This window comes from Tinamus guttatus, unplaced genomic scaffold (assembly GCF_059628265.1).
Source record: "Tinamus guttatus ecotype Peru unplaced genomic scaffold, ASM5962826v1 Tinamus_guttatus_pri_ptg000240l, whole genome shotgun sequence".
Lineage (NCBI taxonomy): Eukaryota > Metazoa > Chordata > Aves > Tinamiformes > Tinamidae > Tinamus > Tinamus guttatus.
Window position 1 is genome coordinate 15,237,565 of NW_028288774.1, and position 121,896 is coordinate 15,359,460.

The 121,896-nt window shown below is 48.9% G+C and overlaps 9 protein-coding genes and 1 long non-coding RNA gene across 12 annotated transcripts in view; 2 read left to right on the forward strand and 8 right to left on the reverse strand.

Moving 5' to 3' along the window:
- CPT1A (carnitine palmitoyltransferase 1A) overlaps positions 1–8,943 on the reverse strand; it is a 21,251-nt gene extending 12,308 nt beyond the window's left edge. The window contains exons 1-8 of one of the 2 annotated variants that reach the window (XM_010222007.2): positions 8,774–8,943; positions 7,761–7,900; positions 7,178–7,349; positions 4,591–4,692; positions 3,506–3,643; positions 2,677–2,754; positions 2,002–2,109; positions 624–711 (exon numbers count right to left, since the gene is read on the reverse strand). In XM_010222007.2, the coding sequence (XP_010220309.1) occupies positions 624–711; positions 2,002–2,109; positions 2,677–2,754; positions 3,506–3,643; positions 4,591–4,692; positions 7,178–7,349; positions 7,761–7,900; positions 8,774–8,914 (967 nt within the window). In that variant the 5' untranslated portion in view covers positions 8,915–8,943. The remainder of the gene's footprint in view (positions 1–623; positions 712–2,001; positions 2,110–2,676; positions 2,755–3,505; positions 3,644–4,590; positions 4,693–7,177; positions 7,350–7,760; positions 7,901–8,773) is intronic. The other variant, XM_088525921.1, reaches the window with a different exon arrangement.
- Positions 8,944–18,106: 9,163 nt separating this feature from the next.
- Positions 18,107–20,843, reverse strand: LOC148594536 (uncharacterized). Its single transcript, XR_015913449.1, has 2 exons — positions 20,801–20,843; positions 18,107–18,232 (listed from the first exon to the last, which is right to left on the reverse strand). It is a non-coding gene; the product is annotated as an uncharacterized LOC148594536 (long non-coding RNA).
- An 11,010-nt stretch (positions 20,844–31,853) lies between these two features.
- Positions 31,854–36,829, reverse strand: LOC104574721 (SITS-binding protein). The gene is made up of 9 exons (XM_088525701.1): positions 36,386–36,829; positions 35,432–35,603; positions 34,826–35,048; positions 34,430–34,748; positions 33,967–34,235; positions 33,406–33,542; positions 33,195–33,316; positions 32,727–32,906; positions 31,854–32,027 (listed from the first exon to the last, which is right to left on the reverse strand). Exons 1-9 carry the CDS (start codon positions 36,827–36,829, stop codon positions 31,854–31,856), a joined length of 2,040 nt encoding a protein of 679 aa, XP_088381827.1.
- Positions 36,830–37,993: 1,164 nt separating this feature from the next.
- LOC148594537 (ras-related and estrogen-regulated growth inhibitor-like) lies at positions 37,994–39,678 on the reverse strand. The gene is made up of 4 exons (XM_088525965.1): positions 39,560–39,678; positions 38,877–38,933; positions 38,563–38,636; positions 37,994–38,476 (listed from the first exon to the last, which is right to left on the reverse strand). The coding sequence occupies exons 1-4, from the start codon at positions 39,654–39,656 to the stop codon at positions 37,994–37,996; spliced, it is 711 nt and encodes a 236-aa protein (XP_088382091.1). The 5' UTR covers positions 39,657–39,678.
- A 5,080-nt stretch (positions 39,679–44,758) lies between these two features.
- Positions 44,759–53,659, reverse strand: MRPL21 (mitochondrial ribosomal protein L21). Its single transcript, XM_088525922.1, has 7 exons — positions 53,620–53,659; positions 53,470–53,530; positions 53,277–53,362; positions 51,327–51,490; positions 49,824–49,876; positions 45,573–45,676; positions 44,759–44,948 (listed from the first exon to the last, which is right to left on the reverse strand). Exons 1-7 carry the CDS (start codon positions 53,642–53,644, stop codon positions 44,884–44,886), a joined length of 558 nt encoding a protein of 185 aa, XP_088382048.1. The 5' UTR covers positions 53,645–53,659; the 3' UTR covers positions 44,759–44,883.
- Positions 53,660–53,699: 40 nt separating this feature from the next.
- On the forward strand, positions 53,700–72,428 carry IGHMBP2 (immunoglobulin mu DNA binding protein 2). Its single transcript, XM_088525924.1, is given in 16 exon segments — positions 53,700–53,776; positions 54,293–54,453; positions 55,038–55,230; positions 55,927–56,024; positions 61,288–61,451; positions 61,525–61,725; positions 62,309–62,456; positions 64,237–64,411; positions 66,311–66,493; positions 68,854–68,972; positions 69,097–69,191; positions 69,274–69,340; positions 69,343–69,396; positions 70,710–71,485; positions 71,775–71,942; positions 72,147–72,428. Coding segments are annotated over 16 exon segments (2,850 nt in total). The 3' UTR covers positions 72,318–72,428.
- Positions 72,429–73,251: 823 nt separating this feature from the next.
- SYT12 (synaptotagmin 12) lies at positions 73,252–75,591 on the reverse strand. The gene is made up of 7 exons (XM_088525966.1): positions 75,516–75,591; positions 74,865–75,061; positions 74,415–74,783; positions 74,118–74,333; positions 73,887–74,007; positions 73,520–73,653; positions 73,252–73,425 (listed from the first exon to the last, which is right to left on the reverse strand). Exons 1-7 carry the CDS (start codon positions 75,550–75,552, stop codon positions 73,252–73,254), a joined length of 1,248 nt encoding a protein of 415 aa, XP_088382092.1. The 5' UTR covers positions 75,553–75,591.
- Positions 75,592–78,533: 2,942 nt separating this feature from the next.
- ZDHHC13 (zDHHC palmitoyltransferase 13) lies at positions 78,534–92,574 on the reverse strand. Of its 2 annotated transcripts, none has more exons than XM_088525927.1 (14): positions 92,497–92,574; positions 91,665–91,809; positions 90,853–90,917; positions 90,109–90,271; positions 88,990–89,115; positions 88,549–88,682; positions 87,807–87,905; positions 86,911–87,037; positions 85,765–85,827; positions 85,448–85,541; positions 84,663–84,746; positions 84,072–84,229; positions 79,154–79,251; positions 78,534–78,746 (listed from the first exon to the last, which is right to left on the reverse strand). In XM_088525927.1, the coding sequence occupies exons 2-14, from the start codon at positions 91,791–91,793 to the stop codon at positions 78,611–78,613; spliced, it is 1,476 nt and encodes a 491-aa protein (XP_088382053.1). In that variant the 5' UTR covers positions 91,794–91,809; positions 92,497–92,574; the 3' UTR covers positions 78,534–78,610. The 2 variants fall into 2 exon arrangements, with proteins under 2 accessions (XP_088382053.1, XP_088382052.1); XM_088525926.1 differs by having other exon boundaries at positions 86,911–87,032; positions 87,802–87,905.
- Positions 92,575–96,688: 4,114 nt separating this feature from the next.
- Positions 96,689–102,449, reverse strand: DHCR7 (7-dehydrocholesterol reductase). Its single transcript, XM_010225550.2, has 7 exons — positions 102,322–102,449; positions 101,018–101,240; positions 99,727–99,817; positions 99,079–99,292; positions 98,406–98,610; positions 97,595–97,726; positions 96,689–97,170 (listed from the first exon to the last, which is right to left on the reverse strand). The coding sequence occupies exons 1-7, from the start codon at positions 102,417–102,419 to the stop codon at positions 96,706–96,708; spliced, it is 1,428 nt and encodes a 475-aa protein (XP_010223852.2). The 5' UTR covers positions 102,420–102,449; the 3' UTR covers positions 96,689–96,705.
- A 1,257-nt stretch (positions 102,450–103,706) lies between these two features.
- Positions 103,707–116,384, forward strand: NADSYN1 (NAD synthetase 1). Its single transcript, XM_088525925.1, has 22 exons — positions 103,707–103,793; positions 103,878–103,938; positions 104,074–104,190; positions 104,305–104,358; positions 104,772–104,861; positions 105,499–105,550; positions 106,227–106,315; positions 106,782–106,899; positions 107,346–107,477; positions 108,186–108,260; positions 108,436–108,560; positions 108,735–108,783; positions 109,461–109,563; positions 110,102–110,270; positions 110,626–110,761; positions 111,772–111,878; positions 112,653–112,784; positions 113,490–113,559; positions 114,254–114,382; positions 115,119–115,295; positions 115,989–116,057; positions 116,209–116,384. The coding sequence occupies exons 1-21, from the start codon at positions 103,709–103,711 to the stop codon at positions 116,040–116,042; spliced, it is 2,124 nt and encodes a 707-aa protein (XP_088382051.1). The 5' UTR covers positions 103,707–103,708; the 3' UTR covers positions 116,043–116,057; positions 116,209–116,384.
- Positions 116,385–121,896: the final 5,512 nt, after the last annotated feature.

A 121,896-nucleotide genomic window follows, 5' to 3' on the forward strand; every position in this document is an offset into this window, starting at 1 on the left:
AATAATCAATCTGGGTGTTGCTGCAGGGCAGGAACTAGCAAAAAGTGAATACACACTTTCTTAGGGTAGCTGATATTTTAATACATTCAAAAGGTTGTAGTTCACAGTGTGGTTGAAACCTTGACAGGACAAAGACTGCACCCATCTCTAAGCCACATAAGCAACTTCTGTTGAAGATATGCTCACACCGAGAACACCACACTGGTGTTGTGAATCAGAAACCAAATGGAGAAAAAAGGAGTCAGGCAAATAAAAGACAACACTTTAAAATGACTGAGGTAAGAGAATACAGCTTTCACAAAGGCAACATGGATACCAGAAGAGGCTGAAGGAGCAAAATGAAGAAAAGGTTACATTTAAAACAGAGGGCAGACAATTTCCTGAAGTCAGCTTTTAAATTTTTAAAAAAATAGACTAAAAAAAGGGAGGAAATAAAGTCACTCTAAAAGGAAAAAATATTTATGCACTCTGTAGTGACTCATTAAATTCTGGGAAATGGCTATAACTGACCTTTATATCTTTCAGATCCTCATCTGGGAAAATAAGATTTCTAGCAGAAAACACCCCCCAAACCTGTCTGGATTCCATGAAGGTGTTCCTTCTCCTTGGCTGGTCCTGCTTACCTGTTTCTTCTCCTGGGATTCGGGAAGTATTAAACATCCGCTCCCACTGAGCTGAGCAGAGTGGAACAGTAGATCCCATGAGAAGAATCTAGGCCACAAACAGACCAAAATTCTAATTATATGTAGTCAGCAAATAAAGGAAAGTAAAAAAGTCTGGTTAAAGAAAAGTTATAGAACAGAAGATTTAAAATGCAAACTCAAATTTGTGTTCCTTGTCTTCCCTTGAACTACATGTGGAAGAGTTCACAGATATTCCAGTAGCTGTACTTTCTTTCTCCCTATTCAAAACTCCCCCTTCTGAAGGGTGGATGGAAGCAAGGTATCAGCTGAAACCCAAGCAGCTCCTAGGGGCCAGTCTGAATGCAAAACAAACATGTAGTAGGTATCATCTCTTAGTTTTTCCTAAATTGCTTCAAAAGGCAGGGTAATGTGTACAAACAAAACAGGAGATTTTTTTTTTTTCCTAGAACACCTGCTTTGAAGAGTACAACCACTAAGAAAAACATTTATTTATGTTTCTTTAGGTATATGACTGTAGATGCATACTGCCCCCATTTCACTGCCATAGGAGGAATATGTAGGCTGGGTTTTTTTTTTTTTTAAATAAAATACAAAACAAACAAACCTAAACACTTGATTTTTGCCTGCTTGAAGGATAATGAAATTTTCAGGAAGTCCAGTGTCCTGAGGTAGTACAAGATAAATACTTTGAGTAAATCATGAAGTCTCTTGTATTTAATTTCAGAGTTGTTGAGTTTTTAGGGTTTGTTTTTGTTTTTAATTTATCTTTAATTTCAAGTAGCCTAGCTTCAGGATTACATCAGGTTAAGAAAAGATTAAATCCCAGCTACAATCATATTTTAATTTCCTCTCTGATAAACCAAGTCAATGATTTTTTTTTCCATCATTTGGGAGACTTAAGCTAGCCAACTACACAAGAAAGTCTGAGACACAAATATGTCCTGCTTGCTTTCTAGTATCATCTAAAGTTTCACGTACGACACAACCAATTATTTCACATGATTCATCTGCTGTTAGCCCGAAGACTATTTTAAATCCTCCCTTAAGAAAGGTTTTAGCAAGAAATATGTGAGTGTTTTCTGATTATAGCTTTTGAGCTGCTGAAATCCTAGTTTCTCATTACATGTATAGCACATGCCAAAAACTTCCGCTGTATGGAATACTTAACAAATGTGAACATAAGCTCCTATTTGTCAACAGCAATTTAGCTGACAGTCCAGACGCTTGAATCCACACATTCTCGTACATCTTTTGTGCAGTTCTGGCATAAGACATTCTCTTCTCCTCCTCAAATTTAAAAAAGGGATCTACTTCTTACAGACTGTGCTGGAAAAGATCAGCAACAAATTATACATACTGGCTTGATTTCTTGTCTGTCCAGTTTCTTCCGGTAAAGCAGTATGGCATGGATAGCATTACCAGCTCTAGCTGCCTGCAGGGTAGTTGGAACTAAATAAAGGAAGTCCTGTAAAGCACACAGATATAAGAAGTTAATATGAGTGTCATATTAATTAATACAAGTTAATTGAGTACCATATTGAGAAAAGCACTCATGTGCTTCTGGTCTACTTTTTTCCTTGAAGATTATTTTGATTTCGTAACAGAAAAGGCTTTAATATACACAAAGAACACTATTGTGGTGACTTGGGTGGCTTCAAACTTGACTGTAGTATCTTGTATTTCTGTTTGTAATATGGGGGCCTTTTACATATTTACTTCCAGAAGAGATACTTGTCAGTATCAGCACAAAACCCTATCGAACCACATTATTTACAAAGTTTTGCACAGAGCCTTTGCAAGGTCACACAGTGCTTATTGAAGTAAGCAAACAGCCATAAAAAGTCATAGCTATATGAGTCTGCCTACTTGGCAGGCATGCTAAGCCTCCATTGTAAGTTACCTCTATACTTTAGGACATAGGCTGCCTCATACTAGAAGAGAAACAAAGGTCACATGCTTAGCGACAATAGAGTTCTAGAAGGAAGGTATCACTTTAACTCTTTGACATGAGTTGTTTATGGTATTTACTTACCATTGCAAAATAGTTACTATTAACCATAATTGGTCCACGTCCTCTAAGGTAGATATATTCTTCCCACCAATCACTAACCTGCAGTACAAAGGAAAAATAAAGTCTCTTTGTTATCTCTAGGTTAATGACACCACAACCCTTCACAATATAATCCTTAAAATTGGAAGCATGCCCTCCATGCATACTATTTGCATTAATAAGGGCAATCTGCCAAAAGAGTCAGACAATAAAATCAAAATTTCAGCTGCAACTCTGATAATACGCTTGCAAGCAAGTTGTCTTGAGCTAACATTTAAAACGCACCAGATCTGAATGTTATCCAACCTAAACAAGGGTAACTGCATGCAACTAAGGGTTTAGAAGGGAATTAGTTACACATATTTTACTGGGGTGTTAGGACACAGGTTGCCTTTCTGGAAAGGAACGAACATTATTCTGATTCTTTTCTCTTCTGTTTGCTCTAAACAGAGATGTTTACTTAAATCCTGAAAACTACGTGGGCAGCCAGGCCCGGGGCTAAATTTTAAATGAGCCAAACAGACAGAATTCAAAAGCTACCAGGTAAGTAGCCTGCTCCAGAACAATGAACACAAGACTAGGAGGCCTGCATTCAAATTCTACTCACTGTATCGCTTGCTTACCATGTTATCCACATCAAATGACTGCTTTCCAAATTAAGTGGTTTCAAATGCAGTCCATAAAATACTGTCTTTTTTGCCCCCCACCCCCTTTTTTTTTCCCCTCTTAAATTTCAGAAAGAATGAGAATTAAGGCAAAAATGTGACAGAGCACAAGTTAAATTGGCAGTACGTCTTATTTATCTACTTACATAGTTTGTGGCCCACCAAGACTTTAGCTTCAAATACCACTGAAGTCTTGGTCCCAAGTTATACGCAAAGTCTTTGGCAAGACCCTCCATTCTTCTGAACTCTTCGTCATTCATAAGGGGCCGAACTGATTCCAGATACTAGAAGAGAAGAATCAGTGTTTGACTAGTCACTGATCTGTGGCTTGTTGTCATTCCTTCATGAAGCATTTGAACAGCAGACAAAGAATACTCAGACTGGTCTAATTCATAGGGTTGCAAGTACTATAAATGGTAAATTAAGGGTATAACCTCAAGCTCTGAGCGCACACTTTCAAGCTATAGAAACTTTAAACTATAAGTTTGCACTAAACTTATAGTACAAACTATAGAATACTTTCCAGGCATTTGGCAGTAAGTCACACATGAAAAGGTGACTTTTTTTTAAAGATATATTTTCCCCATGATAGGAGAAAAGATATTTTGCATACAGAATTCAATATTTGAGTTTTTAGGTTATCTCTTTCCACCCATTCCATGCAATAGTAAGTTGTCAGCTTCTGGAATTGCTTTTGTGGCTTAAATCTCCTTCTTCCAGATGGGGAAAAGGGACCTTTAAGTCTCTAGAAAGCAAATAATCTGTTTTTGTGACATTCTTACTTGCACACCTTGCTATAACCCTTTGTGTCATAAGGCACATACTGTATGTTCAAGCTGTGAAAGATAAAAACAGACCTGTGGAAGGCTAATAAATACCCCTGGAAGCCATGCTTCATTACACAGTGCAACATTGACCAACACTGCAATTGTCCAATAAACTAGCCTGCCATCTTTAGCTTAAAATCATCATGCAATTCAATGGTCTCTTGTAGTCTTTTTTAAAATTTCTATGCAGCAGTTTTAATCTTGCAGACCATATTTCCCTGCTTGGGCAGGGGAGTTGGACTAGATGATCGCTAGAGGCCCCTTCCAACCTCTACCATTCTGTGATATTAATACCACCATACGATGATTATACATGGCATAGAAAAAAAAAAATACAACCAGGACATCTAAACATAGCTTCCAGGTTGCAAAATAAATAAATAAATAAAAATCTTGCAACATACCCTATTGACCGTGTCTTTCACGGATGGAACTGGCAGCCGTGGCAAAGATGTCTGGAAGCTGTATAACATGGGCTTACGTCCTGAGAAGAATTTTACAAGTGCCTGAAAGCAGACAAAAGCAAAATACTTGTCTCTAATTATTATGTTCAACAAAAGAGCATAGCACAGTAAGAGAAGTGATACAAATCATGGTTCTTTTCACCAGTAAATGACGCTGCACTAAACTTAGAGGATCAATATTCGTATTGCTGCTTCACAAAGAAGCAAGACACTGAAACCAACTTCCTAAAGGTTAAACAATTTGTGGAACTCGAAGCAATTCAGTGGAATAGAGAAGGACATTGAGACCTCCTGACTTCCTAGACAACATCCTGTCTCTAAGTATATTAAGATATCCTTGCATACCTATGCTGTGCTTCAAAAGAGGAATTATCAAGCCTCTCACTCAGCTAAGAATCCTAGATATAGTCACCATAAAATATAACTATGCTTGGGAATCACGGTTCAGTATTTTCCAAAATTATAGTTTAGCAGCAATAATAGTATTGCTGTTACAGGGTATCTCTTCAAGATTGAGTCTGTCTCAGATATGGCCTACTACAGGACTGGAACATACCAAACTGTCAAAGTACTGTATTATACTCAGTACACTTTTCTACTCTTTCTATTACAAAGAGAACAGCCAGAGCAAAACAGCTCCTATCTCAGCTTCAAGTTTTACAGCATCCATTTTCCACAGGAGACAGAGGTAGCATTTCCACCCAGGAGCGTTCCTCAGCTGTAACATGCTCTAGGCTGAATGTCTTAGAGCATGCAGCTTTTGGGCTACGCATGAGAGGATCCTGACGTATCACCCCACTTCTGCATCAAACTACACACCAACATCCACTGGAACACTCTTTGTTAAGTCCGATATTTAAACTGAGGACAAAAGAAAATAAATCACAAAAGTTCATTACTAAATTTCTAGAGCTTGGCCCAGAAAGCATGGTTTTCAGCAACTGGCATAACTAATTTATCAGAAGAGAGCTTTTTCTCCTCTCATTTCCTTGCTCAGAACAGCTGCAGGTTCTGAGCAGGTTGTTTCTGTAGCTGTCAAGAACCACAGGGAACAAAGACCCCTGGTAAAAAGATTTGCATCAGAGATGTTAGATGCACATGCACATGCTATGGTGATCAGCTCAATTAAACCCAGCTGTGCTTCATGACGAGACATGCTTAAAGCTACATCAGAAAGACAGCGCAAACTGTTGTAAGAAAAGCTGTTTTCCACCACTGTTCATGCAGAAAGTGAACAGTTTTACTCCAAACATAAGTCATGCAAGTCTGAAATTTTATGAGACAGAAAGAGGGTCCCTGATTAACTGACATTAAATATCTTGAAATGTTTGCTCTCAACAAACTTCTGCTAGAGAATTTTTAACAGTTTGAGACCAATAAAGTGATTTGATATACACACACATAAACATACACACTTAACTTACCTGATTTCCTATCCAGACACAGCAAATGATCTTATTCTAGTGGTCTCTGTGTCTGTTTGCAGATATTTATTTTAACTGCATTCACTAATCGGATTTCCACTGCCACCCCCCAGACTCCTACATAAAATTTAGCTTATTAGGAAGATTAAACATTTTCTTTAGAAGTGGCACCAGATTTCCAACTAGACTAGGAAAAAAAACCTTGCCCTGTGACTAAGCTCGAAGTCTGCTTTTTCCAGCTGCTTGACTGTTTGAACAGAGGACAGTGAATTCACAGTAATGGATCTTCACACTTTTAATCAGAGAAACAGCTAAGAAAAATAAATAAGAATAAAAACAAACAAAAAATCCTTCCAAAAAATTACAAGATATGAATAGATTAACAGACCTCTGCATTTTAAATCAATAAAAAATAAAAGCTTCTTAAGAATTCAGAAATATAATAAATGGCAGAGCATGGTAAGTAGCATCATAGTTCACACTGTTTAAGGCTGGTGTTATGGAGAAAATTATCAACTTTAAAATATCCATTTGGTAGGACATGCTGAAAATCCAGACAGTGAGAACATCAAGCAACTGACAGGAAGCCTTACCATTCAGAGCCTGTACTGTACAGATTCAAGTCATGAGGCTCCTGATATCACCCCCAGGAGAAACTATCAATTAGAAATTTCATTTGTAACAATGAACACTAAACTCAGTTTGGTGCATCATTTTGTATGCTCATTATAGAACACTTCCCATAATAAACCACCACATTTTGTTAGCCTAACATATTGATTCAGATTTTGAGACTATGGAGATGAATTTTATCTTTGTAGGACACTAAGTCACTTCTACAGCACTGAAGAAAGAATTAAAACTACTGAGTGAGTTTGAATAACAAAAAGTTCTCTCTCTCCTTAGGTGTACCAGGATGTATACTCCCTCACTTGACTCTCACCACACCCTTTTAGGAAAATGACAGTCTCTTAAAAAAGCAGCATCCCATCTTTATCACATACAAAGAACAAGAGGAGGAAAAAAAAACAAAACAGTTCCCTTCAAGGCTTTGAATAGAGAACCGATAGAAATTGAGGTACAAAAAGTCGATATATCCTTACCATCCATAATTTGGTGCCTGCTGAAAGTTTGCCATGTTCAGCGAATATCCAGCCGTGATAAGAAAGCAGCATTTTTAGCGAATAGCGCATTGTGACAATAAGGGCCACCCAAAGCCCTGTGCCAAAAAGTATTCCACTCACAATATTCTGTGTTTGGTTTGACATATAGCCTCTATTTAAAACAAAAGCCAGCAGGTATTAGTTAACGTTAGTTTAACATGAATTTAAGAATGCCATCCTAAGCCCCACGATACAGCAGGTAGACATTACACAAGCTTCGTATTAGCTTGCCCCCTTTTAATACATTCTTCTAAGCATCCTCTCATCTAGCAAGAGCAAAGACAACAGAAGTTGCCAACTGTGCTACTCAAATGCTCTTTAAAAAAATAAAATAAAAATGCATTAATACTGGTATAACAAGCTGCACATTTTATATCTCTTCAATCTTCTGCTTATTAAGCTTACTCTGTCACAAACATGCTGTTCTAATATTGACTGCACTTCAGTGGGCTTTACAGGAAGAGTTATTATAAATCAAACTAATGCAGTTTAGAGGAATAATGCAAGATGCCAATCTACTTACGTTGTATCAAGGGTTCGGTTGATTTTAGCTATTATTCCTAAAGAAGGATCAATTTTGGCATACATTGTAGACATCACACCCACAACTACAATAAGCCAGCTAGATGGGCTAGCAGGATAAACGCCTGTGATAATTCCATTCTGGAAAGAAAAGCCTTCACATAATTTTTTCATACCAAAGTGGTTGACTTCATATTACCATGGAAAGAAACAAAAAAGATCAACATATTCAAGTCATTCAGTTTTAAGCAAGAAGTTAGGATTTTCCAACATTTTCTTCCCTTTGCTTAACTCATAAGGTAGGGAATGGATATAGTGAAGTTTAACTACTGGAGGAATAAAAAAGAGCTATGCTGCATAAAATCATCACAACGAATGACAGGACCTTGAAGTTTCTTTGCAGATAATACTGATTCTGCCCACAAGTCCTTGCTAAAAAACATTGAAATTCATAAACTTCTTTAGAACAAGTAGTTCTAATGTAGTTCCCACTTGCACCAAGACAGATTTGCTAAATGGATACTCTACACAGCAAAAATATTCTGCTAACCAAGATATTGAAAATTAGAACCAGGTCTTTCTATGCCATTTAAACAGTTCCTCTCGTAGTTTTAAGACAATTCTTTTTAAGACTACATTTAAGTAGTAAATATTTGAAAAAAATGATGAAGTAACCTTTGTTACTATTAATAAAACAGATGAGGCCGTAAGTTTTTAATTTTTATTTATAGTATCATTTAAGTTAAAACCATAATTAACTGACATCTGTATCATACTGGTTCCACAGAATGGACCAAAAGGACATATCTTTTCAGCCTTCACATTGTAATTTTAGTACAGCATCATTCAGTTTTACCTTTCTCAGCTTCCCTTTTCTTAAGGCCATGCAAGTCTTTCACAACAAGAATGCTTACTTGCCATATAGAATTTTTACTTAAACAAAACTCTAGTAAGCTCATAAAACATTAAATAAACATCAAGTATGGTAGGCTTGACTGCATCAGTCTTAAATACCTTGAATCTGATGAACTTTTTCTTCCATGAATGGACACCAGACAGGTATATTTGTTTGAGTGCCTCATGGCTCATGCGCAGGTCGATCCCATCTGGAGTTACTGTAAATTGAAATGCTACCGCTTGATGGGCTTCTGCCATTTTTAGAGAGAGTTCTGCCAAGAAAATAAATTAAATAAATTTAAATGTCTTCCATTTTCTTCATAGGAATTATAAGATCACCATTTTGCAGTAAAGTATCATCAATGCACTCGGTCATTATGGGAAATGTCTCAAAAATCTCAAACATGTATGACACTATCTCTTCCTCACAGGCTACGCTCACACTTCAGTCTTGCCTCCAGCAGATTAAGTTACCTCTTCTAATCTGAATTGATGAAAACAGAACTAAAACTTTCTGACATAACTTAAGCATTTTGGCATGATTGCAGCCAGTTAAACATTGGGCATACATAAAGCTTGTAAGAGCTCAAATGAGAACAAAGGACTAAAGCTGTATTTGGAAAAAGGGTGTATGGGTGGATAACCTCTCATTCTACAGCAATAAAGGAGAGAGAGAAAATGCTTTGTTTTAGTCACTCTTACTGGCAATTTAAAGCCAAACCAAAGCTGAGCAGAAATGAGGAAATGAAATCACAAATCTCAGAAAAATGACCTTTACATAAACAAATCTGAAGTTGAATGAAGAGGAAATTCAATACAGCTTCTGCTCAATTTAACTATGCAAACAAGGAGAAAAAAGGCACAACAATTGTGCTAACACAGAAAGGAGAGACCATCATAATAGGCAGGCAGAGCAAGCAGGCTCAAACAGAGAGCACTAGTAATTAAAACAAATGTGGTCTAGGTTGCCTATATATGCCTCAAATCGGTTTGACAATACATTCAACTGAAAATGAACTTTCTCCACTCATCTTTGTGGCATAATTTCCTTCTGTAATCAGTACTTCTATATAAATATCCTAAAAATTATTTCTGTTCAGTATTAATTCATAGAAAAGTTGTTCAAGTACCTATATTCAGAACACAGAAAACCCGTGTGGAGACAAGCTGTAACTATAATCTTGGAAAGGTTCAATCCACACTCCAGGAGACCACTGTGGCTCCGAAGTCTTTACAAATCTGTAGGTTAGACGTCTTAAATTCTGGTATTTTATTATTTTAAACAGCTAGTGAGGGCATGCAGCCAAGTGCAGTTACCAGCTGGGCACTTCAAAAACAATCTACTATGACTGCTCCCATGCTGTAAATACCCTACTGCGCCAAAATCCTCTGGGACCAAGAAGCGTGGGAGAGTTGCACAAGTAGACAGTTAGGAAATGTAAGGATTGGGAATCTTGCCATGATAGCAGGTCTAGAAAATAAATAGGGAACATAGGAAAAGAGAACATTAGGCAGGAATGACTTGGTTAAGGGATGTTGCGCAGTATCCAACAATGGAGTTTAGCAACAGAAAGTGATGACTGCCTGTAATACTGAAAGTGCCTATCCCTAGGTCAGCTGCCAAAGGCCAACCTCAGCAACACACCTGCTGCTTACAGTGGCTGGTGGTAATTCACCAACCCCCAGAATCCACGAGCCACCGCTTAAGTTTTCGAAACAGAGTCCTGATCCTCTTGGTTTCAGAAAAGTAGCTAAAGCTCACTGCAACCTACAGGCAATCTGCAATTAGATCTGTGCATATACACGGTCAAATCAGATCACCAGAGGAACCAAATGAGCACTGAATGCAAACCACAAGAGCTTGAAGATAGCCCTGCGTGCCCTATTGACAACTGTGGCTTGTAGGATTTAGTGACTTAGTCATTAATGACAGCTTATTCATAGGAGTCCTGCTGTAGACAAGTATCAGGAAGTCAAAGTCTGCTGTCTACCCATTCATTTCAATTGGGAATCACCAGCTCCAGCCTCAGCCTAAGACAGCAATTGAACAGAGCCAGGCAGCAACATCACATGGCAGAATCTGGATAGAGCAGGGTTAGCAAAAGGACACAGCACTTAAATCATGAATTCATTATATGCTCAGCGGCACTATTAAGACAAAGGATTGGGATGCAAGAACAGAGTGCACCCTCAGCAAATTTGCACGTGATACCAGACTGGGAGGAGTGGCCGACACTCCCAAGGGCTGAGCTGCCAGAGAGACCTAGACAGGATGGAGAGCTGGGCAGAGAGGAGCTTCATGAGGTTCAACCAGAAAAAGTGCACCTGGGGAGGAATAACCCCCAGCACCAGGACAGATTAGGGGTTGACCTGCTGGAAAGCAGCTCCCCAGAGAGGGATTTGGGAGTCCTAGTTGACATCAAGTTAACCATGAGGCAGCAATGCGCCCTTGTGGCCAAGAATGCCAATGGGATCCTGGCTGCATCACGAAGAGCATTGCCAGCAGGTCAAGGGAGGTGATCCTCCTCCTCTACTCAGCTCTGGTGAGGCCACACCTGGAGTACTGGGTGCAGTTCTGGGTTGCCCAGTACAAGAAGGACATTTGGCTTCTACAGAGGGTCCAGCATAGAGCCACAAAGATGATTAAGGGACTGGAGCATCTATCTTATGAGGAAAGACTAAGTGAGCTGGGCCTGTTTAGTCTAGAGAAGAGAAGGCTGAGAGGAGATTTGATCAACATGTTCAAGTACCTGAGGGGTGATTGTAGGGAGGATGGGGCCAGGCTCTTCTCCATGGTGGCCGGTGACAGGACAAGGGGCAACTGATGTGAGTTAAAACACAGGAAGTTCCACCTCCATATGAGGAAGAACTTCTTTACTGGGAGAGTGACAGAGCGCTGGAACGGGCTGCCCAGAATGGAGTCTCCTTCTTTGGAGATCTTCAAAATCCACCTGGACGCCACCCTATGCCACATGCTCTAGGTGCCCCTGCTTACACAGGGGGCTTGGACTAGATGATCTCTAGAGGTCCCTTCCAATCTTAATCATTTTGTGATCTCTGTGTGGAAAGTCAAGCCCTCACATTTGTCTCAAGAATGACCAACTGGTTCTCCAGCTCACTCATGGAATTTTACACACTGAGATGCTGTAAGTACTGCATCAGCTAGTTTCTATTATGCTTCAACTCCCCTCAGACTTTGCAGCCTGGAGATTTGTAACCATCAGCTTCTCTGCTTCTGAAGAGAAAGAATTTTATGAACTTCTTGCCTCTTTTGCAGAAAGATTTCTATTAACTAAGATAGTTTTAAAAAAAAAAATAAAAGCACACCGATATTCTCAAACTGATGTTTTAATGAATTCAAGTTTAACCTGATCATAAAATGAAATAAGCTTCCACAAGGAATTTATTCCTCATTCCTCTAAGTGCAAAATAAAGAGCCTTCATGCTTTTAGAATTAATCCTTAATCAAATCAACCTTGAAAACAGAGACAAGTCTAGTTCTAGTAGTACATTACTTCACTCAAAGCTACAGGAAAGAAAAATAAAAAGCAAGAACACAACCAAATACATATGATTTGTTCCTTTTTCTTTCTAAAAGAGTCTGAGCCGAGACTACTATTTATCTGAATTACAATGGCAGAGCAGCAAGAGACTTCCTGGAGTCTTTTTTTGGCCGCTTCTTTTGCTCTTAAAGGCCAATTTAATCATAAGCTGCTGTGCACTTCCCTCCGCCGCATTCCTGCGCAGTCACGTGCTTGCTGGCCAAGTAGGGGAAAGGGCAGAGGCCCGAGGCGCATGCGTGCGATTTGCGAACTTGACTCGCCGAGCGGGCACAGCAGCACCCACAGCAGCCAGCTCACCCACCCCCGGAACAGCAACTCCTTCGCACCACGGGCCATTTGGTCAGCAAAATATTTCTGCACAGTGTGTGCTAATTAACCTTGTTTCCAACACTGAGATGTGAACAAGAGCTTATGGCTTTATTTACTTTAAAGCCTAGGCTAAACTGCTAAGAAATAAAGCACAATTTTGAGAAATCACCTGAAATGGTCATTTGCATGATTAAGCGTTCTTTCAAAACACTGTTTCTGAAACAGTTTTGAGTAAACAGTTTAGTTTTGAGTAAAACTAAAACATGTTCTAACAGCTGCAGATTCTCCTCCTCCCTTCTTGTACTTCTGCTTAACACAGCCAAAATTTATCACATTTTTTTCCATTGATACAAACAAAATACTGCTTGGAATTCAGACTTCACTTGAGGAAAACGCACAGCCTAAGTTCTGGCATTAAGGTCTTTTAAAAAAAGTTGTTCTGTCCATTCAAACAGGCATGTAAAAAGTCACTTGTCATTGGGAAGTCTATAATACAGAATGCAACATCTAGAAGACAGAAAAAACTACCACATATATGTTAAAAATATATTTATACATTTTTACAGACCTCAAACTTTATACAGATAAATTGACATGATGAGTTACCAGTAAGAGAAAGTTAGACAAAGTCATCATCACCACTCAGAAAAAGCAGCTTATCTACCTTTAAATAGATCTTCCTGTCACTTCTTTTCTCAGAACTAATTTTAGTCACTTGCTTCCACACATTTTTCTCCCACTTGCCATGTCTTTTGGAATGGGACAAGCTTTGCCACTTCTCACTAATAAGAATCCAAATGTCCACTGGAAAGAAACATACTATTTAACTTAAGTTTTAGAATCCGTAACTGATTCGCAATTATTGCAAAATTAGTAACTGCAGAGAAAAAAAAATGAGAAGAAATCTTACTCACGTGGCTCAGAAGATCTAAACCTTGATGAAAGTTTTAATTCTATGATTATCACTTACAAGCCAACTAACTGATCAATTTAGTTTTGCTTTAGCAACCAAAGATCAACAAATTTCTTGGAAAAGCAGTGACCGTTGCACGCAGTTTCTCCGAAAGCACTGCCATCCACTACCCCATGCTAAGTTTCATACTGCCAGAGCCTTCACATATCCAGTGCTGGCACCCAAACCACCCACTGGTTGCTCAAGATGGTAGGCAAGTTGCATGCTACCATAAGCATGAAGCTGTGAGCTGAAAAACTTTGCATTGTAAAGCCTGCTGGCACCACCTGTTGTGGGCTCAGAAGTACCTGGAAGCCCTTACCTCATGCAGGGTAAAGGTAACACAAAAACAGCATTGAGAAACATATTGTGCTAGAGGTCATATCTCCTCAAGCCAAATTCCTACCAGCAAGCTTAACCTCTACCTTAAAGGCAAACCCAGCCTTAAAAAAGGAGAGGAGGAAAAAAAAAAAAAAAAAAAAAAAGACCCTTGCTTCTTTCTTGAAATCTACATACAACTTTGAAGTTCAGAGGCACACTAAAGCTGTCAATAGGGATAGAGATAGGTGAGAAGGTGATACTAATCACTTACAGCTGTTTTGTTTAAGACTTTTCCAGATGAAAAGTGGAAAGGAGTAATAGTTAAAAGTACATTCAATCCAATTTTAGTTAGGAAGCAGACCATGTCCTAATGTTTGGGGCCATATTAAGCTTGCCATTTAAAGCTAGACATTTTGAACTAGAAAGGTCTTGGCAAAAAAAAAAAGCAATTGGCTCAATGCCTTTGAATTAAAACTGCTTCAGACAGGCAGAGAGAAAAGAAAAAAAAAAACATTTCTATCAACAAGAAGTTACTGTTAGAATGTTACAAGAAGCCATACATAATATCAGAAAAGCTTAAGATCTCTCACAAGTTCTCTTTAAAAGATTCAAACTCAAAGTTAAAGTTGAAAACCTTTAAAAAGTTCTATCTGGTATGTTTTCATCTATGTATTCCTTTTAAGGAAGGAAACCAATTAAATCTCTCTCTCTCCCTGGGAGCTGACCTTGCTACAGTTTTTGGAAAGAAACAAATGCAGAAACCTCATTTCTTTCTTTCCTAACAAGCCACTGGTATCTTCACTTTCTAGAATATTTTGGCCTCTTCAAATACATCACTGAATTCCGTGAGTCTGAGTACAGACTGAGCGAAATCACAGCCAGTACTAAAAACCACTAAAACACTTCTGCTGCATCTTTGTAGAAGACAGTGATCAAGTATTTCTTCTTGCCGATTTTGTAACTCTTTATTCCTACATAAATTTGCATTTTCAACTTTCATACGAAATCAAAACTAGGCATAAACAGCAACAGTTTTAATTTAAGTGAAAAACTGCTTATGCTCAAATCTGTCGTTTTCATCTCAGAACTAAATTAAAATATAATTCCAAAGACCGAGAAAGCATCTATGACTCTTAATGGATTGTGCCAAATTTCTCTTTAGTGATTTAGTGATCCTCTGTCAATGCAAACTTCCAGTGCTCCCTACCCAAAGGAATACAAACAATGACACTCTGTGGCAGATGACTTTGCCTAGACACTCTTCTGGCAACAGTGACATGTTCTGAAGCACAAAGCCAGCACCAGAATCCTAAAATAACTTCCTAGTATGATAGTTTACTTCCACTTCGATACCAACTGCAGTTTCATGGTAACCTAACATTCCAAAAAACGGTCTCAGAAGTGGATGTAAATTGAAGGATAAGCAAAGGTTTTTAAACCTTGTTATCAGAAAGTATCAAGAATACTATACCAAACAGGAGGATCTCTTCTCACTCAAATGCAAACGCATAGAGGCGAACAAAAACTTTCTGTTAGTTTCACATGCAAGATTACCACGTATGTCTTCATCTGCCTGAATTCTCCACAGGATTTGAAGTCAATTAGTCTAACATTCTCCCAGGTGTTTGGTCCAAAAGTATTCACTACGAAACTTATTTCAAAGCTTGGGACACAAGACAGAGAAAGGAGGGGAGGGGAGAGAAAAAAAAAAAAAAAAAAAAAGAGTCCAACCTGCAGACAGATTTACAACTAAAGTCTACTGGAATATAGCAAATATATACATACACAGACACATTATTTTAGTAAAGGGAAATCTGGCATTAAAATAGTTTAAGCCCTGCAACCAGTGAGATGAAAAGCACCATATACACCATGGAACAGAAGACCTTTCTTCTTTATAGCAAACCTTTTTTTCTTTGTATTTAACACTCCCATATATCAGGCACACCATTTCAGCAGAAAACAAGTGATGGAAGAACACCTTTGAAGATGTGGGAAAAAAATACGAAGTTTAGTATTTCAATAATGACTTCAGAAGAAAAATCATCCATATAGAAGAAAAAAAACTGAAACAGAGGTTTTTGTTCCCCTGATGGCGTTTAGAATTTTGAGATTGTCCAAATACAATAGACTGACTCCACTCATCAGTGCTTGTAAAAATAAATAACATCCACATCCAGAATAAAACTCCTAAGTCATGATTAGCACTGCTCATGTTGTATATAAATACAAAAAAAGCTTTAAGAGACACACTTTTAACTGTAAGCCTATCAACAGACATTCTTCTTCTTGTAACTTAATATCAGAGATAATAGAATTGCTTCAACAAATATATAAACTCAGCAAATCAAGAAAATCTGCACATAAACAGTATAATGAACTGCACAAATTGGAAGTCAAACTGGCAGCGGACAAACTTTCAAGAAAAGTAAGTTTTTAGTGACCAGCAATAACACACCATTAGCTTGGAGGATAAAGAAATAAAGATTTTGCACATGTGCATTTTAAGCACTACGTTATCCAGCAAGTCAGCTAGTCTTAAGGTAGCAGGCAGATTTCTAGAGCTGTCCTGAAATGCCACTTACATTATGCCAAATGATAAGAGGGAACCAGTACAGTTCCTATCAAAACAAGAGCCTGCATTATCGATAATAAAATCAATGGGATTTCAGTAGCATTTTGAGCTTGTTATGAATGCAGTAGTCACTCACTAATGTTCAGCACCGACCCAGTAACTCAAGGTCTCACCTCCTTTTACGCGAGTGCCCCTCACTTCTGTCTGACACAACCTATCCTCTAGTACTACAGCAGAATTATCATTTCCAAGACAGCCTAACCAACCACGATTAAAGATGCCAATAAATAAATATTTTATTCACATACATCTGGGGCTCCTTTGATGCATATTCGAACATAATTAAAACCAAAGCTAAAGTAAAACCATTCAATTTAACAAAAAAAAAAAAAAGAAAGAAAAGAAAAAAGCTGTCTACAATTTCATATATTCACACATAACTTTCCAAAGCCTCTCAAACGAAAACTGAGGTTTGAGCTATAAAATCTTTAGAAAACAGTAGGAAATATACAGTTCAAATACTTAAATAGACATCCAGAAAAACACCTGTCCGCTGAATATTTTACTAGCCAATATGACTTTTTTGCAACATATACTAAATTTCTTCAAAACAAGATGCTAGAGCCTCAGGAGCAGATGGCTTATTCACAGGTCATGTGATATTCTGAAGTCACTGACTTCTGAACTTACTATAAAGATTAACCAGACACATATTCTCTGAAGAACTCCTATTCCAAAACAGCTTCCTTGCATACTAACCTTCAGTAATACCTAATCATGCTATTCGGCTTCTAAAGGGACCGGACAACTGTTGCTCTGCTCAAGTCTTATCAAAAACTCATCCACTTTATAATAATTAACTATATTCTAATATGGCCATAGGTGTACCAAAACATTACAAGAAACCTGAAAGAAACAAGGTCAAGACACCCCTATGCACTGAACACTGAAACGGATGAGAACTTCAATTCACACAAAATGTTTCTCAGCTGAACCTAATGGCTGTGGCATAAATATTGAAGAAAACAATTACTTACCTTTAAAATTTGAATTAACTCAACCAACTGTCATTTGATTTGGATGAAAACCAAATTAAACTGACAGGTTCTCCCATGCAATGGAAAACATAACAGGTTCCAGCTTCCCAAAACTTGCATTTGATTCTTATGAGAGAGTTTTCCCTCAGAGGGTCCTCTAGGTCATCTTTTTAGAACCAAATTCCCTTACAGCTAAGGGCAGTGGTCCCTTGGAAGCACAGTATTTCAAGTTAACTCATGTCTAAAAATGTGCAAATGTTGTGGCTCAAGACAAGCTGAAGATAATAAAACCTATTTCCCAGCAGCAAGGTTGTACTTACAAGCCTCATCCACTGCAGGCAGCCATGTCAGAGCAGCTTGCAGAGACTCACTGTCCCACCGGGAAAGCCAGAGGCACAGGCTATCAGCTTGTGTCCTGTCCTCAGCAGCTTTCCAGAATCACGTGCAGGTGGATATTAGCTACCAGCTGCAGGGATTTCCTTCGGAATCTTTGCCCCATTCCTTTGCACCCTTCCCAAAGGGTAAAGCAAGGGAACAGGCCCATCAGGAAGGGAAGAGATTAAAACAAAAATCCCACAACCTCACACAAGCATCCCACAGCAGAGAGAGGGAAGGCAACACAAGCATACCTGCACAGCTCCGTCTTCCTCAAGAGTGCTTCGGGTGTTCTCGTCACACGCAAACAGTCTGTCCTGAATCTCACTGACTGCAGCCGGAACCTTGAGCTTCAGGTTAAGGCAGTAAAAGGCAGACTCATTCCAATGCTACTAAGTGCTAATATCCATTCAACTACAGCAAGAGAAGCAGTCTATTGCAGCTCTGAAATAGAAAGTTGAGAGAAAACAGGCTGAGTTTTGGATGCACACTCAGCTTTCAACTGTTGAGAGGGACTGGATCAGGGACTGCAAGAGTTTAGGAAAAGCTGCTGCCAGAGAATAGCTACCAAGAGTAGTTTTGAAACAGTATTTTCCACCACACTTGATGAATGTACCCCCTGGACTGGTCCGTTTTCATTTAACAAGTCAGAGACAGTAAAAATGGGTCAGAAAAAAATAAAATCACCTCTCAGTTATTTCTGCTGACCACTAGAGTAGTAAGTAGGGTGATCGTAGGAGCTAGATACTTTGACTGGCTTCAGTTTACAGATTAAGACATTTAAATACAATTCTTGGCCTGCAGGCTTTAAGCTTCCTTAGAGCCAACACAGATCCCATAAAGATTTCTTGATAGAGGGATGTCCCTAGTCGGACTGTTTCATCAGCACCTCAGGCACAAAGGCCATGGAGAGCCACAAGCTGCCTTCCCACACCTGATCAGACTGGAGATCTCCAGCAAAAAAGGAGTGTAGAAAGAGCAGTCTATTGCAGACCATTAATTACTGGCTTAACACAAAGGATTACTAACCTCCGAAACACTGACATGTGGCTGTCTTCAAAATAAGAAACTTTTACAGTTGTCATATTACTTACCAATTTCCTCTCTAACACAGAGTAGGACATACTGTACTCTTCCTAGATTTTTAGGACATTATTCTAGCCTGTATTTCAATACAGGTTATACTGTACAGATCCATGCAAGAGCCACCTCTTCTGACCTTCTAGAAATTCAGAATAATCCTGCTGAGTAAGAGACAAGCACACAAAACCAAAGCACTGCACAGCTACGGCACTATGTAGAGAAAAAAATAAAAAGTGCCTCCAAGTTAGGCTCTCGGCTGTTTATTTAACTGCTATTATAAAAGGACACACCAGAGGCACTGAGTTCTATTAATTTTACCAATTTTCTCTCCATTTGCACTAATTGCTTCTATACACACGGTAAAGGAGAAATACAGTGTTTACCTCTTTTCCAAAGTAATATTTCTAGATTAACAGCACTTCTACCTGACATGCCAGATGCCCATTTTCCTGGGGCTCAACAGCTCTAGAGCACGGAGCACAATGTCTGCTGACTTAAGGCAAGCAAAACGCACGGCTCCCACAGTCACCTTCACCCATTATTTACCGGACATGCCAGGCTGGACGACTGAAGAGCCAAATTCAAACGTTTCACCAGCATTTAAACAGACCTTTCAAAAATGTTAATGCACACAGGGGAAAGAGGGCTGCCTTCCAACCGCTCAGATCTAGTTTCCCGTAATGTCTGGAGATGTGGGCTAGGACTCAGTGAGTCAGACCACAAGAGCAATGTCTTTGTGAAGTACAAGGAAAACAAACAGAGATTTGCATTTTTTTTTAAACTTTACATAAATATTTTAAGCGACCTAGGTCACCTTTTAATTCAAGGCTTATTTTCCTTTTCTTTTTCCTCCCCACAACCCATCCTCTCCACACGCAGGAGGAGGCCAGGAAGCCTTCCTGGCAGGAGCACAGCCACCCGCTGATAGCTCCAAAGAAAGAGATAGATAAATAAATAAATAAATAAATGGGGGAAGAATGGAAAAATTAATAAATACCCCCCGCACCCCCGCGGGGAAGGCGCCCCCGCCGCAGGGCGCGGCCGTTGGGCCGCCCCGCCCTTCCCAACGGCCGCCGGGGGCGCGCGCCGCCACGTGACCGCGGCGGGAAGTAGGGGAAAGGTCGCGCTGCCGCAGCGCGCGGGGACACCGTGGGGCCGCGGCGGCAGCGAAAGAACTGCAAAAAAAAAAAAAAAAAAAAAAAAAAAAAAACACCCCAAAAAAGAGGCCCGCAAGTTACTCTTGCGACATAGCTTCCTATTACCGCTCTCAGTCATGATGAGTCGCAATTTCCGAACTTTTTTTTTTTTTAAAAAAGTAATGTTTTCTGTCAGGGAGGGGCTCCGAAAAATAAAAATTAAAAAAAAAAGAAGCGGTTACTCAAGAGGCCCTGGGAAAACCCCGCTGTCTTCGGGAAGAAGGGCAGGGTGAAGGCACGAGCGAGGGCATCTTCCCCCTTCCTCCCAGGCTGCGCCCCGAGCAGCGCGATGAGGAAGCGAGCAGCTTCCTACAACCTCCCGCTGACTGCGGAGCTTCAAAGCCACTGGCCGCCGGAGGCCGGGAGCCGCCAGCTCGGGCTTCGTTAAAGCATTTATCTTGATCTTGCTTTACACTTTTCCCTTCCCAAAGATGCCCTTCCCGCTGCGGCGGGTTATAAGCGACGGAAGTTGACACTTCCGTTCGATTTTTCTGTCTAAAAACGCAACTTTCGACATACGAAGCCTGCATTAAAATAAACGAACAAAATAGAGAAGGCAAGACGCGAAGTCCCCAGCCGGCAGCCCGCCCCCTGCACCACCTCTCCTGGCAACCCCGCCAGCGCCCGCGCAGTGCCGCCTACGCAGCGCGGGCAGCAGGAGCCCCGTCCGGCTCCGCTACCGCCTCCCCTCTCCGCCTTCCCTCCCGCAGGGGCGACCGTTGCCGCCGCTCACCGGCTCCGGCGCGCGACGAGACGGCGGCGCCGGCAACGGTCGGGACACAAGTGCGGCGCGCGCCGCCGCCCCGCGCCAGAGCCGCGCGCCCCGCGCGCGCCCCCATTGGCTGCCGCCCCGCGGGGGCGTGGCCTGCCCCGCGCGGGGGTGTGCGGAGGCGGGACCCGATAGGCTGGGGGCGGGGAGGGGGCGGGGCTACGCGGAGGCGCGGCGGGGAGGGGAGGGAGGAAGGGGGAGTCATGGCCGCGGGCGGCTCCGCGGGATCGGGCGCCGGGGGCTCGGCCGGGAGGGGAGCCCTTCCCGCGGGACGGAGCCGCAGGGCGCGAGCGGGAGGCGAGAGGGAAACCCGGAACTACTGCTGCCCCCGGGGAGAGAGAAACACCCGCAAAGACCAGATAGCACAAACCTAGACACTCCTCCTGAACAGCATCTGTCTTTATGTATTTTTAGCCCTCATGTGTCTGACTGTACTTTGGACAGTTAGAGGAAGCACCTAATATATTTTTTCTTCCCCCCCCCCCGGCCTACATGTGTTCTGTAAGTAGCTTACAAAGAAAGTCATCTGCGTGTTTTTCATCTTGAAAGGTCCCACTGTGGTTTTTTACCTCGTAGGTGCTTTTCACCTTGGAGATGTTAAGAAAATAAACCACATCTGCTCACGTTTCATCCTGTAGGGAGTTGCCTTCATGCCTTAGTGCCCCGCCAGCTTTCTCAGCTCGCGGTAACCTGGAGGGAGTTGGCCGGAAGCAGATGTTGGGGCTGCTCATTGTGTTCTCCAAACAATTGTGCAAGCTGACATGAATTAGGATCGAGACGGAGAGCTTGTTTTGCCATGACTCTCGGGCCCCTGCAGCTAGACCTGGTGAAGACGTGAAACGTGTTGCATTATATGAGGTTGCCGCGCAGGTGACTAAGCCGAAATCCTGGCCGGGCTCGGCTTAGCTGGTAGCCAAAAACCTGCCACTCCGGACAGTCTGCGACTGATTACCAGCCGTCTGCCACCGAGGCCAAGCTCTGTTCACCCATTAACCCGCGAGGAGCCTGAGCTGGATACTTGGTGATATTTCCTTTTTTTTTTTCCCCCGCAGTAATGGTCATATTTCTGCTCTCTAAAGACTGATGAGTGCCATCAGGAAAGACCATATGTGCCCAGCTCTGTAAGGATGTGGCTGGCACAGTAGGAATCCATTCTGATCCTTGCAATCCAAAGAAATCAAAATAATCAATGAAAGGCCAATTGTCGGGGCAGACTGAAATCACTCCAGCTTGCTTCAGTGTATACATAGTTCTTAAATTAACCACAGATTCTCCCTGTCCTTCAAGACTTCTCGGCTTCTGCACCTGCCACATGCCTCCTTTGCAGCAGCTTTTCTTACCTAGTGTGCCTCTCTCTCATTGTTTTTACTTTTGTCTACTTTTTGACAGATTCTAACAATGTCAAAGCACTAAAGCTTAAATCTGGCTCGAATTTGGAAATCTAACTATTTCCCATGTGATTCTGTGCTTTTTGTTTTTCTTTGTTGGAATTTTTCTCGTGTTACAAACAGTTTCTCATGTTACTTGAATCAAGCAGTTTTAATAAACATGAGCATTTCCCTTTGATGTCTTGAAAATGGATTATTCGCTCACTGAGCCCGGATTATTCTGGGTCTTCGGAGTACAGAATTACTGAGTGCTGCCTCAGCTGCCGGAGCAGATGTTTTCCCAGTTTGTTGGCTGGTCTGAAAACCATTGCCGTTTCGTTTGAAACAGAACAAAGACCATTCGTTTTCGCTCCATCCCATTATCTTCATGTATCTGTAAGTGAAAGAATCAATTTCATAGTTAGGACATAAGCACTGGGAACTCGGTGCCCCATGCAACGCTGCCCACCCTGAGTAACAAAACAAATCACTGCTCGTTAGAGGAGTGCCCCGAAATTGGGGACAAAAGCGCAGGGAAGGCGAAAGTGGGAGAAAAGTGAGGCAAGTGGGGCAGTGCCCTCGGTGGCCGGGCACGGTCCCCTCCTGGCACCTGAGCGTGGCGAGCGGAGCGGGTCTGGTGACGGCACCCGGGTCGTCCGGATTACGGGATGAGGCCACGGCCGAGGGGTGAGTCCGAGGCCGAGCTGGAAAGTCAAGGCAGTGAGTCAGGGTCAGAGTCCACATCAACAGGGGACGTGGCCCAGCTGGGGCCTCGCAGTGCAGCCACGGCAGCGCCGCTCGGGGCGGCCGGGGACAGGACAGCACCGAGCAGCAAATCCTGCTGCTTGGCAGAGCCTCTTCCAGCTGCTGCTTCAAGGCTGGACACCCGCAGTGCATTGGAGGTGCTGTGGGGTGGCCCACGGGCAGTCCCCGAGCGACCACATCTCTGCAGGACACTGGGGTAGACATGGTGGCCTGTACAAAATGCAAGAGCCAAAAGGATGCAGGGTTTTGGCTCAAGGCCCAGAGGCAGCACGGTTGCACCTTGTCAGCTCCTGGCAGCTGCTGCACAGAGTCACACACCTCTAAAGGAGCCCGTGTGTCGCAACACACTCCTCTCAGTTGGTTCAGACCCCTCCTGCCTCCCCAGCCCTCGCTGCTCTGTGCGTCAGCCGTCCCGGCCCCGGCCATCAGCGCTGGTGAGTAACACCGAACCTGCCGGCTCAGCAGTGCCTTGAGAAAGGGAGGCTTGGATCCGACTTGGTCGTTCATCGTTCTTAAACGTGTTCTTACGAGGACGCAATCGAAACTCATCTGATATTTAAGCAGAGAAAGGTGGAGAAAGGTGATTGATTGTGTTTTGCGCTGCTCTAGAGCCACGTTTTAAGCCATCAAATGAGCCAGGATTTACAGCCTCCTTGGGAAGCGAGTGCTTCTAGACACCACTTAGCCACTAAGGAACACGTTAGCGAACTAGGAATGGCAGCAAAATGGCAGCTTTTTAGGGGGCAAAACCCCACCTGACTTCCCCACATTGGATCCAGGTCCAAGTTCTGCCCCCCAATAGCTGAATTTACTATTTAGAGCATCTCAGATAATCTCATCTACTGCAACACAACCCGCAGAGGGACCTCCCGCACCCTGTGGTCGCAGACACTAATCGATGGCCACTTCTCAGCCTGACAAAGCCTCAAAGCACCACGGACTGCGAGTCGGGCTGGGAGGTAATATGCCACTGACCACCAAAATGGCAGCATTTTGGGGGGGAACGGTTAAACTTATAATCAAGTAACCGTGGGTGTGGGACTGAGAAGATTTGGCAGAAGAGCCCCAAAGAGTCAAACTGAGATCCGCATGTTGAAAACACCATGTTCCAGTGAATTCACTATCTGCCGATCTGTTTATCCATACGTGTGGAAGAGCAAACCAAACAGCAAAGCCTGCTTGTGGCAAGCGGCGACGGCCCTTCTGGACAAGGGCCACTGAGGTTTCCCCCAGTCAGAAAAAATGAGCCAGGAGCCTCTCCGGCAGGAACACCCGCAGTGAGGGCCAGATCTGAAAGTGTCCCCGGCTGCTTGACCTCTCCAAGCAGCCGCTTGTGGGTTACACGTGGAGACAAACAGGTTCTCGAGCCCTTCCGAAGCTTAAAGTGACTATTTAAGACCTTCCCAGCACACAGGCATTAAAAACTGCTTTTCATTCTTTCCACTTCTGTTGTTTCAGTTCTTTCCTCTGACGCCAGGTTATTTACAACCTCTGTCTCTGAACTTCATAGTCACCCTGTGAGGAACATGGATCTCCTGACACTATCCCAGTAGTTAGAAGATGGACCATGTCCCGGGTGGGAAGGGCAATATTTCTACCCTCACAGCATGTACCTAGCAATATATTGACAGTAGCAGAAATGGAGCCCGGCCAAGCTTTGGAAGGAAAACGTGCAGTGGGAGGTTTTCTAAGGTCAGGGAACAAGTGAAAAATCCAACACTACAGGACCCTGCCTGTTGGCAAAGACTGCAGGGAATGTTGCAACCGGAGAACTGATAGCAGTCATGCTCCAGACGCTCCCTAAACTCCGCAAAGCTTGGGTGGAAAGGAATCTCTCTGGCCTGAAAATGCACACCATCATTTCCAGCATTTATTCAGCCTGAAGGAGCAGGCAAATGCTTTTGGAAATACATTGCTACGACCGTCTGTAAAGCATTTCAAATAACCCGTCCTCAGCAGCAAATCTGTCACTCAAAGACTCATATTTACCCACAGACTGATAATATAATTTCATTCAGTGGATTCAGATGCCAAGCAAAATTTGAAGAGTTTGTAATGCAGGGTTTTTTTTTCCCCGTGGGGCAAAAAAAGGTGTGGACTTGTTCTTCCTGCAAGCTAGTGAAAGGAAGCAGAACTGTTTAGGTGTTTGTCACCCACACAGGTCTGAGAGAGCAATGGCATTAGCTATTTGTGAATATTTTGTTTGGTTTCTAATACACTGCTCTTCTGCGCAGTTCTTTGTGATTTTCTTGCCATTTCGCAAAGTCTCCTGGCAGCCATGAGAAACCTGCATCAAACCAAAGCTGCCCGTCCAGCTTCTCTTGGCACCTATTCCTAACGCCAGTCCCATTTCCAAACTGAGCCAGAGAAGGTATTTAGTACTCAGCACTGTAATCGCAGCAATCTAAGATTAGCAGTGCAGCTATTTGCCGGCTGCTCCTCGACCACTGATTCAGGAAAGAAAAGGATATTCTAAACATGCAAAGTCCCCAAGAGAGCTTCTTTTCATTATAACATCCACGCCAAAGTAAAACCTCTCCGTGCTTTAGCTGCTCCTTTATTGCACCAGTAGATTTCCATAAACAGGCTGCAAGACCAACTCAATTCCACAGCCTCATTTTCCAGTGCATAATGCATAAACAAGAGATTTCTATGGCCCCAGGACTAGATTTGCAGTGTTTGCCAGTCTCATCTTCAGGAGAAGCTGAGTGTGCGCGTACAATTGCCCTCTACCTTTGTACCTTCTCAGTTGAATTTCCTTATCTTTCCCTACCTTCAGCCGCAATAAAAGGCGGTTTATTTGCAATGTGTTTCCTTTAACTTCTGCAGCCCTGCCAGCCTGAGCGGGGCAGAGTGCCGAGTGCGAAACACGAGGGAAAAACTCGCAGCGGGGGACGGGAGCGGGCGCCGCGGGGCTGCGGCCTCCGCGTTCCACGGCCTGCTCCGCCGCGAGTTCCCGCTGGGAGAGGCCTGCGGGGCCTGGAAGCGGATGGCCGGAAGCTCCGGCTTCGCTCAGCGCGGGCAGCGCGAGGAAAGCAGCGTCGAAGCTGCCGGCACGGCCGCGCAGGCCGAGGGAGGGACGCGCGGGTGCTCCCCGATATCATGGCCCTTCTTGGTGCTCGTGGGGCTAGGCCATTTCAAAAGGTGTCTCGGAGCCTCCCTCTGGCCGCACGGATCCCGTAACCCGTGTGCCCTGTCGTTCCCACCAGCTCCTGTTGTGCCCCTTGTGCGTGCTGGTCCTGGTGGCACTTCTTGCACCAGGACATGGGCGTTTGAAAGGTGGGAAAGCATCTCCAGAAGCTCTTGAGGGACCCTAGCAATAAGATGGGCAGCCCAGCTACCAAAGCAGTGACACGGGCTCACAAACATCTGCAGTACCTTCCTGCACGGGCACAGGGGTTTCCTATGGGTGTCTGTGCCCACACGAATCCCTGCCGGTGGGGGCACAGACATCCGACCTCTGCGCTGAACTGTGAGATCAGATCTCACTTAATGCTCGTAAAGGTTTGAAAGTAGAAACCTAAGTCTTTCCTTCAGCTGCCATGGAATAACTGATGCCAAGTGAGATTTCGGGGGTGGGAGGTGGAGGGTATTTCTACCACAAACCCACATCAACACCAACAAAGTCAGCAGCTCTAGTAAGCAACTTGCTAGAGAGGAAAGGCTAAAGGCTGAAGAATTACCTGTTCAGAAGCTATTCTGGGGGTTATTTTACCCTGTTCTGCTCACGGGATTTATTTTCCTCCTTGCATGAGGGGGCCTCTTATAGAAAGGGCAATTTGTCCTGCTGTTCTTTCCTCCCCGCTTAATTGGGAAAACACATTACATTCATTTTTTTTATAATTCAATATTTCCTGAACACAATGGTCCATCTACTTAATACAAGCCAAGCAAGGCTGAAGAAAAGTGATTTGTGCTTGGAGCAGAGAGCAGTGAAGCTTGTGGCACCCGTCACCCAGATACAAGCAGGTTTTGGGCTTCGGGGGGTAAATGCCTCCATAATATTGCTGTGATTTCAGTATTTAGTCACATTTCACTGTCCCGCTGTGTTTAGCAAACTACCCAAATGAGTAATAAAAGCAACTACAGCCAGAAAGCAAAACGTTTTCCTGACCTATTTACCAACATTGGCTTCGGCAACTATCTAGATGGGCAGCAGCAGGTAAACGGAGCGGAGCCCAAGCGCCGCGGTGCTGGCGGGCTGACTTTTGCCAGGCAGCCATGAGCATCCTGTGGACTTTGTCCATGTTTGTGACCTCGTGGCTTGCTCGTGGTAATCTGGCCCCGTGTTGCAGCCGCGCACCAAGCACAGGGTCTCCCCGTATGTATCTGAAACGCACGTCCGAGCTGCCAAGAGGAGGGCAGATAAGGAGAGGTGAACACAAGCACAAACCACCTGCGTGTTTTGCAAAGGAAAAATAGCAGAGAGGACTTTGTGGGCGCTTAATGGATCTATAGGCAGCTCAGTTCCCTGTGTAAGCCAGATCTGCCAGGTTGCTTCCTAAAATACTGTGGTTTGAGGAACTGCGGCTGCAAAACCCCACGGCCTGCATCCAAGGGCACTGCCTGGGGGAATTAGCCTTCCTTGCATTTGTGCTGGGGAAGCTAATGCGTTTCAGACCCACACAGATGATCTGCTGCAGGACCAGGACATCATGCACATAAACATGTCCTTGCAGCTTAGTGAGGGCAAGGAAATATCAAGGGATGAACTGGCTAAGATGAGAAAGTCATCAGTATGGGGAGCTACCTGGAACGTGCAGGAGTGCTCAAGAGTTCCCGCGCTTTCTGTCGAGATGATGTACGGGATGAGAGAAGGGACTCAGGTGGCACCTCCCCTCTAAAAAACAAGCTCTCAAAATGGTTCAAATGGTTTAAAATGCAGATAAAGGAGAAAAGCAACATTCCCAGGCACTGCAGCACGCCGAGACCTACAGCTTCCTGCCAGCGCAGCCCGCACATGCAGCAGAGCAGCGCTTCTCTCTACACAGGCCTGACGGTTGTAGCAAAGTGTGTTCTGGGCCGGTGGTTCAGAGCCTCAGCGAGAAAAATTTCCTTCCATGAGAAATGGCCCTTACTGCCCTCGTGCGGCTGTCCCTAAAGAGGGGCCTCAGAAGTCTTAACACTTCAGGATTCATTCCTTTTAAGTGCTAATACAACTGCTAAGGAGAGACACTTTTGAAGCACTGATCACACGTTCCTGCTCACAGCAAAACTTTCTGTTCTTGACATTGGAGAAGCCGCGACACGTTAAAAGCCGGGCTTTTGGCACACGGAGCTCGAGGGTCTTAAAAACAATAATAAATGCCTGAATTTTATTTAAATTGTTTCTGATCCACTTGCTCTTGCAAAGTTAGCTCAGTGCAGAGCTCCGAGGTCTGCAGCCCTTTCCCTGTGCATGAGATCCAAGCAGGGGAGACTTCTGGTGAGAAAAGTGCGTGGTCCTATTGGGCTTCCCACAGACGCAGCCAGATCCCTATGGAAATGCCTATGGAAATAGCGCTGGGACCTCATCTGGGACCTCATCACAGCCCCCGAGGCACAAGGCCACCCCCTGATGTAACGGGACCCAACACTGCAAGGGTGGCTCTTGCCCGCAGGACCTTCCCCTGCCTTCCAGATGGGCTCCTGCTTGCAGCGGTCAGGAGACCTTTGAGACCGCTTTGGAAAACACAGGGCCTTGGAAAGCAAACAGGCAGAGGGAGCCTTTCCCAACGCGAGGAAGGCAGCTCGCAGAAGCGCCCGGCACCCTCGGCCCGCGCGGACCCTTGGACCGCACGAGGCACGTGCCTCGCGCTTTGGCACCGCGTTTATCGCCCCGTGTGTACCCAGCGGGGCCGGGCCCGTCGCCCGCAGCCCCGGTGTTTACGCACCGTCCTGCTGACGTCCGCGGGGCCGGGACGGGGCCTGCAACACTGCCCCCGCTCCCAGAGACCCAAGATTAAGCGCTAAGGGGACGTTTTAGCTTCACTGAACGTCGTGATGTGGGGACATGACGTGACACGGCTTCCCACAAAATATCTCCACCTCGACGTGGCCTCCTTCCTACTGGCTGGTGTTTTCAGACCTTCCATGCAAGAAGTCATCCCAAATTCACCAGTGTGAAACCAGTCATGGTTCTAGCAGCTACGCTCAATAGTGACTGTTTATTTTCCATATCTACTACCTTTGCAACGCAGCTGCTCCCACGGGCACAAGCCATGGCCCTGACAGGGCCATCCCAGGCAACATGGGACGTCCGCAGCCAGGAGGCCTCCTGGCAGGGCTGACAGGCAGGAATCAGCCTGGTAGCCCCGTGCTTTTTGGTGCCTCTCTGGTATTTGAAATACACTTCTCCGCTAGGTGTCACCACCAGTTAATTTTCAGAACCCATCATCCCAAAAACGGGACGGGTTCAGGCACAGGGATCGTGGATAACGGGGCGAGGGACCAACGCGTGCCAGCCAAGGCACCGAGCCGGCCAGGGCCCTCCCGCTGGCCACGGCTTTTCAAACCGAGGAGGGCTGGTGGGTGCCAGAAGAGGAGGAGCGGGGGAAAGGGGACAACTACATCCCGTAAATACCTAAGTCTTCCCAGAAACACTTTGTTTACTCTCAATCCAAAAGCCAAAACCTATCGCTCCAGGGGTGCCTAGACCTGGAGCAGATCTTGGGACACTCTCCACTTACCTTGCACCGCTCTGCAGCACAGCCCTCGAGGGCAGGCCGCAACGCTGGCACCGATGGTGCAAGCCCCTTCGCCGCAGCGGGTGGTCTCGCCACGTGTGATAGCAGGTACTTCATGCGGGGGATGAATATTGCTGTATAACCAGGAATGTTGCTGTTTTCTGAGTGCTTGCAGGCCGAAAACTGACTGCGCGTGAGCCCTGGGACAAGGACAGTTGGAAAATACCCTATTTGGTGCTTGGGACATCATGCTGAAGCGCCACCAACGAAAACGTTGCAGCTACAAGAAGGGACCTCGGGCACCCTTTGGATCTACCCCATGGCATCGGCTCCCTAAACTCTTACATGGCCAAAGATGCGGTTCCCCTTTGTCACCGAACCCTGTACATTAAGTTGTAACACAGGGAACTTTTTCCCCTTTCAGTTAAAACTAGAAGAGGCACCCAGGGCTCATCCAGTGCAGCGGGATTTCTGCCCCACTGCAGGGAATTGCACCGGAGAGCCTCGGCACCTGCCGGGCGTTTGGCCATCACGGGGCAGACCTGTGGCCCAGCTGGCTGCCGTCCTTTAACCGGATTCCACGGCATCCCGGCGGGAATCCTTGGAAGCCGGAGCAAAACACCTCCTTGTTGACAAGGGACAAAGTCTGGGTACAGTTTTCCTGCAAAGCAACCACCCTCCCCATGCTCTGAATCAACAAAAGAAAAAAAAAATATTCAAAAGTGTAAACTCTGTAGACAGGATATGGGTGAGAAAATATTTATCTAGGCAAAAGGTCCATCAGCCCCGCTCTCAGGTATGCAAACAGTTAAAAGCAGTTAAAAATCACTTAAAAATCTGCCCTGGAGCAGAAGCTTAGTGTTTTTTTTCAGGGAGGGAGAGGAGAGACCTTTCCATATACATAGCAATGAAAACACCCAAGTCATGAACAGTTGTAAAAATCTCTTTCTTAGGCTGGGACCTGCCCAAATCACTGCTTTCAACTCTGCCAGTCTGCAAGTTTTAGATATGTGTCTGGAAAATCATCTATCTCTGTTGCTTAGGGGAAAAAAAAAAAAAAAAAAGGAAGCAGCATTGAGAGGGGAACAACATAAAGTGCTTAAGAAAAACAAGAATAAATATTAGAAGAGGTTGGCTGGTAGTATTTTGTTTTTTTACCACACGTTCATTAAAAATTGCAAGCATTTAGCAATCAATAGCCAAAGAGGGGCCACTCCAGGGGTTGACCTCAGTACACATTTAATTCCCACCGGATTCAGTGGATCTCGAACTCGCACGTAGAGCGTTTTTCCCACCTCAACAAAAACATGACGCGTTAGCTTAATATAATGGGAACAGTGGGTGCGTGTGAGCTGCTTTTTTGTTTTTCCTTCTGTGAACCCCTAGCGTGGGCAGGAGCTGCGGCCCCGGCTTTTCCCGAGGGCACAGGAGCAGGAAGGGGAGTGGGAGGAGGGATTTGCATCCATGCCGATGGCTCCAAACTGGAGAGGCAACCACCCCGTGCCGGCTCTAGCGCCTTCTGCAGACCTGGCCTAAAGGACCAAACTACTTCCAAGGAGGAAAGGCCACAAAATCTCATTGAAATGGCCCCTTTCCCGGGCAGTGCGAGTGAAGAGTGAGGAAGCGAGGGGGAAGAGTGCAGTAAGTAGCTCCGGGCTCACCAAAATCCGAGGGACCAACCCTTTAAACTGCATTTACACCAGCGACCACAGTATTAACACTTCCATGGCTCCGCCTGCATCCCTCAGGATCCAACAGCTACACAGAGCCTCCATGGATGTGCTGGAGCTGCCGCTACGGCCCCGAAACCTCCATCCTGAGCCCAGTGCAGGTCAAGCGGCTGGAGCCGAGCTGAGTCCCTGCTTCCCGGGGAGGGAAGGTCGGCACAGCTCATGGATCTGGGATCTGGGGCGCTCCACGGCCTGGGTACGGCCGCATCTTCGACTGGGGTGCCAAGACCCCGGAAATGCCGACCGTGCCACTTGAACAGATGCACGCTGACATTTCCCTGGGAAAATCCAGGGAAAAAGAAGGTCTGACATGCTGCAGGGTTGCACATTTGTGCCAAAACTCCCACTCTGCGTCTTCGCTATTTTAGAGTAATAGCAAACAATGGAAGATTTGAACAGTTTATGTCAAAATTAAAAAAAAAAAAAGTTCTTGGAAAAGTGCAAATGGGGGAAGTTGGTCTCTAGAGGAGGAGAGCAAGAGCCTGTGTGTCTAGGAGGTCTTTACAAAAACGGGCACCTCGTCGAGGCTGGCGGAGTAGTTCCTGAGGACGGTGCCTCCGTCAAACACGCGGGCCGTGCTGGTGTCCGTCCAGAGGTAGCCGTCCCCCGGCAGGTAGATGTCCCTCTGCGTTTGCCCTTGCTCGGTTATGGGGGCCACCAGGACCTGCGGTGAAGAGCAGAGGCAGCTGCGCTGAAGGGCAGAGGCACCGGAGGCAACGGCAGCCGCCCCACGGCAGCCGCCCCACGGCAGCCGCCCCACGGCAGCCCGGTGTCCTCTGCGCGGGGACGCGGTGGCGGAAGGAGAGCCCCGGCTGCCCCAGCAGGGCTCGCTCCAGGCTGCCAGATGGGAGAGCTGCCAAAATGGAGGGAAAAAACACAGGGAGCGGAGAGGAAAGCGGCCAAGAACAGGCAGCTCCGGTGCCAGCACGTGGGCACCGGGCGGCCGTCGCCTCCTCGTGCCGACGGGGGCGGCGCGTCCTGCTCCTGGAAAGCGGCGGCGTGGAGCAAAGCAGCCAGCGCTCGTGAGAGCCAAGAGACTCGGCTGCCCTGCACCCTCAGACACCCGCAGGATCTTTCCCTTTCCGTTTCATTTCGATTTACGGGAGAAGAGCACTCCCAAACTGATGAAGGTGCTTCATGGGCAGAGGGGTCCTGAGGTCTTCTACACGTGACTGCCCAGGAAACAAGAAAGGCTGTAGAAATGGCTGCAGGGGGATAGAGGGCATTGAAAAGCCTGGTGCAACATCTGTCCACATCTGCGAAGAGCTGGAAAAGCAGCTCAGCAACCCCGAGCCGCTCTCCTATCGAAACACGGAGCAGCTCCCCACGAACCCAACCTGGGCACCTCCATGCAGTTCCTCACCTCGTCTCCGATGAGGAATTCATCATCCACGGAGAAGGCGGCCGGATCGCTGGGACTGAGCCACCACACGGGCCGGAAGATGGGGTAGCCCCACTCCACCCACTCCTGCGTGTATTTGACAATGAGCGGAGCCACAAAGTCCCGGTGCCTCCGGACGCACTCCCGGGTGAGGTTCAGCACCTGCCGGACAGGACACGGCTCCTTCCCGCACCCGGACAACAGTGCCACGAGCAGCAGAGGAAAAGAGGGATAAATAAATACGCATGGACACGTTCCTTGTGGGAAGGGACAAACGCCTGAAGTGCTGCATTGCAGCATCGTGCCAGGCACCACAGGGCGAGCGGGCCTGGTGCGGTGGGAGAGGCCTGGGAGATGTGTCCCAAGGGCTCAGGGGCTCCATATATGTCTTTAAGCAAAGCTGCTGGCGCGGAGGGACCTAAACGGGCGGCAGGAGCGCCGGGCACGCACCCAGGCGTCGCAGCAGGCCCAGGGCGGCGTGCCGAAGGACATGACGGGCAGGAAGGTGATGATCTGCAGCCAGCGCACGTAGAGCTCCTGCTCCGGCGGCTGCTCCTCGGCCAGGCTCCCTCCTGCCGGGCACAGAGGGCTGAGCGCCGCGCGCGGGGCCACCCGGCCCTCCCTCGCGCCCCGTTGCGGAGCGGCCGCGGGCGGCGCTCACCCACGGCGTCGGGCACGAAGAAGCTGTAGCCCAGCAGGCTGAAGTGCAGCGCGGCCGGGATGAGGCCCTTGAGGCCGCCGTGGCTCCAGTCCGAGCGCAGCGGGCTCATCCGCACAAAGAGCGGCAGGTGACTCGACCTGGGGGCGCGGGAGCAAGCCCCTTATATACACAGTCATATATGTATTTACATACACCCTCATGGGCAGGAAGGACTCTAGGAGGATAGTTTTTCCATATTTAAGTGGCACCTCTGAGAAAACTCATGCACTGACCCCTTACAGCGGCCTCCAAACCCCCCTCGACAAGTCAGGAAAATAGCGTTTCATTGCGCCAGGAGCGACTGAGCCCCCAGGGACCAGGCCAAGGTGCTGGGGCTCACACCCTCCTCCTGCAAATCTGCGGATCCCATTGGGAAGGTGACAGCGCCAGGTACATTAAAGTGTGAAATAACAGCAACTACACAGAAAAATAAGACCCGCAAAGACAGAAGAAAGGGAGATGCAAGAGCAAGGCTGCTGCCACACGCGCCGCTCGCTGCGTCGCGGGCTGCGCGGGACCCACCTGGCGCCGGCGGTGACCACGGTGCCGTTGCCCAGCGTGGCGGCCAGGGCGGCGAGCGCGGCGGCGTAGCCATCCCCCCGCAGCGTGGCGGGCGCCCGCACGCCCTGCTCCGCGTACGCGTTGCCCTCGGCGCCCTCCAGCACCACGTGCTGGGCGCCCAGCGCCCGCCGCAGGCGCCTGGCCCGCGCCGCCAGCCAGCTCGCCGCCGCCTCGCGCGTGGCGTCCAGGCGGGCCGCAAGCTGCCCCTTCCAGCGGGAGAGCAGCGGCACCTGCGGCAAGACGCGGGCGTTACTGCAGGAAAGCCCTCCCGCTCCCTGGCGCTGCTCCGGCTCCGCGCCCCACTTGGGGCATCATCAATGCTCCATGCCAGAGCCTCAAAGGCCCCGTTGCTCCAAACTGGAGTGCACGCACGACGCAGATCGTGCCTGGCTTTGGTGGGGGAGCTGGGGCGGGAGGGCCGTACCGAGGCGCCGTGCCGCGGGCGCAGGCTGAGCCAGTAGCCGTCGGTGCCGTCGCGCAGCGAGCGCAGGAAGAGCGGCGAGGCCACGCTGGCGTACGGGGACAGCGTGACGGAGAGCTGCAGCGGCGCCGGCACCGCCGGCTCCCGGGCGCGCGCGCCGCCCTCCTGCGCCGCGTCGGCCAGCGCGGCCGTGCAGCGCTCGCCCAGCACCAGGAGCCCTTCCCCGAGCCGGTGCCGCTGCAGGCGCTTGGAGAAAGCCCGCAGGCCCCGCTGGATCTTGCCAGCCGAGCCGTCGGGACCGGGGTAGCGCCACATCGGCGACCTGGCGGCAGCGCACGGGGTTGGTGCCGGCGCTGCCGAGCCCCGGGACGCAGGCGGAGGGACGCGGGGCGGCCGTACCACAGCAGGGCGGCATCGGGCGGCTGCCGGGGGCCCTGCGCGAGCTGGGCGGCCGCGTGTCGCTGCGCGGCCACCGCGTCGGCGCTGCTGCACAGCCGGTAGCTCAGGGCCGGCCCGGCGCCGTCACCGTCACCGTCACCCGGGGGGGTCTCGAGGCAGAAGCGCCTGTCGCTCTCCACCGAGAGGAAGAGCGGCACGTCGGGCGCCACCGTCACCGTCACTCCTGGCGGGGAGGGAACAAGGGGGGATCAGCGCGACGCAGCCGTTTCCCGCTCCTCTCCCCCTCGGCAGCCGCTGCCCAGGCTCGAGCAGGACGGGACAGGCTGTTTCCCCCGTGAGGTCGCTCATGGGATCTCGTCTCCACCACGGCTCTAATCCGCTCCCCGTGACACGACTTGTGTCTGCGCTTGCAAACCTGAAGCTGGCGGCGGGCAAAACCGCAGCGAGGGCAGAGCTGGGGCTTTTCCCCTCTTTCTGCAGTGAGGTTTGTGCACAGGCTTGGGGCCTCACAGAACTCCATCAACTCCCAAGATCGTCATCGACCCCCCAGGATTGCATCAGAGCAGCATCCTCAGGGAAAGCCGGGAAGAAGGGAAGCACTCTCACCTGTGGATCCCAGGAAATACCCATCCAGGACGGGCCCGTAGCCACCGGGGTTGCGGCCGAAGTCGCTGATGACGAAGGGCTGCGCCTCGGCGTCAACGCCGTTGAGCGGCCAGCGCGGGGCACGCACGCCTCCGCCGCCGAACCACGACACGTTGGCCATGGAGAAGCAATCCTGCCGCCCCAGGGAGATGGGTAAAACCATCCGGCGGCACGAAAACGTGGCGGGGGGAAAAGCAGGGAGAGAAAAATCAACACAATGAAATCCGCATCAAAATCCTTCCCTTCGGGACACGCCAACAAGCTGCTTTATATCGCTAGAGATGCTGGTGGGAAGATGGTGAAAATCAGTTGAAAATAACTCCTATTTAGCCCTAGAGTGCAGCACATCGGAACTGCTGGCTTCGTGCAGAGAGGCACAGCCCCGGCACAGGAAAAAAGCTCCCATGGAGCAGCAGCTTTTCCCGGTTCTCCGCATCCAAGCTCCGGGACTGGGGCGGAAACATGTCCCGTGGGCTGAGGAGAGGTGAAGCTGAATTATTAAAGTGGAAATCTTGGAGGAGCCCGGGCATGGGGCTGGGTTTCAGCTCGGCTGTTTGCACCTGCTGAGGAAAAAAGAGGAGGGAAAAAAAATAGCAGCAGAAGAAAAATAAACCTTATTTTGGAGACTTTTGCCTTTTCTCCAAAATCGGCCGAACGGCGATTATTGAAGGAGGAAAAAGTACCCTGGCAAAAAAAAATCACCCTTGATTGCAGCATCTTCCCACCAGCATCTCAATCAATGAATAGAGCTGCTCCTCGTACGCGTTTCCCCGCGCGGAGCCGCTGTCTCCCCGCAGGGCCGTTCCCCGCCGGGGCTGCGCGGAGGCCGCGCGTTCCCGCCTGGCGTCGCTCCCTCCCGCCCGGGGCTGCGCGGAGGCCACGCGTCCCCGCGCGCCGCCCCGCGCTCGCCGTTACCTTGAGCAGCGCGCCGGGCCGCAGCGGGGTCCACGCGAGGCCGTAGCACTCGGCGCCGGCGCCGGGCGCCTCCTCGAGCACCACGCGCAGCTCGGCCGCCTCGTCCCAAGCGCCGCAGAAGACGGGGCGGCCCTCGGGGCGGCAGCGGTCGGGCGGCAGCGGCAGCCCGGCGCCAGCGCCCTGGGCCAGGGCCACGGCGGCGAGCGGGCGCGCGGCGCCGCGGCGCAGCAGGAGCAGCGCTCCGGCGCGGCGCTCCCAGGCCAGGCCGCCGGCGGGGCCGCGCACGAGCCACGCGCGCCGCGGCGCCTCGGCCGCCTGCCACGCCACCACGCCGATGGTGAGCGCGAAGAAGGCGGCCACGGCGAGGCAGGCCAGGGCGCCGCGCCACGGCTCCCGGCGCTCGCCCAGCGGCGACGGCGGCGGCTCCCACGACGCCGGAGCCATGGCCGGCCGCCCCTGCCGGCACCACGCGCTCCCTCCCGCGCCCCGGCTGCCAGGGAGGGAGAATAAGAGAAAGAATTGAACTCCAAATCCCTCCTTGCAGCAGTAAGGCGGAAAATAATTCCCTCTGGCAGCTTCTCCCCGCCGCCGCGGCTCGGAGCGGCTTGTGCTTCCCAGCGACCCGCCGGGTGCTGCTATTTGATCCGCAGGCGTCCGGGAGCGACACCTAAGACACGGTGAGCGCTCGCTCTCGCCCACGGCAGCGTTTTGTTTCCAAGGGAAATAGCCAAAAAGAAAGTGAATTAATTCAAACTTCCCCTGGTGCAAGCGGCAGCGGCTGGGGCTCACCGCTACGAGACACCTGAGAATCTACTCGGCAGGGAAGCTGGGCCGCTGCAAAGTGCTGCTGCTTCGGAGCGCTGACTAAAATACAGCAAAATTATGCATATATATGTATAGTAAAAAAAAAAAAAAAAAAAAAAAAAAAGGACTCCACCAGGGCTGGCCCTCTCTATCAATATTTTCCCGAAGCCTCCACACAGCAGGGATGGGCGACATACATGGTGTGCACCGCAGAGTCTGTCAGCTTGCTTTATTTCTTTATTCCTTTTAAAATAATAATAATAAAAAAGAGTTAGAGAAAGGCATGGGTTTGCCAAAAGCAAGAAATAAAATAAGTATTTGGGCGCATGGCCCTGCTGCCCGGCAGTAGCGAGCCAACATCCCCATCTGCTGGCTGGCCGGAGGTGGCAGGAAGAGCTGTAAAACCCTGCGGAAAAGTAAAATAAAACAAAAAGCAACCCCAGAAGGAGGACGAAGCTGCTTAAAAATGTTGCAAATAGTCCAAAGATAAAGCGCTGCACGGGACCACCAGCTCCTGGGACCCGGGGCATCTTGCGCCCTCCCTTGCTGAGAGGCAGCCAGGAGGGACCCGGTGGCCACAGGGTGCTTGGGCAGAGCCCTCCCAGCGCCCCAGCCCCTGGGGGACAAAACACCAAAATTAAAGCCGGAATGGTAATAAACGCTTTTTTTTTTGTCGTTTTTGTTTTTTTTCTCTCCAGAGAAGCCAGGCACGAGGAGCACGTGGGGCGCGAGCGGAGGGAGGAGGCGCAAGGCGGTGAGGACGCGGCGCCCCTTCCAGGCCGGCCGCGCTGCGGGGCCGGGCGCTCACTCGGGCCCGTAGTCCCGGAAGGAGTGGAAGCTGAGGCTGCGCGCGGCGGGCGGCGCGGCCGAGCTCGCCGGCATGCGGGGGATCTTCTCCACGAGCTTGGAGGGCGCCGCGCGGCGCTTGCAGGAGCCCGGCGAGAGGCGGCCCTGCCGGCGCAGCTCCTGGTAGAGCGCGCCAAAGACGCCCGCCGCCTCCTCGTAGCTGTCTCGTGCCGAGATCTCCAGGAAGGGCAGCTCCAGGGCCTTGGCCAGGCTCTCGCCCTCGGCCGTGGCCACCATGCGGTCGCCCTGCAGGTCCTTCTTGTTGGCCACGAGGACGACGGGCGGGCGCTCGCCGGCGCGCCGGGCGCCGCCGTGCAGGTGCCGCACGAGGAAGCAGAGGCGCAGCACCTCGTCGAAGCTGCAGCGGTCCGTCACCGAGTAGACCACGGCGAAGCCCTCGCCCCACTTGATCTTCTCCTCCAGCTGCAGAGAGTCCTCCTCCTGGCGAGGCCGGCAGGGATGAGCGTGGGGCCGGACTTCGCCGGCAGCACCTGCCCCCCGGCGAGCCCGGGGCCCTCCTGCCTCACCTGACCCGCGGTGTCGAGGATCTCCAGGTGCACCGTGTCCCCGTCGAGGACGGCCACGTGCCTGTAAATCATTTCTGGGGCAGGGGCATGGAGGGGGAGAGGAGCCGGCATGAGAGGCACCACAGCGGGCAGCAGGTTGCCCCTGCCGCGAGCGTCTCTGACACCACCACGCATCCCCACCACAGGAAAAATATATATATACACACACACACATTTATATGTATATGTATATATAATATATATATGTATATTATATATACAGAAAAACAGGGAGCTGCAGCGGCAGGAGTGAAGGGAAGGAGGGCTTTGCCTACCCAGTGTCGGGTCATAGTCGCCGATGAACCTTCGGGTGATGAACCTCACGGTTAGCGCTGGGAGGAAGAAAAAGCAGTAAAACCAGCAAAGCAAAATCCAAAACACACCAGGAAAAGCCAGCTGGGATCGTGGGGGCTAATGGGGGTGAATGGGGGGCGCGGATGTGCCAGCCCTGACAGGGAGGTGGACGTCTCTCCCAGCACTTGGCTGTGGCTCCATCCCTAGGTGGCCTCCTCCTCCTCCTCCTCCTCCTCCTGCTGCTGTTGTGCGGCCAGGACGCTTCCCACGAGCGGAGCCGGCAGGGAACGGGGCAGCTGGTGGCTGGGGTCAGCCAGGCGGCTCAGCCGTGGCCGGTGGGAAGCGTCGGATGAAGACGCAGCCGTGCGAGCGCGTCCCCGGGGCCATATAAGGAATTATTCCCCCTCCAGCCGGTGCACGCGGGACCCCCCCGGCTCCTTCCCATTTTGGTCCAGCCACTCCTGGGGTCCAACTCCCACCTCAGTGACCCAACTCGCTCTTCTCCCGCACGCCCAGATTTTCCCGGCTCTTCCGAGCGCAAGCAGCTCCCGGACCCCGTCCACCCCCCCTGCGCCGCTTCAAAACCCGGATCCCTTCAGCGTCCGGAGCGACTTTCCCTGCCCGCCGCCAAGCCGCGAGGGCCGCCGCGACGCCGCGCTCCTACCGGTCTTGCCCACGGCGCCCTGGCCCAGCACGACGAGGCGCAGGCTGCGCGCGGGGCTCAGGCTCGCCGAGCGCCGCAGCGGCCGCGGGAAGCTCATGCCGGCGTTCGGCTCCGCGCTCCGCCCCGGGGCTGCCCGCTGCCGCCTCCTCCTCCTCCTCGCTGCCAGGAGGAGGTGGTGACATCCCCCCTTGCTTCGCTCCCGCTCGGGGGGGCTCCCAGAGAGGATCCGCAAGGATCGGCCCACCTCCCGCTCCAAGATATCCGCCCTGCGGGTGCATCCCGCTCGCGGTGTCTCTTGCCGCTCCCTGGGCCCCTTTCGCTCCCCACGGCTCTTGCAAGGTGAGGAGCAAAGCCTGGTTCTCCTCCCACCCCGAAAGGGGTGGCTGAGCTTGGCATCGAGACCTGCTTTTGGTTGCCCTGTTGGCCAAAACGCGAGGAGGGACGTCAGGCACCCAACCCTGCTTGGCCGCGCACCTGGCCCAAGCCCCCGAGCGGGCCCAAAGTCATCCCAGTGACCCCCGTCCTCGAGTCCACCTTGAGAAACAGGTGACACGAGCTGAGGAGACCCGGCCAAGGGGGCAGCCAGGGTCTGGCCTCTTTTCTCAGTCTTTAGTCACTGCTCTGGCATCTCCCCATGCAGCAAACCCGGGCGGCTCTGCTTGCAGCAGAGCGCGGCTCATCCGCGCTGCCTTGGACCGCGTTCAAGGTAACATGAGACCTGCCCTATATTTAGGGCCCGTATCGCGTGTCAAAACGAAGCCGGGCTGGTGCCTACAGAAGACACCAGCACGTAACCAGGAGCTCAAGTGGGCGCCTCACCTTCAACCAAGGACAGGAAAGCAGCGCTGTGATCCTTCAACACGGTCTGGAGAGCCACATCCAGTGACACTGAGGGGACGACGCATGGGCTGGAGCGCGGGACAGTCACACGGGTGCGTCTTCCACAGCCTCCACTACATCTGGAGGCCAGAAGCCAACAGCAGGAGCTCCAGTCCTCACATGTGAGGACAAATGTTCATTCCCAGCTCGAGGAGGGGAAGGTCAAGGAGAAAAAAAACACTCTGTTATGTTCCTTTCCCATTTTTAGCCTGATTTCCTACGGAAATGAGATGTCTGTCGGTTCCCCTCAAGCAGCATCTTGAGCACATCGGTCAATTCCAACCACAGCCGACAGCCCAAAGCCACGGGTCCTGACCTGCCTTAATTGCAACTGTTTTAAAAAAGATATAGATCTCTAGGGACATAGAATCCGAGAATCATAGAATCATAGCATGCTTAAGGTTGGAAGGGACCTCTAGAGATCACCTAGTCCAACCCCCCTGCACACGCAGGGTCACCTAGAGCATGTGGCACAGGGCTGCGTCCAAGCGGGTTTTGAAGATCTCCAGAGAAGGAGACTCCACAACCTCTCTGGGCAGCCTGTTCCAGTGCTCTGTCACCCTCATTGTTAAGAAATTTTTCCTTAAGTTCCTGTGGAACTTTTGATGCTTCACTTTGTGGCCATTTCCTCTAGTTCTGTCAGTGGCCACCACTGAAAAGAGGCCAGCACCATCCTCCTCACTCCCTCCCTTGAGGTACTTATAGACACTGATCAGGTCCTCTCTCAGCCTTCTCTTCTCCAGGCTGAACAGGCCCAGCTCCCTCAGCCTCTCCTCATAGGGCAGATGTTCCAGGCCCCTCATCATCCTTGTGGCCCTGCGCTGGACTCTCTCCAGCAGCTCCACATCCCTCTTGTACTGTGGAGCCCAGAACTGGACACAGTACTCCAGATGTGGCCTCACCAGGGCTGAGTAGAGGGGCAGGATCACCTCCCTCGACCTGCTGGAGACGCTCTTCTTAACGCACCCCAGGATCCCATTGGCCTTTTTGGCCACGAGGGCACACTGCTGCCTCATGGTCAACTTGTCCACCATGACACTCAGGTCTTTCTCCGCAGAGCTGCTCTCCACAAGGTCGGTCCCCAGCCTGTACTGGTGTCTGGGGTTATTCCTCCCCAGGTGCAGGACCTTGCACTTGGCCTTGTTGAATTGCATGAGGTTTTTCATTGCCCAGTTGTCCAGTCTGTCCAGGTCCCTCTGGATGGCAGCACAGCCCTCTGGGGTATCGGCTACTGCTCCCAGTCTGGTATCATCAGCAAACTTGCTGGGGGAGCACTCTGTGCCTTCATCCAGGTCATTGATGAATAAATTGAACAGGACTGGACCAAGGACTGACCTCTGGGGGACTCCGCTAGCTACAGGCCTCCAACTAGACTGCAGAATCTGAGGAAATATTCCAAATCTACACCCCTCCTGGCCCCTGCTGCCACATCCCTGTTGCCGCCTAAAGTTAGGAAGTGCAGCTAGGCACCATCTATAGACTTGGGCATCCTTATTCCCCCCTTGCCAAACCCTGTCCGCTGCCTGTGGCCCTTGTGGCTCCTGCATTTGGGTTCCATGTGAAAATCCCCTATTTATCTTGGCCTGGCTTCATCCCGGCTTTTGGGCTCTTGGCTCATGCACTGAGCCATGTTTGCGCGGGATCCTTTCGCCAGACTGCCGTGGAAATGAGGCTTCAGGATCTGCTACCACCACATAAATCACTTCTTCCAGGACGACATCGCACCTGCAGCAGGGCCAGATGAAGGTGGGTGGGGTAGATCTTGTCTTCTGCTGAAATATTTGTGGTCTGGCTAATCCACGCTCACAGTTTTGCTTCCCAAAGATGCCGAGTTTGCATGGGAAAAGCGGCCAGTTTCACCCACAAGTCACTTCCCCTGCACACAGATCCGGCTGAAAGAAAAAGCTGCCCCAAGGCAAAGAACAAGCTCGGGCCGCGGGCTCAGCTCACGGGTTGCCCATCGCACTGGCCGACCTCAATTCCCCTTGGACCGTTGGCTATTTTGAGATCCAAACAAATCTGGTCTTGGCTGCCTCTGAAAGAAAAACAGCCAGTGTGTTTATTTTCATTTTAAAGAGGAAGGTAAAAGAAAAGCTGGGCCCTCCGTTCTCTCTATTTAATGAGTTGGAGGTGTACGAGCTAAAAGATCTAGGCAGAAAAAAGCACCTCCAAGCCTAAGCCCTGCTCCCAAAATAACTACGGTGTTTCAAAGCTGAACCCAATAGTTTTGGTTGCTACAGCAAAGATAAAACGCCATGAGAAAGTGAATTAGGACCAGCTCCTTTCCCAGTTTGTGTGGGAATCAAAAGCAGTCTCTACTCCAGAGGACCAAACCCAGCGTTAGCACCTTGGGCCGGATCCCACTCACATCTCCACAGGTTGTAGAGGCAGGAAGAGAAAAGGGAGACAAAAGCCACCGATCGCCACTGCCCGGGCTCATCCGTCACCCTCGGGTTTCCCTCAAGGCTTTGCCATGGGCCAGACCCTCCGTCAAGGGGCTTCCTGCTCCGGCTGCAGATGGAAGGGGAAGGAGGAGAGGAATCGAACCAGCACAAATTCTGGCGGCGCCCGCCTGCTGCTCAATCCTAACCGCCAAGGCATGTGTAGATGTGCAGCCAAATGCATCCGGATCACGCTGAGAAAATAAAGCTGGCTCTGTGCACAAGTTCAAAGACATCGTTGCAAAGCAGACGGGAACAAAAAAAAAAAAAAAAGAGAGAAAAATACCGCAGGGCCCATTAGCAGCACTTCCCTTCCAGCCCGGAGGCCTGAACCGGCTCTCCCAGGAGCGTCTCACGCTGCTTTGCCGCCGCAGCGGCACGGATGCCCGCAGCGCGCCGGGGCAGCGAACCCGAGCACCCCGCGCGGCCCCCGCCGAGGCGCCGCGGGAGGGGACCCCGGTGCGAGGCTTATTTTAGAGCGAGCAGTGACTTGCCAAGGGAATGAGGAGAACCCCCGCCACGGAGGAAGATGAAAACCCGGCCAGACGGCACTGGCAAGGCGCCGTGGAAGGAGAACCCCTGGGACGAGCAGCGTGAGCCGCTTGCACCGCGCGCGCCCTGCTCTCCCGCTGGCTGCCTGCCCCCAAAGCCCCAACGCGGGGACCTCAGAGCTACGGGCTTCGCATCCCGGCATCTGGCACCTCCGCACCCCGGTGTCCGGCACCCTCACAAGACGGCGTCCTCACCTTGGTGAGGCTGAGAGGAGATAAAGAGGAGAGGACAAAGACTGCGAGATTTCCAGGAAAAAGAAGTCGCTTGCGCTGGCACGGCCGCTTCCGCTGCGGGCTGCATAAGGAGGGCAGTCGCTGCACGGGGCCGCGCCGCAGGCTCTGTGCCACCGCTCGGCACGACGTGCTCCTGCTGTCCTATCTGCCAGGATCCCTGGTGCCAGCGCAGGGCTGGAGCCACCTTTGGGATAGGGGAAGGAGGTGGCCACACCAGTGCGAGAGGATCTTGAGGAAGGGTCCCCCCCGCCTGCCTTCAGGGAGCTCGGAGAGCAGCACACAGGACACAGCTACTCAAGCAGGCGGCAGCTGGGAACAGCCCAGCCACAGCCAGTTACCCAGTAGCCAGGAAAGAAAGGCAATCCTGAGAGCTGGAAACCAAATTCTACTCGGTAGATGAGGCACCGAGTCTGTGAACGCACATACAAAGTGCTGCTGGGAAACAGGCTGGCCCACCTTGAAGAGAACATCAGAGCTGCAGCTCTGCTTGCTGATCCTTAGGGATCTGCGCTGCTTCCTGTGACTGGGAGTAACCTGGGACACAGCAGTCAGTAATTTTCACTGCTCTCTTCAGCTCCATGTTTGCTGTGGGCCATGCTGAACCACACACTATTCCCTGAAGCCACAAAACACCAGCATTATATTAACTCCAAGGAGAGCTGCAGGAATCTTGCTGAAGTGTTTTTACACCATCCTCTCATGACAGTAACACACACACTTAGCACTCTTTATGAAAACACCTCACCTCTCTCTATCCACGTCACTGCAGTCCATGGAGAGCTACGAGTGTGGCCAGAGGGTAAAGCAGTGTTGGCAGAGTCAGGCCTGCCCCTCTGCTCGCCTCGAGCGCACTCACAGGACAGGCGCCGCTAACCCAGCAGCAGGACATTTCAGAGGCAGATGAAAACCTGATTTCCTAGAGCAGTTGGAAGCACCCGGAGGGGCCTGTGGCTCTCAGCAAGAAACAGCTTGTCAACAGCAGGGGGGTCCTGGCGTGTCTAAGACTCCTAACAAATAAACAGCATCAAGACTCAAATAATAATTTTAATGCAAATATTTCATTTTTCTTTTCCTTTTTTTTTTCTTTTAAAAAAGAAAGTACCCATAGATTTCCATTTCAGACAAGAACAGGAAGCCTTCCAACAACCAGGCGCTTTTATTTCCACAACTGCCTCATTTGGTGTTTATTCCTGCTTCACGCAACACCCGAGTCGATCAATCACAGCAAAGTGGGGAAAATGTCTATGGTGTTTATCCGGAGGACGGTCTGTGGGTTCATGATGACTGAAAAAGGATGAAAAGAGAGAAGAAAACCAATCAGCTCAAGGCCAGACCTGCGCGTGCGTGTCTGGCTGCCGCCGGCTCGGCCGCGGGCGCCAGGGTGCGACGCTCCCGAGCGGAGGCAGCACGGGCGGATGCTGCCCCACCGGCCGCGCGGCCGCACGCCGTCCATGGGGCACGGTGGGGCTCCGGGCTGAGCTCCGCGGGAGCGCAGCGCATTGGTCAAGGTTTTAATGTCCGTCCTGCCCCAAGCACCCATCATCATCTCCTAGTCTCGGTCATATCCGAGAAGGAGCAGGGATCCAATAACCAAAACATCTGCTATGAGACTGTTGAGGCTTTTCAGTATCTGTGACTACCTGTCTAACATGAGAGGCTTTGGAAGAACAACGCTGCGCCCCTGCCCTGTAAATCTCTCTTTTTTTCCCTCCAGTAAGGTTTTCTGTGAAGCCACCCAACCGAGAGCGCTGGAGGCAGCGAGCAGCCCCGGTGCTCCCAGCGCCTCGGCTCCCGCCTGGGACACTGGTCTGGGGAGGGTGCAGCACGCGGGGCCCGGGGACGCTGCGAGCGGCCTCCCAGGCGCCACGTCCACGCCGGGCGGGAAGCTCGCTGCTCTTTCCCGCTTACTTTTAGTCCTTTGATATTTGCGTCTCTTCCGAAAGCGCATGTTGATTTTTGGCCACGACTCTGTCTTTTCGATCACGGTAGCCTCCACACGGACGAGCTCCTTCCTGAAAAAGGAAGGCAGAATTACAAAGAATTACAGGTGCTACTTTTTATGTTCTCCTACCACAGTTGTCTGGGGAAGAGCCACATGCGAGTGATGCGTCCTGCCCTGCAAAACCCTGCAAAGCCCTTGCAAAGGTCTGCAGGAGCTGCTAACTGAGGCGGAGAAGAGACAAATCTGCCTGCTTGTTTGAGGTGCTCGAGGCACTCTGTGGATCGGCTAAGCGACGTCCTGGTGCACAGGGCAGGGCTCTGCCACACCAGGGACAAGATCAGACAGGGTCGAGGACGCAACAGCCGCGAGAGCCTGCAGGAACTTGCAGGATTACACAGAGACAGATTCCCCTGGCAAGTTTACCCGGTTCTGCGCTTTCTGCTGCACTTACAGCAAAGTGAAACCCAACCACAGGATGTTTTCCTGTGCTCATCTGTGTGGTCAACAGAGGAGCCCGAGCTCTTCCTCACAGCCAGCTGTGACAACATCTCCCCTTGCTCACCTGAAGAGCCCCCGCAAAGCTGCGTCCCGCGAGCAGCTCTAGCCCCAACATCGGAGCAGGGAGCAGGGCTGATTGGCTGCTCCTCCCACCCGGCTCTCACCTGCCTCCTGCTCCTGGTCTGCCCTGCCTGTTTACTCCAGCTCGGAGCAGAGGACGGCGCCTGGCTGTGGTTTCACACACATGGGAGCAAACACAAATTCCCTCTCCCCATCCCTTTCTGCAAGGATGGGGTTGGAAAGAAGAATAGACTCCACCACACATGACTAAAAGTCACCATTCTGCCTTCCACATTCCCTCACAACACAGGCAAACACGCCTGAGCCCCACACAGGTACCTGACAACACGCAGGGAGGAGTTGTCCTACCCCCACGAGAAAAGCTCTGCCGCGTTTCCCCCACTGTCTGGGACACACCAGAGCCGGGAAACACGACGATCCGAAGCCAGCACCCAAGGACAAGCTCACAGGCTGCCCTCTCTGCCCTCGCAGGAGCGTTGCCTCCCTCCAGCCAAGGGCAGAGCGGCGCTCTGGGGAGCCTGGCTTTAATCCACAGCCACGGTGAGGGAGCAAGAGACACTCTCTCCCGGAGCGCCGCTGCAGAGCTCCATTAAAAGCTTGTTAGCCCGCTTGCTTCTCTGCCCAAAGACCCTTAAAGATCATTTTCCCAACAAATGACCCTGTGGGCACTTTGAAAGGAGGTGAGGGGAAGGGCCGACTCTTCACTGAGGTCACTAGGAGGCTGAGAGCTTCAAGGCATTGATGTTCACCCTCTGGGGTCTAATACATACTTGGAGAGTGAATCCTTAAGGGAGCAGGGGAAGGACAGCTAAAAAGAGCAGATATGGCTGCATTTAGCGACTAGTCAGAAGGGAGAGAGCCACAACGTAATCAAGATGTTGGAGACCACTGGGGGACTCCAACATCTCGGCTTAGGGATGCTGTCCAGGCTCAGCCCAAGGACAGGAGCGAGAGCACCACAGAGACACACGGCACTGCAAAGCTAGCAAGGAAATCGGAAAGCAAACAGCACTCCAGGGGTTGGCTGTGTTTCACCACCATAATTAGGGAGCTAGTGGCTTTCTGGGTCTAATTCCTGTCCACTGGAAGCAAAGAGAAGGCCAAACTCCCACTGACTTCTCCCAGGCTTGGATTGTAAGGGCATGCCAAAAGCTGGCTCGTGATGATCACACAGAAAAGCTGGAAACCGCCCGGGCCAGCAGCAGTGCCTGGGTCACCGAAAGCTCTGTGCTGCTCTTCGGGGAGCCAGCGCTTGCAGCAGCACAGCCAGCTCCTCCTTGCTCCGGCCCTCTCCGCGGGTCGAGCCAGTTTCCGTGGGCCTGGGGTAGCGGGCGGGCGAGACGAGCGGCGGGCAAGCGCCCCACCGCCGACAGACTCTTTGTCTGAGTTTTGAATATGACTCAAACACCCACAAAACACATCCCAGATATCTGAACTGTCAGCTGAGGCAAACAGTCAGGCCTGCTGTTCTCAGTGGCAAAGAGCTTCATGAAGAAGCATCCTCCCCTGGATCATTCCCTTCGCTCTGCTCTAGGGGACCTGCAATGCAACCCTGCCAAGCCCACGTGTGCTCTGAGGACAGCTCCAAAAGCACACAGCAATCCCTGTGTTACACGGCCAAGCTCAGCAGGGTAACCCACCACTGGGTACCCCTGTGGCAGCTGACCAGCAGACAACAAGGTGCTTGAGCAGAGACAAAACCTGACAAATGCCAGGACAAAAGTCACCCAGAAGTTCCCAGAACTGCCTTGGCCATGCACATAGGGTTTGTTGCATTGCTGTTTTTTAAAGCTTTGGGAGGCATCTGACTGCTAGAGAAAATTAAAACACGACCAGCTGTCCAAACCAGGACAAGCTCCTACCCACCTCCTCGCTTGCACGAAGTGCAGCTGTAATGAGCAGCCTAACTAACGAGCTGGCACAGGCAGTCACTGACGTGCTTATAAAAAAAAAAAAAAAAAAAAAAAAAAAAAAAAAAACAGCAAAGCCTTTGTTTGCATCCGAGCTCTCCTCTCTCCTCCAAAACCTTTGCGGTTTAGGCACAACTGGGAACTGTGCCAAAGAATTACAGTTTGTGACGCCTCCAAAACACTGGGTCCCCCACAGCTCTCTGAGGGAGCAGGGTACCTCCCCACCACCTTTTCTTTCCCTTGACAGCAGCCGCCTCCTCCTGATCCTCCTCTGACAAAGTTACCCAAGTTTAAGCTAACGCTGCCAGATGTGTGGCCCTATCTGCCTCAGACAACTTAGGAGGCTTTTCGTGCACTTAGATCGCCGGCAGGGATTGAGCAGCAGCTTTTTCTTCTTGTCCCAGAGCTCCTGGGTCACTGGGCACATGCCAAGTCCTCCAGTCTCCAGAGCTGCAAAAACACATTTCAGAGGTGCTAGCTAACAGTGGCTGGCCGAGGATGGTGCTCCTACACTGCATACCTGGGCTTTCTCCTAAGCTCTTGCAAGATAAAATTTTTAAGTCCTGATAATGGTTTTCCTCTTCCTATCTCTTTCCACAGACGGAAAGTCTGGGAATAGCACACAGGCTCCTGAGGGCCTGCTATCCTAACAGCATCATTTGAAAAGTTCCCAGAACCCCAAATCCTGTGCAACCAGGGATCCCAAGGTTGCTGGCAGCGGTGCAGCCAAAGCCTTATAATGAACTATACAAATATTTTAGAGTAACTTTTAAATCCAGACAGCTTGCCAGAAGAAAAACCAACCTGTACCCATGTGGTATTTCTACCACGAATCTATAAACCACCAGAAAATATTTCCAAGATGTACAGACTCCTCTGCCCCACACCATCCTCTGCCTCAGCTGCTGCAGCTCAAGCTAATGCTGCTGAACAGGAAGCTTAGCCTGCAACAGGGCAAAAGCTCCCATGCGCTCAGATCTCACAACCCACCTTAGCTTGACCTGTGTTTTACCATTAAAATCTGCAGTTCTAGGGAAAACCAGTTTGTGGCTTCTCTCTAGTGAGTGCTAGGAATGGAAACAACAACACCTAGTGCACACACTGCTTCTTTTGGTAAAGGAAAGGCTGAAGAACCAGCCGCACTGCCAGTTATCACAGCCAGTCCTACAGCCCTAGAACTGAGCTGGTGCCACGGGGTGAAACTCCTGCTTCCCAATTCTGTGTTTGCTGGTGTCACACGACTGCCAGGAAGGGAGAATTACACTAACGCTAAGTAAGGACGAAGGTCTGCGGGGTTAGGACCAGGGCAAAAGGAAATGGGTTAGAAACAAAAACACAAAACCACTTCCCTCCCCTCAAGCTCAGGGATGGGCAAGGATTTCTGTGTTATTCTAAGAGACTGTCACTGCAATTAGGGTTAGGGAGCAATGATGCTGAAAAGCAAGATTTACTGCTCATTTGTGCAAAGGTTACACACTAAGGAAGAGGTGAATATCCTACAGCTACCTTAGGAACGGGCACTGCTGCTATGCCCTGGCACCAGGGCAATGGGCAGTTATAAGAGGCTTAAGATTTATTGGCGATTCTTTTGGAAGCCACAAGGATGGGAAAAGGGCTTGTGCTAACAAAGGCACAAGGCTGCTCTTAGCCAGGAGACCGTGGGAGCCCTGGAGCTACAACTAAATTCAAGATTTGTCTTCAGAGTAATTCTTGTGCAAGGCATCTTACCCCAGGAGCGGCCTTCCGATCAGCGTGAAGTCATCAGCACCAACCAGCAAAACCTGCAGAAAGCAACTCCATCAGACACAGCAACGGCTCACGGCGCGGAGACGCAAACGTTAGCACCCAGATTCTGCAGGCACCACGGAGGAGCCAAACAGGCCTTGACACATTTCAAACATCAAATTGTTACTGGACAGGGATGCAGAAAAAAGGCAGCTAATGGCCAAGAAACAGTCCTGTTAAATCAATGCTCTCCCAGGAGTATTTGCCCTACTAAAGGTTACTTTAAAAGTATCTTTCACACTGATGAGAACACACTGACCGTTTCTGTTCTGGGCGTAAAGACATGAGAAGCAACACAGGGCAGAAGAAAGATGTGTCTTGCATAGGATCTGAAGGAATGGCAGCTCTTAAAATCATGGGATTTTGTAGTGTTTGCTCCATGCCCTTTAGCAAAATGCTTTGCTCCATCTTCCCCATGAGGCCGCAAGATGGGCGATAAAAGAAAACAGATGTCAAAACCACAGGGACCAGCTCTTTTGTTCAGGACATTTGAACCACCTGCCTCTGTCAGGACCAGGGTATCTGCTTGCAGTCTGCCTCCCTCCCACACTGACTGAATGGCAGCAGTTAAAAGCAACGCACATATGGCCAATAAATGTTCCGAATTTTGCTTTAGACAGACACTTGCCAGTGAAATTCCAGCAGGGCTATGACCACCTATTAGGCAAGTGTTTAGACCTTCTTTCTCCTCTCCAGGTCTTTGCACTCCTAGCTGGCTGCTCCACCTGAATCTCTCCTGTTGCACCCAAGGATGCCGGGAGGAGACAGCTGAAAAGCTGCCTCAAAACTGGACCTTAAAGCAGCAAATGGGTAAAAAAATCTGCCTTTCTCTCGACAGTTCTGCATGGCTCTAAATCAACCAGAGATTAAGCCAGCAGCATCCTGCTTCAGTCTTTCATTTCATATTTGGAACAACAAGTCTGTACAAGCCCATGCTAGTTACCAATGCCAAGGATAAAGACACTAAATTGCATTCTGGCAGTTATCCCTTATAAATGTCCCATCCGCCTCCCTCTGCCTGACAGACTCGGGCCGATAAGGATCTTGCAAAGCGCCGAGCGTCAGCGATCCCCCTGGGAGTACTCCAGGTGTTTTAGGTGTTGCAGCCCCAAGGTAAACACCACCCTTAGATGCCATCTCCAAAAGCAACAACTCTGTTTTTCTCCTTTTGCATAAAGTCAGCACAACAAATATCTGCCTCCTACCAGAGCCTGAGGCAACTCAGTCCAGCCCATTCAGGGGAAACCATAACATTATCACTAACAGGGCAATCGAAACTGCAACAAAGCTAAGGCCAAGCAAATAGCTGCAGTAAGAAAGGGAGATCCAGCAGATCCTTGAGACTCTTCAGAAACAGGTCATCGCTTTTTGCCTCAAGAAACACTTGCAGACAAGTTGTTTGTGCTCCACACGCAGCACGGGGCCCGTGGACCCCCGACACGTTACCTTCTCCATGCGGATGCGGTCGCCGCACTCCGCCTCCAGCACGTTGTCCATCATAATGAGGTCTTCAGCAGTCACTTTCCACTGCTTGCTGGCAAAGTGGACCACGGCGAAGAGCCGCCCGTACTGCCCCGTCGCGATCATCTCGTTCACCTTCTGCACCACCTCTGGCAAAGGAGAATCGGCAGCGGGGAAAATCAACCCAGCAGGGTGTGAGAAATTGTTCAAGGCTCTTCCAGCCACCCTGCTCTCCCACAGAAACTGGTCTCACCCTGGAATCCTTGGGCAAAGGACTTTGCTGTTACCTGCACACAGAGCAAGCCTCCTTTCCCATAAACCTATGACTTACTCAGATATTAGCTGCTGGCAAAGCTCTAGCTAAGTGGGCACCTCATGTGGATACAGCCTGTTTTCCCCAAGCACCCTCCAAGGCCGGTATTGCAAATATTAAGTGTTCTGGAGGAGAGTGCCTCTTCAGGCACCAGGAAAGGAGCTTTCCCCAATTTCTCAGCACTAGCCAGGAAACGGAGCCCTCTGGAGACTTTGTAAGGTGTCCACGAACACCAGGAGGAGCTCTGCAAAATATAGACTCTGTGTTAAGAGAAGAGTCTGTGCTGAGAACTTGTACCTGTAACACAGTCAAGGCAGATCTCTCCTTTATTCCTGTGCAGAAGAGCTCTCCCCACATGCACATACACACAGAATGGGTGCCAGAGGCAGAAAAAATCCCTGGCACGAGGCGCTGTACATGCCAAAAATGCCATTTCCTGTGGTGAGCTGTCTGCACGGTCAGACCAAAGCCAGACTTTACAGGAAAGGTTTAGCTTAATGAGTGCCATTCCCTGCCAAACTGCAGCTTTCCATCCCCTCATGTTCTTTAGGAAAATAAGAACTTTTCTATAACTGGAAAGGAGTTTTTCTTCACTGTCCTCAAAAGCAGATGAATCATTTTTTTTCTTGGAATGCAAACAAAATATAACAACCAGTTGGGACAGACCAGAATTTAGCAGCGGGTCAAATCAAACCCAGCCCTTGCGGGAACACCCCATAAGTGTGTTCAACTTTAAACCCAAAGGACACAAACTGTTAAAGGTTAAGAACCCCCAAGAAACAGAGGCTAGAACAGGAACTATTTTGCACCGTGGCCGCTGCTCCAGTTCCCACTACAGTGCAAAGCAGAGCTCCTGCATCATTAGGATCACTGTCGAGGAAGAGACCAGGCGCTCTTCTCCGGCACAGAGTGGAACATCACAAAATCCAGAGCAAAACCACTATCCCCTTCTTTCTGTTATGCCCTCAGCTGCCTGACGGGATACAACAAAATAAGTTTATTTTAGTTCTAAACCGCTGGTTCCCCTGTAGTAGCAGCTGGGTGGTAAACACTTCCAAACAGCCTGTCGGAGTGCACATGGAGCACAGCGTGCTCATGGCTTGTGCTATGGCCAGCGGCATTTGTGGATATCTTGGGATCGGGAACGCCAGCTCCTGAGAGCTGCACATGAAAACGCCGGCCTATGATTTTTCTCGTAGTCAGAAACGGGAAGATTTGATCCCCTTGCCAAATTAATTACTACAGTCAGATACGTACGGCTGTTTCTGCAGCCGGCAGGACAACGCAACACAGAACTCAAAACGATCAAGACGGATTCAAGACAACCACGAAACCACCCTGAGCCTGTTTCAGGGCAGCACGGTCAGAACGCACCGATACAGGCTCAGAAACAGCAGCGGCCACGAGGCAGGGCAATGCCCCCGGCCAAGGCCCTGCGCAGGGCGGCCACAGGAGCGCGGGCTCCGCGGGCTCCACGGGATCCGCAGGCTCCGTGGGCTCCGCGGGCTCCGCAGGCTCCGTGGGCTCCGTGGGCTCCGCAGGCTCCGCGGGCTCCGCGGGCTCCGCGGGCTCCACAGGCTCCGCGGGCTCCGCGCGCAGGGCGGCCCGGGCGCCGAGCTCACCCGCGTGGCGCTGGGCCTCCTCGGCCGGCTCGGGCAGCTTCACCTCGGGCCACGGCGGCGACGACAGCGACGTTCTGGCCACCAGCCTGAGAACGAGAGGGCCCGTGTGAGCGGCGGGGCCCACGCGGGGACGCGAGCCGCGAGGGGCAGAGCCCCGGCGGCCCCCGCCGCCAACCGCCGCCCGCGGCCTCACCCGTGCGCCGGGGCCTGGCTCTGCGAGCTGCACTGCCGGGCGGCCAGCCGGGCCCAGGAGGCTGCAAGAAGGAAAGAGACAGAGAGAGGGGGAGACTAAGGCGGCTCTCTCGGCGCTCCGGTCGCGGCGGGGCCCGGCCGCGCCACTCACCCGCCGTCCGCCAGGCCGCCGCCATGGCCGCCGCCGGAAGCGGAAGCGGAAGTGGGCGGGCGGGGAGGAAGGGCGGCGCGATGGCGGCGGCGGTGGCGGCGCGGCGGCAGCTGGAGCTGCTGCGGGCGGAGCGCGAGGCCGAGCTGGCGCAGGGCAGGTACCGGGCCGAGCCGGGCCGCGCCGAGCCGGGCCGAGCCGAGCCGAGCCGAGCCGAGCCGGGCCGGGCCGCGCCGAGCCGGGCCGAGCCGAGCCGAGCCGGGCCGAACCGAGCCGAGCCGGGCCGAGCCGCCCCGCAGGCGCTGCCGGCCCTGCCTCCCGCCCGGGGAGCCCCCGGGCGCTCCGTCCCCTCGGCCCCGGCGCAGCCGGCTGTCACCGAGGGGGAGCCTCCTCCCTCCGGGGCTGCTGCCACCCGTGGGGAGCCCCCCCAGGCCCTCCCCCGTGGGCCAGCTCGTGGCTGCAGGGACCCCCTTGGCCTGCGGTCACCTTTGGCATCCCAAACCAGGACCCCCCTTCCTCCTCCTCCTCCTGCAGCATCTTCCTCCTCTTCTTCTTCCCGTTCTTCCCGCTCCTCCCCAGCCCTGCCGGGCAGCCCGTAGCCCTCGCAGCGCGCCCGGGTGCGAGGGGACGGGGCCCCGGGGCCGCGCGAGCCGGTGCCCTCCGCTCCGTCCCGCAGGACGTGGCAGGAGAGCGTCTCGCCGCGGGAGCTGCAGCGCCGCGGGCTCTGCCTGCTGGGGCTGCGCGCGGCCTCGCAGCGCACGGGCCTCTACGGGCGCCTGCTCGTCACCTTCGAGGGCCGCGCGGGCGCCGCGCTGCCCTCCCATGCCCTGGGGTCTGGTGAGTGACGCGCGGGGCCCCTCGGGCAGCCCCGGGTCCGCAAGGGCCGAGCGGCCCACGCGGAAAGGGAGGAGGGAAATTCTCGGCGGTAGAGGGTGGATGTGGAGGAAAACGGCCTTGGTCTCTTGCGGTCACACGGGTCGTGGCGCCCCTTGTACAAAGCGAGCGTTGGTGCTTGTGTCTTTACCTGCCCTTGGGACAGGCAATGAGGTTGTTACCCTTTAATTTCCAAATGGAAAGTAAGCTAGAAAACGAGGTGGATGTGAGCTGGTTTGTCTGGGCGTTCAGAAAAGTTGGGTTCTCCCAAGATCTGTGCAAAACCAGGGGGGTCCTCGGTACAGCCCGGGCTGTGGGGAGCCCTGCTGGTCCCCACGCCAACCTCTGGCGCACGGAGGCCTGAGGGCAGCTGGTTAGCGGCTCCCCGGGGTCTCCTCCCTGCCCGTGGCTTCCTGCCAGCAGGCAGAAGGATCCGGCCGTCCCTCGGGCCGCGCAGACCCTGCCTGGCGGTGCCGCTGGCCTGGGCACCGGGCAGAGCCGCTTCCCGGGCGCTCCCCGTCACGCTCCCCGGCGCCTCCCCTCGGCAGGGGACGTGGTGGCTCTGTACGAGTCGGCGGGGCCGGGCGATGCCCTCTCCACGGGCGTCGTGACGCGCGTCGCCGCCGCCGCCGTCACCGTGGCCTTCGAGGAGCCTCGGGAGGTCCTGCTGAGCGTGGGGCGCGAGGGCTCCTACCGCCTGCTCAAGCTGGCCAACGACGTCACCTACCAAAGGCTGAAGAAGTAAGCACAGCTCCCGGGTGCAGCAGCCCTCCGAAACGTCCCTGCGCTCGTGGTGGGGAGGGCGCCCAGGGCCTGACCTCAGTTTACTTCACTGGTCTTCGTTTCTCTCAGTTCCTGCCTCCTTCCCCCTTAGTCCTCCAGCAGCTGCATTGTCGGAGAAGCAGCCACCTTCTCACTTTGCCTTTCTGCTGAGGAAACCCCTGTCCTTTACTGAGCTGACTCAGCCAGGTGCCTTGTGCTACAGTGCCCCAAACAGCATAAACTTACCTACTCACTTATTGACAATCCTGTCCCTCCTCTCTTCCACCTCCTGCCCTCTGTGTCACCCTCACTTAGGTATTTTGATCCCGTTTTTACCAGCTCTGGTGCTCACTGCTTTCTGTGCCCTGCGTTTTCCATCCAGACGGAAGAAGCGAGTGGCTTTTTGCTGACATGGCTCGGCACAGTCTGACTGTATCCAACCAGAGCAATAAGGGAAAGCAAAAATGCATGGCCAATGTGAGGAACATGTGCGAGGCATGAGGGTTGCTGCAAGTGGGTAGGATCAGTCTGCTTTGGAATAAAGCCCTCAGCTTCCAAAGAGAGGAATCTGTCCACAGTCCTCTGCCATTGCAGTGCAGCGCCCTAGCCCGTAGTGTAGATGGGTATCTGAAGGAATTCATATTGTGCATATCATCTTGTGTTTCCCTTTGACAGGGCTTTAATTGCACTAAGTCAGTACCGCAGTGGTCCAGCCTCTGGTCTGATTGATGTCCTCTTCTTTTCTTCAGAGCCAAGCACCTTCAGTGAAACAAGTAAGGAATTTTTAAAATAAGTGTTGATAGGGTGGTTGTGGGTGCTTTCTGGTTTCTTTCTAGAGAGATGTTCTGGACACTCAGGGTGAGAGGGGACATTTGTGAGCACTCCTCCCATCAGTCCATGTGTCTGTCCCTGCATCTCACAACTGTTATCACCCCGGGATGTGCCAAATGTGTGACACGTCTGCGCTGTGAGCCCCTCGTGGGCACCGAGGCTGCTGCTGTGCTTGGCCTGGCCCAGCTTGCAGGTGGAGAGCTCCTTGAAAACTGCCCCCAGGAATGCCAGTTCCTCTGGTTGGTCTTTGTGCAAAATGTTTTTGCACACTTTGCTCTGGAAAAGACCCCGGGGTTGCCAGCAGGTAGTGACAGTGCACCTGGCAGTGCTGAACAGCTGCTTTTCGTCCTGTTTTGGGAACAGACAGACAGTGTAAAACCCCTGATGGTCACTGGAAGGACAGAGATCCCCCAGCTGCTCAGGGAGCTGGTTTTCTCGGGATACCAAGCTGGGCATGAAGCTTGCAGTATTTGAGAGGGGGCAATTTGCTCGCGAATGTTCCTGAATCTGAATCAGGATTTGCTTGTTTGGCTTTGGGCCCCGTTGCCATCCATAAACTTCTAAGATCAGAAACTGCCAGGGCTGCTTCTGTGATACTGAAAATCCATTAATTCAGCCTTCGTAGCTATTAAGCGACTGTGCAGTTGCCACAGTGTGAAACAGCACGAGAACTCGTGTATTTTTTTTTTACAGCTTTCTGATTATGTTCAGTCAAGTTGGAGTTGTACAGGCTGCCTTGGTTTCAGCACCAGGCACTTCAAACCTCATAGATTAGTTTTGCCAACAGCTGCCTCCAAAACACATACAAGCAGAATCCCCTTGTACTCTGATCTTCCTTGATGGGAGCCTTCAGAAAAGTGACAGAAGAAATTATGCAGCTTATTCCCTCAGAGGAACCCTGGGGAAATCAAAGCCTCCGCCTGCTAAAAGCAGAATGTCAGCAGAATATCCAGTGGCTTGGCAATTGCTGATGAATGATCTTACTGCATCTCTGGAAAGTAGGGAAGTATCTATCTGAGCTGCCTCAGCTGGGGGAAGTGAAGGCAGAGGCAGAATAAATTGCTTAACAGGATCAAGCAGGTTGTCCATCTAAGCCAGGCCTCTGCTGAGGTGCAGAAAACAGCCTTTGCAAGCTCACCTGGAGGGTCTTGCTGTAGAGCCTTGGTGCTGGTTTTCCTCCCAGGGCTCTGTGCTTGCTTTTGCAGCTTGGCTTATCTTGGTTACTGCACTTGGTTTTCCCTAGGGATTTGGTGCATGCAACTGTTCCTTTTTTTTTTCTCTCCCCTGTAGAGTATCCTATCCCTTTTCTTAATACTTCCAGGCTAGTTTTTTTGGTACAATATACCAAGGACAAAGAATTAATGTTAGTGTGAGCCATACCTCTGTAGTTTTAAGCACTCAGCTTAAGATAAGTCAAACCTCTCAGTCTTTTGGCTACCAAGGGCTTTGGGGCAGTCAGGTTTTTAATATTAGATAAAAGAAGTAAACTTCAACAAACCATGTTTCTTGGCAGCTTCTGCTCTGCCTTTTCCCCGTGGTGGCAGAACTGCCTCTCTGTTGAAGAGAAATTCCTTTTCACAAGATTTCCAAGATATGTCAAACTAAACAGAGCTGAATTTTTCCTCTCCCTAGTACTGAGGATATTGATTGCTAGAAACATTCAGCCACATTAGAGAGAGGAATTGCAACGTGATAGGACAGCATGTACCTGAAAACAGCAAAATGCCGTGACAGGGTGAAAAGGCCTTCCATTTGCTTCTCACTATATAGCTTGTTTTTACCGACCAGAAAGAGGTTATACTAGCCAGAAATTAAATAATAACAAGTTTAACTTTACACAGGTCCCGCCAGGTGCCATGAGCTGCCCACTTCCACTGGGTTGGAGGCCAGGGCACTCAGCAGCTTGGCTGAATCACAGTCTCAGAAATGAGAGGTTCCTGCATACGTCTATAAAACCAGATGCCTATAGAAAGGAGACCTATATTAATGCCACTTCAGGCTGCCTTATAAGCTCCACTTCAACCAAGTGCCTAGAAAACTTGGAGTAGGTAACATCTTATAAGCACCATATACAAGAAAAAAACCACACCAACACATGCAGAAAGAAAGATCAAGAGAGAGGCTCAGAATGAAGGAGATCTCTGCCTGGAGAGGGAGCCCTTGTCACTGCCTTTTGGGCAAATCATTGGGAAGAGCCAAAATACCCAGAGAATGAGGAAGCAGGAGGGCCAGCTGGGCTCATAGGCACCCAACCCCGTGTCTGGATTTGGGAGTCTCAGAGGTCAGGAAGTGGTTTGGAACTGGTCAGCAGGCTCACGCATCACTGGGGTGGGTGTCCCCAACAGGGTGACAGACACAGCAGGTCTGCAAACTTCACGTCCTCAAGAAAGAGGCCGCAGGTGCCCTGGCCTTGGCCCTCGGTGCAGTTTGGAACACAGAGCACTCACCTTGAGAGATGGAGTTCCTCGTTCCAGCAGCAAAGCTAGCAGAGCCCAAGCACCCCCTGCTCTGTTGGTGCTTTCTGCACTGGGCTGCTTCCTGACCTGCAGCTTTTAGCCAGGAGGGAGAGGCATCTCCATCTTCTCCAAAAGATTATTCGTGTGGGGTCTCTTCAGGTCATACCCAGAGAGCAGCCCACCAGCCTGGTGGCTTCTGTGGCCTGCTGGTGGATAAACAGCCTGTGGATGTGTTTGGGTTCTGCTGCTGGGCTCTGTTCTGATTTTCTCACCACTGGCTTGCAGCTGCCAATTGCTGCCTCTGGAGGACACGTATTGAAGTCTGCCCTGTCCCAGGAGGCTGCCTGACCTCGGTGCCCGGCTGAGCAGTCTGCTAAAGCTGACTGAAACACGGTCTTAAAGCAGTTAGTGGCTGCTGGCCTCCGACCAGCATATAATTTTGGCTTGCTGAAGAAACCACCACTATGCACAGAAGGATAATGGCAGTGATAGCAATTTCATGCCCTTTTACTCAACTCCAGCTGACTCCCATCATCGGCTGCTGCTAATGTGCACACAGCTGCTCCCCAGTCTCTGGAAGAGTCTGCACGGAGCCTGCCCCTTCCCAGGTGCAATGGGCACAGACATAACTTGTGCTGGGGCAAGTGGGTCTGGGAGAGGGCTCTGCTAAGCTAAGTCCCAGGCTTCTCACCCAGAAGTTAGTTGGCACTGGCTTTCTCATACCATGGCATGGGGGAACGGGCCTTCCAAAAGCTGAGCTCTACCCTGAACAGCGTTGCTGGTCTTGCCAGACTTGGTGGGAAGAAAAATCTGGAAGCATGTCCATAAGTAAGAGTTTTATCTGCTCCGGTTTAGCCTGTGCCCTCAGTGCAGGAGCATTTAGGGCTCTCACAGTGGCCGTCCGCAGGGAATCCCGACCGCGGTTCCGTGCCCGAGCGGGGCTTTGCTGCCGGCAGAGGCCAGCACTGCTCCGGGAAGGGTGCCCGGATTCACCGCCCCTGCAGGGAATTCTGCCCGGCAGGCCCAGCCCCACGCTGCAGGGGAGACCAGGAACCTGTCAGAACCTGCCCGGAGCAGCTCAAGCTCCGGGGTTGGCTGCGGTGGGGTTGTGCTGCGGGAGGCCCTGTCCTCCAGGAGGGCCCCATCCAACCCGGCTTTCCTGCGGAAGCTCCTTGCGTTGCCTTGAGCCCCAGGCTCGAGCACGCTCCTGCCCCGGGTCACTGTGCGGGAAAGGGCCCCGCTGCCTGGCGCGGGGAGCTGGGCAGAGCCCCGTGGCGCTGAGGGGCCGGCTGGGAAGATCCGTGCGCATCCCGAGCCAGGGCCAGCCCCGCGCGGAGCCCGGCTGCCGCTCGGGACGGGAGCGCGGAGGAGCCCCGCTCCGGCAGGCGGCGGGAACGCGGGATGCGTGTGCGCGGGAAGCCGCTTCCGGGCTCCTCCGCCAGCACGGAGACATCAGTGACTCCCACGCGCCAGCTGCTCCTCCGTGGGGGAAGTGCCTCTCGGGTTGGGATTTCATTTCTTTTCCCGCTGGCCCGGGGGTGCTCACCCTTCTCTCAGTCCCCAACGCACCATCTAACCTCACATTATCCCCAGATAAAGCAAGCAGCAAGCTGCAAGGGAGAGACAGCGTTAGTCTTGTGTCTTCCCTGCCCAAACATCCCTTTTTAACTCCTTTAGGTTACTCTTTTCCCCCCAGACATCTCATTTGATTGCATTGCTCCAAAAGTCAGTGCACCAGAGGTTACATGGGAGCTGCACGTCAGTTAGCCTGCTTAAAACCCAAGGAAGCTTTTAGAAACCTAAACACAAAGGTAAAGATAGATTAAAATATGCTCAGAGATTGGTCTTAATATAAACTTTGGTGGAAACATTATTTTCAGTAAAACTCAGTTTAATGAGTCATCTCTGCTGTAATTAACTCACCATAATGAGCAAGGAGATTAGCAGCAGCATTATGTGGGATGAGAGTATGGGTTCAAATTAGATAAATCTGCAAGTTAAAAAAAAGGCTAGTGAGAATCCTGTTTTTTTTCTGCAGTGAGTCCTACCATCTTGTAATGACATTTGCATAGTCTTTCTCGTTTTTTTTTTTTTTCCTTTCTGATTGTTGGGAAAAAACCCTAATTTTAGTTTTCATCATTTATAATGGTTATTTGTGTCTTCTCCTCCTGTTTCCCTTCCAGTTACTGCTGAGTGATACAAGACTGTTCTTTTCAGCTCACAGACTCTGTAGTTTTTTTGCTGCTTTTTCCCCTAGCACCACATTAGGTTTGTTACCCAGAAGAGCAATGATTCATGTGAAAGATCAGCTGCTTCCCCCTGTTTTCATTGAGGGTTTATTGTTAATTATTCTGACTTAACTTCAAAGTAACCCCAGAGGATCTCCCCTCTCTATGAAGCCCCATGAGTAAATGCCTCTTTAAGTGCTGCAAGGTGTTAACACAGAGCAGCCATGATCAAAACTGAGCACTTGCTCCTTCCGAAGCACAGGCAGGTAGGAAAAAGAGGGAGGAGGAGGGGTGCAGGATGGGTGACCCGCACGGGTAATTCATCCTGAAGGCAAAGTGAGCCTTAAGGCTCCCTGCAGTTCGCACCCGTGCTGTCCCCTGGGTGGTTCATGGTGTGCCTTGCTCCCCCGGGTGTTGCTCTGGGGTTGATTTGGGGCAGGTACAGGCGTACCCTGCTCGCGTGCCTGTGTTGGCGCCCTGCGTTCAGGAGAGGCCTGAGCCGCCCCGCGCTGTCTCCGCAGGGCCCCTGCAGCTGCACAACGCGGCGCTGGACGCGTCGCAGAGGGAGGCCGTGTCCTTCGCGCTGGCGCAGCGGGAGCTCGCCATCATCCACGGGCCGCCCGGCACCGGCAAGACCACCACGCTCGTGGAGATCGTCCTGCAGGCCGTGCAGCGCGGCCTCCGCGTGGGTACCGGCGCGGCGCAGCGCGGCGGGGCGCCCGCGCGGCGCGCTGAGCCGCCCGCGCTGTCCCCGGCAGGTGCTGTGCTGCGCCCCGTCCAACGTGGCCGTGGACAACCTGGTGGAGCGGCTGGCGGGCGCCGGCGCGCGGCTCCTGCGCCTGGGGCACCCCGCGCGCCTCCTGGAGCCGCTGCAGCGGCACGCGCTGGACGCCGTGCTGGCCCGCGGCGACGGCGCCCGCATCGCGGCCGACATCCGCAGGGACATCGACCAGGCCTTGGTGCGTGGCCCCCGGCGCGTCCGTCGGCGAGAAGCAGCCCCGGCGCTGCCCGGGCGCCCTGGCCGCGCTCGCCTCCGCCTGCCACGGAGGGAGCCGCGGGCGGAAACGCTCCTCCGCGTCAGAGCAGCCAAGTCCCCGCGGCCGCTGCCGCTGCCGGGGAGCTGCTGTGGGGCTCAGCTCCCCCGAGCTGGCCTGGCGTCCTTGGAGAGATCCTCTCCGCCGGGGGAAGCATCCGCATCACTATTTCACTGCCTAATTAGCTGTCTGGCTGTCCTGATGCTCCCTCTCCCTCCCAGCCGCCTCAATTAGAATGCAGACTACGCTATAAAAACACATCCTTAATCTCTTCTTTTGTAATCTAATTTTCTTAAACTTAATTTAAGAAGTAGCTCTTTCACTTGAGATAACAGCTTCTGAGGTTAATTGGACTCCCCCCTTCCCCTTCTGGGGGCAGCAGCGTTCAGAAGCGGTTCTGCAGCTGCATCCAGCTTGAGAGATCCAGCATCTCCCATCCTGATGTGCTACCTTGCCTCCAGCCAGGCCTAGAAACTGCCTGTCTTACCTCGGTTCTTCTGTTTTACAGGCGAAAACCAAAAAGGCTCAAGACAAGGGAGAACGGAGCCACTTTCTCAGTGAGATAAAGGTGCTGAGAAAGGAGCTGAAGGAACGCGAAGAAGCTGCCATGACCGCAGCCCTTACCCATGCCAGCGTCATCCTTGCTACGAATACAGGTGAGAGATCCCCTTTCTCATGCAGTACCACCCATGTTAGAGCAGCAGGGGCTTTTTCACGTGTTACATGGACCTCAGGGCTTCCCGGCACTCGCTGGGGTGCAGGTGGTCGGTTGGTTTTGTAGCTTGCCCGAGTGGAATAAACCACGTGGGATTTAGGGAGCTGTAGGCACATCTGCATCTATGTGGAGAGGAGTAGCACCAGTGCAACCAAAGGGAAAACACAAATTCTTAACATTTTACACACGGTAGAGAGCTTTTCTTGATCACACACACAATATACCAGAGCCTGGTTATAATCTTCAGATTTGGTCACACAGGCGTTATTTGCTAAAGAAAAATGGAATAATTCTAGGTTATGAAAAAGAGCATCACAGGGCATCCACAAGGCACTGACATGGAGGCTTAAGTGAGAGAGAAATCCTTTCATCGTGTTATTTGTTGGGAATTAGTCTCTTCCTCCTGTAACTTTGCCTAAAAAGGAGGAGGAGAGCTGATGTTTCTCTCTCTTTTTTTTAGTAGCACCCATATTTTGCATTGGTCAGACAAAATCCCCTCCTGGGGCTCTGGGGCTTGCTAACCATTTTTACAAATCTATTCGGCAGAAAAGTAGTGGGCAAACAGATAAATAAAGGGATTCTTGTGTTTTCCGCAGTTGCAGCAGTCTCGGTGTTTGTCTTGAACTGCCTCGTTCGATGGGACTTATTTATGCAATCCAAACTGCTCTGTTGCTAGGCTCAGCAGAGGGAGAATTTAATCATGGCAACGCACAGGGATACCAGTGACCTTTAGTTAATGGGGGCTCAATAAAGTCCTGTCTGTAGGGCTGGGAGGGAGCAAACATCCGCACAGTGTTTGCCACGGTGCTGCAGTCTCCTCTTAGATGGAGGGACCCTTTTTATTAAAGCCTTTTCCTTCCACCTGCCACACTGCAAACTGTAAAAGCCGAGTTCGAGCTGCGTGTGCCTTTTGACCAGAGGCAATTCATATTATGTTTGGAGGGGAAAAAAAAAGGAAGAAGTGTCTCAGTTGACAAACTGTAATACCTGACCTGTTGCAAAGCCGTAGGGGCAGCAGGATTTACAGCAGCAAAGCAAAATCATCCCTAATCAGAGCTGCTCTCAGAGCCACGCTGCAATAGCAGAGGAGCTTTTGAAAGGGCATTTCTGTAAATGCTGTGAGCAGCAGTCTCCTTGCCTGGCTCGCTGGCTTCTTACTCACTCCTGGCCTCCTTTTTGTTATTAATGGCCGTGATGTTTTTGCTGCCTCTCAAACCTGTAGTTCCGATCAATGCCCGGATCAATACCACGTTGTGCCTGGATTATGGCAGGCCCTTTGTGCGGGCTGAGGAGTTTGGCATTACAGAGACGGACGTGTCCCGTGTCCCGTGTCCCGGCCCGCGGCTCTGCTCGCTGCGCGGTTTCGTTTGCAGCCGCGGGCAGGAGGGAGGCGGGTGCTCGTTTTGCTGGGCTCCGGCGCTGGGAATCGGTCGGGCACGTTGTCGTGCTGCTCTGCTCATCGCGTGTGTCGCTGGCATTCGCAAAGCTGCTTGGAAGCTTCAGGCCCAGGTGCCAGCGCAAAAAAAGGACAAGCAGAAATTGGCAAAAACTATCCTGGCATATACATATAAGCGCATATACATTTGGCACAGGCTGGAGAAGGGAGCTGGAAAATCCCAGCTGGGAAAGCCCACCCTCCCTCCCGCGCTCCCGGTGGAAGCGCGCGCGATCCGCGCCGCGAGCGCTCCCGGTGCCGAGCCGGGTCCGTGTTGTTTTCCCAGGCGCCTCCTCGGACGGGCCCCTGCGGCTGCTCCCCGAGGGGCACTTCGACGTGGTGGTGCTGGACGAGTGCGCGCAGGCGCTCGAGGCCAGCTGCTGGATCCCGCTGCTCCGCGCGCCCAAGTGCGTCCTGGCCGGCGACCACAAGCAGCTGCCCCCCACCATCGTCTCGCACAAGTAAGTGGCTTCTCCCACCTCGCGCCGCTGCTGGCCGGGACCCCGCAGCGCTCACGCAAAGGAGGCCTCTCTGAAAGCTCCCTGGTTAGCCAGTGAAAACCACCAGCAAGCGCAAGCTTCAGAGTGGAAAAAGTGTCAACGAGCTCCCGCTGGAGTTGCTGAGACAACACGGCTTGATAGGCCCTCCTACGTAATTGCAAATATCGATCACTTAGAACAGGTTATTCCAAAAAGCCTAATTAGTTTTCATTTAAGCTCCTTTAGATACAATTAGCGCTTTTATTTTCAACTCTGGGCCCGGGTGGTGACAGTCGCCACACGAGCGGCTTTTCCGACCGCGGTGCTGGGTGCACGGGCGCTCCGCGCAGCCCCGCTCCGCCGGGACACGGAAAGCCCAGGAGGCGGCAGCGCCTCCGCTGCGGGGGCAGCCGCGGGCACGTTGCTCCTGCCCGCGCGGCCGGAGCCGCTTGCAGGGCCTCATTGAGGAGCTGAATCCCCTGCCCGCTCCCTGCCCCCATCAATGGGAAGAGCGGAGCGTTTCCAGGGATGATTCACACGGAGAAAAGCAAAGCCTCCCGCCTCCCTGCTTCCCTTCCTCCTTTGATGGCAGCAGGCCCACAGTGGGTGGACTCCTATTTTGAGGGCCTCGGTGAAGGGTCTAAAGTTAGCCGGGATGAATCCAGGCTGCCAGAAGGGCCGTCTGCTGCCATGGGGCGCGCGGCGTGGGTGGGAAGCCCTTCCGGAGCGGGAGCGCGTTGCGCCTCGCGGGCGCAGGCTTCGCCGCACGACCCGGAGGGGAGCCCCATGCGGGCCCGCAGCTGGCAGCAAAACAGGAGCGCTGCATCGTAGGCGCTGAAACATGATGCTGAAGCTGCTCGTCCCCCCAGCCCCGCTGACGAGACTCTGCCCATCCTTACGGGGTTGTTTTCCCACGAACCAGCCTGTCCTCCTGGTTTGCGTCGCTCGGAGGGCCGGGGGCTGCCCCACGGGCACCTTGCGGTGCGTTTGCCCAGGTCGTGTCCGGACCGGACGCGTTTCTCCAAAAAGAACCCGCGGCGGACGCGGGCGCCCCTCGGCTGCCCTCTCCCGAGCATCCCGGCAGCGTCGGGGCTCCCGCTGCGCTGGGCCCCGGTCCCAGAGCGCGGCTCCGTGTCAGGACGACGCTTCCTGCTGCCTGGCAGGAACATTTGTTCTCCTCGTTTCCATTTTAGTCCTCGTTCAGTCTTTTCCTGTCATCCCAATTTGTCTCCAAGGTAGGAGGCTTTGGTTGATTTATTTATTTTTGCTCTTCAGGTGTCTGCAGAGGGTTAACAGACCCCTTCCTCAGGAGCCTGGGTATCTTTAGCAGTCCCGTTTGGCTGAAATCCCTGTGCCAGTCCCCCATGGTTAGGAATTGGATACTTTGCACATCAAGCCCAAACAAATTTGCATTCAGTCCATCACTCAGTAGCAAATACCAGCCCTTGGTTTTCTTTGGTAGCCTCCGTGTAGGGAAATAGCAAGCTGCTTTCTTCCTTCGTATTTGCTCTGACGGCTGTTTGTACTTGCAAGGCTTTATGGAGGCAGTATCCAGAGGACAGGGGTGTCCTCCAGCACTTCCCCTCCATCTGTGAAGCCTCCCAGCCCTGCCCCAAGTACAGCTCCAGCATCCATGGGAGGTTTCCGATGCTGCAGGAAGTAACTGTGCTGGCACCCGGGGTTTCAGGCGCTGCACCGGGGCCGAGCTCCAATAACGACACGTTTGGGTGCCCCGGGGAGGCTGTAGCAATGGGAGCACGTTTGGTACCCGGGCCCCGTTACGGGCAGCGCCTTCGCCCGCAGAGGGACGAGCCCGGCACCGAGCCCATCGCTCGGGAGCGACGTCTCGGCTGGGCTCCCGACCCGCTTCTGTCCCCGCAGGGCGGCCGCCGAGGGCCTCTCGCTCAGCCTGATGGAGCGGCTGGTGGAGCGCTGCGGGGAGCGCGTCACGCGCATGCTGACCGTGCAGCACCGCATGCACGAGGCCATCATGGGCTGGGCCTCCCACGAGATGTACGGCGGCCGCCTCCGCGCGCACCCGGCCGTGGCCCAGCACCTGCTCAGGTAAGCGGCCCGCGCCGCGACGGCCCCGCACCGCGCCGACCCCGCACCACGACGGCCCCACACCGCGACGGCCCCACACCGCGCCGGCCCCGCGCCACGACGGCCCCACACCACGACGGCCCCACGCCGCGGAGCTCGCAGGACCCTCCTGCAGGAGGGTTAACCACAGCAGCGGTTTAGCCACGTGGATGTAATTCCAGGACCGGCGCTCTGCAAAACGCTCCCCTTAGTCGCTCCCCTTCCTTGCCGCGCTCCTGTGCTGCATTTCGTCCTGCAGTTGAAGAGTATTAGCTGATAAAGAACCCCAGGCGGAATGGTTCAAAACCCGTAAAACTGGAAGCTTATCGAAAAGCTGGAGTTCGCTGACTTTGTGATTCTAATGAGCTGGTTTATTTCTGTAGCTGATGGAGGAAGGAGTGTCCCACTTTCTCCCCAGCCCGCAGCGCGGCTGCGTCGCCCGCGCAGGGCCCGATCCTGCCCGCGGTTCCCTCCGCCCCTGCCCCCAAACCTGCTCTCCCACAACCCGGCCGAGGCCCACGCGGGCGCACGCGCCATCCTGGGGGGCCCACGGGGGCTTCCTCAGAGCGCGAGCGCGCGTCGCTGTTGCTGGTGCCGACGCTTTGGTTGTATTTGTGACCCTCTCAGTCTACTACCAGGCATAAGCCAAATGATTTGCTTTATCTGCTTCCTGAGCAAGGAGTAAATAGGCTTCAACTCTTTTTTTCTCCTAAGAAAAGCTGACTTAAGCAGAAGTATCCCAGAGGAGGCTGGAAAAGGCCCATTTGCTCATCCTAGAAGGTGGTCAGAGCTTTGCCGATAGCTGCAGTCGCAGCCCTTAACGCTCAAACACCGGGTTTGCTGCTGCCCGTCTCCTTCCCAAGGGCTGGCAGGCGATGGCCAAGGAAGCGGATGGTGCCAAACGTGGCCCCGTGCGAGGAGGGGGAGGAGGATTTTTGTCTCTGCTTTATGCATTCAGAGATCTCTCACTGGAGGAAGACGTGGCGCTGCTTTTGGTGAGAGGTGAATGCCGGATAAGGATGTCCACGTTTTGGACATCCTTGGATCCTTTGGACATCATTGGACAGCCAGTATTTTCCTGGGTGCACTTGGAGACCTTCCCTTGCTGGAGCCAGATTCCCATTCCCAAAAAATCTCTTCATCCACTGTCCATGGGGAGATCCTTGGGGCTCAGTTACTCATCTTTATAGATCACCATGACTGCGAGCAGCGTGCCCATATCTGCTTTTAGGCGCCTTCCACCAGCAAAAATAATTAGCATTAACAGCAGGGAGGGAATGCCCAGCTAGAATTAACCCGATTCCTGATAATTAGATTTGTGTTTTATCAAAGGAGGGGAACTTTGGTATCCCGCAGCATCTTGTTGAGGGTGGAGTATTTCCACGGGGCAAAGCCCTTCTTCCCAGATCTGCCTTCCTTCTGAAGCAGGCAGCCCAGCACGTCAAATCCCCACACACCCTCAGGCTTGAGTTCAGGAAGCTGCTAGCAGCGTTTTCCACATTTCAGATCTGACTCATTCCCCTGAGAAAGGTTTGAAAAAATCATGAGCAGTTTCTGCTGTCAGGCTTTAATCTAATTAACGTGCCAGGCATCCCCTCTCTTCGCACGTCTCTCTCGATGCTGCCATTCCCTCTCTGGAGGAGGGAAGCGGGGGAAGGACCCGCAGCAGCGCCTGCCCCAGAAGACCCTCCAGAGCCAGAGCATCCCTTGGTTGCGATGTGCAGATTCCCTGGCTCAATCCCAGAGGGAACACAGGGTCCCCAGGCACCTGGATGCAGCGTCCGGCTGCAGCGCCCACGTGGTTTGTGATTACAGGGCAGCTGCAGCAGCAGACCCGGGTCTGCAGCACCGGGGAGAGCGGCCTCGTCCACGGGGCCCAGCAAAGCGCTGCGGAGCTTTCCCTCCCGCCGTGTCCCTGTTTCACACCCTCTCGATGGGCTTTCCAGTCCCCCCTCCATCTCCCATCCTCTTCCTCGGCTCTGAACTGGGAAAGACGTGCCTGGAGGATTAAAACATGGATTATTAATTTGGAGGGGGATGGAAATACAGCGGCTCCCGATGTCAAAGTGACATGAGAGCTCCGCTCCTGTGGGGGTCCCTGTGCTCCCTCCTCGCCCCCCGGCAGCTGAATCCCCGTGGATTCCCCTGCCGCATCCCGCACGGTTTGGTATCCCCCCTCCCTGAGCCCGTCCGGCAGGACGGATGCCTGCGTTCCCAGGCCTTGCTTTGGATGGGCAGGGAAGCTCCCGGTGCTGCCGGCCGGGTCCCCGCGGAGCCGCAGCGTCCCGGCCGCGCTGCCCCACATCGCGGCCTTCCTTACGCCCCGTCCGCGCCCCGCGCAGGGACCTGCCGGGCGTCGCGGCCACCGAGGAGACCACGATCCCCCTGCTGCTCATCGACACCGCCGGCTGCGGCCTCTTCGAGCTGGAGGAGGAAGACGAGCAGTCCAAGGGCAACCCAGGTACCGACACGGGGGCGGCTTTGGCAGAGCAAATCAACGGCCCGAGCGCCCGGGCCCCTGGCGGGCTCTGGCCCCGCCGGCCCCTCGGCGGCACTTCCCAGCGCCCGCCTGCTCTGTGCTCTAGGCGAGGTGCAGCTGGCCGGGCTGCACGTCCAGGCGCTGGTGGAGGCCGGGGTGAAGGCCCGAGACGTGGCCATCGTGGCGCCCTACAACCTGCAGGTGAGCCGAGGCGCCGTCCCGCGTGCGGGGCAGCGCGCCCCACGCTCCCCCAAAGCTCCCTGACGCACATTTGTTTCTCCAGGTGGACATGCTGAGAGAGCACCTTTGTGAGAGGTACCCCGAGCTGGAAATTAAATCTGTGGACGGTTTCCAGGAAGAGAGAAGGAGGCGGTGATCCTGTCCTTCGTGAGATCCAACAGGAAGGGTAAGAGGCCAGCGCTGGAACAGTTGCCTCAGGGGAGGTCGCTCATCATGTTGCTGGAGGCTGTGGGGTAATTGCAACTCTGGGGGCCTCTGGCACTTTACTCTGAAAGGCTTTACCTGAACGAACCTTCCTTTTCAGGATATCTATTTTTAAAACTATTACATTTGCTGTCATGATTGCAGAGGAAAGCTCCCGTGCCAGGGGACAGGTAAAGAGGAAGGCAGTACTGCTTAATTTGAAGGTTTCTGGTCACCAAGACCTCATCGTTATTTAAATCAAGGTCCTAGGTTCGGCAGACACCAGGAGTGCCAAGTCCTCCCCACAAGGGGTGGAAATCTGGGGTTCCTTCCCTGGCTTTGGAGCCCGTTCCAGGTTGCTTCCCCAGAGAGAGCAGCAACTGGCTTACAAGCCATGCACGGAAAAACGCTCCTTCTGGGAGCAAAATCTGGAGCAGAAAATCGAGTTCTTTCCTGTCAGTGGCTGCGGGGAGAGTTGATAGCTGGAGAAAAGCTCCTGCCCTCAAGCCCCAGGGCTCCCTTGGTGGCCCCTGGGTTCTGAGCAAAGGGCTCGTGTCGGGGCTGGAGCGCAGGCAGAGCCCCACGCGGCTCCCTCCCGGCCCGGCTCGCTGCACTTCCAAACCCACAGCGAGACACGTGCCCCGCGGCGCCCTACACATGAGGGGCTGCCTGTGTGCGGAGCGGAGGGAAGCACTGCTGTCTAGCATGAAAAACCCAGGGAAAGGATGCGCGGAAGGAGCCAAGGGGCTTTTTAAGGAAAGCCTGGAGCAAGAAAAGCAGCGCTGGGAGGAGGATGGAGGTGGGGAACAGGACTAAGAATAGTCAATTTTCAGGAGTGACTCACTCACCTTTGCTGGGTGCCTCAGTGGAGCTGTTAGCCTCTGTGAGGGTCTGTGTCCCCCCAGACAGCACACGGGTTTGACGCAGGGATCACTCGTGTTGCAGAGGGCACAAAGCAGCTTCCTGGGTGCCTGGGGGCCCACAGTGCTTGTTAGCACCCTCTTAAAGCCGCCAGAGAAACCCACACATTTTTTCCAATCACATCTCGGCACTCACCAGCTCTTACCGCTTCTCTTGGAGAAAACAGCCAGGGAGCAGAGAGGAGCCTTGGCGAGCGCCCTGCGCACTGGCTGCATTTAGCCTCTGTGTGAGGAAAGCTCGGGGACGGGAAGGCCCAGGCTGCGGCGTGGGGCAGGCGCAGGGAGCCAAGCCCCACAGATGCTGACCCCCCGGCCTCCGGCTGGGCCGGGCCCGGCCGTGGGGCAGGCGCTGACGGCGCCTCGTCGCGTCCCGCAGGCGAGGTCGGCTTCCTGGCCGAGGAGCGGCGCGTGAACGTGGCGGTGACGCGCGCCCGGCGCCACGTGGCCGTTATCTGCGACTCGCGCACCGTGAGCAGCCAGCCCTTCCTCCGGCGCCTCGTCGACTACTTCGGCCAGCACGGCGAGGTGCGCTCGGCCTTCGAGTACCTCGACGACATCGTGCCCGAGAACTACTCCCACGAGGGCCACGGCGAGCGCCGCGAGGAGCCCAAGCCCAAGCCGCAGCCGCCCCCGGCGCGGAAGCGCGACGCGGCGTCGGGCAGAGCGGCCTCGCCGCAGCCGGAGCGGTGCCTCGCAGCGGCGCCGGAGAGCGCGGCGCCGCCGGCCCGCGCGGAGGCGCTCAGGGCGACGCTGGCGGCGTTCGCGGAGGGCGCCGAGGCGCAGCTGGCCTTCCCCGCCTCGCTCAGCCCGCGCGAGCGCCTGCTTGTCCACCTCATAGCGGAGGAGCTGGGGCTGCAGCACGCGAGCAGCGGCCAGGGCCGCCAACGCCACGTCACCGTCCGCAAGAGGCAGCCCGGCCGTCCCGGCCAGCAGCCCCCGCCTCCGCAGCCCGCGGGCGCCAGCGAGGAGGCTGCCGGCCCCGCCGAGGAGGCCGGGAGCAGCGAGGCCTCCGTCCCAAAGCTGGACCTCAAATCTCTGCACCTGGAGCGAGCGCGGCGCGAGGAGGCGAGGGCGGCGCGGGAGCCGCGGGCCGGCGCTCAGCGCGGCGGCGGCAAGAGGGAGCAGCACCAAGGCCGGGGTAGGTGCTGCCCTGTCCTGGGGGGCGAGCAGGGGGAGTCACATTGGAGGCTCCTGGCGTTAGGAGGAGCATCTGCAGGTGGTGCCCTACCCCCTCCCCCTTCCCCGGGTGTCTCCTGACGGTGACAGCAGGTGACAGCAGGGGCTGGAGGGTCTCACCAACCAATTCAGGGCTGACTCCTCTGTCAACCTCTTCTCACGAGTCAGGGCTCTGGCTAGGGGCTGTTTGGGATTGTCTCCACTTCCCTTGTTTTACATGGAGAAAACATGACATTCCTGGTTTCCATGCCCTCCCGCAGGAAAGCCAACCGGAGCAGCCAACGCACCGGAGGACATCGATGCTCTGATCTCGGCCGCCGTCAAGGCTGACACCACCTGCGGCTTCGCCCGCTGCGCCGCCAGCATCGCCGTCCTGGGCCAGCTCTGCCCCCACTGCGGCCGGCGCTACTGCCTGAGCCATTGCGTCCCCGAGGTAGGCGCGTGGGGCGGCGCGTGGGGCGGCGCGGCACCGCCACACAGCGCTTCGCTCCCGCTGCCGCCTGGGCGCTGCTTCCGCGGATGCCGCGTGGGCAGCGGGGCAGGAGCGCGGACGGAGCCGCTCCGGTGGGGCCCGCGCGCACGGGCGCTGCCACTGGGCCCCGTTCGTGCCTGAGCCGCTGCCCCCTCTCTCCGGCAGGTCCACGGCTGCGGGGAGGCGGCCAAGGGCCACGCGCGGCAGCGCGGCCGCGGGCCGGGGGACAAGCCCTTGGATCCAGCCACGAGAGCTCATCTGCAGAGGCGCCTGGACAAAAAGCTCAACGAGCTGAGCGGCCAGAGAAAGAGCAAAAAGAAGGACAAGGAGAAGTGATGCCGCTGTTGCTCTTGGACAACAAAGCTAAATTATTTCTTTGACTTGAAAGGATGAGTGAGGCTAGAGAAACCAAAGAGGCTGTTCAGGGATCAGGATCCTGTGGAGCCAAAGGGGGAAGAAGGGAGCTCTTGTCTGGGCCAAGTAAAGCTGCGAAAGGAGGTGGCCCTGGGGCCTCCCCCACCGCCTGCGACAGAGGGAGATGAGCAGCTCTCCTGATGACGTTCCTTTTATTGACAAGGTCAGAGATGCACGAGACAGGTTGGGGAAGTGCCAATAAAGGAGAATATAGGAGCACTCGGAGCAAGGGGCTGGCGCCGTGCTGTTTCTCTGTGCTGCCACAAGGGAAACGGCTGCGGGCAGCAGCGTGAGGGCAGCTGAAATCGCCTTGAGTCACTCCAAAAGGGGTTTATCCATCCCCTCCCTTTAAAACGTGGCCAGAGGCCTGCGGAGCGGCCGGGCAGCTGCCCCTCTCCCTCCTGCGCCGCGGCGGGCGCCCCCGTGCAGAGCAGCGCAGGGGCTCGTGCGTTCTGTGCGCGATAGCGCCCGCCCCCTCGGCCCGTCTGCCCTGTTAGGCTGCCGAGGACGGGCTTGGCAGCGGCACCGGGGCCAGATGGGGCTCGTCCGAGCGGGGCCCGCGGACGCCGAGGGCTGCAGATGGGCCCGGCCAGCGCCAGGGAGCCCTCGGGGCGCTGGGACAGGGGCTGCCTCAGAGCGCGGCCGCAGAGGCTGCGCAGGAGGAGAGCTGCCTTTTCCCTGCTTTATTAGCCCCCTCCTGCAAAGTCTCGGCCCGCGGCCCCGGCGCAGCGCAGACCCCGCTGCGCGAACCGCGGCCGAGGGAAGCGTCCCCGGCCGCCAGGAGCCGCCTCTCGCACCCAGCAGGGCCCTCGAGCCGCTCCGCAGTCCTGGAGCCGCCGCGAGCCACCCTGGAGCGCTAGTTTCTTCGGATCGTGTGCCACATGGACACGGGCTTCCTCAGCGTGGCCAGCATCTGGTGCCAGTGGGTGATGCCCATGCCGCTGGCCGAGGGGCCGATGACCACGTGGCCTGTGTTGTCGGCCCGCCCGTCCTCGCCGCACTCGGCCACCGTCACGCGCAGCGACAGCTCCTGCAAAACCCACGGCGAGGAGGGGGAGGCCGGTGGTGCCACGTGTCCCCCGCCAGCCCGTGCTGCCCCCGCACGCCTGTGCCCCCGCGCCGACCTGGAGCACGATGGCCGGCACCGAGAAGATCATGGCCTCGTTGAACACGGGGTTGGGGTCGTCCCTCTTCACCGCCGTCTTCTTCTTGCTGATCTTCCTCCCATCCTGCAGCAGGTACACCTTGACGAAGGGATCTGGGAAGAGGAGGGGGTGGGAAAAATAAGGAAAAATAAAAAATATTCCGCAGCCAGCCCCGCAACAGGACAGAGAGCTCAGGGAAATGCTGGGGGAAGAGATGAGAATGTTCCCTGAGCCCTGACGCAGTAAATACCCATGGAGTAGATTAGCGAGGATAGGGCAGAAATATGAGATTATATACATAAAAATACACACTGCGCTAGTCCAGGCTTCGCCCGTGCCAGCTCACCAGCGGTCCCTTTGCCGTTGCTCCACACGAGGTTTTTGGCCTTCACCACCACCACCGTCAGGCGCTCGGCTGTGGGCAGGTAGCTCAGGGAGAGCAGGATCTCTCCCACTGAGTCCACCGTCTGCAGATGGGGGCAAAGGCGTCAGCGAGGAGCAGAGACACCCCGCTGCACAGTGGGGAGCAGCACACGTGTAAACGTATGTGCACGTAAAGCGCCTTCTCCATGCGCACCTTGCTGCTGTCCTGCAGGTAGAGCCACGCGTTGAAGGGCCGCGCGGGCAGGTCGAGGTCCGAGAGCTTGAGCTCGGCAGCGCCCACAGGCACGTTCCTGTCGGCGCCGTCGACGCCGAAGGCGGCGAAGCGCAGGCTGTTCTCCTCGAGCGCGGCGGGCTCCAGCGCGACGCAGAAGCGCTCCTCGAAGCACACGGAGCAGCCGCTGCGCTGCAGCTGCCGGCACGGGGGACACAGGGTTGGCTGGGGCGTCTCTGCCGCCGGGACCCGCGGGCGCCTCCGCGCGCTGGGGCTCACCCGGGAGATGCCGACGGTGCGCTCGGCCGGCAGCAGGCTCACGCGCATGAAGCAGGACTCGAAGCGCCCGGCGTCCCTCTCCAGCAGGTCCTTGCCCTGCAGCAGGGCCACGTGCAGGGCACGTGCCCGCGCCGCGTACTCCAGGCTCACCTCCACCTGGCCCACTGTGAACTCCTGCCCAAAGCTGTTCCCGATGGATGACACCGAGCTCAGCGAGTCGGCCGACACCGACTTCTTGAGCGGCCCGTAGGGCGCCAGCCCCAGCTCCCGGCTCATCAGCTCCAGGCTGCCCAGCTCGTCGACGCTCTCCAGCGTGTCGGCCGCCCGCGGGATGGCCTGGCCATCCGCCTCCGATGGCCTGCGGGAGCCCTGGAGCGAAGGAGAGACCCCGCGGGGGTTTCTGCGGCACGGGAAGGAGCGGCCGAGCTCGGCTCACGCGCAGCCCGTTACCTTGGGGCGCTCCTGCGCGCAGGCCGCGGCGCCGTACTTGCGCTGCAGGTAGCGGTAGTCGTAGTTGGGGAAGGGCGACGGCGCCGGGTAGCTCCCGGAGCGCCACAGCTTCCACAGGTTCACGGCAGCGATGCCCAGCAGCGCCAGCGCGCCCGCCACGTACGTGCCCATTTCCCAGCGCGGGGGGCCGGCGGCCGCTGCGGGGACAGGGGGAGCTGCGATGCGCCCCGCTCCCAGAAGGGCTCTGTGCCCTCCAGCTTCTCCGAGTCGGAGCCAGCGGCATGGGATCGCAGCAGGGGAGATAAATCACAGCTGCCCCTTCGGGCTCCCCGCACTATTCCCTCTCCCCGACTTCCGGAGCGCTGCTGCGCTTCTCCTCCGCTGCCCTGTTCCACCGCGCGAGTTTAGGGATGGGGCAGGGGGTGGAAGCTTTGCGGGATGGGAGCGCGCGGAGGAGAGAGCCGGGACCGGGAGGAGGCGGCAGCCCCGGGCCGGAGCGGCCAGTGCTGCATTGCAGCAGCCTCGCGCACAGCGGTGATTAAAGTGGCGGCGAGCGGGGAAGGAAATCCCTTTCCACGGCCAAGCCAGCCCCGGCGCGGGAGCCGAGCGGAGCATCCCGGCTCCGTGCCCGGGAGCTGCGGACGTACTCACCGCGAAAACGGTACCCGCCGACGTGGCCGCCCTCCATGGCCGGCGCTCCCGCTGCCGGGACGGCCTGCAGGGAAAGGGAGCGAGCGCAGAGGCGCCTTTGGCTTTTTCCTTCTTCCCAAAGAGCCACTTCCCTGTGCCGGAAAGGGGCGGTGAGAGAACCTACCCAAACGGCGAAGCATCTGCCGCGCGCGGCGGCTCGCGGCCCCGCTCGCTGCCCGCGGCGCGGAGCGCGGGCTCCGCTCTGCAGCGCTCTGCTCTCCCGCGGCCGCTCCTGCCCCTTCCCCGCGCCCGACGAGCCCGGGCGCCGCAGGCAGCGCCGAGCGGGGCCGTTACCTGCGCGGGCCGAGGCGGCAGGGAAGCTGCGGCGGTTCCCGCGCTGCCGGGGAGGCAGGAGAGGCGGCGAGAGCGGAGCGGAGCGGGCGGCGGCGGGCGCTCCCCTCCGCTTTTCCGTCTGGCCGGGAAGGGGGAAGCCGGGGGGACCCTGAGCTCTTGGCCGCTCGCGCTGCAGCCCCGCGTCTTCCTCCGCCGGGGCGGCGAGCGGCTCATCCCAGCGCGCTCCCCGTGCTCCGCTCCCCCGGGGCCGGGACGCCGTCCCCGCGCACCGGGGTCCCCCTTCCCGCTCGGCCCGCGCCGCGGGGCCGCTCCTTACCGGGAGGCTGGAGCCCGGCTCCTCGTCTCTCGCTCCTGCCGCCTTCCCGGCTGCTCGTCCTGCCGCGGGCTGGGGGAGCGGGAGGAGCCCCTCGTCCCCCCGCCCCGGGAGCGCGGGGGTCCCGGCCCGGCCGGGCTGTCCCGGGCCCCGGTGGCGGCTCCCGGGGGTCCCGGCCCGGCCGCTGCCGCTGCCCGGCTGCCTCGGGCAGCTCCGAGGCGGTTTCAGCCCCCTTCCTATCGCGGGCGGCCGGCACCAGCTCCGGGGCGCTCAGGGGTTTCCGCGGCAGAGAAGAGAAGCCTGGCGGGTGCTTCTACCTAAAAATGCTCTGTTTAGCTAAAGGGGATTAGAAACAGGCTTCAGTTAAACTGAACCAAGTGGCACCATCTGAAGCCAGTCAAAACCTCTCCAAGCTAAATCCTCTCCAAGAGTACCCCAAGACCCTGGCAGAGCCAGGACTCTCGGCTCCCCCAAAGCGCAGCCCCTTCTCCGAAGGCACAAAATCCCACTGGAGAAGGAGCTGGATGCCGCTGTTTCCCAGCTCGTTTACGGTGGGGATTAGGAGCGGCGGCTCCCCAGGGGTTTTTGGCAGCCGGGCCAGCAGCACCCTTCTCGTGGGCCCCGGGCAGGCTCGCTCACAGCCTCCCCACAGCCCCGCCTGCCGCTTTGCCAGGAAAGAAAGCAGCTTTAGATGGGATTGGGGGCGGCTGAGTTTTGGTAACCTCCGAGAGGTCCCAGCTTGGCACCTGATGGTCTGCCCAGCTCCGCTAACACACAGACACCCCCCAACCTTGCTAATCTCTAATTCCACACAGCTACCAGATGGTGCCAGCTTGTTGCTACCCTCGTGCTTGGGTCAGGCCTCGGACAACTGCGGAGATAATTAAACAACAGCGTCAGGATGATGCACAGTGATAAACAAGCCCTTCTAAGGGCTGCAGCGGACGAGCGTCGCGCAGCCCAGCCGGCCGGGCTAACCCCAGTCACTCACTCTTGTCAGTCCTAGACATGCAGCCATGAGCTGGCAAAAGGCTTTTCAGGTCCCCTTTTAGCGCTCAATAATTTATCTGAATTACTTTCACCTGGCAAAGTCTGGATTTCTGTAGAAAACACTGTATAGAGCAGTGTTCTGCAACCTCTTAAGCGTATAAAAAAGAACCACTTACCTGTGAGGAAAAGAATATATAAATATATTTTTGTGAACTGTATATCAAGCAGTAAATAAGTAATATAATACACTGCAAATAAAATAAAAGCTAGCAAAACCTTATTGCTTTTTAAACTGGTATTTATCACACTTCAGACAGGAACTTTAAAGACTTGGGACCCATTAAGATGGAGAAAGATTAAACTCTACCCATTAAGATGGAGAAAACCTTATTAGCACAAAGGTCAAGGTATGCTGACCTAAGACAAATTTCCCTTCATTTAGAATATTATGCTATTTCTGCCAATTTCCTAGTGATGTTCTGAACATTTTGACATTATTTGTGCTACGGCAAAGCAGCTGCTATGCACTTTGAGACAGTTGATGAGGATTTGAAATCTCTCCAAGAACGAAGTTTTTCTGCGAAAAGATATTTTCTTAGAAAACCGTATTGTGCTATTTTATGTTTCCAAGCTACAATAAGGTACCGAGGCAGCTTTCATGTTATTTCACTTTGCTCACTCTTTGTGTCTTACAGTGCGATAGATTGATGCATTTCACCAAGTTAAATGAAACCCCTCCGCATTCTTAGCCTCAGATGCTGGATGATATTTAAATAATCTTTTATTTTCTGACCTCGATGTGTTTCTCAGAAAGTCAGACTTCTGCTGATGGTGTTCTCCTTACCTTGCTAACTATTTCATGGGTTAACTATTTCATGGGTTATCTATCCCTTGAGTGTATTTCAAACAGTCTGTAAAATTTACTTACAAGCATAAAAGTTCTATTTTGTCACATGCAACCCCCTTTACACACAAATTCAGAGATGATCTTTGAGATTCTCGCTACATAACATAAGCAACAAATTACACTGCAACTATAATACAAGATTAAAAAGAAAAAAAAAAGTTTCCCTTGTCTTTGTTTAAACAATTTGCAAAACAAAGCAAAGGATGTCAATAAAGTTTTGAAATTCTGCCTTAGAGCAAAACAAAAAAATACTTACCTTACAAAAAAAAAAAGGAAAAAAAAACCCACCACCACCACCACCAAAAAAACGCATTCTTGGTGTCATTTCAATCATATGAAATTTGCACAGTTTCAGCTGAAACTATATATTTGGGCATACAATGACTGTTTCATATTCAAACCTTGTGCATTTTATGCAATGTAGTTTACTATTTAAAACAATAATAAAAACTAAAACAAGCCACTTAGAGAAGAATTTGTAAAGATTTAAAGAATACCCCATTTTATTTAGCATTCAGCTCAGCTACTTTAGAAATTCAGCAATACTTTTCGTCACACAGAATGAAGATTTCTCTCCTTTGCCAGATGAAGGAGATTGTACTGTTTGGTCCAATCAATCACATTGGGTTTGAACATACCGAGGCATCCGCACTGAAAAAAGTCTGCAAGATTCTGGAAGCATCCAAGACTGAAAATGAGAAAAACAGCAATTAATAAAGCTAACAAAATAAGACTGCAAGCAACAAAAGATAGGCTCAGACAATGATGCAATGTTTAAGATCAAGAGCTGTCTTCACGGTCAGCATTGTAAGTAACACCAGAAGAGTTCTCCTCTAGTCAGCATTATTCCTTTGTGTGGGTCTTTCAGCTTCTGTTTCATTTAACATGGAAAATAATGTTCAACTTGAACATTTAAAAATAGTATCTAGTAAAAGCCTAACCTCACAAGGATGAGGAAGTATTTCTAGTACAACACAAGAACTCTGGCACCAGTTTATCTAGAAGTCAGAAAGGGGTCCATTGATTTTCTTCTCTCTCTGGACACAAATTAGTGAATTAGGGCTGAAGACTTGTATAGTCTTCAGCAGCACTTACTTGTATGGAGTTCTCCTGAGTGAAACAGGGTGCTTAGAGGACTTGCTCTGCATCAGGAGGTTCATTCTTTCATGTGAGGTCAAGCCCAGAAACGTAACCTTCAGGAAAGAGAAGTGAGTAATGGTTGAAAGATACACGAACATCTCAGAAATTAAAACTGCAGTGACATCAAAAGATTTGTACCTACTATTTCAATTCAAATATTACTATTTACATGGGAGGTAGGGGAAGTGGGTTGTTATATCTGACAAACAGGCTGCTGCTGCCACACACAGAAACAGAAAAGTGTGTTTCTAAATATGTCACTTAGACTGAGAGTCCAGCAAGTCCTGACAGGAATACTCAGGAATACTTCCACTGAGAAGGCAAGCTTAATGGGATGATTGCACCTAGATATCTACAGAAATATACACGACTACTGCAGTTCAGCACTCGTCTCTTCCGATTTTTAACCACAGAAGTTACTTCATGCCCTGGAAAAGATGAAATAGCTTGGCAAAAAAAAAAAAAAAAAAAAAAAAAAAAAAGATTTTAGAAATCCAATCTCAACTTCAATGTTTTCTTGATTCTGTGTCATCTTTTCATGGTAGTTTCACAATTAGATTTATGTTTTGCTTCAGCATTTTTGCTTAGTTATCCACTTTTATATTTTTTTGATCAATATGATCTTCTAAGCCTTTATAAATGGCTGCATGGTTGCTTCACTGAATGTTGGCTTGGGCCATAAAAACAGTACATTTACGAATTACTGTATGCACAAGATACAATGGGTAATTTTAGGATCCTAACTAGATCCTTCCCTCTGCCACAAGACGTTATCCCAATGCATGTGACATGAAAGAAATCTAGCTGTACACATTGAATATTCACATACAATGGTGGATATTTTTAAAGAAATCTAAGATGTAAAACAACTCTCTAGTGCAGTATGCTTGACATACATCCAAAAGACACATCTTTCTGAAAACAAGCTTCTTCCCAGATGTTTTAAGAAAGCTCTTTTCAAATTTCCTTGCCTAGCCAAGCTCTCTCTAAGAAAAACAACAGAAGAAATCAACTCAGGGAAGTCTGACACTCATAGAATCATAGAATCATAGAATCATAGAATGCTTAGGGTTGGAAGGGACCTCTAGAGATCATCTAGTCCAACCCCCCTGCATACGCAGGGACACCTAAAGCACGTGGCACAGGACTGCATCCAAGCGGGTTTTGAAGATCTCCAGAGAAGGAGACTCCACAACCTCTCTGGGCAGCCTGTTCCAGTGCTCTGTCACCCTCACTGTTAAGAAATTTTTCCTTAAGTTCCTATGGAATTTTTGATGTTTCAGTTTCCGGCCATTTCCTCTAGTCCTATCAGTGGCCACCACTGAAAAGATACCATGACCGTCCTCTGCACTCCCTCCCTTGAGGTATTTATATACACTGATTAGATCCCCTCTCAGCCTTCTCTTCTCCAGGCTGAACAGGCCCAGCTCCCTCAGCCTCTCCTCATAGGGCAGATGTTCCAGGCCCCTGATCATCCTTGTGGCCCTGCGCTGGACTCTCTCCAGCAGCTCCACATCCCTCTTGTACTGTGGAGCCCAGAACTGGACACAGTACTCCAGATGCGGCCTCACCAGGGCTGAGTAGAGGGGCAGGATCACCTCCCTCGACCTGCTGGATACGCTCTTCTTAATGCAGCCCAGGATCCCATTGGCCTTTTTGGCCACGAGGGCACACTGCTGCCTCATGGTCAACTTGTCGTCCACCATGACACCCAGGTCTTTCTCCGCAGAGCTGCTCTCCACAAGCTCAGTCCCCAGCCTGTACTGGTGTCTGGGGTTATTCCTCCCCAGGTGCAGGACCTTGCACTTGGCCTTGTTGAACTGCATGAGGTTTTTCACCGCCCAGTTGTCCAGTCTGTCCAGGTCCCTCTGGATGGCAGCACAGCCCTCTGGGGTATCGGCTACTCCTCCCAGTTTGGTATCATCAGCAAACTTGCTGAGGGAGCACTCTGTGCCTTCATCCAGGTCATTGATGAATAAATTGAACAGGACTGGACCAAGGACTGACCCCTGGGGGACCCCACTAGCCACAGGCCTCCAACTAGACTCTGCACCGCTGATCACCACTCTCTGGGCCCTGCCATCCAGCCAGTTCCTAATCCACCTCACTGTCCACTCATCTATCCCACACTTCCGGAGCTTGCCCAGGAGGATGTTGTGAGGGACGGTGTCAAAAGCCTTGGTGAAGTCGAGATAGACGACATCCACCGCTCTCCCCTCGTCTATCCAGCCGGTCATTTCATCATAGAAGGCTATCAGGTTAGTCAGGCAAGATTTTCCCTTGGTGAATCCATGCTGACTACTCTTGAGCACCTTCTTGTCCTCCATGTGCCTGGAGACAACGGCCAGTATGAGCCGTTCCATCACTTTTCCGGGGACGGAGGTGAGGCTGACTGGCCTGTAGTTGCCTGGGTCCTCCTTCTTGCTTTTTTTTGAAGACTGGCGTGACATTGGCCTTCTTCCAGTCTTCCGGCACCTCCCCCGTTCTCCAGGATCTTTCAAAGATGATGGAGAGCGGCTTAGCTATGGCATCTGCCAGCTCACACAGCACTCTGGGGTGCATCCCATCAGGGCCCATGGATTTGTGGGTATCGAGGTTCCTTAGGTGCTCTCTGACCCAATCTTCCTCTACCCAGGGCAAGTCTTCCTCTCCACCCGCTTCTTCTCTTGCCTCTAGGGCCTGGGGCTCTAAAGGGCTGCCCTTGGTAAACACCGAAGCAAAGAAGGCATTGAGCAACTCTGCTTTTTCTGTGTTATTTGTAACCAAGGTGCCCATCCCGTCCTCCAGCGGACCCACGTTCTCCCTGATCTTCCTTTTGCTGTTAATGTATTTGAAGAATTTTTTTTTGTTATTTTTAACGTCCCTTGCCAGCTTGCCTTCCAGACGTGCCTTAGCTTTCCTTGTCGCATCTCTGCACTCCCTGACTACGTTCCTGTATTTCTCCCAGGGGGCCTGTCCTTTTTTCCACATTCTGTATACCGCTGCCTTCTGCTTGAGCATTGCCACAAGCTCCCGGCTCATCCACGCAGGTCGCCTGCCCCCTCTGCCTCCCTTCCTACACACAGGGATGCACTGCTGCTGGGCGTGGAGGAAGTGCCGCTTGAAAACTAACCAGCTCTCTTGGGCCCCCCTGCCTTCTAGAGCACTAGCCCATGGGATTCTACCGAGGAGGTCTCTGAAGAGGCTAAAGTTGGCCCTCCTGAAGTCCATCGTCGCAAGGCTACTTACAGCCCTGCCTCCTCCTCGTTGAATCCTGAACTCCACCAACTCATGGTCACTGCAGCCGAGGCTACCCCCCACCTTAACATCTCCTACTAGGCCCTCCCTATTTGATAGCACGAGGTCCAGTAGCCCACCTCTCCTCGTCGGCTCCTCCACAACCTGCGTCAAAAAGTTATCGTCGACGCTCTGCAGGAACCTCCAGGACTGCTTATGCCTGGCTGTGTTGTCCTCCCAGTTGATGTCGGGGTAGTTGAAGTCCCCCATGAGAACCAGGGCCTGTGACCGTGAGGCAACATCCAGCTGCCTATAGAAGGCCTCATCAACCTCCTCGTCCTGGTCAGGTGGCCGGTAGCAGACACCCACCACAGTGTCTCCCACATTAGCCTGCCCTCTAATCCTTACCCACAAGCTCTCAACTCGCTCATCCTCGACTCCCAGGTTGAGCTCCATGCATTCCAGTTGCTCTCTCACATAAAGAGCAACTCCACCACCTCGCCTTCCCAGCCTGTCCTTCCTAAAGAGCACATAGCCTTCCATGGCAGCGCTCCAGTCGTGCGAGCTATCCCACCACGTCTCTGTGATTCCGATGAGATCATGACGCTGGGACCGCACACAGATCTCCAGTTCATCCTGCTTATTCCCCATGCTTCGCGCATTGGTATACAGGCATTTCAGGGAAGCAACAGAGGCCACAGGTTTCCCAGGAGGGGTGAAAGAGGACCCTCCGTGATCATTTCCTATCCTCACTTCCCCACTACCATACTCCCGCTGGCCGCCATCTGACCTGGGCTGTGCGGTACCGCTTGCCGCGTCAGTGCGCCACTCCCCTTCCCCCTTCTTGCCTAGTTTAAAGCCCTCCTAACCAGGTTGGCCAGCCTTTTTGCAAAGAGACGTGTGCCCCTCTTGCTAAGATGAGTACCATCGTTCCCCACTAGCTGTTGGTCATCAAACAGAGACCCATGGTCGTAGAAGCCGAAACCCTGTTGCCAGGTCCAGCGGCGCAGCCAGTTGTTTAGCTGCCATATTCGCCTTCTCCTCCTTGAGTCCATTCCCCTCGTTGGCAGAATGGAGGAGAACACCACCTGGGCACCCGTACCTTTGATGGCCATCCCTAGGGCTCTGAAGTCTTGCTTGACGTCCCTCATTTTCCCCATATCCTTATCAGGATAAAAATTACTGCAGCAAGGGCGCTTCATATGGGCTCATAACGCACTGCTAAGCTCGGCTAGAGAATTTTCAATTCAGAAATAATTGTGCCACGGGCAGAGCCTTCGTACCATGTTTTTAGGCACAAACACGAGCTCTATTAGTCAAAGTTTCTTGCCTTCAAATACTGTTTTTTTTTTTTTTTTTTTTTTACTTTTACTTTCTTTCCTTCTTACAGGTTTGGGATTTTTAATGAGCAGTAAAACAAGAACTTGGATACAAGAATGATTTGCTGACTGTGATCTAAATTTACAGGGAACAATAAGTGCACAAGAACCTGCAAAGCTCAAAAGAATTGCCTTAGGATTCAGAATATGCCCCTAGACATCCCATTAACTTGATAAGGAAAGCAGGCACAAGATCCCCAAGGCAGTAATTCATCTAGGGAAATATTTTTATTTGATTGTTCCTTAAGAGGGGAACACAAAGTAAAGGAAAACAGTACCTGATAAAGCTGAGTAATGAGCAGCAATGAAGCCCACACAGTATGGAAACAGGCCAGTGCAAAGATGTAGAAAACCCACGGGGAGCAATATACGATCTGGGTGAAGTAAGTCCATGCTCCGTCTTCACGGTAACTCGTTGCACAGTGGTTTGACCAATCTGATAATAAACACAAATAGCTAATTATATTTTTAATACTCCCTAAGAACAGAACAAAGAATATTTGCACATAGGGTAACATGCTCTAAAAATATCTTGTTTAGTACACTATATATTTGACTGCTTGCTATTGTGCATAATCTTTCCACTGTATGTTTGTAATCCACTTAATGAGCATTTAAGGCACTAGCTAGGTATTTAAATAAAGCTATTAGTGACACTAAGTCATCATCTTTCATTGTCTGGAATTTTGGCTTCACGCTTATTCATGGTTTTAAGGCAAGTACCTATAATTTACCTCAAACATCTCAAATTTACTAATGAGCGTGCAGTTCTCTTTTCAAAGTTTGCATTATGTTACCAACAAAAAGAGGTTTTTGCAAGAGTCCGATATAAAAAAAAGCAAAATTAGAATAAATTCATGAATACATACACAGAAGAGTCCCATAAAGCAGCCAGACACCAATCAAAGTTAAGAAAAACAGGAACGATACATAATAACGATGGTTGCCAATGCCTGTATTGGTGCAAGGGAAAGAAAATGCTGACATCTTTTATTTTAAAAAGTATTTGCATTTGCTGATAAAGACTGACAAAGCTAATTTCTTTCTCAATTTTCTCCTGTTACCATCCCAATTTATTCAATAGGATTATTCCTTATAAAGCCGAAGAGAATGTGTCCCTTCTTCAGACCTTGCCTTTGATGGTTTTTGGTACAAAAGAATGGATTCTGCTACCACAGCTCTCATTAAGCACAGTATAGTGCTTTGTATGACTGAAAAAAATCTGTTAGAATTTGTTTGACCTGTTTTCTTCAGAATAGCAAACATTCACATAAAAAGACAGAGACTTCTGCCAGAAAAACTGTTATATGAAGATGTTATTTTTCTTTGAGTTACAACCAGAATTTTTACAGTTTTAACAGTTTTACATTCACTTTAACTATCACTTTCAACAATTTTGAGTCTCAGTCTTATCATTCCCTCCTCCTCCTTCACTCAAAACAGGAGTTCTAGGCTTTTAAGGCAACCATTCCATCCCATTAATCACCTTGGTTGTCTTTCTGCCACCTCACTAGTTATTCTCCACACGTTCCAGGGAACCTTTCAATATCAACTACATATTATATCAGGTTTGCTGTCTCTCAGGCCATAAATGCTAGCACTGCCACTCTTTTAATAGATGGTATTTCCAAATTTGATAAAACAAAACTCTCACCTATGCACTGTCCAAACCATAGAGAATGCTGATCATATCTGGCTATACAGGAATCACAGGCAAGGCAATGCATAGATCTCAAGGGCTTCTTTACCTAGTAGACCAAAAACAATAAGGTCATAGTAAAAGTAGCCAGGGCCTCACAGCACTGTTTTGCCACCCTCTGAGAAAAAAAACAAAAAACAAAAAAAAAAAACACAACAAACTTTATATGTAATACCTACATGAAAATAGAAGAAGAAAAAGGTTTTTTTTCTTAAATTACTCTATTTTAACCTAGCTTTTACTCAAAGCATAAACATCAAAAGCTCACTTACAAGACACGAGGTGCAGAACGTCCTGAAGTCCAAGCACCCGGCTTCTGCGAGAGCAACAATGTTCTGGAAGACAAAGCCGTTTGCAGCAGCAGTTAGAACACCGTTTCAGGGGCTCTGGGACGATTTCCTTTTAACATTAGGCCATTTGCAGATGGTAAGCACCAAGTGCCAGGCACCAGTACGAAAAGTACTTGCTATTTATGGACAAAAAAAAGGCTCATGAAAGACAGACCATGGCACAGATTAATACACTTTTATTCATGCAGTATTAAAAAAAAAAAGAAAGAAAGAAAAAGAAGAAAGAAAGGCTGTACGTTGTCAAAATTAATAATGTTAATGTAATGCTCTTCAAAAATGGGATCGTATTAAGACACAAGATCTCTCTCATACAGTCAATCAGACCCCTAGGAGATGAGGGGAGAGGCTATATTTAGCATTACTCTATCAGTACTGAGTAGGCAGTATTTCCCATATTTACTAGTCCTGTGACAACACTGACTAGATTAAAATTTCTGTTTACTCTCCCTTGCAGCCTCAAGAAATGCAAGCCCATGGAGAGCACCAATAGATGCTGTCCTTAGCACCTGTTGGGAACGCCTCGCTTATACCCAACATCAACTTGCCTGCTTGGCCACGGATTCTTCTTGCCACAAATACAAAACGCCACGTTTTACAAAAGTAAAGCACAGGACACAACTTCAAAGCACCCAACAAAATTTAAAACATTTCTAGCACTTAGGATAGCTTATGAGCATGAAGAATTGTAGAACTGTGAATATCACTATGTTTAGATAGCTGCAGTGAACACCACACAAAACAGTTATGTTTAAGTGAATTTCTACCTGATGTAACATCACAGACAGCATCAGTGGCGTGGGTCTGTATGATGTTTAGCTGGGGCTCACATTTCAACGAGAAGACGCAGGAAGGAGACAACAGCGGGATGAAGAAGGTAAGGAGACAAGCACCGACAGGAAGAATTATTTACAATCTATGCTGTTTGATGACAGAGCTAAGAACTCTTAAAAGAAATCAGTATTTCACTGCTTGCAGATTTAACAAAGACACATAAGAAGGCAAACCAACCAAGAGCACACACATGTCATAACAGGTTAGCCCTTCCGTTTGTTTTACAGAATTACCTACCTGTTTTTTATCTTCTTCTGAAATCTTAATGTATCCAGGATCAGTTCTCCAAGTTTTATAGAAATAATAAAGTAGACCCACTATGCTGAACACAACAGTAGCTTGGAGAATTGTGCCAGCTACATGCAGTATTTAGATTAAGGAACATATGCTTGTGTTACATATTACCACTATTCGGTAGACAAATCATACCTACCCAAGCAATACACAAAAAGGAAAAGAATGACTTTCATGGCAGTATTTTCTCTGTTCCTCAGAGGCCATCTATCAGAGAAGCTGAGTATTGTATCTAGTTCAGCTCTGGGGAGAGGCTTTTTACAACTGTTAGGAGCCTGCATTGCAATAAAGCTCCCTGCCACTCTCATTAGCTGGGTGCAGACTTTTACCTTTGAACACAAAACATCTAAATCACAAACATTAGGTTGCTCATTTATACACAACTGAGTATATGTAATCATTAGATACAGAACCTGCACTCTATGAAAGACAGAAGCTCATAAATCCAGTGAAAGGGGAAAAAAATCTTGTCAAGATGGTTAACTCTAACCTCCTAACTTGAGAGCTCAGGCTCCTCAGGAACAGCCCAAGTACAGATTCCACCTCAGTAGTCACAGAGCCAGGATACTGCAAGTAACTTTTAAAACCGAGTGCTTAACCTCAAGGTTATTTTGTCTTATACAGATGTAAAGATAAAGGCATATTTATTTAGTCCATCTATAACTTTATAACTCAGAATCATTAAACCCCCCACCCAATAAAGTAAACCAAATCTTACCAGATTTTAATAGTCTCATGAAATCATCTGGGACTGATGATTACTATTTGTATGACTGGTTTAGGTTTACTGGGAACTCTAAGTAGAGTCCTATCCCATTCCCCAAGTATAAAGGATATCAGGCAGGAACCAGACAAACCAGGTCACAGACATCCAAAACACTGAACTTAGCATAAAGGCTGTAGGAAGATACCTTAGATTCCTGAGCCCCACAAATCGCCTGAAAGATAATAATAAGATAATAATAATAATAATAAAAAACAGGCAGTAACAAGTGGTTACTGCAGTCTACCATTAAATACCAGAATTTTGTAGCAGTGTGTGAAAAATACAACCTCTGTTTATTTGTACACACAGGTAGTATTGTCATTTCAATAGACACTGTTAAGATAACTGCAGAAGTAAGCAGGAAACCTGAAGAATAGCTTGGGATAATGTTGACCATTCTGGGTAACAGAGGGCAGGAATAGTTAATTAAAAACTCATACTGTGTCACAAACCAAGACGACAAAGATGACAAAGTACGGTTTTAAACATGTGAATGGATATCTCAATGTGCACCGGGTGCAGATCTTCAATAAAAACCTCTTTAACATAAAAGTTACTTAACAGTCTGCTTAGTAAGACTTGTTTTTCCTTGGATTTTCAGTGTTGATAAACTATTGTTTCGTGCACCTGAATGATTGGTTTCTACTGTCATTCTGAAAATGATCTCTCTACATAAATATAAAACTAAATCCAGTACAGAAGTAGCAACCACTTGTTCAATAATTATTTTACAGACCAAATGAAATTATAAACTTTGAAAAGAACATTGCATCAGATGCCAAATATGGCATCCATGACAAATAAAGTTTACCAACCTCACGAACAGACTCATTCCAAACAGTATCAAGAGAAGCAGACTTCCTTTCAAAAGCCACGAATCAGAACTTAAGTCCATTACATATCCTACGAGCCACATCAACGTCAAGGAAGATGCCAACAGCAGGAGAATCTATTAAAATGATTGTTGAATTATTGTTACAGACGAGAAAACATTCAAGCAAGATTTACTTCAAATACAGGTATTCAGGTAATATAACAATGAAGGGTACTGAGAGAAAACACAGAGTAACATAACAAACCACCAGAGACTCACAGATACCCCACACCTATGTGATTACAGATTATTTACTATTTATGTGCCCCATTTTGGAAACCTTAGAGGTAACCTGTGCTGTTACAGAAGAAGGAAGTCATACATTATTCTAACCATATAATGCTGTAGCTTTATTTCTACCAGTTTTTCCTCACAAAGTTACCTCATATTTCTCTACTATTCTCAGTAACCTGCTGCTTTTTCTGGTTCTTGTTCTTTCTTCCTCAGTTAGCATGTAAACAATGAAGTGATTTTGAGCTTCACGAGCCAGGTCAAGCGGCGTCTCCCCCTTGAACAGTAAACACAAGTGCTTATTTATTTATTTAACACACCAAAATTTATCTTTGTAACATCAGCAAGAAATAAACGTAGCTAAAGCAAGAATAACTTGGTGGTTGCCTTTTCCCCACACCCTCCCCCTTTCATTTTAAGCCAAGCTTAAGCTAACTTGAGAGTTTTAGTATGCTTCCATCACTGTTTTATAATGCCAAAGAACAGATTCACACAACCTGGCCACGTTACTCCTAACTATCTGTTGGATTGTCTGCAAATACCTGAAACACTAACCTGGCTGCTGGAACCTTGCACCCCCATTGAAAGGAAAGGTTTCCTGTTTATAGTCACTTTTGAAAAATAAATGCCAATATTCTAAGTCACATGAGAGTAACAAACTCTCATGTTTGAGAACCCACAGAGCTTCACCTACAAACTCTGAATAAACTATATTTTACATGCCTTTCTACACAGTATCATCAACCAACAGGATTTCAATATTTATACTTTTCACTACCTCTTATACCAAATATTAGGACTAGTACTTATATGCAATTAGCAGCTCTGAATGTACAAACAGCTACTGACACTTTCAGAAGACATCCACCTCTTTCTGAAGATGATATTAGTCTCCCTGGAAACCCCAGGCACTGCCCATCTTGAAAGTTCTGGCCTAAGTAATTACTCCTCATGACAATCTTCTATGGCAAGTAAAAGCTGACTTAAAGAGGAGAACCTGAGAAGGAAACACTGGTTATGTCCACAGTGACCAAACAGTTTGGCTGTTCGCTGGATGAATGTTGCAGAGTCTGTATGCATCCTCTGTGCTACACACCAGAAAACTTCTAACTCCTTTTGATAAAAAGAAGGGATATCAACTACTGGTCACTCCCCCCAGCTCCAAAGGTTATCAAGATCAAGTATTTGAAGGAGAAAGCTAAGACTGTTCTGCAAATTAACTTCATAAATTCCTGTCACATGTGATGAAATACCAGGACAGAAATTGCACCTTGACATTTTTTATGTCCATGCTAGCACCAGCTTCCAGCAACAGATCCACAGCACTTATATTTCCGGCTGTTACTGCCCAGTGCAGTGCAGTATTCTTTTGCACGTTGTCTACAGCATTGAGAGAAGGGTTAAACTTCAAGAGGAACCTTGTGGGCTCTGGTCTAGATGAAAACAAAGTATAAAAGTTAACAAAAATGGTAATCTTTATTGGATTCTTAAAGAGTCTTATAAGAAAAAAAATCTGGAATATCTGGGAAAAAATAAGATTCAAAATCTGCAGATACAAAATGCCTTCTCTCAGAAGAAGCTCATCAACAGCATATTCAAGCTCCAAAATCAGGACTTGCCTGAAGTTTTTTTTCTAGACTCTGCCATCTCATTGTTTCAACAGATGAGAGGTATTTAGGCAGTTTGTAACTTTGTACAACACCGGCTGTAAGCTTTGAACACTCCTTTATTATAATGCACTTTAGTGTAACTGCCTCCATTTGTTTTCACCTTTGAAAAACAGTTGTGCTGCAGCCATTCCAGCTGCAAACCTAAACTTTTATTAAAACCTTTTGTCTTTCTTTGTTATATCAATTTAGGTGCTTAATACTTTCTAATCTCTGAAATACTGCATGTTTCAGTATGAATAAAAGAGAAAGAAATATCAGTTTAACTAATTTTTCAATATATTGGTTCCTTCATCTAATTCCCAGGTACAGTAAGACAGACTCTTTCAGAGTTATCCACTACTTACCCAACTGCTTTTTGTGCCGATATCATTAGAGGTGTTCGTCCATTGAAGTCTGTTGTATCTACACTCTAAGCATAAAAAAAAAAAAAAACCACAAGTGATTCATAGCAATTTCAGACATTCAGAGACAACAGAGAGACACTGTCAGACTCTCAGCTTCACTGAAGGAAAGAAACCAGATTACATGCAGGTCCCACAGAAAGCAAATATTTTAAGTGAATGCTTGTTTCTTGGATGGTGTAATTTCCTTCAGAAGATACTGAGGCTCTACTAAGGGTATTTAAGGAACCATGCTAACCACATTTCTTTTTCTGCCTGTAGAAAGTACTCTAGAAAGCATTTTTAGCAAATGTTACACTTGTTAGTCCTGCCTACCTCACATGTAACCTAAGCACATATTAATTACAGTGTGTGTAAGGTAAAAAAGGCAAAACCGAAAAAAATCTCATTAAAAAAATAGATCTTAAAAAAAAAAAATTAGTTTGATCATCTATCCTGCAGGCTTCAGCTAGGGGAAACTGCACTGATTTCTAGTTAGGAATACAAGCAGTAAATACGCCATGGTGTATATGATTTAAATTGAATAACAAATATGCATAGCATAAGCACTTCTGCTCAGACACTGTGACCTGTACAGGGGTGACAGGATGACAGAAAGAATAAAAATGATTAAGGATCTCTGGACTAATGGCCTAGGGAAATACTTGCCAAATACCTGCTTGTCATCTAGAAAACAAAGCAAACACTATCTGTATCTGCATACATAGGCAGCTACTTTTAAGCCGAGAACAGCACTTAGGACATCAGCAACATACCTGGCCTTTAGCTATGAGGTAAGCTATAACAGGCATGTGCTGAAACAGCACTGCTAAATGAATGCTACTGAATCCTTCCCCATCGATAAGGCTGGCATCTGCACCACACTTCAACAATAAAATCACCATGGGCAGGTGTCCTTGCCTGTAAAGATACATGAAATGAGATTGTGGAGATGACCAAAAGATACACTTTAAATATATATACACACTATATTTTAAAAAGCTGTCCAAATGTTTTATTTTTATCCATAAAATTACTTTCATAAAAGTAAGGGCTTACCCTTGGTCACATACATCCATAATATAATTCAAGCAAAGGTAGTAATTTAGAATATAGTGAACAGTGTCAATAATTTCACCTGTAAGCATTCTTTCTTAGATCTACCTTTGTTATGCAGTAGACTAAGGCAGCCCAGAGAAACCTTTGCTCTTCCAAAGCGGTAATTTTCACTCAAAAAAATTAATCATTTATTTCCAGCTAATATTTTTCCAAATAAACACTAGTTTGCTCTTCTGATCACTTCGCTCAAGTTGTGTCCTAGAAGCCAGAACTATAATGTTTTAAACGATATCATGTTGAACAGATTGTCTCTCTTCATCTGCCCTTCTACATTTATGTGTGTAGACTGCCAACATGCCCAAGCCCCAGCAGCTACTATTGCTCAGAAAGAGATGCTATCTGTTGGCAGTGCCTGCTATACATATTCCAAAAAGAAAAGCTAACACGACTGGAGCAGAAGGCCAAAAACATCTTTATGTTGTTGAGCAGCGAAATATCTTACATTGGTTCTGCTAACAAATTTAAACCTGACAACTGCAAGCAGCATACCTAATGGCCCAGTGAAGTGGAGTTGAATTCAGATCTCCACCCAGCTGATCCACCACCGCACCTTTGGAAATATAAAACCTGCAAGAGCAACGCAACGAGATTTATTAATAAGAGTCGTAATAAAACATTATACTAAGGGTAACACTGCTCCAGAAGTAAGTAGGTTCTAATCCAGAAACTTTCACTACAGAAGCAAACCTACAAGAATACTCTGCAGTAAACGATGGTGCTCTGAAAAAAAATGTTTAACTAACAAAACAAAAAGCAGTAATTAGCAAGGCACCTCTCACATCAGCTTGAATCTCTGTTAAACAAAACAAAGTAAAACAAAAGAAAGCCCAATTAATTTTTGCCCTACACAGCTCCACACACAAAGAAAATGGATAGTGCTAACTTCACATTTCAGTGACATCTTCACAAAGGCAATGGGGCTACAACTTGAATGTTACCTTTTTCTTCTGAAGCAGTGTATTGCATTTGTTTTAAAAAGCAATTAAAAACGGGGACTGTAATTAAGAGAAGCAGAATACCTGTGCTATTTTTGCTAAATATAGAATTGTTCACAAGGACTCAGCACTTGCCTAGCCAGCTCCTGCCTGTTGTTTATTGCTGCCCAGTGAAGGAGAGTCACATTCTCTCTGTCCGGTTGCCGAACGTCATATCCCGCTTCCACCAGCTCTTTGCATCGCTCCAGTAATCCATACCTAAAATAAAAACAGAAAAATAACGTTGATTTACCTATAACTCAGTTGTTTAAAATAAATTATATAGATATATGTATCTATATATAAAGATATTTGACATTTTTAAGGACACCTCAGCAAGCCTCACCCAGCAGCTCCTGGAGCAAAATTCCACATTGCCTTCAATGGGTCTCACAGAAAGGTATGAGCTAGCCCTGATACATAAAACATTTTTATTCTGTATGACAAATTTGTTTGATTAAGATACCGGACTGCATTTTGTTTAGTATTAAAAACACTTCCAGGAGCATCCTACTTCCAGAAGTTTTTCAACTTCTACTAGAGCGAGAACGTGGAACGCTGTATTTTTTCTTCACAGAAGCATCAGAAACGGCTTATGCCGCAGAAAGCGGCCACGCGTTCCCACACGTTGCCCCCAGGACACACTTACTGCGTAGCCGTGACGATGTCACAGGTGCCGGCATCCTCCACGAACGGGTCGGGCCTCGGCGCCGGCGCCGGCTCCTTCTCGAGGACGCGTGGGCAGCTGCTCGCGTGCGGCCGCTGGGGCCCGTGGCAGTGGCTCTTACCCTGCGCATCGAGAGACCCGCTGTGGCCCACGGGCGGTGCCAGCCCCGCTGCGGGCGGGAACCCCAACACGGCCGGGGAGCGCACGGGCCCGGCGGGCGGCGGGAGGCGCCCCCGAGGGCAGCGCGGCCGCCGGGGCGGCGCGGCCGGGACGCGAACACGCGGGACGCGCCGCGACACACGTGACTTCCCGGAACGAGAGGCCGCCCCCGCCGCCGCGGCCCGGGCACCCGGGGAGGGAGCCCCGCTGCGAACGCGCCGGGCACCGCGAAACGCGGAGGCAGCGGCGCCCGCCCCGCGCGACGCCAACGCGCCCCGCCGCGACCGTTAACGGCCGCCCGCGACCGTTAAGAGCGACCGTTAAAGGCGGCGGTTCCCGGCCGCTCCCCCCGCGCCCCGCTGGCTCCCCAGGCCCTTCCCGCCGCCGCCGGGCGGCCCCGCGCGCCCTCACCGCGGCCCCGGGCGCCGCCATCCCCGCGGCTCCGGCCCGGCCGCTCCCGCTCCCGGCCGCGCCCGCCGGGGCGGCGCCGCGAGCGGCCCCGGCACCTCCTCTTAAGGGGAAATAAAGGAGTGAATGAGTAAATAAAGGAATGGTGGCTGCTCTGCCCGCTTCACGTGCTGGAAATCCCTCCTGGCACGCGGTGATTTTTTTTAAGGTAGTTTGAGGTAGCTAATTTGAGTTAATGTACCGATTCTTTAATAGTAGATCATTCTACATGATCTTCAATGGCAACTACAAAATGCCACCTGGAAAGCCAAGCGTTGCAGTAAGGCACAATTTCCCGACACCAAGATGGTTACTTCTTGCTGCATTAAAATATATACGTATATATTGAGAGAGTTTAGGACAGCCTCTGCTCAATATATTCATTTATTCATTCCCAGCATAACTGAGATGCTGGCAGTGATATTTGTTTTCCTGAGTAATCAGTCTCATAGCACCACCCACTGTAGATATCAAACGGCTAAACATATTTCCCCCCATAAAATCATGCAGTGCAGCTCCGGGCCAAGGGCAGGGCACGGGATGGGAACTTGCATTGAGAGCGGGGAGCAGAAAATCCTTTGTGGCTGCTCCCCTGAGGTAGAAGTGTGCGCTGCTGCTCGCTTCTGTTCTCCGAATAAAGCCGAAGCTGATCCAAGCATCCCGCGTTGTTCACAGGTGCATGTTTTATAAAAGCAACCTGCATCTTTACGAACCTCTTAAACACCTACATGCATTACGCACCTGGTTGCTGTTAAATCATGTCAGCGCTCCTGCGGGCTGGATCGGAGCAAACCCAGCAGCAGCTTTCTGTCGGGGTTATATGTGCACAGCCCTGCTTATGCTGAAAAGTAAAGACACTCTGTGAACACCAACTCCAGAAATGCTATTTTACTGCAATGCCCTTTAAGTGTCAAGATTTGTAATGTGGGAAGACACCCTCCGCTGATCATCCAGAATTTATCAGTGAAAGAGCATAACACACTGTGGCAAGCAAGGCTACCACGGTATCGAGTCCGCATCAGCTTGTGGCGTTTAGATAGCCTTGGCATTAACAGCAAGACGTCAGTGCTAGTTCCAAGGCTGCAGAAGATGCAAACGTGTGGCCTTTGGGAAGCTGCAGGAAGAAACTGCCCAATTCCTCCAGCAAAGTCAGGGTCAGCCCAAAGTCATGCATTCCTGGTGGGGACCAACAGTCCTCAAAACTCACCAGTCTTTTCATCTGCTCCCAAGTGAGTTCTCTCACATCAACCATTTTATGGCATTTTACAGCCTTTGGTGAAATGCTACAGATATGAGACTACACATTTTCAGTAAAGCGCACCGCGAGGTTGCTGCCTGTTGTACAGGGTGCTACGTAAGAGACGTTCTCCTTTTCCCTTCCGACGGGTGAAAAAATGGTGCTGGGAGTTGTAAGGAACCAAAAGTGTTAAAAGAGTCCCACTTTCATGAAAGTACTGTCAGGAACAGTGTCTTGTATCGACATAGTTATTTGCAAAAAATGTAATAAAAACAGTCATGAGGTCTACAGAGGATATTGACACTACAGTTGGTTTAGAAGAACTGTAAAAGATAGAGGAACTTTAAAAGACAACTATGTGATAGAAAAAGATATATATGAAAAGAAAAAAAGAACGGTATTTTGTTGTTGCGAAACCAGACATTTATTTCTTGAAGTTTTACAAACATGATTTTAGTCGAAAATTATGAAGTTTTCTATCCACATCAGAATTCAAAACCCTTGCAAAGCAAGTTGGTTACAGTATCAAGTAACACCCACTTGGTCATAGGCCAAACTCTCACATGCTGTTAACAAATATAGCTATTCAACTATACTGATTTACATCAGCTTTTGGAAGTATTTCTAGCAGTCTTCCTGCAGCACCAGTTTAGGATCGCGTTCAGTATTTCCCCAGTTACCCTCTTGGAAAAGCAAGAAACAACACAACCTTCTTCTGAGAGTTATTGGCTGCAGATCACTGCTGTCACAGGCATAGCCCACGTATAGCCGTGTTGCACAGCTGCTTTCATGAATGGTCCAAGCACCTGATTTCCTCCACTACCATCTCACTGGAAACTGCTCAAATGGTAAAGTCTCCTTCCAGCATAGGAGAGATTTCAGGAATACTAATACATGCAAATCTTCTTCAATTCCAAATTTTTTTCCAAATTATTTTCTAATGAGAAAAAGGTACCAGGTATAACAGTCTTATTAAAAGATCTATTCCAGTGCCTCCTTTCATTTACTTTACATACAGTGTGACTGTTTACTAGAGGCACATTCATTAAGTACATGAAGAATTGCTGTTACAGCCACCTTTTTTCTTCCAGAGCATTAGGACTTCCCTATAGAAACTAGTTTGTTCATTTAACACTGCTCACGAGCTCATTGTGTATCAAAAAAAAAAAAAAAAACCACCTTATTTTTTGTTTCCCCTGGATTCTGTTTCAGTCTTAAAATATTCCAGGTAGCAGCCGGTAAGGCACTTTGGCAGCGTAGCGCTCCCAATCCTCCCCGTATTTGCAGAAACAACGGTGTTCGTCCCGGAGGCAGCGGTGCGTTAGCAGGATGGCCATGTACACGATGTAGAAATAAGGCAAGACGTGCCCAAAGCCGCAGGCCAGGCAGTAGGCCAGCGAGCCCATCAGGTCTCCCGTGTAGTTGAAATGCCGGGCCCATCCCCAGAAGCCTGAAGTCATCAGCTTGCTGTAGTACTTTGTCCCATCCACGGACATGTAGGAGCACTCAATATATTCCGGTTTCTTTCTCCATATCTTGCAGTTGCCGTTCGTGCGTCGAAAGAGATCTTTCTGGTGGTTGGTCACCCTGAAGATGTAATAGCCAACCAGCCCCAGGATCAAGATGCCCACGGCATTAGCTGTGCCAAGCTGGACAGGGTGGTAAACCAAATACAAACCCTGGGGAGCAGGAAAGAGCAATCAGTGATTCATTTCCAATGGAATGTTTTTCAACCCCGAGTACATTCTCAGGATGTCAAACTAATTCCTTGACCTACAGTGACCCAAAAGAGACAAGTAGAAAGAGTAAGAAGGTCCCCTGTCTTAGTAAATTCATGGAGGATTTTCAAGAAATCCTGCATCCTACATTCCCTCTCCATTCCCAAAATAATATTTTTTAACAGGGAAACAATAATGAGAGACAAGTTGCGAGGGTTTGTACCAAAAGCAGCAGAAAAGAATCATAGAGATATAAATGACACCAAAAGGATTTAGAAAAATACAGTGAAAGAGGGAGAAAAGAGGGTGAGGAGAAGATGCGGAGAATGTTTCTGAAAAAAATCCGAAAAGTTAGCCCAAAAGCTTATTTGTACAGTATTTTTACCTGCAAGGTATAGAGGTATGGTAACCAAACACAGTCTCCCCAGCCCAAGTACCATCCAAAGTGATCGTGGCAGATATCAATGGTTTTCAAATACCAGGCTTCATTCCAGAAGAAGTCCAAAACATAAATACCCTAAAAAAAAAAGATATTGCTTAATAACAAAGCAACGTCACCAGTTATCTTGTTTGATACCATCAGCCTAATCTTTCTGTGCTGTTCTGTGGCAAGCTCTCAAAACTGACCTTTGTTTTTATTTTACCACCTCAAAAATACAGTATTAAGAGGAACATAATCACATACAAAAGGAACACATATATGACATCTGTATAGCTAAAACAATAACAACTAACACAAAGCAATATTAACCAAGATAACAAATGCAAATATGCTCCGCGTGCTGGTCTAAGGACACACCACTCAGGAAAGGCACCTGCATTTGACCCTCCCAGACCCTTTTCCACTCAGATTGCCACACACTTCACCAAGAGCTTCTATCAAGAGGACTCCCATTTGCACATAGGAATGAGTAAATCCAAACTATCATCTATTTATTGCTTTAGGGTCTCCTTCACGGAAATGTACAGATCCCGATTAGCAATTTTTAGGTGTGGAGAGATCAATAGTTGTGTCCAGCTTGCATTAAAAAAAAAAAAAAAAAAAAGTAGAGCTAGATGTGGTGCTATCTTTAGGAAAACAAAAAATTCCTAGTGTTGCTTCAACTACAGTCACAAATTTTTCCCACTGTTCTCTCTGGACTCTAGTTCAGGCTACATCTGTTTCTAGAATGCTTGTTTTCCTCCATCAAATTTACCTGAAGGACATTGACAAGGATCATGGAGTTGGTTACTTGTCCATACAGCTCCTGTTGTTTAGCAGCATAGGAAAGGTTAATCAGAGTCCACGCTACAATACCAGGGCGCCCATTGAAGAAGAGCTTGAAATCAAACCACTTTCCTATTCGAGGATTAAATTCAATCCCCATCATGTAGTCATAAAAAAAGTTGCCAGTGAATTTGCTGGAAAGAAAAAGAGATTACAAATTAATGCAGACATGCACAAGTTCAGGGAATTGCTATTCTGTCTATACACTTCACTTGATTTCCCAGGGCGCTTAATGGTTATAAAAATCATAAAGTCAGGCCATGTTTGCATTAAACCAATTGATCTGAAGTATTACATTAGTAAAGATATTTTTTAGCTTCAAAGCATTATATTTTACACTCACTTTACTATAATGTTACACTCAATGTTACTTTACTATAACCTTATTCTCAGTCTCAGATAGGAATGGATGTATCCATGACACCACACGACATGAAGCATGAAGCATTGAGGATGGGGGAAATTAAACAAAAAACTGCCATCCTGCTTATCTTGACCTACTTCTCTGTGCCAATAACACAAATCCTTTCATTACTATTTTGTGTAGTGTTCAGTGTTATGTCAGATTTCCTACTATTCTTTCATTATTAGAAACCACATACCAGTCTTTGGCATTAGTAGGAAAAAAGTAGCCTTTAATCATTGCAAACGTGGAAACTACATATCCCAGGATGTTGGCACACCACAGAAGAGGAATCCAATTGTCAAAAATGATGGTAGGTGAGAACCAGTGGAAGTAATAGGCATTTGCAAACCAAAGCACATGGGTGATGATCCAAGCCTGAAGTCCATTGATTTCATATTTATTTACTATACCTGAAAAGTAAAGAAAAATAAAATGAATGTTACCATGATATTGCTCTAGTACAGTTCTTTCTCCAGAAAGCTCAATCAAATACTCAAGTTCTCCCCATCTCCCTTGAATTTCACCTTCCCAAATATATTTCTCACATGGTACCCTCACAAAAGTTTCACTATAGTCCGGTGTAACCATCAGCTATGCTAGACTGTGCTTTTTTCTCTGCTGTTTTTGCAAATTGTAGATTTGGAGTCTCTGCAAGAACTGCCTAGGGTCTCGTGTTACTCTTTGTTACACTTAGTTTTTGTTTTTTGGTTAAATAAACGGAAAGGTAATTGTTTTTATGTCCATATTTCCTTTAGATATATACGGATTACTTAAACATTTTAAGTAAAGAAATATTATCATTTAAAAAGTGTACAGAGTGGGCATATTGTAAAGAACACCTTACCAGCAGGAGTAACAGCACCTTCCTGCACACCTCCTACATATCCAGGAAGAAACTTATGGCAGAAATCAGGAACAAAGGCGTACAAAATCACCTAAAAGAGAGAGAATGACACAATGAAAAACTAGACAAAACTGTCTCTTTAATACACATACCAAAGAAAATATTCAGCAGTTTCAATTGAGCATTGGTTAAGCATTACTGCAAGATGTAACTGATGTCCTTTTAGACTAGTAACATACCCAAAATACTAATCATCTTTTTTTTTTTTATTCCTTTAGGCACCCTATATATGGTTACCATCCTTCTTTTGCAGGGTGGAGGGAAATTTGATAACTAACTTTGAGTTGTTATCCTTTAATTCTAAAGCTAATCAGTATTATATGCAAGTTGCTTGGCAAACTAGAAAAATGGAAGAAATTTGGTAATTTATTATACAAGTAAGTTATATTTCATATATCAATGTCCTCTAAATTCTGTCTATAAAAATTCTAGCCCTTCTGCTGTATTAGTGTATGAAATGTATCGTGTATTTAAATAAATTGATATATTTGTTATTATTCTTGCTTTTTCTTAACCACCTTTTCATCAGGGACTCATCCGGGACTCATTCTTTCACACTATCTGATTTTATGTTTGTGTAAGATGCTCAGAGCACAGAGCAGCTAGGGAAGCAAGCAACAGTGGCATGCATCTGGCTGCACATTTTCCTTCTCATTGCTGGACACAGTGCCTAAGCATGGTGTTATATGCTCCTAGGCAACAACAAGAACATCAACAACAACAAATCTGTGCTTACAAAGCAAATTTTCTTCACAAAAAGAGCAAAACCAGTCCCCCAACCACTTGAAGACCACGTAACCTCTTGGCATTTTTTGATGGATCTATATATTTGACAGCTGACAGATTATGTTTCATCTACGTAAAAATTCCGTATGGTCCCAGGTAGCTCTGCCCTTCTTTCCTCCCAAGCACGGACACGTGCATGCTGGAACGCACAAACACGTGCACACTGTCTCACCTTTATTCAGCAGGGCTGTCTACAGCTCTACAGCTACCGAGATCCATCGTACCAGAAGAGCACACTGGTAGCAAAGGAACACTGGGTCTATGCTTTAATATTTAGTTTTCAAGTACATAAGCTTTGTTTGGATTCCAAAAAGCCACGTAAAATAAGAAACACCAAAAAGTAAAAGCCTGTGTGACATTTCCTAATCTTTCATGAAAAAAAGGATTCACTGCAGAGCTGGTTTTCAAGAGCCACTACCACCTGTATTGTAACTCAGTAACATACCTGGAAAGTGACCCAAAGGACATAGATGCCAGCAGCCTTGTAGGTCAGCGGAGGAGTTTTGTCCCAGATGTCAGACAGACGCGTGTTTCCCAGGAGCAAGTCAACGAGAGGACTGACCAGGGAGCACTGGTACTGGTCACAGGACATTATGAAGTAATACACAATGAGCGGTGCAAACAGGAGCAGGAAAATGATGCTTGCCAAAGAAAACCAGTCTACTTCCCTGTAATCCAAAACAGAACACACATTTTTCAATTTTCAGTTGGAACAGGGATCTGTTGGGTCTGATTAAGAAGGACAGATTTTTTTCAGTGGACCTTCTAGACTAACCAGGTGAAAACTGGAAATATTTTCTTGGTTTGCTACAAACTGTTACAAACCTGTGCTAGTGAATCAGTGCAGCAGAATAGGCACCTCTCTCCTCCCACCCTGCCTCCCCCAAAACCAGACTATTACTGCCAGCAAATACATGAAGACAGTAATTGGGGGTATAATTTGTAGAGGATTCTGTAGAGATGGTGACAAACATATTAAGCAAAGCTTAGACTCATAAAAAAGGCAGATTCTAGACAGCCAGAAATTGAACTTGTTCTACCATATACTGCCTATAGTGGCAAGGCATATAAAAACATACCTCTCAGTTTCTAGTTGCAACATAATACTCTAATATTTGCACAATACTTCGAGGACAAGGACGTGGGTCATAAACCTTGCTGTAGCAAGATATGTTAGCTGGCAACACCATAGATGGATATCTGCTTTATAAGTGAGCAAATATTTTGTTACACTTTTGAAGAGCAAATGCTGCTGATTTTTATGATGAGTTTACTTTTTGCAAGCAGAAGTGTGTTTTAACCCCAGCCTTCTAGCAAAGAAAAAAAAAAAGCTATTTAGTTGTTTTATGTAAGTGGGCACTGGCAGATGGTCTGAGATACCTGAGCAAAGCTATCTTGTTTGCTTTGCTTCTAAACATCTCTTTAAAGACAAAAATATTAAATAAAAATAAGCTGGCAAAAATGTAAGACTTTAGCATGAATTTTCCTTCCAGCTGTAGAATTACAAGGTCAAACATTATGTCACTCCACAGAATGATGGAATTGTCCCACTAGAGCATGGAAGGCAAGGCAAAGCAAAGCAATGTTTTATATCACTGTTCACAACCTTACTACAACTCATTTTATGAAAGTTCAGTGCAACCACCTTTTATTAATAAAGCCAGGTTTAAAAGGAAAGTGGAAACCATAAGAGAAGGTGTGAACCAAATTGAAATACAGGGACCTATGAGGGTTATCAGCTTCTCTCACCATGCTCTTCCCCACTGTCCTTGAGATTTTTGAGCACCATTTGGGACACTTTTGTGTTTTCTTTCTTCAGAAGATCTTTTCTCCTGAGGAGCTGCCATGCTTCCCTCTATGAAAGAAAATACTTGTGGTATTAGTCCAGCTCATCCTCTGTAATTCTTCTGGTTTGTCCGAAGCAAATCACAATTAAGTTTTAGAACTATTTTGTGGACTTCTGATTACAGGAAATTCAAGGGGTGTTTAGAAAGGGAAAAACAAAAACCCTCTTACGATCTTATATTCTGTAAAACATTACAAAACCATTGATGTCAAAGTACTCCATTACACTTGCTGCTAACTGGAAATTTCTTTTAATCCATATTGTACAATACACTGCTTGTTACTTATATGTGAGATGCAAAGGGGGGAGGAGAAAAAAAAAAGTGTTCTGCTGCATTCTCTGAACATTTGGCTGCGGATTACCCCGGGGTTGAGCTTCTCCCAGGCTCTGAAGCAATGGGAGAGCCTGGCTTTTCTGCAGAGCTCGCATTTGGCACTGACAACTCTGCCAGGCTGCTGAGCCTGCGTAAGAAGCGCTGCTGCTGCGGGCAGCACGGAGGGGTTGTGCAAGGCCCCACACACCCAGCTCTTGAGGAGCAAAGATTTTCCCCACATATCTTAAGCAGCTGCCTGTGCTTCCAAATTATGACTCCTACTGAAACCCGATTAAAGATTGCTAGTTAAACACTTGACTTGCTAGTGGACAGCTTGCTGGCTACTGAAGCTTCTTTATGCACAGGGTACCTGTCACTCCTCCAGGCTTTAGCAGGCTCGGGACCCTGCTGGCACGTCGCCTTCCTAACCCGCAGGGAGCTCCTTAACAAGAGCCTGAAGCGAAATTCTCAGTTTTATAAACCACCTGCCCGTACATTTCCCAACGCCGAGACGAGATGCCGCGCTACGGGCCAGCCCTGAGCGCGGCGGGCAGCGCCGCTTTCCGCTCAGGGCCGAGCAGCGCGGAGCCCCCCCGAGCACCAGCACCTCACCGCAGCCCGGCACCGTCCCCCGGCTCCGCAAATACGCACCGACACCGCGCGGCCCCGCACCGACACCGCGCGGCCCCGCACCGACACCGCGCGGCCCTGCGCCGTCCCGTCCCCTCCGCCGCCTCCGCCCGCCGCGGCCGCTCGCCCGCGCCGCCTCAGGCCCCGCCCCCGCCCCACGGCGCGGCCCAATCGCCGCGCCGCGCCGCTCGGCCCCGCCCCCTCCGCGCCCGCGCATTGGCGGGACCCGCTCAACCCATGGGCTGAGGGGGCGGGGCGGACGCGGCGGGGCGGGACCGCGCGGGGCGGCGCGGGACGGCGGTGACGGCGGTGACGGCGGTGACGGTGCTGCCGCCGCCGCCGCCGCCATGGGCCGGGCGGTGACCGTGGCCGCCTGCGCGCTCAACCAGTGGGCGCTGGATTTCGACGGCAACTTGCGCAGGATCTTGCAAAGTGAGCGGAGGGGGGCGGCGCGGGGCGCTGCGCGCCGCGCCGGGAGCCGCGCCAGGGCTGGTGCTTCCCTTGTCTCCCTCGCAGGTATCGAGGTTGCGAAAAGCCGAGGCGCGCGGTACCGGCTGGGTCCGGAGCTGGAGATCTGGTGAGTGCCCGGGACTCCTGCCCGCTTGGCCGCGCTCCCGGGAGAGGCGGCCCTGCCGGGCGGGCAGACGGGCCCTGGCGCCGGGCGCGGCGTTTGGTCGCGCTCGCGCAGCGTCGCCCTCGTGTTTGCGCGCAGCGGCTACGGCTGCGCCGATCACTACCACGAGTCCGACACGCTGCTGCACTCCTGCCAAGTGCTGGCCGAGCTCCTGCGCGCCCCGGCCGCCCAGGACGTCATCTGCGACGTGGGCATGTGAGTGGCGCGGCGCGGGGTGGCGCGGCGGGAGCCCCGGGTGCGGGTCAACGGGGGAGGCCGCGGGCGCCTCCCGCGCCGCCTGCGCCGCAGGGCTGCCCCTTGTTTCCGCAGGCCCGTGATGCACAGGAACGTGCGCTACAACTGCCGAGTGATCTTCTTAAACAAGTACGTCGTTCCGCGTGCGTTCTGGGGCACGTTTGGCCTATGGAATTTCACAGGGAATTTCATGCAAAGCCTGAAAAAATATTCCCCAGTGCAATATAAAGAGATGTTCCTAGCTGTGATGCTAGGGAGCCATCTTCCTTTTGCAGTGATGATGCTTTCTGTTATTTCTCTTTGCTTTCTGAATTTGTAAATACTGAATTTCCATTGATTTCTGAAAGAATTCCTAGAGTCTAGAAAGAAATCTTGCAAACTCTGCAGGTAGGAGCAGTAAAAAGTGCTTATATGTGTTTATACATTTAATTTATATGAGGGAAAATGAGTGCTTTACTATTTAGAAGCATTTTTATTTAGTATTTGGTTGCATATCAAGTCTTAACTCACTGTTTCTGTTTTGTATTGTTTCACGTTTAAAGAAAAATTCTTCTGATCAGACCAAAAATAACATTGGCAAATGCAGGAAACTACAGAGAACTTCGCTGGTTTACCCCGTGGAGCAAACCAAGGTGCGCCAAATCCCATGAAATCCCATGCAAACAGTGTTAAAAGCCCAGCCTATCAGCTCCAGCACAAGAGCTGAAATCTCTATTGCAAAACATCAGCGCTGCTCCAGGGTGAGCAGCATGCAGATTATTCTAGAGTGATAATGTTAGTAAAGTAATTCTGAGAGAAACTCTGAGAAACTGTCTTCTTAACCACAATCAGTTCCAAAGTACTTCCAAGATAACAGCGTGATAGCCCCCGAAAAGCTCTTTTTTTTCATTTTGTGTTTGTCTTGCCTAATGCATTCTTTGTCAGCTCTAGGCAATAGCTAGGAGGAGGATAACCTGAAGGCTGTGCATTTATAGCACTTATCCTACTCAATCATTTTTAGCATGTTTTTTTTTCTCCTTGCTTCTTCCTCGCTTACCATGAGTTTTGGAAGCAAATTGGGATGTTCTTCATTCATAATCATAATATTTCTGATAATTTAATGGGAAGTACGAAAGTCTTTTTTCTTTATGTCTGTAAAACACAGTCTGTAAAACTTAGGTGCAATTTTTTTAACCAATGTTAAGGTTAGGTGATGCTATGTGGAGACTGGAATAATTTTTTTTATGATCTGTTTTATAACTATTCACAATTTATAAACTTGTGTTTTAGGCATGTGGAAGAATATTTTCTACCCAGGATAATTCAGGAAGTAACAGGACAGGTAAATGTAAAGGTTTTTTTTTTCTTTCAAAGTTAGTGTCTTTTAGATTGACCAATTTAAATGAAGATAATTTATGGAGTAAAACTATAGTAGACCTAATTCTGCTCTCAATTTCAGCGTAAATTCAGTAATTTCCATGGTGGCTCTCAGCTGCATTAAATGAGACCATAATTTAACCTCTCTTATGTTAGTACTTGGTGCCAGAGCAAGTTCAGGATTTCCCTGACTTACTGGGGATTGTGCTCAGTAGCACAGACTAGACAAGTTATCTGTGCTTGAGACTAGAAATGATTTGATTTGAGGTTACCAATTTCAGAAAGACATTATCTGTCTTGAATAAGGAGGTATAAAACTCATCGCTTCCTCCTGAAGTACAGGGTGATTTCTAGCAAAAGCCAATCTCTTTTGTAGGGCATTTAATTCAAAAGCAGGGATCCTGACTTAAAACCCTGGATCGGAATACCTATTAAATTTAATTACAATTCAGATGTCTTCAGTGTAGTGTTTCCTTATGAAGGGTTTCAGTATAAAAGGAAGAAAGGTACATGGTGATGGATACTGTATTGCTCACTTCATAGAAATAAGCATTGGACATTTTTTGTGTTGGTAGTTAATTTTTTGACTTTATGAAATAGACTCTTCCATTATATGCATGTCTATTATTTATTTTTGTCAGGAGACTGTTCCTTTTGGGGATGCAGTGCTAGCAACCGAAGATACCTGCTTAGGGACAGAAATATGTGAAGAACTCTGGGCACCAAACAGGTAAAGGAGAAGGAATTGAAAGTTGGATAAAACATACCCTTGAGTTGCCAAAAATAAATGTTTTTAAAAACATTTCCTATGATTTTGTTCTGTGAGTATATCCTTCAAAAAATGCCAGTAAGCTAAAGTCTTGAGGAGTAGGCAGTGGGTCATGGGAAAAATGCAGAAGAAAAGGAAAAAACAGTAGCAAGTTTCCTTGCTGTTTTTGGCACTGATTTTAGAGGTAATGGCTGTGCTGGTGTGCAAAGACAAGTGAGAAGCACTTGGAGAAGCTTGACCTAATGTGGGGCTCTACCAAGGCTGGATGTTTTTGTGAGCCCTACCTTTGCTTGAGCTAAGATTTGCATAAAGTTTGCAGTGATTTAGAGATATTCTTTATTTGTCCATGGGTTAAAACGCTCTGTGTAGCACAGTGAACCTCCCCAGCACTGCAAGCTGAATATTTTTCTGCCTTTTGCTTTGACAGCCCTCATATTGAAATGGGACTTGATGGGGTGGAAATTTTCACTAACTCTTCAGGGAGTCATCACGTGCTGCGGAAGGCTCACACCCGGGTGGATTTGGTGAATTCTGCCACAGCAAAGGTAGATGCTTTTAAAAATCGATGTAGTTTGGAGATTTTTTTTTTTAATAGAAAGCTTTCCTCTTTTGAAAGAGAACGTAGTGCTCTCTTCCTAAATGAGCTTGGTGGCCCTGTCAGACCTTGCTGGTTTCTCGTTTCACTATGTGCAATTGCTTCCCCTAATTGAATAGGCTGAAGGGGACGGGCTGTCCACTTGGGGAGCTGCACTTCTCTGGGACCCCTGCCATACAGCAGGCTCTGCTGCAAATCACTGAAACTTCCTCCCCATGTGCCAGATGGAGTTTGGTGGCCTGTCGGCTCTGCCTGGTCCGTGGAGCACAGAAGCAAAAGAGACCATTTGGCATGAGCATTTCACAGTGTAAAGACAGAGAAAAAGTATAAGAAGGACAGGAACAGTGAAAGAACATAATCTTGTAATGTTTTTGTGTCTGTTGGTTTTCCTCCCAGAATGGTGGAATCTATATTTTGGCTAACCAGAAGGGCTGTGATGGTGATCGTCTGTATTACGACGGGTGTGCCATGATTTCTGTGAATGGGGACACGGTTGCACAAGGATCCCAGTTTTCTCTTGATGATGTGGTAATATACTAAACTTAATTGTTTATTGCAGCTGAAGCTAGTAGGGCTGCATGTATGCTCAGGAGATGAAAGAAATCCTACTGATGCTATTTCCTTGTCTCCTGTAGCCTGAAAGGGTATGCCTTGACTTTGCTATTCACATGCATCCAAAGCTTTTCATAGGTAGATTGACTGAACATGTAACTCTGCTGCTTTTGCAAGGGAGGAAGTATTGTTAAGGGGGAGGAACTTCTTCACAAAAATATTTCTGTATGCTATCACTGTGTTTGGGAGAAGCCCAGTTAGCTTTTATCCGCTTATTTAAGCAAAAAGTAGACAAAAGGTTTGATAGGGTGAACTTTACTTGAAAACTCTTTTCTTAGCAGATTAGTCATGTGCGCCAAATTCCATCTCCAATATGCTCCTCACCCTTTTCTCCTGTCCTCTTACACACCTAATGGTGAACTGATGCTTAGCAAATGTGTTATGCTTAAAGTTTGCTGTGGGTCATGGTCATCCTTGGTGAACTGAATTTTCTGCTCACTTTGTAATGTAAGTAATTCTACTAAGTTGGAGATGACTTATGGGTAAAGTCAGCGTAAAAAAAGTATACTGAAAAGATTGCATATTTTTTTCTTTTTCGGTATTTTTCTCTAGTCTTTTCTTGCCTGTCAGAGATTGTTTATCTGTGTGTGTAGAAACAATCTAATGTTGAAAGCATTTCTGCAGGAAGTGCTGGTTGCCACCCTGGATTTAGAGGATGTCCGAAGTTACAGAGCAGAGATTTCATCTCGTAACTTAGTGGTAAGAATGCATTACGTTGGTTATGTTTGTAAACTCTGCCAAGTTTGAACAATTGTTGAACTGAAAAAGCATTTGCTTATGTTGACTTCCATAGTATAACATAGCATGTGATATTTTATAGGTATATTCTACATTAGAACTGTTGTCTTCCCAATTCTCCTGTGCTATTGCTTAGGCAAGTAAAGTGTGTCCCTATCCCCGGATAAAAGTGAATTTCTCACTGTCATGTTCTGATGATGTGGCTGTACCTGCGTATGTTCCAATTCAGTGGAGACATCATAGTCCTGAGGAGGAGATCAGGCAAGCACATATTTAATCTGTAATTCAAAAATGATTTGATAAAATAAAAAATAGAGTTGTACATAATATCTTTTTTTATTGAAAGTATCCCATCAAAATAGCATAGTAAATACGAAGTGTTACTTAGGTCTTATCCCTTAGCCCTCTTGGAATGCATATGTTTTGTAATTTCAGCCTTGGCCCTGCATGTTGGCTTTGGGACTTCTTAAGGCGCAGCAAACAGGTAAGAACTGTTTTTGTTCTTTGCTTTTAAGTATATACCTTCTGTGCTACAGGGACAGTATTGATTCTTATTCTGTGTGGCCTTTAATGCAAAGTGATGTTGTTAATCCAAGGTACAAAGTTAGTGTTTGCCACTGCTGGCTCTTTCAAACTTAAAAACAGATATGCAAGCTATGATTTTAGTATTCTCTCCAGAGTTTCCCGTAGGGTTATCTTCCTTTGAAAGCAATAATCAAGCTTATTTACTAAAGGGAATTTCTTTGTCTCTGAAAGTCTACTTTTCAATAAGAAAAATGGCATATGGAACTTGGTGTTAAAAATAAGCCGGATGACATAAAATACTTCAGGTTCAGTTTAGTAGTGGATTGTATGTGAAAGATTAGATCATTATTAGCCTTTCAGCCTTACTAGAGGATAAAGACATCCTGTCAATTTGTCTAGCAAAAATATTATTTACTTCTTCGTTGCTTATCTAGTTGATAGTCCAGATAATGATTTTTGGAGGTCTAGTTGAGTTGAGAGGGTTTGCTAGGTCTGTGTGCTGTTTGTTTGTTTTCCTTCCAGTAGACTTGAATGATGTATGTACAGTTCTTTCACACAAGTGTGTTTTGAGTGGTAAAACTTTTTTCTTTCCAATGATGCTTCTTTTTGAATGTTTTTCTTTGCTTTCTTTTCAAGGCAGGATTTTTTCTACCTCTTAGTGGTGGAATTGACAGCTCTGCTACAGCTTGCATAGGATATTCCATGTGTCACCAGGTTTGCCTGGCAGTCAAGAATGGAAGTAAGTAGATATGCATGTCTGTAGTCATTCTTATTAACAATTAAGGACAAATTGATAGTATCTAGGTGCAGTAGATGCACAGGTCAGATATCTATGTATGTAATTCACTAAATACAGAATTTTGGTGGTTTTGTGGGTTTTTTGTTTGTTTGTTTTGTTTGTTTGTTTGTTTTTGTTTTTTTCCTCCTCTCCAAAGGAATCCTTTACAAAATCCCAGAAATTCCAGCAAAACATGAATCCAGATTTCAAATATTCTGAATTGACTTAATAGTTTTCATTTTGGGTTTTGGGATTAGTTGTAATATTCAGACTATTTTTAGAGTATTGTTCAAAATGTTGATTGATATAGTCTTGGGATTTTGGTTTGTTGTGAGAATTTTTCCTCTCTGTTAAGTTCAATGCTACAAAACAATTAGATGTGGTGAGATTGTGAGATTCTCTAGCATGGCGTACACAAGAGATGTACAAGATACTTGCTGTGCTGTTGTTACCCAGGCTATGCAGTTCCCTTGCTCCGTTTCTTCTGCTTTATCCTCAGATGCAGAGGTGCTGGCTGATGCACGCAGGATTGTGAATGATGAGACCTACGTCCCGGAAGACCCTCGAGAGTTCTGCAGGCGCATCTTCACCACTTGCTATATGGCTAGTGAGAACTCCACCCAGGAAACCTGCAACAGGGCTAAACTTCTGGCTGAGCAAATAGGCAGGTAAAGATTGAAAAGTGATGGGAAAGAACCATCTTCTGGCAATGACTGCATAAAAAAAGCTTTCAAATGTTCTGAACAATCAATACGTGTGAAGGCAAATGCATAAGCAGTAAATGCGTTAAGTAACACACACATTACTTGTGTAAAGGTACAGAACACTTAGCAGCATTTAGTGAAGGTCAGGGAAAGGATTTCCAAATTTCCTGACTCTGGAAAGTGCTACACTTTCCTAAGGCTTGTCAAACCATATATGAGATGGTAAGAGGCTTAAAACATCATTTTACTTTTTCTTTACATGCTATTTTATGTAGTTGGACTGTACTGGTTGAGTCACTTCTGCTTGAATTCTTCTCAGCTATCACATCAGTCTGAACATAGATGCGGCTGTGAAAGCTATTGTGGGAATTTTCAGCATGGTGACAGGCCGAAGTCCCCGTTTTTCTGCCTACGGAGGGAGCAGCAGAGAAAATCTGGCACTCCAGAACGTGCAGGTGTGTTTTCATGTAGGCTAAATCTGCTTAGATCCTTCTTTAAAAAAGCATAGAGCATTACATAGGTAGCCAGGTCAGAAAAATGTGCAGTAAACTAGTCTAACAGACAAGTCATGAGTCCAGTAGGATTGTTGCAGGTCAAGACTTAATATCTTGTCAGAGCTAAGAGGTGAAGTTAATGCAGGGCTTATAAGTACTAGATTTCCTTGGTGAACGTTACTGTCATTTAAGAAGTTTTATATAAGGTGTCAAGCTTACCCATTACAATGTCTACCAAGTCTTTAGTGGGTTTAGCAGCCTCGAGTCTCTCCAAAAAAGCTACTTGAATGCTATCTAAAATACTGTTACCAGGTTTAACAGTCAGTTTTTGTTAGCTGATATTTCTTTCCCTGTAGTTACAGTAAGCTCCAGCAGTCCTCTCTGGAAGCAAACACTGGGTCTTTTGTTTCTTTTGTTCCTTTACATTTATTTATAGGTAGGCTTTAGTCACAGATGACTGTGGTGTCTTGTTTAACATGACACAAAGCTGTGCCTACAGCTGGAAATTGAATTTCAGGGCTCTCAATTTGGTACTGCTACCATCCTTAGAAAAGTTAAGTGTTTTAGAATGGGAACAGAAGCAGAGAGAACTATTTGCAAATTTTTAATATAATTAAATCTATTTAGCCTAATATTCCTTGTGCTAGTCAAATGGTTTATCTTCATGCCTCATTCTTCATGGATCTTTACCAGTGCTTTTGGGAAGCAGAGAATTGCAGTTAGTCCCTGTTTTACAACTTCTAGTAGAAACAACTTGCCCAGCCACATGGATCTCTGGGGTTGGACACAACCTTACTTTTGAGCCCATTCCAAGACCATTCTTCTTTCATTAACACCTGGCTCTCTAGCATTATGTTATTTCTGGGTTTGTTTAGGGAATTGTTAATTAAAATTAACTTGAATTTGTGTTTGAATGGGGAAAAATTATTTTTGCTTTGTAAATTTGCTTCATTTTTCCTTTTGCCTTGTAGGCTAGAATAAGAATGGTTCTTGCCTATCTCTTTGCTCAACTGACCCTTTGGACTCGTGGGATGCCAGGGGGACTTCTGGTGCTAGGATCATCCAATGTGGACGAAGGGTTAGTGAGAGTTAGAAGTTTAAAACCAAGTGACCTGAGAATAGGTCACTGCAATTATTTGCAACGCTGCCAAATCCCAATATAGATTAGTACTCAGAAGAGGCAACAAGCTAAGCATGCACTGATGGCAGTAGACTTAAATAACAGAATCAACTTAGTGTCAAACTGTAATTTGTGAAGTTTAGAATAAAAGTATTGCCACAGTTTTCTAATAAACTTCATCAGCAAGTCTTACTAGAGCTTACCTGGAGAGCTAAGAGGTTAGCTTTCCTATCTGTTACTTGGTTCATTTTCAACTCCTCTATTAGGAAATAAGTTTTGAGTAGAAAAACAGCTTTTCAAAATCTAGACTAGTGTTACTAGAATTGGCTGCTCCAAGATAAATGCGATCCGTGTAAGACCGAGAGACTGAACTGGAAAAGGTGGGAGTGTAATGAGCGTTGATTCTGTAGGGGTTCAGGTCCTCTCAGGAGGAATGAAAGCACTGTTTAAATTATTTTACATCAAATTTGGAACCTTAATATGGACAATTTCACAGTCTTTCTTAAATGTTCAAAATACCATCTTCCTCCTCTTAACAATTTCATAGTTTTAGCATAGTTCTATTGCAGTTGGACACCTGTTTGTCTCTTACATATAAATACATAAAGTGTTAACAAAATGTAATCTTTGTCCTTGTGTTTTACTACATGCACATTATATATTATAAACTATTTATATATCATACGATGCTATTACGTACTACTATTATATAAAATTCCCTTTCTTGCCCAGTCTCCGAGGATACTTGACAAAGTATGACTGTTCAAGTGCTGATATCAACCCAATTGGTGGAATCAGCAAGACTGATCTGAAGAGCTTCATACAATATTGCATTGAAAACTTTCAGCTCACATCCCTCAGGAGGTGAGTGGTGGAACAGCGATGACTGGGGACTTCTCTGTATTTGCACGATGCATATTGTGGACTTGCTAGTTTGGATCTCTCTACTGCAGCTTAGCTCCATTAGTAATATTGCAGATGCTAATGAAGAAGTCCCCTGCACATCGTTCTGTCCTTAAAAGATTGTCTGCACTTGTACAGGACACTGTAAATGGCCAACTGCTGAAAGCACTACCAGCCTAGAGTTACCGTGTAGAAGAACTTGTGTTGTTAATTCCACTGAAGGAACCACAGTGGAAGCTAATCAAAATCTGCTGTAGGAAATGCTGTATTCCATTTTAGGGCCCTTCTGGATAGGCTTTCAGTGAATGTAGAACTATAGGTTTCTAACAGTTTAAAATCCCAAATTATGAAGACCTCAGCTGTAGAAGTGATAGTGCATATGCAGCTTAATTATGAAGACTTCATTCCGTTTGTTCTTGTCATCCCTCTTTGGACAGATGCTAATTCATGGTTTTGGTTTCAGCACTGATTTTTAAACATGCAACAGCTTGCAAGTATCAACACTTGTTTAGAGCTATCTACTCATTTTTCAGCTTATGCTCTGAAAAAGTTTTAAGTAAAGCATTTGATTTAAAACAAAAACAACAACAACAAAAAACCCACCTCATCAGACCACTAATGTGAGTGGGTAGATTTCATGTTTTTCTTTTCTCTTGCCTTTTATAGCATCATGTCAGCTCCTCCTACTGCAGAGTTGGAGCCCTTGGTGGATGGACAATTGTCTCAAACTGATGAGGTAATGGGCAGTGACTTTAAAATGCTCTGGTAAGCCTTATCCAAAAATTTGTTTCTTGTCAAGTAATGTGCTAGTGTTTGCATTCTGGCTTATAGACAAGTGTGTGTCCTCCTAGTCCTAGACAGTCTCTAAGCCACCGACAAGGCATTACTATCCTATACCAGCCTTGTCTATTTTGACAGCAATTTCTAAAATAACAAATAATTTTTTGGATAGCTTTTTACTTTAAGAAAAAATGAAAGGCACTCTGAAGGATGGCTGTTCTGATTTTTTTTTGAAATTCAGTCCCTCCTAACATTACATATCAAAATGGAGTCAGAGCCTTAAACTGATTTCAAAATGACTGGTGCTCTATCCTCTCCCCATTCTTTTTGTTACCCACTTGGATGAAAAAGAGACCAGTGGACCTAGCATTTGCCTCTGGGAACTGTAGGATATTGCAAATTTTCTGGGAAGGCAAAAGGTAGCTTAATTTAAATTTAATTAAAATGTATTCCTGTAAGGGTTTGAATATTCCATTCCAGAGGTTTATTTTCCCTTCCTTCTGCTCAGTAGTACTGCTTTCCTTTGTTGGTTTGATCACTGGCATTTTCATTTTGGTATTTCTGTAACTGCATTATTGCAATTGCTCATAAAATTATTACTACTTTGCATAGTTGAGATTTTCAGTAGCTTTCTGTGTGTGTAATTTCAGGTAGATATGGGGATGACATATGCAGAGCTCTCCATCTATGGCAAATTAAGAAAAATTGCAAAGGCGGGACCTTACAGTATGTTCTGTAAACTGATTAGTATCTGGAAGGAGATCTGTACTCCAAGAGAGGTAATATCTAAAATGATTTATTTTAATATCTTTGCCAACACAGTGTATGTTTGGAGAAAGGTCAAAATGAGTTCCTTTCGTTTGAAAGGAATAAATATTCTTCTGTGTATAGAAATGCTTTGTAGCTGTAACAGAATATGATGGAAAAACTATTATGGATCTCTTGATTGTTGCTGCTTTCTCTGCTGCAAATTGTTAGACCAGTAATTGGGTTCTTTGAAAACTATTTCCTACAGAACTATGTCTTCAGGGGAAAAATTCTTTTCTGAAGTATACGGTCAGCTGCTCTTGAATCCTTTGGTTACATATGCTAGTCGGAAAATGGTCTTTGCTCTGAAAAAATGCTCAGAAGAGCCACACCACAGGAGGATGTGCTTTACTGTGATGCAGTCTTTGCTTCTGTGCAGAAAGGAAGCTGTTTGGATTGTCATCCAAATTGCAACCATCTGAACTGCAGGGGCTACTATTTACTTTTGGGTTTCTTGCAAGACATTTTCCACTTGATAAATGTTAAGCTAAGCATGTTAAGCATCTTAGTTAAGATCCTAAGCATAGGGACTGGTATGTTGTCTGAAATGGTATAAATGGCCATTATGTAGACAGTCATCAGTAGTGGTAGCTAACTTATATAAATGTTAGTGAAATAAAACAGGTACGTAGAGTCTCCACAACTTTATTTCATCCAAATTTTTAAATATTCTTTCTGCTGATTGAAAGTATATTCTTTGTACACCAGGTGGCATCAAAGGTTAAGCATTTCTTCAGGATGTATTCCATTAACAGACATAAAATGACCACTCTCACTCCTGCCTACCATGCTGAAAACTACAGTCCTGATGACAACCGGTTTGACTTGAGGCCTTTCCTTTATAACACTACCTGGTCCTGGCAATTTAGGTGTATAGATAAACAGGTAAATGCTCTCTTCTTTTATGACTTTATGTTCAAATCAAAAGGCTCGTCAATCTCAGTATCTTCCTGCATCTATTTCATGAACAGTAGCAGTTGTTGAGGAAATACAAGAACAGCGTGTGTGTAGTATCATCCTTCCTATATATCTCCATAGGCTTTGGGGGACATAAAATGGGTTTCCAAAGTCAGAGATAACATACAAGACCATCATGTTTAACTGCTGCTGTTGGTGTATGCTCCACGAGGTAACATTTGAGCGCATGTATGAGAAGTGTTTACCTGTGTTTATTTTAAAACCTCTAGGCCCTCTGTTGTTAGGGGCAGCGTTCAGGTTAGGGCTGATCTGATCTGACAGGTTACTGTCTTCACAAAAGGGCAGGCCTACCTCCTTCTCTGTCTCTCCAGGCTTCTCTTGGAATGGCTGTGGCACTTGTCTCACTCCTTGGTCAGACAAATCAATTCATGGAACTGACAGGAAAGTAGGAACTGCTGGGAACACACAGTCTGGGCGGAGGAGAGAGTTTGACCTTCCCTTTTGACTGCAACTAGCAGTCTGAGCTCAGCTGTTCCCTGGAGCGTGTCCCACTGTCAGTTCCTGCTAAATCTGGGCTCTGCGCTGACTTGTGATGGAAGTGTGAAAATGCAGTGGTTAAACTTGTTTTTATTACTGAATCCATTTCTTGTTAACTTGCAGGTGCTTGATCTAGAAAGCAAGGAAGGAGCATCTCATGCTGAAGATGTGGACTAATGTCTCTTTAATATGGTAATAATTTGAGAAACAGAATGTTAAAAACTGGAGAATCCCGTGATGATGAGTATTTACCCAAATTATTGTTGAGGTTATCTTTGCCAACAATATTTGTAATCAAGTCTTTTTTTGATTGACTTTGTTTTGTTCCCATATACACTTGAAGCCTAGTTTGGCTAAAGAGTCATTCATTGAGGATTTGCTTCAACTGCTTGAATTAATGGTTATTAATTGGAAATATTTGGACAAGCCCATCAATCATAAATAAATGTACAGGAATCTTTATTGTGAAAGTGTCTACGCAGACAGATATTTAGTTTAACTAGATCAAATGATTAGTCTAGGTAAGATTTTTTGAGTAAATTTGCAATTGAAAGCATAATTTTTTATCATTTGTGATACATACTGTTGAGAAAAGGATATCTCATTTTACTTTGTAATAAAGCTATAATTTTATTATGTTAATCGACAACATGTTTTACATGTTTCTTTATCTATTTAGGATTAGCTCTATAAATGGGTCCAGCACTTTGAATAGCAGTGTAAGCTCGAATTCAGTGAGGTACTGGAAGGTAAAACATACTACTCACATGTTTTACTCGTATCCTTGAGGTCAGTATGTTTCAAACTGGAATCCAGTTCCTTGTTGTGCACCTACTTGTGTAACTTGTGGCATTTTTTTTAAGTCTCTGACCTCATTTTTTCAGAGTATCAATGCTTATTTCATAAGGATGTTCTAGGACTGTTAAATGGTTACTGTTCTCCAACATTCTCAGCTGAATTAAATATTTTTGAAGGATTATAAATAAAAATGATGCCGTGACTCTTCCCTCGACCTTTTTGATGCATATAAGAGGTTGCTGTATCTGAAATAAGGGATGTTTTCTGGTGCATGGCCTCTTGAATAGACAAGACACAACTTTGATATCCATGCCAGAGTAGTTATTACCAGTTGCTCAGGCACTTGTCCAAAAGCAGAGTGTGGTTTCTTAACACTGACTGCAGTGAGTGAGTGGCTCTACTCTTTCATGCGGTTATTCTACTGCTGGAATCAAGCTTTTTAGGTGTAAAACACTTAGAAATAGAGTGAATATGGAGTGAATATTTCAGAAAGGAGGTATCAAAACCAGCTTCCTTTAGAGTTCAACTTGTTACCTACTTTCCAGTTACTGTTTACAAAAGCTGTTTCAAGTTCACAGCTTTGTTACCTCTTCAATGCTGTGGAAAACTAAAAAAAAGAACAAGATCTTCTCTACAGTTGTTCTCCACAGTACAGTGAATAGAGTTAATTTAAGTGGAGTTACAGAGGCTGTGCTGTTCTTGACAGGGCTAATATATGGTATTGATATAAACACGTACCTAACTTGCCTTTATGGAGGTTGATTGTGGTGCATGTTCCTCTGAAGAAAAACCACAGGTTTGCAGGTGTGTGTTTACAGGTCTTTGAGCCTGAGGTAACAGCTGAAAGTTTGAACAGACATTCTGGAAGCTGTTGTCTAGTGGAGGGCTTCTTACTTCTCTTGTCCTGAAGCTATTGCTTCTGCCTTCCTCTGTAAATCACACAAGGGGAAGAAAAAAAAAGTTTTAGAATAAAAAATAATAGCAAACTTCTAACAGCTACTTTGCTTACCCTAAGCCCTTTAAACACAGAGTGAGAGGACATGCATGTTTCTTAGCACTGCGTGTGCATCTGCAAGCTCTATTTTTTTTTCTTAGGGCCTACTACTGCATTTAGTTTCTACCAGCCTACCTCCATCTCCCACTATAATTTTCTGGCTAAATTTCAGAAGTAAACCCCCACCTTGATACCGGATTTTTCTAACCCTTCACTCCCAGCAGCCAGTAGCTACTTTCCCAGCACCCTCGAGGAACTAGTGCTGGTGTCACAGGTGCTTCTATCAAATATACAGCTGGAGGAGGGGGTAAGGCTATGCTTTCCGCCGCAGGGCTTCCTGAGAACGCTGTCCGGGCGCACAACAACGTTCTCCCTCAAAGTTGTGCCGTAAGGTTGTGCCATTCACGCCTTTTAAAACCCACTCCAAACAAACGGACTTCGGAGGCTGCGGGAAGGCTGCGGCGGTGCCCGAGGCGGTCCCGCACGTGCAGGCGGCGGGAGCGGAGCCCCGAGCACCATGAGGGCTGCGGCAGGGAGCCCCGTGGACGTGGGGGCTGCAGGAACCGGGTGGCCTAACTGCCTTATCTCCTGCTAAAGGAAACGGAGGTGATCGCCTGTCTGAGCCCTCTCAGAGGCGGTAATATGAGGCCGTTAGGCCAAGGAAAGAAAAACAAAAGAAGGAGGAACTACTGTAAACTGAAGACTGACAGGTTTATTTTCAAAATCAGTCTCTATTTCCTTACTGAAAATAACTTGCTGGTGATTCCCTTCTTAAAGGGGCCTTAATTAACAGAATTTATAAAATGCCATCTCTTAACCTTCATTGTTGTATTTACACAGTAATAAAATTGGATTATGAGTAGCCTGGTGAGGCTATTAAAATGTCAATGTGCATGTTTTAAAGCAATTTATTACTTTTAGTTTCAGGCATTTTTTTTTTCCAGATCTCGCTTGCATTTTGTGCAATTTGAGTAGGGCAGACTTAGTTTTTGAGCACAGCCTTTCTGTCACAGTTTATTTTGTTCCTGGGTGTCACTTCCTAACTTGCCATAAAAATATTCATGATGCTAATCTTATAGGAACTCAGTATTTGATCTGTTGGTCTGTTTTTGCAGAATGAGTCAATAAGAAGGATTCTTCAGCCTTTTTCTCCTCACAGTTCCTTTTATGATGAAGAAAACATTAAAAATCATAAACAGCCTTTTGCCTGGAAGGGCAAGGTAGGTAAGCACATAAAAAGCATCCTTTCACAGCAATGCCTAGTTACTTTCAGTATTTTCAGATATGTAAAATGAGTAACTGGTCTGGCTGTGCTAAGTGGGTTGGTGAGATCATGTGGTGATGGACTGAGGGTTGTAGGAACTCTTGTCTCTGAGCGTTTTTGTCTCTTTTGTCTCTTCCAAATTTTCCACATGGAATACATGTGATATGACTTTGTCTACATGACGGATACTTCTTGATGGTATTTCATAGAATCATAAAATGCTTAAGGTTGGAAAGGACCTCTAGAGATCATCTAGTCCAACCCCCCTGCACACACAGGGTCACCTAGAGCACGTGGCACAGGACTGCGTCCAAGCGGGTTTGGAAGATCTCCAGAGAAGGAGACTCCACAACCTCTCTGGGCAGCCTGTTCCAGTGCTCTGTCACCCTCACTGTTAAGAAATTTTTCCTTAAGTTCCTGTGGAACTTTTGGTGCTTGGTTTGTGGCTGGTTTGTTTGTTTTCTTCTTTAAAGACAGGAGCCCAGGAATGACTTAACATTCTTAGCAAGACGCTAAGAATTGGCACATATCTACAAGCATTTTCAAGTGCTTAGGAGTGTTAGCCTTTAATGATCACTTACTGTTTAGGCAACAATTTCACATTTTGTTATTGTGGCCTACATCTTCAAACTGCAGCTCAACCCATTCCTAGCATGTATTCAGTTTTTTATTAAGGAAGATGCCAATACCAAAATAATATGCAGGGAAAAGAGTATCTGTCTGAGTAAGCTGTAGCCTTAAAAAAAAAAAGGCTTGCTGTCATCAGTCATTTTTTTTCTAGTGCCTGCCAAGTTCCTAATTTTGCTACATGGATTTTAACAGCTCTGCTGCCATGCATATCCCTCTTTTCACAGCACAATTTCATTTTGTTCTGCCATCTTTCTTGTACATATTCCAAGAGTAACAACAATGGAAGCCGAACCCGCAGCCTGTCCCAACAAACGTAAGGCAGCTTCTGGCAGGGTAACAGCCATTGTCTGCTGCTGTTCCGACAGGTCACTGAGCTCAGACACTGCATCATATGTGCTTAAATCGTGAACAAATTCCATTGATGTAAGGATATTTCTAAATCCAGAGCATTTGGCACAGGCCTTGGCTTTTAAGACTAGTCCGGAGAAGGATTCAGTGAAGGCTTGAAGGGCTCTAAATTAATTCCAGACAGCTTTGAAGTAACGCTGCCTTGAAACTAACCAGCAAATACCTATTAGCAACACTTATTAGCGTATCGCTACATAGCCAACACATCTTCACACCTGTTTTTAAATATATATCAAATAAGTTTATCAGTACATATGTAGATTATTTGTCTCCTTCACAACAGATTCTGTAGCACCAAAGTCCTTTAAACCGTATCATTAAATGAAGAGGAACAAAGTGTCTTCAGACAAAAGATACTATCAGCTTGGAAGATTTCCTATTGGAAGAAGGGAAATAGGAAAAGAGAAGAAGGAAAAAAACCAAAAACACACATACCTTTGCATTTACATGGGCCTTTTTCACTATCTTACAGTAATTAATAAAAACAAAATATTATTTTGCAGATTGGAAATTGAGTGTGCATCTCAACATTTTGAAAAGTGAATAAATAACACTAAATAACAGAACTTAAGAGAAAAACAGGCTTGTTATGCACATTTTCATTTTTGCAAAAAGCCTTAAAGTACAAAGTATACTACACTTGTACTTTCTGTACACTTTTTTTAAGTATTCAGTACCCTTAAGTGTAGTATACAAATAAACATGGTAAAATGACAATTGTACTTTATTGCTTTGGAGTGACTGAACTCTCCTAGAAAAGACTTCTGAACATCAATATCTGATTGGCCAAGTTTGTCAGGATTCCAGCCAGGAATGAATTCGTTATAATATCACTTCTACAAAGTAAAGTGAATGTGATTTTTCATGGAATATTTCTCAGAACAGGAAATGCCATTTCTTAAGTTGCATTGCTGCACATAGGCATAACAACAGTCTATTTTCAACAGATTTTATAGTCTTTTATTTTGACAGCTAATAACAGTTTTAATAGATAGTGTATATAAATGTGTATAAGGGTTAACAATGTGTGATAAAGAAGTCAAATTCTTGCTGTAAAAGTTGCCTTTTAGTCATCATTAAGAGTTTGTGATTTGAAGGCAATGGCTTGGGGTGCTGTGCTGAAAGACAAGGCCCAATAGATTCTAATAGCAGTGCAGATTAACAATCAATGTTACAGGAACCAGTCAATTTAAACTATCAAGATGATTGTGATCACCTTTTATCTTTTAAACATTAGAAGAGAACACGTGTATGGTTGAAATTAATGCCTTTGTCTCCCTGAACAGAGCAGAGAAGTTTAGAAGAAAAATCAAGGAAAATAAAATAAAATAAAATAAGAAAGGTCAAAAAAAGAGTAAAAAGGTCATGGAGTAAGAAGGGTAGTATTTCCTATTCATATCCAAGGAGAGCGTCAGTCTTGGTTAACCACATTCTTGAAAAAGTCTCTAGAACATTGTCCTGAATTTCCTGCTTGTGATATTATTCTTGGAATTACCTCATCTGTTTTCCAACATATTCAAGAAACCAAGCAGACTGGATGCCTGACCTAGTATTTTCATAGAATCACAGAATCATTTTGCTCTGGAGGATAGCATAGCTCCAAGAATCTCAAGTCACCAAGAAAAATCTGCAGCTAGAAAAGCTATCAAGATGGGTAATTATAATAAATATCCAATAATAATATTGTTCAGATCCAGTCACCAAAAGATTCAGTATTTCTTGGGGAAAAACTTTACTGAAGAACCAAAGGAAGAATAAGCTATTCCCTGCTACTGTGGCATACATTGGATTTTCAGGCTTGCATTTGATATGCTGTTCCACCTCGTATCTTGTTTTAGTGTGTAACCTCTGTTCAGAACAGATAATTGTTTTACTATGGGAACAAAGGAGCCAAGAAAATTGCCTAAGGAATGAGGAGGAGATGAATGAACAGGCTG

Coding starts and splice junctions, on each gene's coding strand:
- DHCR7 (XM_010225550.2), bottom strand. CDS start 102,419: ATGGCAGCTCCTCAGGAGAAAAGATCTTCTGAAGAAAGAAAACACAAA. Junction 101,241..102,321: donor GGACAGTGGGGAAGAGCATG/GTGAGAGAAGCT, acceptor TTTGGATTACAG/GGAAGTAGACTGGTTTTCTT. Junction 99,818..101,017: donor TCCTTTGGGTCACTTTCCAG/GTATGTTACTGA, acceptor TCTCTCTTTTAG/GTGATTTTGTACGCCTTTGT.
- LOC104574721 (XM_088525701.1), bottom strand. CDS start 36,829: ATGGCTCCGGCGTCGTGGGAGCCGCCGCCGTCGCCGCTGGGCGAGCGC. Junction 33,317..33,405: donor CTTCGTGCCCGACGCCGTGG/GTGAGCGCCGCC, acceptor TGTGCCCGGCAG/GAGGGAGCCTGGCCGAGGAG. Junction 32,028..32,726: donor AATTCCTCATCGGAGACGAG/GTGAGGAACTGC, acceptor TCTTCACCGCAG/GTCCTGGTGGCCCCCATAAC.
- NADSYN1 (XM_088525925.1), top strand. CDS start 103,709: ATGGGCCGGGCGGTGACCGTGGCCGCCTGCGCGCTCAACCAGTGGGCG. Junction 106,900..107,345: donor TGAATTCTGCCACAGCAAAG/GTAGATGCTTTT, acceptor TTTTCCTCCCAG/AATGGTGGAATCTATATTTT. Junction 113,560..114,253: donor AATTGTCTCAAACTGATGAG/GTAATGGGCAGT, acceptor GTGTAATTTCAG/GTAGATATGGGGATGACATA.
- LOC148594537 (XM_088525965.1), bottom strand. CDS start 39,656: ATGAGCTTCCCGCGGCCGCTGCGGCGCTCGGCGAGCCTGAGCCCCGCG. Junction 38,637..38,876: donor CGACTATGACCCGACACTGG/GTAGGCAAAGCC, acceptor CCCCTGCCCCAG/AAATGATTTACAGGCACGTG. Junction 38,477..38,562: donor TCCTCGACACCGCGGGTCAG/GTGAGGCAGGAG, acceptor CGGCCTCGCCAG/GAGGAGGACTCTCTGCAGCT.
- SYT12 (XM_088525966.1), bottom strand. CDS start 75,552: ATGGAGGGCGGCCACGTCGGCGGGTACCGTTTTCGCG. Junction 74,784..74,864: donor GCGCGCAGGAGCGCCCCAAG/GTAACGGGCTGC, acceptor CCTTCGCTCCAG/GGCTCCCGCAGGCCATCGGA. Junction 74,008..74,117: donor ACCTGCAGGACAGCAGCAAG/GTGCGCATGGAG, acceptor CCCCATCTGCAG/ACGGTGGACTCAGTGGGAGA.
- ZDHHC13 (XM_088525927.1), bottom strand. CDS start 91,793: ATGGTGATTTTATTGTTGAAGTGTGGTGCAGATGCCAGCCTTATCGAT. Junction 89,116..90,108: donor TGGACATAAAAAATGTCAAG/GTGCAATTTCTG, acceptor TTACTGTTCAAG/GGGGAGACGCCGCTTGACCT. Junction 88,683..88,989: donor GAATAGTAGAGAAATATGAG/GTAACTTTGTGA, acceptor TCATTTTAATAG/ATTCTCCTGCTGTTGGCATC.
- MRPL21 (XM_088525922.1), bottom strand. CDS start 53,644: ATGGCGGCGGCCTGGCGGACGGCGG. Junction 53,363..53,469: donor AGCCAGGCCCCGGCGCACGG/GTGAGGCCGCGG, acceptor TCTCGTTCTCAG/GCTGGTGGCCAGAACGTCGC. Junction 44,949..45,572: donor CAAATATCAAAGGACTAAAA/GTAAGCGGGAAA, acceptor ATCCTTTTTCAG/TCATCATGAACCCACAGACC.